Genomic DNA, 140,632 nt, shown 5'->3' on the forward strand with positions numbered 1-140,632 from the left:
TCAGATTGATATAATCTTTTCAATCTGTCTGTAATTGGTAGGTACCACATCCTTTGGTACGGTACCCTATTCCTCCCACGGCCTTGCGGTTTGAATCGTGGTTTTTTGCAGAATCGACACTCTTCTAACTTGTCATCTTCCTTCCAGTAGATCATGCAGTTGTCGATGCAAACATCAATCATCTCCGAGGGTAACCCAAGACTATAAACCAATTTCTGAATCTCATAATAAGATTCAGCAGACACGTTGTCTTCTGGCAAATACTCTTTAAACAACTCCGCCCATGCATCCATGCAATTCTCAGGTAAATTATGATCCGTTTTAATATTCATCATCCTAGCTGCTAGAGACAATTTAGAGAGACCTTCTCTACAACCAGTGTAGATTGGTTGATTTGCAGCATCTAGCATTTCATAAAATCTTTTTGCATCCAAATTAGGTTCTTCTACATTTCCAGTTCCATCTGCTATTGTTGTAGTTGTTTCTAAAAATGCATCACTAATCATATCTTGAACCCTATCATGATCTACCATCTGCTCCTCTTGATGATAATTATATTCATTATGCACATGATTCGGTTCTTCATTATGATGAGCATCCTCAAAATTAGCATTACTACTACTAGCTTCATTTCCCCCATAACCCTCTCCATGTTGATACCAAATGTAATACTGTGGTGTAAATCCTCTGTTTACTAAATGATTCCATACAGTTTCACTACGTGCAAATTTCGAATTTTTGCATTTTGAACAGGGGCAGAACATCTTACCGCTTTCCTGCGTGATCGGTGTACAGCCCGCCTGGTGCATGAATGTCTCTAGCCCGTTCAGAAATGCATTCGTCACTCTCCCGTCGGAATCTTTGTGCAAATACATCCAACTTCGTAACTCGTAAATACTACCGCCACCGACCATTTTTTCTACTATTTTTTTTTAAATTTTTTTTTTTTTCCGTTTGTGTCTTGTGAGGAAGAGAGTTGTGTGTTGTGAGGAAGAGAGTTGTGGGAAATGACATATATATAGAGAAATTTTCGAGTTGGGTAGTTGAAATATAACAACGATTTTACAAGGGAAAGTTTACATGGATTTTACATAGTTTTTTTACAACGACTTTACAACGAAACTCGATAAGTTTTTCACCTAAATATAACGGTAACATGATTCGTTGTAATATCGATGTAAAATTTCATTTTCGACGTACTTACGTCGTAATATTACATGGCGTTTACGACGAAATTTGGTTTCGTCGTAATTGCGTTGTTACCCCACCAATTACTATTTCTAAAACAACGATAAGGAACCTGTGTCGTTCGTCTGTCTGCCAATTCAGTGGAACGACAAGGAGAAAGTGGACGGAAGTGCAGCTGGTTTGTACTTGAGAGGAACCTTTGACGATGGTCGGAGGTTTCACTCAAGTATAAACCAACTTCACTTCCCTCCATTTTCTCCTTATCGCTCTACTGAATTGGCAGACAGACGAATGACTCATGTTCGTTATCGTTATCTTCGAAATAGTAATTGGTGGTTCGAGAAGAAGAGAGTTGTGTGTTGTGAGGAAGAGAGTTGTGTGTTGTGAGGAAGAGAGTTGTGGGAAATGACATATATATAGAGAAATATGGTAAGTTTTACATGGATTTTACATGGAAAATTTACAACGCGTTTACAACGAACTTAGGTAAGTTAAAGCACTTTCAATACACGTTTTCACCTTTATGTAACGGTAACATGATTCGTTGTAATGTCGATGTAACGTTTACAACTATTTTGCATTCCACGTACTTTCGTCGTAAACTTACATTAACTTTACGACGAATACATTTCGTCGTAAATTACCATCGAGTTTACGACGAAGTCATGTCGCGTCGTAATTGCGTTGTAAAGCTTATGTAAATTTACGAGGAAATAATTTCCTCGTAAAATACCGTTGTTACTGCTACGTTTTCTTGTTCAAACCGTACCAATTAGTTTTCTTGTTCAAACCGTATTCTTGTTCAAACCGTACCAATTACTGTTTAACACGGCCTTGCGGTTTTTTAACACAGAGAAAATAGTTTTGTTAAATGGATGTTTTCATGTATTAACGAATCTGCAGTTTCTTCGAACTTCTCCATCGACCAAGCTCTTGGAGTTCAAAATGTTCCCCATCTTTACCATCGACTTGGAGAATTGCTCGAAGAAAGCCACCGGATTTTCCGCGTACTTGCTCACTATCCGCCGTGTCTGTATACCGAACATGCTCGTGTACATCGCCTGGTCAGAACTCAGCAACCCTTCTCCTCTCAAGAGCGTGTGGTAGATGGAGTTGTCAAAGAGATTCGGCGTCACATTGTCCATGGCCGTCACGTTTCTATCACCTTCTCCGCTGCTCTCGGGACAAATCTCTTGGAGTCTCGCCAGATACGTCGCTGATACGGGGTTTAGTGCTGTCGTTACCCTAAAATCTCCATAGATCCGCGACCGGAAGTTCCGACATTGTGCCATCCCTATCGTGTGAGCTCCTACTTACATAGAGTTTTTCAAATTATAAAATAAAAATAAAATAAAAATAAAATAAAAGAGTTGGCCAAATTTTATGAGTTTATATCGGTTGATAATATATTTTTTCTTTTTTTGGTTCAATAATATCATATTCCGGTCTATCACAATACTGAAATCACTTCCCGGTTTAGTTTAGTTTAGAGAAGTGATCTTACCGATAAGAGCGACCATGTCTTCAACAGAGAGACCCTGATAGTAGAATTTAGCGATGATGCTGATTAAACCCTCGTCAGGAGTTGGAAGATTCGTTGTGGCAAGCGCGTAGCTTGCTGTCTTTGAATCTTTTCTCCCCACAGGAACGTCCCAGTAAGGCCCACCAACCTTTAATCAAGCCAAAAGTAAACATGTTGTTTCAATTTCTTAACTCATATATAAAATATACATGTTGGTTGTTATAACCACCCATGACTAGTGACTAATATGTACCAGGATTGTAGCATCTCTAGCAGAAATTGTGAGAAGATCGGCGCACGAAACAACTCCAGGACATTCGGATTCGATTATGTTCTTGATCCTGTCTATGATTTTGTATCCTTTCAGTGAGTTTATGTTGGGAGAAGCTTTCTTCTCTCCCTTCAATGACTCTGTTTCGTCTAGTAACACAGATCCATCGCATCCCTGCAATACAAGATGAACCCTTAAGTAACTACTATCCCTAAAATAAATCAACCGCTTTTAGTTAAACTTTCAGCTAGACTCTTGTCTTTGTTTCATCAATAGTCTAACAAAACTCTTGTGTCCCAATTAGATTGAATGAATGAGGATAGCAAGAGGCTGGAAGCTTTCTTATGTCTCAATTAAGGTGTGTTATGTACTTACTTGGACAAAGCAGTCGTGGAAGTGTAAACGAATAATTATGGCTGCATTTCTTGGATCTTCCTTCACTATGCATTCCATTTCTTTTCTGATGACATCAAATACCGTCGGGCAAGTAGACTTGTAATAATCTAGGGTTAAAGGAAGATCCATTCCTGATACATCAAAAGAGAAGCAGGGAATAAAGATGGCATGGACGATACATATCACAAGGAGGAGTTTCATACTTCTCCTGTTCTCTAGAGACCCTTTTGCTAAACTTTTTTTTTTCAGAAAATGTTAAAATGTTAGTGAGAGGTAAGGAGTGGGAGAAATTGGGTGGGACTTGAAAGAGATATATAAATTTGAGAAAAGATAGCATTGTAGGGTTTTAGTTTTCTTGTGCCACAAGGGTTTTGAGAAGTTGGTCAAGTGAGATACAACTAATTTTATGAGATGGTTGTTGGGTTTTCCTATAACCCAAAGATAATGAGATGAAAGTTTATTTGAACAACTAGATACGAGTCTGTGCGTTGCAACGAGTTTTTTTTATGTTTTAACTTATTAAAGAAAATAAAAATAACAAATAATTTTATTGTACTTTTCGGATTGTTTTTGCATATGTTTTGTGAGACTTATTTTATAATTAAAAACTCGTATTTACACAAAAATTACAAATGAATATTTTTATTATATAATCATTGTGCATATGTGAATTGTTATTAATTTTATACTTAGGGGTAGAAAAAATACTCGTACCTATAAATTAAAACCGAACCCAACCCAAAGTAAGAATTGGAACGAAAAAGAAAAATTGAAAGTTAAATAAGACCAGTCGAGTCAATGACAACATTATAAACCTTTTAATGTACTAATTTAATATTTCACTAAACTTATCGATGTTTCATAATTTTCTTAATTCATTATTTCTTAATGATTTATTTCCATAATAACATTTTAATTAAAAATTGAAGCAGAAAATATTACATAAAAAAAAACAAAAAGGTAATAAGATGACGATGAAGCTTGATTTGTTTTTGAAAAACGCGTATAAAGATCACTTACCGTGACAATAATAATAATCTATTTCTTATCCCCAACAATGAAAATATATATCAAACATGTGTTTGATTTTTGTATGACCAAGACATATAAATACCAATCATGACAACATCTTAATTTCTGATTTTTGTTAATTAAATAGTTTTAACATCATACTTGTCATCAATTTTGTTTTTTAAATTACTATTAAATAATTTTTTTTTTTAAAGTGCTAAGATTTTTTTTAAAAAATCAAATACTCTTTTACATTTTGTGTTTAGGTTTTTAGAAAATGAAAATTACTATCATATAACCTTTTACCATTATCTTTTATTTAGAATTTCAGAAAAAAAATTATTATCAAATAATTGTTTCAAGTTACTATTAAGTAATTTTAAATTATTATTTTTACAATTTTTATCAATAGTATTTTTACACTTATTTTGTTAATTAATTAATTTTTAGTATTATATTCATCATCAAATTCTCTCTTAAAATACATTACCAAATAACTTTTTACAATTTTATTTTGGTTAAGACTTAAAAAATATGATTCAAATATCTTTTGTTTATGATTATTTAAAATAAAAAAAAACTATCAAATATTCTTTTACAGGTTTTTTGAATTTTAGAAAAGGATATTAATATTACATAATCTTTTAAAATTTTATTTTGTCTAGGATTTAGAAAATAAAATTACTATCAAATAATTAGTTCGAGTTAATATTAACTAATTTTAAAAGTTGCTATTTTCATAATTCAGTTTTTTCAATATTACTAATATTTTAACAATTTTTATTTGTCAATTAAATCATTTTTAGTATCATGTTTTTCATTAAATTTCAAAAGTGAAAATTACTATTAAGTAAAATTTTACATTTCTCTTTTGTCAGGATTTTTAAAAAATATTTGGTTAAGATTAAAAAAAAAAACTATTTTACAATTCTCTATTATTTAGGATTTTGGAAAAACAAAATTCCAGTGGCAGGTTTTTATTGACACATTAAAAATGTAATTTTTTTATTGGCACATATCACAATCATATCGGGTGAAATATTTGAAGTTATTTTTAGTTTATATCTTTTTAAACAAAACATTATCTATTAAAAAGGAAAGTTAGTTATTTATAATTAAAATAATATTACTTTTACAATTTTATTTTATTTAGACTTTCAAAAAATGAAACTTACTTATTTAATTTTTCTTTAATATTTTTATTAAATAATTTCTTATATTTGTACGATACTATAATTCGTTTTTAAAGATATTTATACAACTGATTTATTTTAATAAAAATTTCTGTTTAATTTATTATATATTTTGTCTTATATACATAAACACATATTCATGATATTCACACATAATCATGTACGACAACAACATCATAATTAAAAAAAATATGTTAGCATCACAAGATGTAATAAGGATAATAAAAAGATAAGTTGTATCAAGAAATTAAAAGAAAATACACAAGTGATATTTTTCTTGCAAATATTTTGTTTTGTGAAAATAATATTAGGAAGTTTAAACCTAATTAATATAAAAGTGAAATATTTGTAGCTATTTTTGGTTTATAATTTCTCAAGATACAATCATCTATTAAAAAAGAAAGTTAATTATTTACAATAAAATAATAGGAGTACTTTTACCATTTTCTTTCGTTTAGGCATTAAAAAGGGAAATTTTATGTTTACCATTTTCATGGTATCAATTTTCATATTTTATATTCTTCATTAAGTGGCAAAAGACTCTTATACCCTTGCTATTTATATATATAATAAATCATTATTTAAATAAAAAAATAAAAAAAAGAAATAAAAAAGAATTCTTTTTTATGTTTTCGAATTATATTTTTTCAAATTTGAGCTTTTCTATAATTTTTTTTTATTTTTTTTCGAATTTGTTTTTAATTTTTTTTTAAAATTTTTTTTTTGAAAATTGAAAATTATGTTTGAAACTATTTTTTAAATATTTTTTTATATTTTTAAGTCTTTATTTATATATTTATTAGAATCCTAAATTTCACATTCTAAAGACCTACCCCACCCCTCACCTCTAAACCCTAAGTCTATATTATTTAACCGTAGGGGTATAAGTGTTTTTTCTTCATTAAAAGTGAGAGTAAAAATGATTAGTATAAATATTAAAGGTGGTACTATGAATGTGGTATTTGTGGCAATTTCCCGAAAAAAAGAATAATACTTATTTTATAGTTAGTTTTATGATTTCTATTAAATAATTTCTTATTTATTATAATACCTTTTTAAAGAAAAGTTACTTTCAAATCACTTTTTACAATTATTTTTTTGTTTAAGATTTTTTTAAAAAACTACTATTCAATAATTTTAACAATATATAACTGTAAAGACTATGTAATAGTAATACTTTTTTTGAAATCTTCAAAAGAACCATAAAAAAATATTTTGTAATAATAATTTTCTTTTTCTAAATATCTTTTAAATCCTAAATAAAAGCGAACTCTATCTTATTTTTAACACATGTCACAATCTTACAAAATTTATGACATATATTGTGATTATGTTAATTAGCAATTTTAAAGAACTAAACTGTATATAATAAGATAATACTTTTTTTTTTGAGAAAACAATAGTAGATTACTATAAAATGTAATATATCCACGTATATATCCACGTATATATGATGTTTACGTTTTAAACGATAGATCTCTCTTTTTTGTATCTTTGCAAGAGTTGCAACAATGTTCATTAAAACTGATTCTTGAAAAGAAAATTCAAGAAGCCTCGTTGTTTTGTCTTTTGTTCATTTTTTCTTTGCCATCAAAATGACCATTTTGTTCAACTGAGAAATTATATAATTTCATAAATGAATTTCTGTTCTTTTATCGCCGGTTATAACACGACAGCAACACTGATACACAAGTAACAAATCCTGGTCAAAATGGTTCAATAGTAAATCCAACTTTCTGTATACAGATAGTTATGAATTTGTAACTATAGCCGCCCACAATAATACCGTATGAATTGGTTAGATATGTAGGTCACCAATAGGCAATAGGTTACATGAATTCATTTTCTGGTCGATATTTGAAATACTCTTAACCTCGGCAATAATTTATATCTTTTGTTTATGAATAACGTTTGCTAATTGTTCTTCTCTTCATCTTGTTTTCTTTCCCCAAATGAAGAAAGATCAAGAAGTAGGAGGGAAATATTTATTCACTCGTTGGCGTCATCTTGAATTATACCGATTTAATGAAAAAGAAACTCCAAAACCTTAAAATAATAACGACATCGTTTAATACTGAAAATATTTTATTGATAAAAATACTGAATATTTTAAATATAAACAAGTTGACAACAATTTAATAAATTTATGTTTTAGCAAAGTTGAACTTACGTACGTCGTTTTCTTTTTGAGGCCAACCATATTTGCTAAAAACTTAAATTTATTAAATTGTCGTCAACTTGTTTATATTTAAAATATTGTCAGTATTAAAACGGTTTAAAGCAAGTTTATATATGGCAGGGATGCATGCACTAGTTGGAAGATGAAACTTGAGTTAGGTGGTTTTGGTGAAGTGGTAGGAGATTTTGATGACGTCTTCGTCTTGAACACGTCTTAAATACAGTTTAAACCGACGGTAAAATATTAACATCCGAACGATTAGGCATAATTATGTGTCAGTTTGTTTGGTGTGTGGTGAATTTCTATAGACTATAAACTCAAAATCATACCAACAAAACTTACAAAACTCTCCTCTTCATTTATTCTTTCTTCCTTCCTTCCGTTCTCTCCCTCAAAGTTGTATTTTATAATTTCCTCTTGTAGTACTATACTGTAGTGTAATTTTCATTCATTTAATGTCAACATGTAATATTACTATACATATTGGTAGGAGTGAGCGTTCGGGTACCCGTTCAGATTCGGATCGGGTATTTCCGATTTTCGGGTATTTCGGTATAGAGGTGTAGAATCCGTTCGGGTATTTTTGAACTTCGGGTCGGGTTCGGGTATTTTTAGTTCGGATTCGGTTATTTCGGATCGGGTTCGGATATTTAGATTTTGAAAAAAAAAATATTAAGTCTTTCATTTCTCATATTTCTTGTATTTAAAAATATAACTTTCACTTAACTAATTTTTTATTTTTAATAGATTGAATGGTTAATAGATTTGGACATAACATTTTGAAACTAAAAAGACATTAATTTGATTATTGTTTTTAAATTTTAGATGTAACTTTTAGTTAATTCTTTAAATAAAATGTTTGACATGCATTTTAAGTAAGTAGCGAATCATTTTCTCCGTCACTGTATGTATATTATATGAACTTAGAATATGTGTAGTATCAATATAAATATTTTATATAAAATGAGAGATGTAAACTAGAAATATAAGGTTAATTATACATATGTTCGGTTATCTTCGGATATCCATTTGGGCTCGGATATTACCCATTCGGGTTCGGATATCCAATCTCTCATAATTCAATACCCGTTCAAATATTTTGCTACTTCGGTTCGGATTTCGGTTCGAGTTTTTCGGATCGGGTTCGGATGCGGCTTCGGATATCGGGTAAAGTGCCACCCCTACATATTGGACCGCAAATTTTATTTTCATTGGGGTAAAATAATTCTTTGTGAATGAATAAACAAAAGGCCCATTAGCTCATTTGGTCAGAGATAAAGTTATTGCTCTTGGAACTGTTGGTTTAGAAAAAATAAACAGTCAAGGTTATATATCATGAACTATTAGTATCTAAAACTAAATTATCATAATATTTCTTCATCAAGGGAGGAGTACGGGGAAGACAAGTTGTGTCAACAAAGAACACTCTCTCGCCATCTTCATCTCATATACAAAAGTTCTCTTTTGATTTATCGTAATGTCTACCATCGAAGACAAATAGTTTGCCAGAGTAAAGGGTCATGTGGACTAGACAAAAGTTACTCATCTTCTTGCAATAAACTTTTCCTCCTCGAGTTTGATAATGAATGCAGGATTGGGAAGTATTCATGTGACATCCCCAACCTAACATACCTGACTATTTCAGCGATATCACGATATTTTTCTCTAGCCACAAGAGAGGACACAACATGTCTTCTAAGATGCTTTTGACAAAAACCCATTAATATGAACCGCAACTGTAAGAAAAAAGGGAATAAAGAGGTGAACATTTCAACAAAAGCTCAGTGAGAGAAGTTCTAAGAGCTCCAAAATCATCTACCATCAATCACTACACAACATAACACTAACTCTACCTAGAACATCTAGTAAGCTAAAAGCAAACAAGAAATTAGCTTTTTGTTATTAATTTGTTCATTTTACTACTTTATAATAAATCACATCTAATATTTAAATTCTTTCTTATGTTTATAACTATAGTAAAGCCATTTTAAATCGATGCAGTTTCATGGAATAATAAAGTATTGCATTATTTTAAGCGTATGCATTGTACTTTGGTTTGAAGCTAAACTAACCTGCGGGTTGGCCCGCAAAAACTGCTAAATCATATGGTGTGGGTTTGGACATATGTACGTAAACCGCAATCCACGGCGGGTCGGCCCGCACGACCTATAGGAAAAAATTAAGACCTCAACGGGATGGACGGACTGACCCGTCTGACATCTCTAAGCTTATATATGTTAATTCTCAACTACTAGAGCTATGGTTAGTTTCTGTTAGAAGGTTAGGAACACACTTTACAAAATCCTCTGAACTAAAAGATATAGTAATAGCAGAGAATTCTGAACCAATAAAATCTATATTCAATGATTGCACTTTCTGGATACCGTGATACAGATGAAAAACAAAATTGGCCGAGAAATCTAAACGAAAGGTACGATGTTACAGCAGAGATTTTTTTTGTCATCTTATCTAAGATAGCAACCGAATCATGAAAAAGGCTTTAAGAAGTATAGTGGAGTGTCCAATTTGAATGAGGGAAGTTTCCAAAGTATATGCACAAAATACAATAATATAAAAAATAATTTCACATGGGAAGCTTACGAGTAAGAGACAAATGAATCCATGGGGAAGTATACCGAACAAAAGAAGGCATTCTAGGTAAAGCAAAAGTTTGGTGCTAAGGGACATACCCATTTTTTCCTTCAATTAATATGACATTTACTACTCCATCCGTTTTTTTATTATAAGTCGTTTTAGAGAAACTTTTTTGTTCTAAATTATATGTCGTTTTCGGTTTTCTATGTAAAATTTATTAATAATTAATGTTGTATAACCAATGGTAATATATCTTATATTTTTCTATTGGTTGAATTGTGGTTAGGTAAATAATTAATGATGTTTTTGTTTAGAAAATATAAGAAATTAATGGTTTTCTTAATCTACGTACATAGCTGTAAAACGACTTATATTAAAAAACGGAGGGAGTAATTTATACTATAAAATCCATTTATCATACTTAATTGTGTTATAATGAATGTGATTAGAAAACACAAAAAAAGAGACGATAAATGTGGATCCTAAAATCCATACTAAGTATTTGATAATGATTGATTGTAAAGACTAAGAAAGAAAATAATATGGACAATGATATTCTCAGAATACAACTATGTAATAAGATTCTGGTTGACAAAAATAGAATTTATTAATAAGATGTGATTCAAGTACAATGAAGGTATACAATGAATGAGACGAAAACAATGACTAGAATCTATAGAGAGAAATGAGATCGAGGTCAAAGTCGAGTGTATGATGTTATTAACACAAGACAGCATTTCAAGACCAAGCCCAAGATAATACTAACAAGCCCAATACTATGATGTAAACCCATGTGTGATAGGGTTTCTTGCAAGTGAGTTAGTAGTAGTATAAATAGAGTTGTTATGTAATGAATAAGGTAATTTTGCTGCCGTGAAAGGCAGCCCCTCTTATCCTTAATGAAATATCAGTTCAAGTTCTTGTGTTCTTGGTGACAAAGCTAAAGCCTTTTCCTTTCTTTACTTCTTGTTCAATAAAGCTTTAATAAGCTATTTCAATATCTCTATTTCTATCTCTTATAAGCATCAATCTATCTTAGTTTCAAAACTCTCACATGGTATCAGAGCTTCAGTCGATTCATGGGTCTTATATTTTTTTTTTTTTCTAGAGCTTCCGCCTACTGTCTGAAACAAGGAAAGAAAAGCTTTGTCTTTTCAGTCAAGCCTCTACTCCTTTTATAGTTCAAAGTCCGTGTCTGAAGAACAAAAAAAAAAAAAAGGTTTTGTTTCTCTTCAACGACAAAACAAAACCAGAAGGGACAGAGAAGAATAAAGACATAGTCAGCTTCTTCATCACTTATCCACGGTATTTTCTATGTTCTTTTCTCATGAGACAGAACAAAGGATAAAAAAAAAAAAAAAGGAAATTTGTGTGTTGGGTTGAGTTGCTGGCTAGTTTAGATTCTGAGGTTAAGATAGGTTGGGAAAAGGAACGCTGAACTAAGTATGCTAGTTTTGGGTTGATAACAATTAAATTGTGGCTGCAAGTTCCTGGTTTTCAAGAAGGCACACAAGGTGCTTGATAAAATGCCACAAAGAAAATTAGAATGGTTCAGCGGTAGTTTATAGTTGGCTAATGGATAGGAGTTAGCAAGGATAGCTTGTGGGGACATTCCCATTTGCTTGGTGATGGATACAGAGGAACCAAGAATTGTGTGATGAACAATGGTGAAAGAATACCTCTGAGAGACTATACTAAACTCTCCAAGTCAAAGATACCTCTGAGGGAGTCATGATAGATCTCCAAGTATACACCAAAAGTTGTCATCTGGTTCAGAAGTCTACTGTATGATCATCTTCGACTGATGCCTCCTCCAAAGCCAAATTCATGTGGATTCAAACTTGTCAGCTTTGTGTTCACCCGCTGCCAAGTTTGCGGGGGAGTATTAACACAAGACAGCATTTCAAGACCAAGCCCAAGATAATACTAACAAGCCCAATACTATGATGTAAACCCATGTGTGATAGGGTTTCTTGCAAGTGAGTTAGTAGTAGTATAAATAGAGTTGTTATGTAATGAATAAGGTAATTTTGCTGCCGTGAAAGGCAGCCCCTCTTATCCTTAATGAAATATCAGTTCAAGTTCTTGTGTTCTTGGTGACAAAGCTAAAGCCTTTTCCTTTCTTTACTTCTTGTTCAATAAAGCTTTAATAAGCTATTTCAATATCTCTATTTCTATCTCTTATAAGCATCAATCTATCTTAGTTTCAAAACTCTCACAGATGTGTCTAGGATTGAATGCACGTGTCCTCTTTCTCCCTTCTCCTCTCCTTTTATAGTTGTTCTTTTATTTGGCTGTTGCCGGGATATCTTCTTTAGTTTGTTGTCCACTCTGAGATCTCTGGTTTTGTTCCTTTTAATGAGTTAGAAAAATATTCCTCTAACTCTGATCTTTTAATTTCCATGTGGGCTTTCGACCTCGTTTTTCTACTACGAATTCGGCGTTGTATCCCCATCAACTGATCATGAGATCGAATTTGATATTAGTAGTGGAAAATGGGCTTACTCTGTTTTGGGTTTTATTTGGGCTGTTTTTTGTCTTTTCGAGATTTGGACCCAACAATATATATAAGAAAATAAATGATACAAAAATTTATTGTGATTTTCAAAATTCTATTACATAAATGAGAAAAAGAATTTTTTTATTATTATAACACTAAAATATATTTTTGAAAGCAGTATATATCATTAAAGAATACAAAATATAAATAAGAATTTCTCAACTCGAATAACAATAACGAATTTGCAAATATAGACTCAATTAAAATGATTTTAAAAAGAGACCTTTTTATTTTTTGATCAACCAAAGTTTTTATAAATTAGAAGACTAGGGCAGATTTTAATTGAGTTCAAATTTGCAAATTTGTTAGCGTTTTGCAACCAGATTTGCTGGCCCATTTTGCTTCTTTGGAGTGAAAGAGAAAAAGCAGAATGTGAAAAACGATGATAGAGTTATAGAATTCCGTGGAGATCATTTGGTTTTTTGATCGAAACGATGACTCTGATGAGCACAAGTGAGTCTGAACGAAGCGAGATTTTGGTGTAGCCAAGATGAATGGCGTGAGAGAGGGCTGCCCGGATCGCTAATCCTTCGGCTTGAAGGGCGGATGCGACATGCAATTGCGATGGGAAGCCTTGAAAAGGAGGCGATTAATCGTTTGTGAAGATCCATCCAAGTCCGGTTTGTTTTGTGATCAAGTTCCAAACAGCATTTGTGTTGCAAACGGTTGTGTTCGGTGGGAGTGTCGGAGTCAACGAGAATGGTGTGTCAATCGGAGTCTTTGTTGGATCTTTCAGATCCGATTGAGCCAAAGTTCATTCATGAGGGCTTGAGATTGCTTTCGTGATACCATCTGCGGAGTGGTATGTCGTGATTCAAACAGGAATAGGTTACACGTGGTCGAAAGAGCCCATATGATCCAGAAGAAGATACTTCCAGAGACTCCGGTCGGTGGGAGGTTGATCCAGTGAGTTGAAGCTTCTAGAGCAGAGGCGAAAGTCGATCATGAGATAGAGCAGAAGGGCGTTTTTAGCAGAACCAAATCCCACACATGAGACGTGAAACTGCAGTGCATGAAGAGGTGATCGATAGTTTTCGTTCCTCCAGTGAGAACAAATGGAGTTAATTGAAACACCCCTCTTGATTAGATTGTCACCCTTTGATATTGCGTCATGTAGGATTTTTCAAATGAGGAGCTTGTGTTTTGGTGAGCAAGTAGCAGTCCACACAGCTTTGTTCCAATTTGTAGATGTCACAACAAGCGGTTGTAGAGGTTTATAGAGTGATATCTCAGCTGTATAGCCCGACTTTTCTGAGTAGGAGCTTGATTTGGTTGGATACCAAACATATATGTGTCACGTGCCCCAGTAATGCTCGATCTGATCCGTAGGATATCATCTAGCACTTCCAGTAAGAGTTCTCTGTTCTTTGGGATATTTCATTTTTCCGATCCTTTCAAGATCAAGTCAGCTATAACCATATCTTGTTTAATTTGTTTCTTGTACATGACCGAAAGAAAGAAGAGGGGAGCCAGTAGAGATCCAAGATTAACTCCAGACTTTGGTTATTGAGCCATTGCCAATGATCTTCCCCAGATGTTTTACGAGGAGATTTCTTACTGCCAAGATTCCACGCCAGTTATGTGATATTGATTTAGACGGTTCAATCCGAAGAAAGCTGGCATTTTGGCAATACTTCCCTATGAGAACTCTTGAAAGCAAGCAATTAGGATTAGTTTTACATTTTCTACGGTAGTTTTGCCAATAAAGCCGTATTAAATAATTGTATATACATGAGTCCTAAACCCCCTGATCCTTTTGGTTGTGTTATTTTCTCTCAAGAAACCCAACACATTTTCTTCTTTCCATCATTTGAGTCCTACCAAAAACGAATCATAGCTGATTGGATCCTTTTACATAAACTTATGGGTATCTGGAAGCATGACATCGGAAAGTGGGAATGGCTGAGAAGACAGACTGGAGTAGGGTGAGTTTGCATGCAGTAGATATGTATCTACATTTGTATGACCAGGAGACTGCACATTGGTAAATCCTATCTACGAAAGCAAATAAATCCTTCTTCCATTTCCCGAAATGTTCTGGAAGACCTATATACTTTCCAACTCCTCTTCTTTTTCAATATCGAGTCAAAATAAAAGAGACCTATCTAAAATAAATACTGCTACCGAATTATATAAGATTCAAGGCATATCGACAAATTCGTATACTCACTACAAGAAAACACAAGTTTTACGAGGGCAGTTTTCCTCGTTACTTCGTCGTAAAAGCAGTGTTACGACGAATTAGCGAGGAAACCCGTTTCGTCGTTATACGTTTGTCGTAACGCATATATCCTCGCTAATTCGTCGTAAAGTAGCGAGGAAATAATTTCGTCGTAAAAGCGAAGGAGGATATTTTATCGTAAAGACCACGTAAAGATTCCACGTAAGGACGTCGCTAAGTTTCCTCGTAAATACCACGAAAAACTTTCCTCGTAAAACCCACGTAAATAAATACTCGTAAAATAAACGTAAATACCTTGACAGCTTTCCACGTAAAGAAAACGTAAAAACCTTGATAGATTTCCACGTTATTTCCTTGTAAATGTTTCCTCGTAAAAACCACGTTAAGCTTCCACGTAAAGAAGCCGCAAAATTAGCTACGAATTTACTTCGTTTCATTATTTTATAGAAATATAAAAAATTATAATTGTAAATATAATTTAAATTATTTAAATTATTAATAAAATTAAAATTCTAAAAAAATCAAAACCAAAATATTTTATATATAAATAAGTTTTGAATTCATAATACAAGAACCGAAATTAAAAAGAACTAAGGGTGGTCGTTAATCGCCTCGTAGAATTCATCACTCCTCGCCTGAACATCCGCCTCGGCATGTGAGTCGTCGGTCGGTGACTGGCCTGGGATAGGATTTTGTTGTCGCATGTTCCTCAACAAAGTCGTCCATTCCGGATTTGTGGCCGCTACAACGTCCAAGAAGCCCTCGAGTCCACCCATACGAGATCGCAGCTGAGTAGACTCTCTACGCAGCTGAGTAGACTCTCTACGCAGCTGAGTAGACTCTCTACGCAGCTCTTCGGACTCCCTACGCAGCTGAGAGACTTCATCATCCCGTCGCTGAACATAAGACGATGTCGCTCTCGGAACATCGTTGACGGAACCAATCCCCAACGTCCGTCCCTTTTTTTTAGGGACAACCTTAAAAACAAAAAATAAATTTTCTTAATAAAAATTTAAAGTTAAATTAAATGAATATTTAAGAAAATTAAAATTTTAGAAAATTTACCTCCTCGTAAAGCTTATCCACTTCAGGTGTGGATAAGGTGACGGGTAATCCATCGGTGGACTGTTGGGTCAGCTGGATCTGGCGTTCTTCAACCCGAGCAGCCAAATCGTTGTAGATTTGCTCGGACTTGCCATCTATAAATCGGCCCGCCTTGTTCTTGTGGGTCCTCTCGTAAAGTTGCATAAGAGACGGGAATTCTCCCGTCTCTTTGGCCTAAAAAAACATTTAAGAAAGTTGTTAATTAGAATATATATAAAAATATACTAAAAATTTAATATAATTAAATTTTTAATTACCATTTCCAAACGGACACCGGCGTGGGATTTTTGGCCCGTAGTGTGAAGCATCGGCCCGTTCCCGTGCTCATCGACTGTGTTACGGGAGTTAGAGCAAGACTGGACGATTCTAATGGAATCAGGAAGACGCCAATATCGGATGAGGCCATCCCAGACATCCGTGGTGAGCTCAGCGGGTTTGCCACGCTCATACCGCTTCACGATCCAGTCACCCTTCCAGTTGGAGACCGTGTCCAACAAGCGAACTTTCGCCTTCACGACAAACTTCTTCCTCACCCTCTCAGTGATCCCCAAGGCCCAATTATATTTTTGCTGTTGGAAAAAATAATTTATAATTAGTTTTTCAGAAAAAAATATATATATAAATAATAAAAAAATTTAAAGACATCCGTCAATCCCCCACCTGATGTAGTGGGGCGTCGTTTTCCAGTTCGGATGTGGCATGGAGAAGTAACCTTTTATCGTGTCGGTTACGTCCGATGCAAGACATCCGTCAATCCCCCACCTGAAAAATACAAATTTAAAATACAAATTATTTTTTAAAGTTATAAAAGAATTTAAAAAGAATAAAAAAATAATGAAACATACCATAAAGTTCCGTCCGGTCGGTCGGGGTCGATGACTGGTAAACCTTCTATGCCTGGCAGACGGAGAATGTCCTCTACGGTGTACTGCGAGTAAGAAGCACTCGGAGGCACCATCAAATCGGGATAAATCTCGGCCGCGGGCATCGTAGGAGGCACAGGAGGAGGAGCCATCTGGGGAGGCACGTGAGGAACCGATGGTGCACTAGAAGAAGGAGATCCAATGACTCTCTGAGTGTACTGAGTCTCGGGGACAGTCTCCTGACCCGAAGAACCGGGAGCTGAAGAAGACGACGGGTCTAAACGACTACCCGGCTCACCGAACATCTCTCTGTAATGGGCAGTAAGTCTACCTTTTCGAACCTGAGAAAAAAATTTAATTTTTTAAATTTTCGTGAACAATATACTTCCCAACATTATCCACCTAATCAACATTAAATAACATAAGATCCGTAAACCTATCTAAATTCCCTATACTAACCACCTAATCTATCCTAAACTAATCAAACTAGAGAGGAATTAGAGAGACTTACCATTGCTACGAATTAGGGAGGAAGTGGAGAGGAAGTGGAGAGGAAAGACGGAGCGAGCTCGCTCGGGATATATATAAGATTACTTGTCCTCGTAATTTCCTCGTAAACTTACGAGGAATTACAGAGACCCGCGTTTTCATTTACGACGAAATAGCGACGAAATACAAAGGTCCGCGTTTTCGTTAACGACGTTTTTACGACAAAATGGGTTACGTGGAATTAACGAGTTAACCAGTTACGAGGAATTAGCGAGCCTTTATTTTCTATAAATACCCACAACTTTCCTTCTCAAACCACACACACAAACTCACAAAACACACCCTATTCTTCCAAACATTAAATGCTTCCAAACATTTTCACGGTTTGCCAATTTCGAATTGTTGCATTTCCGACAAGGACAGAACATCTTACCACTTTCTTGGGCGAGCGGTGTTGAATCTGCTTGGTGCATAAATGTCTCCAGCCCCGCAAGGTATTCTTTCGTCACTCTCCCGTTAGCATCTCTATGCATATACATCCAATTCCGCAACTCGTAAATAGTCCCAGAGCCAGCCATTTTTTTTCTTTCACGTTTTTTGTTGTTGGTGTGTTTAAAATGATGTTCCAACATCCATATTTATAGAAAATTTTGAATCTGGTAGTTGTAATTTTACTATGAAATTACGACGAAAATTAATTGTATGGCCAAAAAAAATGTGAGCCACCTACCAAGTTGGTGGATTCAAAATTTCCTCGTTAAGTACACGTAAAATATTTCGTCGTAAAGCACTCGCGAAATTTACGTGGCTTTTACGAGGAAAAACTATTTCCTCGTAAAAACCACGTCAATTTACATCATCTTTACGACGAATATGTTTTGTCGTTACCTTACGACGAAATAACGATGCTTTTCTTTCTCCACGTACTTTCCTCGCAAAATCAACGTTTTTTTACGAGGATTATTTTTCCTCGTTAAACTTCCTCGTTAAAGTTACGTTTTCTTGTAGTGACTCATTATTTAGTAGAAACAATGGGTAATAATATTCTAGAACTCATCGATATAGAAGCCACTCCAAATTCTCCTTTTTCTTTTTCTCAACTACTCACCACATAAATGTAAGTATCAAATTTGTTAAGTTTTCTTTATATATTTCTAAATTATATAAGATTGGCCAAAAGGTACCGTAAGCTTAATCCCATTACTAATGAAATAATGATTTCATTCTCATATAAAGAAACAATACTCACACCTCTAGGATGAAAGATAGTACAAAGACCCACATGAGAAAATACAAATGAGTCTCCCAGAAAAAACAAGCTTGGATGTATTAACGATGTGTACAATTCTAATGAATCCTAATAAATCTCCACTTGTGAGACCCACAATGCGTATTATTATATGTACTATGAGGATTCAAATTTTCATAAAGTCTAAAATTTAATTACTTCAATGCTTAAAAAGAAAGGTCAAATTCTTACTACAACACCCTACATACCCGTTTTTAATGTTATTTATGCTTTCTCCCACTTGATTTTGCTTAGTTGTACTTGTAACTAATATGAATCCCAAATGGTGTAAAAAGTGAACGCCAACCCATCACATAAACAAGAAATTGAAAATAATTTACTATCTATGGTTTTTCTTTTACTTTAAGAATAAAAAGTTTTAAATGACAATCAATAAATCCAGTTACCTTACCTTGAATGCAAAAGAAAACAACTCTCTCTATTTTGGGAGAGAGAGGAGACTGGAGAGCCAAAAGGCTGCAACACTTTTTATGACCAAGACAGGACTGAGAAGTGAGAAGGAAGACGAGTATTAAAGGAATGAGGAAGAGGAACAGCTCCTAACCTAATTAAGAAAATAAGTTTCACATTCCTTCTTGTAATTGTTGAGTGGCTCTCATCTTATTTCCACCTCAAAAAGATGATTTTTTTTATTGTGGGATAGATTGCAGCTCAGTGAATTAACCAAAGAGAGAGAGAGAGAGAGAGGAGTAAAAACTAGTAAATGTATGTCTATCCTATCATGTGGTTATCAGCAATAAAAAGAACATAAGAGACAAAAAAGGCGAGTGTTAACCAATGAGCATTCTCAGACAATACTTAATGAGAGAGCTCGGAAAAAATTACTCTGGTTTGGTGGGAATTGATGTTTTCTATCTCATCTACGGTCGGTGTGGGTTCGAACCTTGGGAACTATACGATTCGATTCCCGATAGATATCTCTATAAATAAAAGTTGTAAAGCGAATTAAATTTTTAGAAAGTGTACCATTTTTTATTTCAAGAACTCGCTTACTAACCTTTCTCCTTCATATATATATATATATATATAATGGCTTGTCTTGTAGTTCTTCAATTGAGAGAAAACAATGGTGTTAGAATTGCCATGTGGTGATACTCGCTCCTTGTATTCAATTATATGAGTGATTCAATAGGCTCCAGCTTTTCTTGATTCTGAAACACAAGAAAGGGAAAAAAATCATACGCAAAACATTATTTATTGATGATTAAGTGCAAAGCTAAAGACAGCAAGAGACATAAGGGTTATACCAGAGGGTAAAGAGATTGAAATAGGCTGAGGTACGTAAGTTTTATTAAAAAAAAGAAGAAGCTAAGTTTTACTGTTTATGTTGGCTATGGAGTCTCCAAGAATCCATGAAGGAGATGCTGAGGAAAAGAGTAGTTGTGAATCAGGATGGACTATGTACATAGAAGACACCTTCCATGGAAACCATCACTCTGAATTTGTCTATGAAGAATATGATGATGATGGTAATCATTTTCGTGTAAAAGATGTCGATGATGATAGTAGTGAAAATGGGAGCGATGACTCGATGACTTCTGATGCATCTTCATGGCCTAGCACTCAGCTTCCAAGGAAGACAAAGAATCATGCAGCTGCAAAGAAGAGTAATAATGCCAAACAAGTCAGTCATCACACAAAGAGTAGAGCTCGTGAAAAATCCACCGACCAAGAAGAAGAATCTGAGTTCAAGGGTAAAACAAGAACCATTGCAGCTAGTCGTGTTCAAAGTAAAGGCAGGGTGAGAAAAAACAAATAAGACTCTAAATACTGGTTTTAAACTTCTATTGCTATATCCAATATTCTCTTTGGCTCAAGGGATATCACAATCTAGACCATGTAATTGTTACCTTCATTTGAAATTTATGTGTAATAGCCTTGTTTTCTATAACAGGATTATGTTTTTGCCTTAAAGCAAATCCCGTTCCTGTAACTTTATTTGCCTTGGAGCTATGCTAATAATATCTATTTTTATGCACATACTCCGTTTTAACACTAACGAGAACAATTCAAGAATCAGTAGCCATTGAAAATAAAATTATGTATACACATTACTCATCATCCAAACAGATTCAGATCCAAAAGATTGAGTTTCAGATAAAACAAAGAGTTTGATGACAAAACAGGAGTTTCTAAGGTTTTTACCATTTTGTTCAATAGTTGTGGCCCCAAAGTTAGCTAATACACCATAGCTTTGCCTGTTAACAGAGAGTTGCTGCTTTCAATGCCTTCACATGATTCTTTTTTTAAGAACAAATTTCAATCATTCAAGATATGTCATTATCTACTTTTATAAAACTTTTCATAACCAAAAATTCATATAATACTATTTCACATCAGGAAAAAAGTTAGACAAAATAAAAACTGTTTGTGATATTCTTCTCCAGCTTTTCAGCACAGTAAGAACCATGTAGCTTCTGCCTGTTCACAACAATGAATAGAAATTGCATCTATCAGGGAAGAATCTCCAAGAAAAAAGATGATGAAAAATTATTACTACATCATAGATTTAACTGAGAGCCAAAAGATCAATAACTTGAGATAACGTAGTACATCACGGAAAGTCAAAGTTGGTAACATGTATCAGTATACAGTTAGTCTAAGAAAATGACTGAAAATATTTTTAACTTATTGAGGCAGATTGAACTGGGAGCGGAAAACAACAAAGATTTTAGCTGGCAGCTTGCTAGGAGAGGACCGCCTTCACGTAGATGTGATTCTCAGGTCACTTTCGACGTTGTAATCTCAAATCCACCATGCACGTGCAGAAGCAATAAACAGGTAGATGATAATGAAATAAGGGTCGTCCAATCTAATTCTATGACCCACAAAATTGTGAGAGAATGTGACTCAGTAAATGCACAACACGTTGGACCTGGTCTACCAATTTCAATTTGAGGAAGACGGTATAACCAAACGAGCAAAGGCCAAGAACCAAGCATTTCTGCTAAACACATGGCCTATGCACACGTTCCATTCGTAATCGAAAATGACATTCAAGGATCATTAAGAAGAGCTTCAGTAACATACCGCATTGGGTGGAAAAATAACATGAAAAAACTAAAATTAACTGTTGATATGCTTTGGTCTGATATTATTCCCTTGCAGTAGCCGGAGTTTCACTGACGGCATGTTCGTTTGTCCAGATGATGGATAGAGATGAGAACTGTGTTTATTTGGTGTTAAAATGGATATGAATTTAGATGAATTTTAAAATTTTAGTCTAAAATAAGACTCATTCAAATTGTTCATTTAGATGAATTTAATTGGTACATTTGGACGGAGATAAACATGTACACAATAAATGACTAATATACCATTTTGTATCCAAGTTCAAAATTTTATAGTTTTCTATGAAAATCGTTAAATACACATTTTCGTCAAAACACACAAAAATACATTTTTCGCCAAAACCACAAAAATATATTTTCTGCCAACATCTGGTAAAATCGCAGAAACACATTTTTCTATTAAAACATATTTTTCCGTCAAATCATATTTTTCGTCAAAATCGCAAAAATATATTTTACGCTAAAATCGCAAAAACGCATTTTCCCGCCAAAACCACAAAAATACATTTTTTCGCCAAAACCACAAAACGTATTTTCTGCCAAAATCGAAAAACACATTTTCTGCCAAAATCGAAAAACACATTTTTCGCTAAAATCTCAAAACTCATTTTCCGTCAAAACCGCAAAAATGCAATTTTCTGTTAAAACCGCAAAAATGTATTATCCCGCCAAAACCATTAAAACGCATTTTTCGCCATTCGCAAAACCGCACTTTTTTACCAAAATCGCAAAAAAAATATATATATATTTTTTCCACCAAAATCGTAAAAACACATTTTCTTGAAAAACCGTAAAAAACATGTTTTCATGCAAAAACCACAATCCCGTATTTTCCCGCCAAAACTACAACAAAATCACAAAATTGTTTTTTTCCGTTAAAATCGCAAAATCAAATTTCTCGAGTTAAATCATGAATATGTATTTTTCGCTAAAACCACAAAATTATATTTTCCGCCAAAAGCATATTTTAAAATAATTATGTTTTGGACAATTAATAAAAATTGAAACGAACAGCCCCTAACTAGGCCGTGATTTTCAGTTTAACCAGTTTAATCATTTTTCCTATAGATCTGCGAATATTAGCTTTAAGTTTGTTGAATCGAGATATTCGTATGTATCTTGTGTTTATATAATCATAATGCATCCGAATATTCAGCTCTCAATTAATAAAATCTGAACATAGCCAATCGATGAACTACTTTGAATATGAATGGCTATACTCTTGTTTATTTAATTGCTCCCGCCCTATTTTTTATTTTCCAGCATCAGTAATAAGACTAACCTTTTTTTTTATAAATAAAAAATATTGTATGTTCGAGAATTCTATAATCATAAGAGAAGAGTTATGAAGCCCATTTTACATAGATCTACACTGGATACATGAACAAACTTCTCCTCACTATTCAGCATATGTGTTTTCTCGTGAACAAGACCAAAGGAATTAGTTGAGTCTCAAACACTATTAACTATAAATTTTATGTATATAAGATACAAAAATTTGAAGACAATTCAGTATGCCAAACTAACAGTTTCGTTCCAAAAAAAGCTCTAATTCCGTTGCCCAGATTTTCGGCTCCTTTCACTGCCTAATGACAAAAGCATGACACACCATATTGACAAGTCTATATTAAAGCCACTGATCCTTTTCAGCCTACAAACTATCAACACAGAAAGCCAAAATGGCAGAACTCAAATGGATGTGTCTTTCCTTCTCAGTATCTCTTTTGCTGAGCTTAGCAGTTGGATCCCATGACATAGACTCTCGGAAATGGTCTGTTGGAAATCACTTTGGTTACGATGGGGGCTTTTGTCTTCCTGGTCTCTGCATTAGAGGAGCCGGTGGCAGCAGAGTCAATTTTGGCCGTGGTGGTCGCGGCAGAATTCGATACAATGGTAATAGGGACAGGACTGGTTTCAGAGACACCATGTACTGCAAACCGCTGACTTGCTTGTCTGGATCATGCGATGCACTCCATTTGCATTTAGACAAAGGGCTGTATGAATCTCTCGTAAACAAGAACGCAGCAAAACAACTATCAACTGTTGATTACAACATCCCCGAGACGTTCAAACACAATAACGTCAACAATAATTATGATGTGCAAGAAGCTGCAATGACACCACAATCTAACTAGCTAATGAAGTTTTTAGTCTTTTGTCGTTTGGTTTTGTAATAATTAACATAATTAATCTCAATAAATCTCATCAGACTGAGATGTTGTTATCACAGTGGAATAGTTTACTCGTGTAAACAGAAAGAAATAATAAACTAGTAGAAAACAAATTTTACTCATCAAGTTTTAGTTATTTAATTACGTGAATCACACGTTACATTTCGCGAGATGTTCTACCTTAGTAGTGGTCGAAAAAAAAACTTATTTGTAATTTTTTTTTTATAATTTGGATTACAATTTTTGTTCTGCGTTTCTCGTACAAGCAGAACTAAAGAAGAAGCTTCTGTGCGAATTTCTTCTTTTCTCCCCTTTCAACTCCGGTTTTATGAAAATGCAGAGAATAATAATCAAACGTTGCTATTAATTTTTTTTAATTAAGTATGTGAATATTCATTATACGATAAACTATTGATTTGCGAATCTTTTAATTCTTGTAGGAGAATGAAAAATAATTACTCACAAAAGAACAATTTGCAAAGAATGCAGCCGTTGTTTGAGAGAGCTATTACAATACTTAAATTAAATAAGTAGATCTCTAACGAGTCTGAAACTTGTAATTACTTGTGTTTTATTGTATTAACAACTGGAAAAGCATGGAAGGAAGGGTGTATAAAAGGAATATCTCTTACGTATGTTTATCCCCGGCGAGAACTTAAAAGGGAGGGGTTAGAAGGAGCCTCTCTGACATGGTGGATGAAAACGACAGAGCAGAGGACAGAGGCGATGATAGCAAAGATACCAAATCCGATCATCAGAGAGAAACCAGCGACGATCAGATCCATCGCTGTCTGAATGCTTATTATCCCCATAAACTTTAGACTTCCAGCTGCAAATAGTTTTCTTACAAGTTTGAAATGGTATGGATCTTGAAAAAGAAACCAGAAGAGAGGGTTGAAACTTCAAACAGAATGTATTGCATTGCCTTGGGAACGGCGAAACTCGCATTTGCCACGTTACTTGATAACCTCGAGCTCACGACACCTCAACAATTTATTCAATTAAAATAAGAGCAAAACAAGTGCCTTCATTCATCCAATAAGATCTAAAATGTAATAAACACGAAAAATACAAGAAAATAATTATATTAAATAGATTAATTAAAATTTGGATAGAGATCACGACACAAAAAATTGGAATAGCAAAAAGAGAAACTCTAATAAGATTGTCATTAATAGTTTTCCAAATTTAAATGGAGTATTAATTTTTAAGTATGAGTACAAAATTTTATTGGTATTTTGTAAAAATTGGAAAACTTACTAAAGTCTCTTCTTTGAGAAAATTTGATATTAATTTTAATAATTAATTTATTAAATTATTAATAAAATTTTATAATATATATATATTTGGGTCAAATATATATATTTTTTAAATACAGTTTTGTGTTGAGAAGTTCGGATTAAAAAGATTGGGGATGGCACAAGACACAAGTAAATAACATAGTTTGGGGGCAATACGATTGTTTATATCTTTATTTTTAAGACAGATTACTTATTCATGTCACTATAATAGTGAAATCAATAATAAGTACAATAAAACAACAAAGAGAATCACAGAAGACATTTCTCCTTCAGACTGAGAACAGTGTCTCTAAGGCTTGTTTCTGTAGGAGTGAATTCAATTCCCAAACTCCTCACTTTCTCAACAGACACCTTGTATGTCACTAAATCAAGATCAATGTCCTCATTGTTCCTAAAAAATAAAAAAAAAATAAAAAAATATAGTAATTGTTGATTTGTAGAATTTTAAAACATAATTGTACTTATTGAGTAAGAGTTAAAAGCAAAGCCAACTCACTTATCATCACCAATGCACAAATCAGGAACGAACTCGCGCAAAACTTTCTCAATGTCTTTTAATGTCGCAATGACCGGACCATCAATGATATATCTACCATTGGCTGATGGAGTCTCAAGTGCCTTGATATGAGCTAAAGAAACATCTCTCACGTCCACAAACCTATAACTTTTGCTCATAAAAGGATCCTTCCCCTTTGTAAGTTCAACAACCACGCCTACGGAGAAATTAAGAGTTGGCTGCAAGATTGGTCCAATTACAAGTCCTGGATTCATTACGATTAAGTCCATTTCATTAGCCTTGGCAAACTTACATGCTTCATCTTCGGCCAAAGTCTTCGAGAGTGCATACCATTGCTGAAAATAAATAAATAATTATTATTATAATGCGAGTTCTTATGAACTTATTGATGTGTTATAAAACTATTTAAAGACCTTTCTCTGTTCACAAAAACTTGGATCAGAGAACATGGTTTCATCTACTACGCCGTTTGGTCCAGTGGGGGACGCATGAGCAATGACGGCAGCCATGGACGATGTTAAGATGACCCTTTTGACAGAAGACATTTTGACACAAGTCTTTAGGACGTTTAAAGTACCTTTGACTGCTGGTTCGATCAGCTCAGCCTGTAAAATCAAGAGTAGTGGTTGACTCATGTAAATCAATTGGCTATATATGACTGGATTAAATCATATCATATATTTCATGCCCTGTCTAATTTCATGTGGGGTCACTAAACTGATCAAGTAAACTAGTAAGGATTATGTTGGTACGAACAAAGTGACATCATTGACGAACCTGAGGATCCTCGGCAGTGAGCAAAACCGGTGAAGCGGTATGGAAGACAGCTTCACATCCATCGATTGCATGCTGGAAAGAGCCTTCCTCTAAAAGATTTGCTCCGAATAAGCTGAGTCTTTCTTTTGCACCATCAAGTTGGAGAAGATGATCCGTTTTCTTTTGATTATCTGCAGAAAACACACACATTAGTCATAGTGCACTTCAAGATATATATAGCTTCTCTAGTTCTACTCTTCGTTCACTTGGGTTATGATATATATATATATATATATATATATATATATCGTACCACCTATATGATATCTCTATCGGTATATTGTAAAAAATATTTAATTTAGATAAAGGAAGAGAAACAAACTTGGGTCACGAACGGTGGCCCTAACGGTGTAGCCACGTTGAAGCAATAGCTTAACAATCCAAGACGCTATATACCCGGAAGCTCCCGTGACGCAGACCACCTTTCCTTCGCCGTTCATTTTCTTCTTTTCTAATGCAACTGTAAGGATGAGAGTTTTGGAATAGTTTTGGAATGTGAATTTATATTAGTTCTGGTCAAATACATATGAAGAAACATTTAACAGATTAGATAGTATTTACCTATATTCAAAGTCAATATCTTACATTAATTGATTCTCTAAATATACCACAAGATTACATCTTTCTGGTATCTCATATTCTGACGTGTGTCACTTTTTGATATAATCTTCTGTATATAGCTCTTAATTATTCTTGAAATCTTGACTATTGAATTTAAAAAATATCTGTGGGAATTAATATAAGGATGGGAGTGTCAGAATGTGATTTTATATTTTTAGTATTTATCTATATTCAAAGTCAATATCTATACTATTAAAAGGGAAACATTCTTAAAACATCTACTTATACAAGATTGTTGGACCATTTCATTAGACTAACTTTTTTTGGTCTTCCTTTATATATATTTAATGTATCTATACTATTAAAAGGGAAGGAGTTTTAAAAAATCTACCTATAAAAAGTTGTTGGACACTTTCATTAGATTTAACTATTTTTTTGGTCTCACCTTATTTTTCTCTAACTATACAATATTTTTAATGAAATCATTTATTACTTCTCATTGTTTAAGAAACTGAATATAAAATGATATTTTATGAATATAAAAATAGACTCTATGAATTCGGTAATATTTTATCAAATTAACTTTCCATAAAATTTTTTTATCGTATTCTTTGAATATGAAAATTTCACAAACCAATATTGCATTCTAATATAGTACTACATAATAATAGAAATGTTATTATTGAATTCTATGTTGTTGTATAAAACATAGGTTTCTAAGACAACATTTATCATAACATATATATTTGTATAAGTTTGTAGACAAGTGTTTGAGCACGATTTATAACATCTGAAATATTCTTTTTATACAAACTTACATGAATATATAGTCATTCTTTTTTACATATAGATTCAGTAATATTCTGAAAGAATGCATTATTGATAAGTGCTAACCTATTTTACCAGCTACAAATCCATATCATGTAAACCCAATTATTATTAATGAAAACTGTTGATGAAATTTAAATAATGTATATACAATGTATATATAATATTAACTGACTTTTATACAATTTATATATAATCTTACTAGAATTGCAAAATATTCTATATTTATATCAAACCAAATATTTCATATAAAACAACTAATTAAATATAAATTTTAAACACTTCAGTAAATAAAAAATCATAAATTTAAAAATATATTAGAAGTTTCATTCATCTCTTAAAATATTATTGAAGATTATTTATTTTTCTATCAGGTCAACGAAATGTCGGGTCACACTTGATTGCGGATTTTTTGAAGTTTACATGCTTTAAATTAACGAGTTTTCATTAATCTAAACCAGTTTATGTACAAATTATCATGTTTATTGGTTCGACCATAGATCCAAACTTGATAAAAAAGTATTGTTCTCATCTAATTTAAAATAATTTATTTTAAAATAATAGACATTGAGTCTGATCAAACCATATAATGTTTAAAAAAAATCAAACGATTAAAAATATAATTACATTAACTAACTAAATAAAAATAATAATTTTATTTTTTGATATAATACAATTTTGTCACATAATAATGAATAACAAGACTAAAATACAAATTCATATCATATATTTTTATCAGAAAAATAATCCGCGCTTTTAAGCGTGGGTCAAAATCTAGTACTTACTATTAAAATAAAATCATTCTAAAAATTTCTTTTTGTAATACCTACTCATTAATATTTTTTAATCCTACCTCTATTTTCTCTAACCATCTAACATTTTTATTAATAGCCATATTAATACATGACACAATAACGGCAATTAAAGCAATATTATCCTCCACATAATCATATTAATATATCTTACTAAATTTAATACCTTGATAAATTCATTTTAAAAAAGATTGCGAACCATATATTAATTTCGATATAAACATTTTAATCCATGATATAACTTATCTTTCAATATTCACGATGACCTTTAACTTGACTATTAATATACGGCAAGTACTTATCAACAAAATCTAAACTTTTGAACACTGAAAAAATTAACATTTTTAATGTAATTCAAAATTGTCAAACATATATCCAACTATTTACAAAATCAAATTTGATAAAAAAAATAAGCAAATCATCTGTTAAAAAATTATATCTATTACAAAAAAACTTAATTTTATGAAAATATTTATAATAAAAATTTATTATTTAAGATAAATTTTTAAAAAATATTAAAACCCTAAAAATTTATACTATTTAGTTAGCTAAAAATATGCCAAACAAATCTTAAATCTTATCAAGTGAACAAATGCAACTCTTATAAAATATACACACAAATATATTGAAAGAGAGTAGCCTTGAGTATTTGGGTCATTGGGTTAGGTACGGGCGGTTCTTTTTGATTTTGGGTCCTTTGAGTCTTAAAGATTTGGAGCCAACTATATATTTGATTTTTTTTGGCTTGGGTTTGGGTTAGTTTTCTCGGATCCAGGTTGGTTCGAACCCATAATTTAAATATCTCTAAAATACCTATAATTTTCAGGAATGTATCGGGTCCGGATCGGTCCGAAAAAACCGAAGTACCCAAAAACCCAAAAACCCAAAAACACCCAAACCCGAACAAACACCCAAAAATCCAAACAAATACCCGAAAATATTCATATAGTCGAAAACCTAATTTTACCTAAATTCAGATCCGATGAAACCAAAAAGTTATCCAAATACCTGAAATATATATTTAAACTTTTTTAAAATTTATCCAAAACTATAACCGAAAACTCAAACTTGAAGGTTAAAAGAATAGCTGTAACATAAGCAATATATCTGAAATACCCAAAAATACCTAATCTAAACAAAATATTTCGCAAACTTTGGGTACCCGATCGGGTCTCCGGTAAGATCTAGACCCAAACCGAGATCGCATGTCTAATAACATACCTAATAGGCAATTTGCCCTGTACCCGGAACCGAACCAGACCTATATCTTTTACTCGGTTTCAGTTGAGTTTTTTTGGATCCGGATAAAATTTTCAGACCTAAGAGAGAGTTACAAAAGAATATATACATACAAAATCTCAAATAAAGTAATAACGTATAATCACAAAATACTAATTCATATCAAATTTTTTTTATAATTAAAAAAACCCGCGCTTTCGAAGCGCGGGTCAAAATCTAGTATTACATTAATGAATTCTCTAAAAATACCACAATATTTTGTGGCCAATGAATTCTGTATATGACATAAAAAATTAGAAAGCAACTATATTAATGGCCACAAAAGATTTATTTTTAATTCAAAAGTCAAAAAGAATAATTAAGAGTTATTATATACAGAGGATTACAAAAGTAAAAAGCGTCAAAAATATGAGATACCAAAAGATACAAACAATAATCAAATACTATAGAAAATGTGTATTTAAAAAAAAATCTTAGTAATAAAGTATACTCGCTGAAAAGATCTCCCATCAACAAGAATAGGAGTCAGCTTGGAGATCGCAGATGCGGAAAGCCAAGGTGTGTTCCATGCTTGTTCAGTTCATCGAAAACAGAACAAATGTCTGGCCAGTTGATCGACAAAAGAACAAATGTCTGGTTGATAAGATAAGCCACTGAGCTGAGGGTTGCGAGTAAGTAGTAAGTTGTAAAAGAGAACAAGAAACTTCGAAAGGAAAACTCCAAGACGAGAAAGATTATTGGTGATATTTGGGCTTATAAATAGTTATTTTTTTTCTAATGCAGAGAGGCAGGGCCGGCCTGAGATTTAGCGGACCATAGCGATTTATTAAAGATAGCAACTAAAATATTTTTTTCTACAAATTTCAGGACTTAAAAGATTTTTTTTTAGCTTATATCTACGTATTTTTTCAAAAATTTTGAGAACCTAAAATCAATGTTTCATTCGGAATTGCCCAAGATCGGCCCTATAGAAGGATTATCCTGCAACTCGTAAACTTCTTCTTAAGGTCTGTTTTTTAAGACCAGCATATACAATATTTAACCGAACCTACGAAATAATCAAATATATGTTACCAATAATATATTTATTGGATTCTAAATAAAGTGACGAATCAATAGGTCCATACACGTTGTTATTTATAGATATATAATAATAAAGGTTGTGAAGAATTCACTAAAAACGTATGAAGAATTATGTTCTGAAAAAAATTGTGAACTTTTGGATAGGTTCTGCTTTTAACCTTTGTTATGTATTTCTATGAACTTAAATTTTATTTTGAATGTTTATAACTTGAACAACTCCTTAAAGTGTTGGAGTTGTTTTGGATGTTTGTAACTTGAAACTCTTGTCTTTTTTTTATGATTTCCTAATCGTTTTAGTTGTTTAATTTATATATCCAATATAATTTAGATCAGATTCAAATTGAAAACCAAATTGTGAAATCGATATACATAACCGACGCTATAAAATCGCAAAACAGTCGTTAATTCGTCACTAAGCTGTCATTCATCAGTCATAAAATATGTCGTATATCAGTTGAAAAAACGAATTATTTATGTCCACACTACGAAAGCGGAGAAAATACACACCCAAAATATATTAACGTGCCAAAACATTCCTAAACTAAATAAGAATTTAAATTATATACCTAAACTCATAATAAATAGATAAAGCATGCCTATAGCCGGTTATATGATGATTTAAACTACTTTTTTATTTAATTTTTTTTGTAGTTTAGTCCATATTATTCTGTTTTTTGTTAATATGCTTTAAATACTTAAATAATCAAATTTATTGTATTTATATTTTTAATTTCAAAAGTACAATTTTATTTTCTTGACAAGATTTTAATTAAATTTAAATACTTAGTTTAATTATTTAGCAGAAATTTAGATAGTTATCATAAACAAAATATTAATTAATCTAGTTATTTAAGTATATTATCTACCTTATTAAAATATGAGCATTAATTATAAATAATCTTACTCATATGTAATATTTACTAGAAATACCACTCAATTTATATTTATATAAGATTTTCTTTAAAAATATAGTCATTCAAATTTTAATCAACATAACTAAAACAGTCATTAGAAATTTTACTTTACAGTAGAGATCTTTAATAATATTACCCTTACTTAATAAAAAAAGAAATGGATACTTAACCAAATAATTGATTCGGCGCTAGGTTAGGGTCAAGCGCACGTCTTACGGCTGTCATAATTAACATTGGTTTTGATAACTACAAACAAAAATTAAAAAATAATAATTTTATTTGTATTATATATATTACGCAATCACATAATAACATTTACAATTAAAATAACCTAAGAAAATATAGAAAATTATTTTATAAACGTTAAGAACTTTACTGAGATTAAATTAGCCTTTAAATTATGATATTGGTTTATGTTGTTTTGACTAAAAAAATTTTGTATCAAATATTTTAATATGAAATAATAATAATATATTTATATTATCAAATATATTTTATTTGATAAGAAAAATATTTTTATTTCATATTTCACCATATATTAAAATTAATTTCCAATGTCAAAAATCTAAAAAGAAGACCAACTTGATGATTTTAATTATTTGATGCACTTTACCAACAAATAAAACGATAAGAACTAAAATATAATAACTTAAAAAATAAATCAATGCATTTTAGAATGGACTGACACATGTCAGTTACGAAACATGTTTTACCTATTTTTTATGAGTTTAGGTATGCAATTCAAATTTTTATTTAGTTTATAAATGTTTTGGAATGTTAATATAGTTTGGGCATGTATTTTTCCCGCATAGCAAAAAAATTAGTAGCAAAAAAATTGCGACTGAATAACTACTACCTGAGTCAGTCGATCACCTGCTATTGTAGTAGAATCTCAAATCAGTTGTTAAATTTGCGACTGATTACCTGCTATTGTAGTAGAATTTGTAGAAGCATCATGAACTCTTTTTTTGTTCTAAACTTACTTTTTGATGTTAAACTAGTGTTGTTTACTATTTTCTATATTATAAAACACTCATTACATTTAATCCAATGTAATGGAAAAGATAGCTTAGCTCATTCGACCACAACTATCGCAATTAAACTTACTATCTTTCTCGATTAGTATTATAAAACATTCATTAAATTAATCAATTATAATGGAAAAGATAGCTTAGCTCATTCGATCACAACTATCACAATTATGCACCACGAATTAAAGTTGTAAATCTCTCATTGTTAGTGCAAAGATGACACAACAATAGGTAATGCAGAAGGTAAATCAAATAGACAAATCACACAAGCACACCAAAGCTTTTATTAGAATCTCCTTTAAACAATCTTTACAAGACTTACTTATTCAACTTTTACACGTCTTAACACCCTAACACACGCTACTGAAAGATCCTAATCTACCCGCTTATGTCTCTTCTCCGTCAAGTACTTCAGCCACTGCTTCAGCACGACCCAAAAACACCTCCAAGAGCTTCTCTCTCTCTATAAGATCAGCCTCCGTGTCTCTGTCTCTATACAGACGACCCCATAGCTATCTTATAGTTATTCTCCATGTTCCCGAAACCCTAGTCTCCAAGGCAACATGTATGGACATCTTCCATAACAATAAGTGCAACTTTCTTTTTTTTGGAATGCACTTATTCATCTTTTTTTAAGTCATAAACTTGCTCCTCAAGTTTATTTCTCTTTCCATATCTCCAAGATACTCCCTTGCTCTCCAAGTCTACACGACTCCAGCTCAGCATCTTGACTCCACATGGTCTTCACCACTCACTACGACGTCTGTTTCAGCAACTACGTCAGCGACTACTTCAGAACAGACATCTTACATCTTCACTCATTTGTCAACTATTAAACACTAAAAAGTCTGGAAGAAAGTCACTTTATGCCACATTATTACCCACAAATTTCAGTAACCATTGGGTGCGTCTACGAGTTGCTGCCTCTTACGTTTCTTTCTTAGAGTAATGCTAATTAACAATGTTTTTACTTGTCATGGGTAATGGTCCCCTTCATTCATCCTCTTTAGTGCTTAATGACTCATCAAGCTCACGGCTAATACTTAGTTTGTTTTCTTCGTATTATGTTTTCCTTCTCATTTGAAAGCAAGATCGATGCACATCGGTACTATTTTCTGGTGACTTACTTGGCTGATATTTTAAATTTATAGCAAAATTGGAAAAATGTGATAAATATAAATGATCCATTTCTTCGCTGTGATATGAAAAGATAGTGTTCTATCAGGTAAAATCATATGGTTTTTTTTTTACAAAGTTTATGTTATTTAAAACAAACAGCACACAATATGTGATTCTATTTATTTATAAATTTTTCCATCCGTAGATTTTGCAAATAAGAAGGTATGATTTATTTATATAGTTTATATGTTCTTAAATCTATTCAGATTACAACAGTCAAGTTTATTTTTAAATTTCGACCTATATATAAAATGGCTAGGAATACAATTTGATTTGACTTGATCGCGTGGTTGATGAGGCTTTATCACAAGTTCATAACAAATGAGAAGGATTATATTAAGATTTACGGTGTACACCAGTTAAGCCTCGTGAATTAGCTGTTACCCTCATTTCATTCATCTATGAATTAGAATGCATCTCGTCAATACCAAGCCACAAAGAACAAATAATAAATTTTATCCTTATAGTTGGTTTTATCTATAACTTTCCGTGTGCAAACCCAAATTCATTTACCTTCGGAACCTTGGATAATCGAGTTACACTTGCAAACTTGCCTGCCCTGTCAGATGAGCGGAAGCAGAGCAGGATGGTATTGAACCGCGAGTCGTCTGGGACAACCGGCAACACCTAAGCAAGTTGTGTTGTTGTGATGGTCTTTGTCAAGATAATTAAAAGAAGTGACATAACTATGTATATCATCTAAGTGAATTAAATCTTTTTTTTTTTTGCCATCTGATATTTTATTAACAACCAAAAACAATTACAACAAAGTCCAAAGGAAAAAAGAGAAAATACAAGGAGAGGCCCAACAAAGCCCAATGTTCCAAAAAACCCAAAGGAAAGAGGTCGGCCATTGAAACCACGCGTTAGACGGAAAGCGTGAGAGAGACACGTGCGGAACACTCAGCTAACGAGTTACACGCGTCGAAAGGAGCGGCCACCTGCTTCACGGAAAGAAAGTCGTCGCCGGAACGACCATTCGAGGACCACCGGAACACACCGGAACAGGACAACAAGAAGGAAGAAACCGTCGAGACGACTTTAGTCAATAAACGTACCAAACCACTGACCATGCTAATACCACGCTAAAAGCTCTCTGCTTAGATTAAGGTTTCAATTGAAAGCCACAACATCTTAATCCGATAACCAATCGAATTTCATATTGAGGCTCAATTAAATAAAGAGGCACATAAGCCGAGAGAGAAGACCACCGGAGAGACTCCGGAGGAGAAGCCGCCATCAACATCAACGGACGATGCGAAGCGGAGCCAAGAGCCGGCAGACCAACACCGAAGAAGATGGCATGGTCTCCGGAGCCAAAAACCGACGACTGTATCAAGGAGATAACGCGCCGCCATAACCGAGTGCCGGCCGACCACCAAGAGAAAAGATGCGACGCCGGAAGGAGGGCCTAACCTTAGGCATAGTGTTGCCGGAAAATCTCTGGCCTGAAGTTTCATCTCATCATCTTTCCTCTGTAAAAGATACTAGAGAGAGAACAAAGGAAAAGAGAGAGAAAACTTTTTTTCGTTTTTCTAAGTGAATTAAATCTTTTTTTGTCATACATCTAAAAATATTTTAAAATTTACTTTGCTTGAGTTTAGAAAAATCTAGAATCAGTGATATCAAAAGTTTTCGGTATTCTGTGTGAGTAAGGACAAAGCAGAAGGTAGTGATTACAGAATCAATAACAAGTTTTTCAAATCTCCCAAATAATACACTAGCCATCTGACAAAGGTGGAACCCACAAACCGAAAAACTGGCGTAATGATCTATTGACCATAGGCGGTTGGAATGTTACACTGTGGTCCATGGTTGCTCATCGATGATAATAAATATATTGTAAAATCTCTCGTCTACGAAGGTGTGATTGGTAAACAAATAGCATAACTAGGTGGAAAAAAAAAAGAAAAAAAATGGAGAAAACATGTTACTCTTGTTTTCAGTTCATTTTAAGTAGAGAAATTTATAACTAAGCTTCAAGTCTTTACTTGGATGATAAAAGTGACACAGAAAATATATCATCTTATATGACAATTGATAACAGGTCATGTGGCAGTAACGAGAAATTTGATACAGTGTAATATGAAATGTGATAAGTATTCCTGCGATGTGGAGAACCAGAAGAATCGGTTACTCGTACTATCTTTGAATGTCTGCCAGCTCTACAAGCTTGATCTCTATCAGCAACACCAACAAGTCCATATATCTTTCTTATGCCAAGTGTTTATGCTAATATAGACTATCTATTCTGGAGAAAGAACATCATTGTCGAGTCATAATTAAACAGAGATCCTTATCTCATGATAATCTAATATAGGGGGTAAACAGGGATCCACTAGAGCTAGTTCGTTATGCAGAGAGTGAGTGTCAAGCCTAGTTCAACGCAAACAAGATGGTGCCACCTATTCCACAAGATCACATTATTGAGGAACCTCAAGTTTTAAGCTTGGGTAATATATGCATGATAGACGGGTCTTGGACATCTACATCACAATTCAGTGAATGTGGATGGGTTTGGATGGATAGTTTGAGGAATGTTCAACTTATGGGGACACAAAATTACCCACAAAGAGAATCTGCTTTGCATTCAGAAGTGGAAGCACTACGATAGACGATGGAAAGATACTCCAGCATTCAATATGTCAGAGCTTTGGGACGAATTGCAAGGATTTGATTGCCATGATTAAGGAGCTTCATGCTTGGCCAAGCTTTGCAACAGAATTGGAGAGGATAGAGACTCTGTAAATATGCTTTTCAGACTTCAAGATCATTCATATTTCACGAGCACAAAATCATATTTTATACTCTTTAGCTAAGACTATGAAATCTTTCTATAGAGATCTATGTTTTATTAGTTGTTTTATTCCGGTTTGGTTACTCAAACCATCTCAAGTTTGGGTAATAGAATAGCGTTTCGTTGTAAAAAAGAAAAGAGATGGTTCGTCAAAACCAAGACATTTTTCTCTTAGTTTGCATTTTCACGTAATTGCGAAGAAGTTGGAATTAGAGTAAAAGTCAAACCTAGAGTAAGTTTTACTGCATACAGTCACACCTTTGGTTGTCAACTATCTAACACTAGAAATGGTATAGAGAATAAAGTCACTTTATACTACATTATTAGTTTTTTTTTTCCGTCAAAATTTTTATTTAGATTAATGATAATACCGGGCCAAGCCCAAATTACAAAATCGGAAGCCCAAACACATAAACAAAAGGCACGAAGCCCATAAGCCAAACCGGCTACAGTCTAACCGCTATAAACGGCCCGCGGCCCAAACCAATCAAGCCCAACCGACGTCGGCTGGATCAAACGCGTCGAGGAGACTGGCTGCTGAAAACGTGGAAGCATCTGCGCCATCGAATCGACACGCGTCGCACACCGTCTCAACCTGACCGTCTCCGCCTCGAGACGCCGTCGGAGCCATCTAACCGTGCTTCGTTTCGCCGGATCTCATACCCCGCAACAAAACACCTTCCTTCCCGGTGGTCCTCCACCGAAAGCGTCATCGGACAAACCGCGCTCTCATCCGGACCACCCACTCTTCTCACACCACAATCTCAGCTAACTTCTCGTGTCGGCGGTCTCATAGACGGAGAGCTTCATCTTCTTCTAAGATCTCATCCGCACTATCTCGTTTCCACCCGAGCCGACAAGAACAAAACCCTAACCGAACTTTCACCGCTAACACCCAAATTTCCAACGGGTTCCAAACCGGCAGCGTGGAGCTACTGTAACCTCCACCCTCCGGAGACAAGACGGCGACGACGGAGCTAGGTAAGCCTCCCCCTCCTGAAGACAGAACCGACGGCGGCGGAGTAAAAAGAGCCTCCACCTCCCGGAATCGAACCTTGATCTAAACGAACCGCCTCTCCTCCATCGAAAACCTTCCCACTACCGCGTCCTCACTCCACACAAACGACCACCATACACCATGGATTAGGCCGGAGCCAGAGGTCGGACAAGGCGAAGATGGGGGGATACGAAAGAGAGGCCTTAAGAAAGCTTTTATACGACAGAACCGCGGTTCCGGCGACGGCACGCGCGCAGACGCGCCGGCCGCTCACCGGAACCACAAGGAGATCTACTTTACTTCTCTCTCTTTTCTCTCTTCTACTTACGGTGATTTGATTATTACTACATTATTAGTTTATTGCCCACAAATTTCAAAAAAACCATTGGATTTTTAATTAAAACATGCTCTTAAAAAGTAGATATGGTAGGAAGGTTCCTCGATAAGAAACATGGTGCGTTTACGAGTTGCTGCCTCTCACACTTTCTTCCTTATAATAATTAATAAAATTGAACTTTGATTGTCCCGTAATAGTTCCTTTTATTACCCTCTACCTTCAGTGCTTTGTTACTCATCAAGCTCATGATTAGAACTTGTCTAAAACTTCGTTCTATCCTTTACTATTCAAGTGCTATTCTCTTTAAACTATTCAAATGGCAACAATCAAATCAGTTTCTAAACTCAGTAGACATATAAATGACTAAGATCTACAATTGGATGTACAATAACATTATTGCGTGAGTGATGAAACTTTATCACCACCAATGAGATATATATTATATACAAAAATAGGCTTTGTGGATTAGTAGTTATCAATGTGAGGTCACTAACCACAATTTATTCATCTATAAGAGCCCAACTAGAGTCTAGAGTACATCACATTAGCACCATCATACTTAAGTCACGAGCGAACACAAAATACTTTTCTCTAATATGGATGGTTTTGTCTATAACCTTCCGGGCGCAAACCCTAATCAACATTTCTTTAATAACCAAGTTCCACTTGTAAACTTGTCTGCCACGTCAGATGAGTCTAACCGGAGTGCAGAGGATGATGAGAAGAAACGGAGGAGGAAGGTTTCGAACCGGGAATCAGCTCGGAGATCGCGTATGCGGAAAAGGCGACACCTGAACGAGTTGTGGTCCATGCTTGTTCATCTCATCAACGAGAACAAATGCCTGGTCGATGAGCTAAGCCGAGCCAATGAGGGCTACGAGGATGTTGTTGAAGAGAACAAGAAACTTCGGGAAGAAAATTCCAAGTTGAGAAAGATGATTGGTGAGATAGGTTTCTAATGTAGAGAGCGATCAGATTCTGGACCATTTGATCGACTCGCAGTCGTGTTGTTTTCATCTTTTTAATGAAGATCAGCGAATGCAAAATATTTGGTATTCAAATGTTTTTCTTTAATAAAGGGCGAATAACAAATATACGGGCATATCTCCTAAAACATCCTAAAACAAGTTTTTATGATTAAAATAAATGATCAAAATAAATTTCATTAAAAGCCAAAAACTAATATACATTTAATGAAGATAAATTCCTTAATATAGTTTTTTCACAAAAATAGACCTCAAGAAAAAAATAACCAAAATAAGTTTTATTAAAAGGTAAATATGCATTTATACCCAATGTTAACTAATCTAGACTTAGAGTTTAGAGCTAAGAGTGTGGTTTTAGAAATACGGTTTCAAATTTTAAAAAATAAAAAATAAATATTAAAATGTTCAAAATAAAAAGTGCTATTTTGGTCATTTTATTTTTTGAGTGCTATTTTTGTGATAAAAACTTAAAAATAACTATTAAAGAGAATTACTCTTTAATGAATAATACATTTAATTCAATAAATATTTTTAAAATATTTATTATTTAAAAAAAATTACCCTAAGCCTTAAAATTAGACACTAAAGTCTAATCCCGAGAATCCCAATCTCCAAAACTAAACTATAATTTTAGACAAAATAACCTAATAGATATATGTGTCTTTAAACCATATATTGAATGCTATTTGTCTTCTTGGAAGAAGGTGAGCACGGCTCTGTTTACACATGCTATTCGTGCATGTGTTAATTGTTTTGATGTTTGACTATTTTTTTTGTCGGCTATGTGTGAATCTGTTAAAGTGGGTGTTATTTTCACGAATCAAAGATAAAATCATCAGTGTTATAGTTTCCTTTTCTAATCCTAAAATTTGGATCTTAATATATGTTTGATTGGAGTATTTCCAATTTATTATTGGGCGAATCTCCCAAAAGATTATAAAAAAGTTTTTTTGACTAAAAAAACACACAAGAAAAAAAAATGATCAAAAAAGTTTCATTCAATAAGCAAATGAAACTATACTATATAAATATAAACAAATATTTAAATAAAATAAAAATAAAAATTTTTGAAATTTTTTATTCAGTTCGAAATTTTTTTTATCAGTTTTTTCAATTTCACTGAAATTTTATTTGAAATCCAAAGATTCTTTTTTGAAAATATTTTTAAAATTAATATTTTAAATTTTAAAGCTTAAATCCCATCCTGCTAAAACTACCACAAATCTAAACTCTAAATTTAAATTAGTTAATCTCACAGATATAAATATCTTTAATTTCTTTAGTGAAACATATTTTAATCATTTTGACTCTTTTGTGCTATATTTATAATAAAAACATATTTACAGCTATCTTGAAATATTTTTCTTTGTTATTATTTTATTTCAAAATAGAGTAACTTAATACTAAATTGAAGCTGGTTATTCTTCGACCAAAAAAGTTGTTTCGTGGTGGATCGGAAAAGAAGAAAGTAACAAAAAAACTATGCGTTTGGAAGTGGCCACTGATTTTATCTTCCTTTCAGTGCAGACTGTCCATTGAATTTTTGAATGCCATGCATGCTCATCTAAGACCTATCCTGCATAAAGCTTATTCATGCGGCGAATAAACATCATGTAACACCTTCCCGTACTTGAACCTAACTCGTAAAATGTCGTGAATTACTTATCGACAAATCATCTATTTTACACTGTTTTAGATTAATTACATTTAACTATATAGTTCATATTAGACAAAAAATCAAAAATATAAATGCAATTTGATTGCATAAATAACCAAATCAATTATTTTAAATTTTTCAGCATACATTCTCATGTACTACCACAAATCTAGATATTATTTCTTTAGTGAAACATATTTTAATCATTTTGACTCTTTTGTGCTATATTTATAGTAAAAACATTATAAAACTATTTTAAAATATTTTTCTTTGCTATATATCTTATTTCGCTGTAAAAAAAAATCTTATTTCAAAATAGAGTAACTTAATATTAAATTGAAGTAGGTTATTCTGCAATCAAATAGATATTTCATGATGGATTGAAGAAAAAGAAAGTAACAAAAAAAAACGATGCGTTCGAAATTGCTACTGATTTTATCTTCTTTTTAGTGCAAACTGTCCATTGAATATTTGAATGCCACACAGGCTCATCGGAGACTATCCCGCATAAAGCTTTTCATGCGGCGAATAAACATCACGTAACTATTTTCCGTATTTGAATCTAACTCGTACAATGTCGATAAATTATCTATTTTACATTGTTTTAAATTAATTACATTTAACTATAGAATTCATATTAAAGAAATAATAAAAAATATAAATGCAATTTGATAGCATAAATAACCAAATCCATTATTAAAAAAAAAATTAAACATACTTTATCATATACTACCACAAATCAAGATATTATTTTTAGTTTCACAATTCAATTCCTCCCCCGGGGTCCACAATGTTGTTGTGGGGGCTTCGGTTTACTCCCCGGGTTTACGACGGTCTACTGGATAAATTCGTAAATCAACATGATTCTTTAAAACCAAATCAATTAGTATAAAGTTTGTGCGCCTTATCCACTGCGAGATTCACACCCATCCTCCAACGAAGAAAAATGGCATCTCCTCCATGCTACTCCTTTCTCCTCCTCTCGAATCCTCCGTTTCTACCTTCTCTGATTCCTCGCTACGCTTCTAGATACTCCTTCACACGGCGAACACAACGCTTCTCCTCCTTCGCCAGCTCTCTTCATGGAATCAGAAGAAACATCGAGGTTCGTTTCGTTACGAGAAACGACATCCGAGATCTTGTGTAATTCGAATTGATTTGGAGGTTTTGTGTTTGTTGTTATAGGTCGCTCAAGGAGCTCAATTCGATGAGCTGGTTCTGACTAGAGACGATGTGAGTGAGGATGATGAGTTAACGGTACAAGTGTGTGTGACTCGTACGTTGCCTCCAGCTTTGACTCTTGAGGTTGGACTTGAGAGAGTCATGGAAGCTGTGGACGAACTCAAGACTGATCCTCCTAAGTCCTCTAGTGGCGTCTTGCGATTTCAAGTACTACACATGTGCCTTTCTGGCTTTCTTGCAAAATATTGTTTTCCACATTATCGGTTATAACAAGCTTTATGTGTATTGTGTAGGTGGCTGTGCCTCCAAGGGCCAAAGCTTTGTTCTGGTTCTGCTCTCAACCTGTGTCTTCCGGTGTATTCCCTGTGTTTTTCCTCTCCAAGGATACTGTGGAGCCGTCTTATAAGTCGCTCTATGTAAAGGAACCTCATGGGGTTTTTGGAATTGGGGACGCACTCTCTTTCCTTCATCACTCCAAGGGTCATAGCAGCATAAAAACGTAGGCTTTTCTTGCTTTTGGTACTTTGTTTAGTCTCAGTTGGGTTTTCAGCAAGATGAATATAGGATTCTTGCTCTTCTTCTAAAGTGTTATATATCAGTTTAGGTAGTTAAGCTAACTAGCTTCTGCAGATTCCTCTCAGATGAATCAGCTATGGTGACGGCCTATGGTTTTCCAGATATTGATTTCAACGGAAACTCTAGTGTATATAGCAAGGATGGCTCTTCTTACTTCTTCGTTCCTCAGGTGAAGTGGCGTCGGCTTTATCATCAAGCTCTTGAATTGCATCTCTTTAGTTGTTTTTTTCTTTTCGTATTTACGGTTGATTGATGAAATGCTTGTAGCAAGTGTTCTTGCATTGTACATCGGTCTGATTATCGAAATTTCGACAGGTCGAGTTAGATGAGCACGAGGAGGTCTCCATATTAGCAGTTACCCTGGCATGGAATGATTCTCTATCCTATAGTTTTGAGCAAGCAATTAGTTCATATGAGAAATCAATTTTTCAGGTATGCTGATGTTCTGAAATTTTCTTTTTAGTATCTGCAACTTGGTTATTCATGTTCAAAGCACCATGCTGTATCCCTGAGGACACTAAACTAGTATGCAAAACTGAAAAAACAAAAGTATGCAAAACTGTCAATCAAATGTAGTGCAGGTTTGTTTTACTTGTGTCAATCAAATGGAAAGTTAATAGTTTTAGTTAGTGCTATTTGGTTGTTATTAAGATATCTTGAAATGTCTGTTTCTTCTGTGTCCTGTTTTTCACGTTAATCTTGGTTCATTTTCATGCAGGTTTCTTGTCATGTCTGCCCCAATTTAGAGGAGCATTGGTTTAAAAATCTAAAAAGTTCTCTTGCAAAGTTGGATGTAAAAGAGATTCATCCAATTAAGATGGTACATGCTTTTACTTAGAGAGCCGCTTAAAGGTCAACTTATATTAAAATTTTAGCTATCTGTTGCCTATCTGGATCTTATTTAGGTGACTCTCAGGAAAAATTGACTAAGTTTCTTGTAATATTGTTTTACGCGCTTGACCCACATGGATAATACTTACAACTTTTTATGTCTGAACTAAGCATGTAAACTTAGTTTCCTTCTCATGCCACTCATTCCTATGTTTATTTTGCAGGAGCATATGGAGTATTTAACATTTTCTGGGAGAGATCAGGGTGACGCCAAGGAACTGGTATCTTCTTTACCCTGGTAATTTTCGTCCCTGTAATTCAGAATATTATTACTGTCCTTGAAGCTTGTCCGTTGGAATTCTTCTCTTCTGTCCATATGTATCTATACGGTTTGATTTGCTTGGTTTTGTTGCAGAAAAATATACAACCATTATGTCAGTTCCACTGCAAGCTTTCACCTGACGTTGTTTTCTCAAACAACATGGTACGTAGATGTATAAATATGGCATTTTTGTCTTAGATTGTTAGGCTGCTTTTGTACTACTTGTGATAATATAAAGACTGTTAATCTTACCTTCATGGTAATGTTAAGCTCCAAATTAGAAAATAACAACTTGTGAGAGAAAGTGTACTTCGGACTGTCTCGAAAATGGACATGTAGTTCAAATTTTAACGCATTCTGTATTGCATAACTAATGTTACAGAGATGTTGAGACTCTTTACTGGCTGTTAACTTTTGAACCTTGTCGATTTTTGGGTTGTCATCTTGGATGGTGTGACTTTAAGTTTCTTTTCCTTTGTTTTTGTTTGTTTTGCAATCAGCTGAATCAGGAGGCTGAAGTGAGCAACTCCTTGAAAGATCAGGCTAATATCAATGCTGTATGGGCATCAGCTATAATTGAAGAATGCACTCGTCTTGGTTTGACGGTGAGCTGAATTTTTCAACCATCTGATAGAATCTCAAATTCAGATGTATTTTGTCATAACATACTGCCACAGTACTTTTGTGTAGCTCCTGGATCAAGATCCTCCCATCTTGCAATTGCTGCTGCCAACCACCCCCTTACAACGTGTCTTGCATGCTATGACGAACGATCTCTTGCATTTCACGCTATTGGGTATGCTAAAGGATCCCTTAAACCGGCTGTCATTATAACATCATCAGGAACCGCCGTTTCAAATCTTCTTCCAGCGGTCAGAGTTATCTTATTTATGCTTCACTAAATTTCTTGGTGCATGCCACATTAATTCGCCAAATACATTTGCGTTCTCTTACAGGGTATTTGTTTTGTGAATTTTTACAAATACAGGTGGTTGAAGCCAGTGAGGATTTCTTGCCTCTGCTACTACTTACTGCAGATCGTCCTCCTGAACTTCAGGGAGTGGGCGCAAATCAAGCTATAAATCAAGTAAGGTCAAGATATGACATTTCTTCGAAACCATACACACTTGTTGTTTCGTTTCTATATTCTACAATTTATTATGTTCCTTTTTCCTGTATAACAGATAAACCACTTTGGTTCGTTTGTCAGATTCTTCTTCAATCTTCCTCCTCCAACTGATCTTATACCAGTCCGGATGGTCCTTACTACTATAGACTCTGCTCTACATTGGGCAACAGGTTCTGCTTGTGGACCAGTACATATGAATTGTCCTTTTAGAGACCCACTTGACGGTAGTCCAACAAATTGGTCATTCAACTGCTTAAATGGATTAGACATGTGGATGTCCAATTCTGAACCATTCACAAAATATTTTCAAGTTCAAAGCCTCAAGAGCAATGGTGAAACAACTGGCCAAATTACTGAGGTCTTAGAAGTAATCAAAGAGGCTAAGAAGGGTCTTCTTCTTATCGGTGCAATCCATACGGAGGATGAAATTTGGGCTTCTCTTCTGTTGGCTAAAGAACTGATGTGGCCGGTTGTTGCAGATGTCTTGTCTGGTGTACGGCTGCGCAAGCTGTCTAAGCCTTTTCTTGAGAAGTGGACCCCTATTTTTGTTGATCATCTTGATCATGCCCTGCTTTCAGATTCTGTTAAGAATTTGATTGAGTTTGATGTTGTTATCCAGGTAAATTTTATCATTTTTTATTGTTACTTCATGCATCTAGACTAAGTATTGAAGATGATAGATGGATGGACAAAGGTACTTTTACAGCTTTTGTGGAAACTTATTATTCAAAATAGTAGTCGGGGTTTTGAACGCCTTGAAGGAAGTTTCAACTAATGATCAGAAAGTGGGAACTATTTGAATCATGACTAAGTCAACGATCTGCATCTCATATTAGGGTTCTCTTTTAACATATGGTGACTTCCAACCGAGACTTCAGTGAGTATAATTATATTGATTTGTACTGATTAAGTTTGTAATATGAAATCATGAATAGGTTGGAAGTCGGATAACAAGTAAAAGAGTTTCTCAGGTGCTGGAGAAATGCTTTCCATTTGCATACATTTTGGTTGATAAGCATCCATGCCGACATGATCCATCACACTTGGTCACTCACAGGGTCCAAAGCAATATCGTTCAGTTTGCTGATTGCGTGCTTAAATCTCGTTTTCCATGGAGGAGAAGCAAATTGCATGGTCATTTACATGCATTGGATGGCGCAGTATGTCTTCCAGACAAACCTTTTAATTAAACATGGCCGCTTTCAATAAACAAATGCTTCCCTGTAGATTCTGCTTTTAATAATTCATTTATTTATGCAGATTGCCCGCGAAATGTCATTTCAATTATCTGCTGAGTGCTCCCTGACCGAACCTTATGTGGCACATATGCTTTCCAAAGCATTGACTTCCAAATCTGCTCTTTTCATCGGAAATAGTATGCCAATAAGGGATGTGGATATGTATGGATGTAGTTCGGGAAATTATTCGCACGTGGTAGATATGATGTTAAGTGCAGAACTGCCATCTCAATGGATACAAGTAACTGGAAATAGAGGAGCTAGTGGCATTGATGGCTTGCTCAGCTCCGCCACTGGCTTTGCTGTAGGGTGCAAGAAGAGAGTAAGATTATTTCCTTATGCCTTTTTTTTGATTGTTGAGTCGCATTTCTTGTGGGTACACTATTATAACTGTCAGATCAATATCAGCAAAAAATATTGTGGGGAAAGTTTTCTTGGTTCTTCTGTTCATTAACCATGAACCGATCATACTACTTCATTCTTAGTGTGCTGACCGGATACTCCCTAATGGAACATGTAGTTTTTATGTGTGAAGTGAAAGGAATAAAAGAACCATTTTACTCATGTGTTTGTTTACCGTTTCGGAAATTAAATCTTCTCATCAGCCAAACAAACGTATATCAGGTTGTCTGTGTGGTGGGAGACGTCTCTTTCCTTCATGATACAAATGGATTGGCGATTTTGAAGCAGAGGTATCCAATTTACTCTGTTTTATTCTTTTAATTTCACTGTTTTGTGATTTGTACACTGAAGATATGCCGTGGTTATTCAATATCTGAACTTTAATCTGATTTATTAGGACTGCGAGGAAAGCAATGACAGTTCTCGTGATAAATAACCGTGGAGGTGGAATCTTCCGACTTCTTCCTATAGCAAAGAGAACAGAGCCTAGCGTGTTGAATCAATATTTCTATACATCACATGACATTTCCATAGAAAACTTGTGTTTGGCACATGGGTAAGAAATATACCAACAGTTTTTACTCTGTTTTCCCTTCCCGCTTTGCTACTACTTCAATGTGCTCTGGTTTTCACAATGTAGGTTTTTGAACAAAGAATAGTGGATAAATTTTTTAGATTGGTAGCTTAGATTAGATGGTCGTTAAATTTGTTCACCGTAGTCTATAGTCGAGTTGGTTCTGCATGATTTATGATACCCTTAGGCGAGTAGAGTTTTCCTTCATCTATACTATTAAAGCAGGATCATATTGTCATAATTACCTTAGGGGCATGTTTCCTTCACTAACATTGCATGTTTCATTAAGGGCAATTAAGTAATATTAATAACAAATCTATATTGGGTCATTATTTTTGGATCCAGCCCAAATCAAATCTCTCTTGGGCCATTTGGGCCTATTAAAAAATCAGATTCAATTCTCACTTTTTTTTTTCCTTTGGGCCATTGAGTCCAAGTTCAAATAATTTTTTTTCAATGATTCTTAATTATTATTTTTTTTCTTTTCTTAATATAATTTAAGCATTCATAAAAATAATTAAATTTTTTTATTGAAAAGTATAAATCGTTATTAAAAGTATATAATTTTTTAATTAAAATATTAACCCCATAATAAAATTAATTTATCAGAGTTATACCAACTTAATTCATTAAAAAAATAAAGTTTAATTTTTTTAACATAAATAGTCATTTAAAATGAAATACGATAAATAAAGATAAAATTTTTAAGTCTTTTATAAAATAAAACACAAATATATGAAATGTGACATTTACTAAATATTTGTCAATTGAAAAAAAAAACAAAAAAAACCCGCGTTTTGAAAGCGCGGGTCAAAATCTAGTTGTCTATTATAATAAATAACTAAGCCAACTTGTTAAATATGCAGTGTGAAGTATGTACACGTTGGGACAAAAAGGGAACTTGAGGAAACTCTATTGGAACCCAGCGTTGAAGAGATGGATTGCATTGTGGAGGTTGAAAGCTCTATTGATGCTAACGCGATCGTTCATAGGTTGTTTGGGCTTCTTTTTTAATATTTTATAATGTCCCCACTTTCTTGTGCTCTTTGTTGACATTGACTACTCGTTCACAGTACTTTGGAGAGTTTTGCACGCCAAGCTGCAAATAATTCCTTGGGCATTATCTCGGCCAGTTCTGTTCTTCATCCAATGATCGACAGTGTACTTCTTTTCCAAGTCTCTGGAATACAATATTCGCGGTACAGGTAAGAATTGTCCGAAACTGTATCTGAATATTACCCCTCTCTTTTTCTTTTTCTAAGAATAACTTTCTTTTCAGAGTCGGACTGTGCGACAGACCTACCATATATTCTGGTGAATCCTCTCAATTCCATAGAGAAGGGTTCATACTCTCCCTTACTTTGGAGGATGGAAGCATTGGCTGCGGAGAGGTTTGCTATTTTATTCCGTTATTTTTTAATCACTAATTTTACATTTTTGTACATTTCTGCTTCTTCTCCCTCCCATGTCCCACTGCTAGAGTAATAATATATTGTATGCATATGCCTGAGAATCATGTTACGTGTTTCATGAGCAGGTTGCACCTTTGGACAGTAGTAGGGAGAACTTAATGGATGTTGAGGGGCAGCTACAGTTGATTCTTCACCTTATGAAAGGAGCTAAAGTCAGTCACATGCTTCCTTTGTTAAATGGCTCGTTTTCTTCCTGGATTTGGAGTGAACTTGGAATCACTGTAAGTTTCCGTAGCCTTAATTTTTCCAGTAGAAAATTATTACATTAGTACAGCTACTTTCTATCAGGAGAAAATTGCAAAGTAAATGAACCGATTCTGCTGAGCATGATTCTTTTCTAAATCGTGCTAGGTGAAAAATATTCTTGATCTTCGTAGTCTTCTTATACAGAGTATAGTTCCTGGGAATGGTAATTGAAGGCTTGTCAATTTACTTATTTTTTCAGGCATCATCAGTTTTCCCAAGTGTCAGATGTGGTCTGGAAATGGCTCTTCTGAATGCAATGGCAGTAAAACATGATTCTGGTTTAATGGGGATACTTCATTGTCAGAAAGAAGAAAATGGTTCTGCTCAGCCACACTCTGTTCCAATATGTGCCCTTCTTGATTCTGAAGGTACTCCATCAGAGGTCGCATACGTTGCTAGAAAACTTGTTGAAGAAGGGTTCAGTGCTATTAAACTTAAAGTAAGCCAACGTTGTTTAAGCATATAAACAAGATTACACTCAGTCATAAGAGTAAGATAGCTGGATTTGTTTTCTTAATGCTTCTTCTTAGTAGTATTTTCATGCATAAATTGAAGTAGTTGACTTTCTCACTCTTCGGGTTTTCAAGCTATTGATTACTGACTGAAGGATAAACCTGCCTAAAATTACAGGTTGCTCGTCGAGTGAACTCCGTTCAAGATGCTTTAGTTCTGCAAGAAGTAAGGAGACTAGTTGGCGATCAAATTGAACTCCGTGTAGATGCTAATTGTCGCTGGACTTTTGAAGAGGCTATAACGTTTGGTTTATTGGTGAAAAAATGCAATCTACAGTATATTGAGGTCCGGTACAGTATAAATTATTGCAATCTGATTGAGTTCTGAAGTATTTCTTGAAAATTAACTTATTTTTCTTTCCTAATATAAATTCAGTGAAAAACTTTTGAATATTTCAGGAACCTGTCCAGAATAAAGACGATCTTATAAGGTTTTGTGAAGAAAGTGGATTACCAGTAGCACTTGATGAGACTCTTGATGATTTTAAGGAATGTCCCTTGCGCATGCTTGCCAAATATACCCATCCTGGAGTAGTTGCTGTTGTAAGCCACTGGTCATTCTTCTACAACCTTTACATGAGCCTGAGATTGCTAAAAAATATATTCTTTCTTGCATACCAAGTTCTTTCATCAACTCATCTTGGCTCTCTTCTTTGTTTGATTTGGAGATGGGTTTCAGTTTTGTAGCTAGGATCAATAGTATATCAGCTCTATCATCTTATACTATGGGCTTTTACCTTATTTAATTTTTCTCTTGGAAATCAGTTAGTGTTCACTTTGTTTTATCATTACTTGATATTCGTAGGTTATTAAACCAAGTGTTGTCGGAGGGTTTGAGATTGCAGCACTGATTGCTCGCTGGGCACAGCAGCATGGAAAGATGGCTGTTATAAGTGCCGCATATGAAAGTGGCCTAGGTTTGTCAGCATATATTTTGTTTGCATCATATTTGGAGACGGAGAACGTCAAAACATTTAGAGAGAGAAAGCAAGGAATGGCCCCTCTTGTGGCTCATGGTCTTGGAACCTACAAATGGCTTAATGAAGACGTAATGATGAATAGTTTAGGGATATCTCGTAGTCCGTACAGTGGATTTATCGAAGGATCTGTTGCTGATGCTAGCAAAAATCTAAAGGATGTTAACATAAACAACGATGTTATTGTAAGAACCAGCATAGGAGTTCTCGTCCGGAGGTGTGAACTGAGGGTGGACGTAGGTGGTTTCTCTCATTTTGTAAGAATCCACGAGGTTGGGCAGAATGTAGAAGTAAGTTTCTTCCGTGTTTTTGATTTTGTATGTCTGAAGCTAAAAAGACATAAGCATGATGTTCTTGGTTAATTTCTTCCTAGCTTCATTCTCCGGTAATGTATTTTCAGGGAAGTGTAGTTATGTTTCTTCATGGGTTTCTTGGAACTGGTGAAGAATGGATCCCCATCATGAAGGGTATCTCGGGATCTGCAAGATGCATTTCAGTTGATATCCCTGGTCATGGAAGCTCAAGGGTACAGAGTAATGCTAGTGAGACCCCAACTTTCTCAATGGAGATGATAGCGGAAGCACTGTATAAATTGATTGAGCAAATTACTCCTGGCGAAGTTACCATAGTTGGATATTCCATGGGAGCAAGAATAGCACTGTACATGGCTTTGAGATTTAGCAACAAGGTGGGTTCCCTTTATCTGAAAACTCAACATTGTTAATTGTTTTAGTAATGCGTATAATGGAATTTGGTGCTGTTCTAATAGATCGAAGGCGCTGTTGTGGTATCGGGGAGCCCCGGGATCAAGGATCCAGTGGCAAGGAAAGTTCGAAGTGCAACAGATGATTCTAAAGCACGAATGATGGTTGACCATGGACTAGAAATCTTTGTGGAGAACTGGTACAATGGAGGCTTGTGGAAAAGGTGTCTTTCTTAATACACTGTTACCTTTTGTAATTTGGTGAATTCATTATTTGGACTTGAGTTCATTACTCATATGAGTTGCGCTTTTCATTGAGCAGTTTCAGAAGTCACCCCCATTTCAGAAAAATAGTTGCAAGCCGCTTGGTACATGATGATGTCCTTAGTGTTGCAAAGTGCCTCTCAGATCTGAGCACTGGGAGACAGCCGTAAGTTCATCTTGTGTAACCTTTTTTTTTTTAATTCCAAGGCGATGATGATCTTTAGTGCTGATGTCCTTTGAAAAATAGGTCATTGTGGGAAGAGTTGGCTGATTGTGATACAAATGTCTCACTTGTCTTCGGAGAGAAAGATGTAAAATTCAAGAAAATTGCTAGTAGGATGTACCTTGAGATGAGTAAAAGCAAGAAGAGCGAAATCCATATCATTGAGACGGTTGAAATCCCAGAAGCTGGCCACGCTGTTCATCTGGAGAGCCCTCTCCACTTGATCCTCGCTCTTAGAAAGTTCTTAACAAGAGTGCGCAAAAACTCTGCAGAGACAGAGCTTTCGCAGAAGCTCTTGTTAGCACTTAAAGAAACATAAGCAAACTCTACCGAAATCTGAGAAATGTATCAGATTTTGGATAATGAAGACATTATTTTGATTATTGAATGGACCTTTCTCAGGCATGAACTAAATTGATTTAAGTAATCATATATATTTTGTTTTGAATTTGTGTATTGCTCCGCTGTCTAATAAAGTAGAAGTTATGATGGTTCTCTGGTTGTTCTCATGCTCTCTCTCATGTTCAAAGAAAGCAAATATCACATGAGCTTAGAAGACATGCTAGTATTAACCAAACTTCAGGTGATGATGATTTAATGATCAGCAAAACATTCTACTGTAAGATCTTACTATATAGTTTACCTCCCCAAAGGAGGCTTCAAAACAGTATTTGAGGAACACTAAATCACTTCAACACCAATAAACATCAATCTCTTCTTCTTAGCTGTCTTAAAATTAGATAATATACTAATATACTATGGTGGTTTCCAGTCTCTTAACGCTCACAGAAACAGGTTCCAAAGCTGCAGTTTACAATCTTGAAGCCTTTAGGACAGTACTTGATGCATTCGTTGTCTCTACGGCAAGACACATCAGTCTCGTAACTGTCCATTATAGGTGCTTCACAGCTCTTCTTTCCATCACGACATTTTCCACAGAGGCAATTCACTTCTTCCTTGGCCATCTCTCTTGCATCAACCAAAGAAGAACCTTTATCACAAGCACACCACAAACTTTAAAACAAGATCAAATCAAGAACTCTGTAGCATAGAGAAACTTATCATAGAAGAAGCATACAAAATGCTATGACTGAGATGGTGAAGAGGAAGACCAACTTGAGAGACGTTTTCTCCATTGCTTATTGTAACCTCAAAACTTTTTTGTTTGTTTGTTTCTTTTGATTTTGTAAGTGTTAAATTGCGTTGTCTTCTTTTATAGAAGAACATTAAAAGGAAATAAATATTTTATCTGAAAGTTTTAAGACAAAGCCAAACCCAAAATATATAAGCCAAAAAAGAAGCATACAAAAAGTGCTATCTGGGGGAGAACAAGAAGACAAACTTGAGGGACGTTTTCTCCATTACTAATTGTAATCTCAGAATCTTTTTCTTGTTTATTTTTATTTTACAAGTGGTGATGAAGAGAAAAATCTGGTTGCCTTCTTTAGTAGAAGGAAGTTTAAAAGGGATCAAATCTTTTGTCTGATGAAAGTCATACCAAGTTCAGTCAGATACTATTTGACTACACATTGTTTTGTTCCTACTTGAGATTTGATCATTTTAGGAAATCACTTTATAAATGTTGATTTTATTTTTGTAGAGGAAATAAAACTAGAGTTGAGATTCATTGTATGAAGTAAATACAAGAGACAATGAGTATTCACAACACAATATGTGTTTACAAACTAATCACTTTGACTATGAGGCACACTATCATAAGATTTTTGCTCTCATAAGATTCTTAATAAGAGTGCGCAAACATTATGCAGAGGCAGAGGTTTCTCAGAAGCTCTTGTTAGAGCTTAAACAATATTTGGAACATGAGAACTTGTTGGCCTTTAGTACTCAATTATTTCAAATTCCAGTTGTATTGAATACTATTTGCAGATATATGTTTTCAAGAAGAACAATTAAATTGACTGCAAAATTGTTTTATATATACTTTTTTTTATCTCTTGTTCCTCTCTATCTTTAAAATAGAAATTATTGTGGTTTTCAATCTCTTAGCACTCACAGAAACAGGTTCCAAAATTACAGTTAACAATCTTGCAGCCTTTAGGACAGTGCTTAATGCATTCATTGTCTCGACGGCAAGATGCATTAGTCTCGTAAGTGTCCATTATAGGTGCTACCGGCGGCAAGCAGTTCACCTCTTCCTTCGCCATCTCTCTTGAATCACCTAAATACGAACCTACACACCATAAAACATTAGTAATCGATACAAAACCAAAGCAACAATTATATAACAAAGAAGAACTGATCATAGTCATATAGAAGAAGAAGCATACAAAAGACTATGATAGTGAGGGAGAACAGGAAGAGAAGCTTGAGAGACATTTTTTCCATTGCTAATTGCAATCTCAGAATCTTTTCTCAGTAAATTGTTTATAGTGCAAGACTGCAAGTGATGAGGAAAGAAGTCATATTGTCTTCATATATAGAAGAAAGTTAAACGGTAAAAAATATTTTTTATAAAGTTTTACCAAATTGAGTCGGATACTATTTGATTGCACATATTGTACATTGAGCATTTACAACCAAATATACAATTGGCTAATGATATTTCCAAGAGACAAATTTTTCAAACTGATTTTTTTTTCTAGTAACAAACGCCAAAGCAAAGAATGAAAGAAAGCACAAAAGCTAAGGCCAAAACTAGTATGCGTCTCAATTTGGGTGCTCTTCTGATCTCAGTGTTCATGCTACTCTTTTCAGACGCATAGTGATCCTCCGGTTCAACGTCAGTTTCTGGTTCTTCCCTTGTTCTCTCATCCTCCTGTTTAAAGAGAGCAAAACACACACATAAGATTAGTACAAGAGAGACAATGATATACTAAGAACATCGCGTTTTTGTAATGAATACCTGCCTGCAGACTTTCAGCATTAAAAGGCAGCTCTTTGTCCCCAGCGTAAGTTCCATTTCTTTGGTATTTACTTCCCATTGAGCATTGATTCACTCTCAGCTTTTCATTTTCCTTAGCCAAAGAATATAGCTGCAAAAAGAGATTAATGGTTGGCTCTTGTGTCACCTTTGCTTGTATACAAAGAAAAATATTAGGCAGATAGCACAAAGTACCTGTTCTTGTATACGTTCCCTTTCACTGGATAACTGCATCACCATATCCATCAAAAGCTTGTTCCTCACAGTTATTTCTTGTGCATTTTTCTCTTTCTCAACGTTAGCTAGTTCCAGCGATGCCTCCAAGGATTTGGCTCTTTGCCTCAAAAGGGTCACTTCTTTGTTAAGTACAGAGTTAGCTGTAGAAACCACAACGCATTTCTCCTCAACTGTCTGCGTTCTACTCTCAGCTTTTGAGGCTTTAGATTTCAAATCTTCGATCAAAGTCTCCATATCCCATATCGCCGTATACAACATGTTCTGCTGTTCTTGACTTGCTTCTGATGATACCTTGGAGTTTTGTAATTGGAATTCTAATTCCCTGACTTGCTTCTCGAGTGAGCTCACCTTCTTTGTCTTTTTCTCATCAGCATCTTTGAGAAAATTCAGTTCCTCAGTAAGTTCAAGATTAGCAGCATCCACCTCTTTAATCTTAGCTTCTCCACTCTCAGCTCTGCTTTCAGCCTCGAAAAGGCTTTCTTTGATGGACTCATTCGCGTTCTCCATTTCAGCAAGATGTAACAGAACTTCTTGTTTAGAGGCATTGACACTTTTCAGCTCACTCTCGGTCTTTTCGAGTTTTTCTTCAGCTGACTTCACTTGTTCCCTTAAAGTGAGTACTTCTGAAACCATCTCTCGATTTTCAGCAATTGTTCCCTCAAGGTTTTGCACCAAAAGATCTTTCCCTTCGAGCTGTACAGTGAGATCTTCAAGCTTAGCCTTGAGTTCTGACTCTCGTTGTGCTGAACCATTCTGACTCAACTGGATAATCTGAAGACGGCCAACAAGCTCCTTTGAGATACCCATGAGCACCTCTGAAGAGTTTTCTGCTTCTAGAAACTGTCCCCATATAAACTCTGATGCTTCTTCCATCCTAGAAGATACCTCCTCTGTGTAGTGTAGCTTGAGTTTCAGCTCTTCTTCGTTTTGCTGGAACTCCATTAGCTTCTTATCAAGCTCTAACTCTCTTGCTAATGACTTCTCCAGCATCCTCAGAGCATTTTTATGCCGTAGATCCGCTGGTCTCAGTGCATACTTCTGCCTTAAATCTTGACCACTTCCTGAATACCCCACTGACTCCTCGTTTTCACCTGCCAACACGTTTGTATGCAATGCATAAAACACTTTAACACCACCTACCATATACTCTCTCCTTTTCATAATAAGTGTTGTTTAAGATTTTTGCACACAGAATAAAAAATTGCCAATTTTTCAGTTTTTACTCCTATTTAAATACACTGTTTTTTTTTTTTTGCTAAGATACACTGTTGTATTTGAGTTTTGTTAATTGATATATTAAATAAAAGGATAAAAGATGGAAAATTTATTTAATAGCATATGCATTGAAAATGTAAAACAACACTTATAGTGAAAATAAATTTTAAAAATTAAAAAAGACACTTGATATGAAAAAGGAGGGAGTATGATCAATGCTTACTTGTGCCATTTCTTATGTAATGAAGTGTCCTTCGAAGCTGAGCTAGTTGCAAGTTGATCTCTGAGACTTGTCCCCTAGACTGCTTCAAGGAATCTGCAGATTCACCCAACTTGCCTTCCATGAAGATAGAGTTTGAGTGTTTGCAAGTAGATAACTTATAAGAAGCGTCAACTATTTGGGCTTCCAGCTCATCCAAAATCTCATCCACCTCCTTCACCTCAGACTCCAATATACCGCACAGCAGATCAAACGTCAAAGCTTTCTCAAAGGAAGCTGCGGAAGAATCAAGTGTCCCCACCCTTTCAAGATCATTATCCCAAGCCAAAAGGTGCATAAGAAGAACATGCAGGTTCAGCAGCTTTTCACTATTATAGGCCGAGTCCATCTCTAACTTTATCAGCAATCCTTCTATCCCTTGCTCCTCCTCACTTCTACTAGACGAGGAGGCTTCACCGTGATTACGCACATCTTCCTGAACAATTTCCTCCATCTTTGGCCTGGAGAATCAAATTTTCAAAGCTTCGCTACGAAAAAGGAAACATTACCCAATATATGGAAACCAAAATGAGTTTGTGACTATGAATGAATTTGTAAAGGTAAAGGCACAATCTTTCCAATGGATTTATCTTCTCCTATGCAAGTTCAAGAACCTCTCTCTCACTACAATGGTACTCAATATTAATATCACCAGGGAGACATTAATAGTTATGTTTCCTCAGATAAAAAAAAATGCCTACTTTGGACAAAAACCATATGCAAAGAGAACTCAACTAGTCAGACAGTGTAATGTAGCTACAATTCTGGTAAGACTTAACATTTAAGGAGATCCATCAACAAATGGTACTTACAAAAGATTCAAACTTTACCATTGAAAGATCAAAATTCAACAAGCTAGAAACAAAAAAAAAAAATCAAGAAACAGAAATGGTCGGTTCCATTCACTTGGAACAGACAAAGACAGAAGGTTCCGACAAGTCAAATAGGATCTGGAAAGAAAGTAACCTTACCGATGAAACTCTGCACGAGCTTTGTCGAATAAACAGAGAGGTTTCTCCGTCGACGGACTCGAGTTTGGGGTTTGGTTTCCAAGAGTACGAGAATGATAATGCTAAAATGCGCCGGGGTTGTTTACAAGTCAGCTAACGATGCAGAAAGCGCGCGCATGATAGTTTTGTAGACTCGGATCGGAGTCGTGCGCACGTTAGCCGTGGGCTTTTTGTGGTGGACGTTGTACTTGTATTATGTTATTGGAGAGGAGAGGAGAGGAGCGGAAGAAACCACTTTTGGTTACAGCCAAAAAGGACTAAAATTGACAAAAATATATTCTCTAGTGATATATATATATATATATATATATATATAGTTTGACAGTTTAATGTAAATGTTTCAAGACTTTTTAAAAATTCAAAAAAATTAGTTGAGCATATATTTTGTTCTTTAATGTGTAGATAAAAATGATGCATTCACATTAATTAAGATTATGATTTCATTCATAAATAGTGATTTTTGTGTTTATAATGCAAAATTTTAGTATAATTTATATAAGTTCTGTTAAGTACAATTTTATTACTGAGGTTATTGCAGTTTATGGTTGAAATGGCATTTGTGTGTATTAATTTACTAAAGAAATATTTACATTATAGGTCACATTATGTGTTTATAATTTCACTCTAAGACACTTCTTGCTACCAAAACACTTTTCTCTTTCCTTCCCTCCTCTTTTAACACTATTTTCTCTTTTCCTCTATGTTCGAAAACCCTTTCTACCCTTCTTATATTATTTATAATTATAAATTATTATGTGGCCACAAATCATTTTCTTGTTTTATATTTATTTTCTTTCCTTATCTCTGAAAATACAATCAATTCCTTATGTTTTCTTCTTTGAACTCCTCTTTATTTCTTTCATTTTTCTTTAAAACTAAATCAGTTGAGAACAAAGATGATGACGATGAGATTCAGGTTTTGTGGTCCTTAGTCGGCCTTCAGTACAGCCGGTAGAAGACGAAGATGAAGAAAGAGATGAAGCAGAGACGACGTCGGCGTAGACGGCAACATCGTTGAGGACAGAAGTTTCGATGAACTTTGTTTGTGCTCGAGTATCAACTCTTTCAATCATCATCTGTCGCAAAACAACGCCGGAGCAGACAACCTTATCCTCGTTCAGACCAAAATAGAGCCTCTTCCATTACAAAATCAGTTTTTTCAAAAAAATTATCGAAAAAGCTTGCCGTAAAACATTTTCTAAGTTGTTTGATCTATTTTTTTCTTTTGGTATATCTTATTCTTTCCTTTTTACATGTAGATATGTGTCAATCAATGTTAAAAAAACTTTGTTGTGAATGATTTGTTTTAATGTTTTCCAAGTGACTCATCAAAATGCAGTAGAATGAGTGTATATTAGCAGAGAGAGCTTGTTCATGAACTGTCATAGAAACCATAACTATCTTTTTGGATTGTGCATTCACCATTTCTCATCTCTTATGTGTTCAACGATTTTTTTTCTTTGTTTCATGTTTTGATGAGTTTTGATTATGTTGTCTACATTTTCTTGCAATCGTTTTAAACTTTAAAAACATGCCCACTTCATATAATGTACATATGTACACTGACTTCACATGTACATGTGTACACCTACTTAAATGATAAACATGTGTACGACCATACACATCAAAGTCGCTTTTTTTTTAAAACCAATATTTTCTTACAAACAAAACATTACTGAATATTAAACTCACATGCAAAGAAATGAAAGAATTTGAATACTGAACAATTCAATAAAACTTAAAAAAAAAACTTATGAAGACAACATAACCAACGCCTATGATATCAAAATCTAAACAAAGCCACATTCACAAACACATGAACCCTTTCAGTCATGTAAGTCATGCATCTTCGTTCTAACCCGTACAATGGCAATTTTCAAGCAATGTATTTGTACACATGTACACCAACATTATGTACACGTCTACATGGTTACCCAATATGCTCGTGTACACAAATATGCAGTACACATACAACACAATATGCAGTCATGAACAAATTTTTTTGACAGTTAAATAAAAGCATAATCAGCACTTGAATTGAACAGTGATAACTATGGGGATGCAGTTTCAGACTGTGATGATGAGACTGATGAGGACTCAAGCTTGTCTAGTTACATCTGCAACTCTTACGAATTTTACGCCGCCGTCGGAGCTATATCGCTTTCGTTCATCACCGCACCATTTGTTTTATTATTACGATTATATATAAGTTGAGAGATAAAAGTAACTTCTTGTTTGTACGGTTTACATTGATACAATAAAATTATAAAATGAAGCATTTTGAATTTTCAATGTACTAAACTTATGTGACAAAAAGAAAAGAAAGAAAACAAAAAGATTGATTTGGTTGGGGGTAATGGTGTCTTTTACCACAAAGAAACTACCTTAGTAGTAGAAAGTGTCTTATGTTGTAAATAAAACTCATAAAGTGTCCTAGAGTGTAAAACACTCTTAATTTACTAAAACTATAACCCCCGCCACATCTAGGATGTATCGCTCTAATCCCAGTTGAGAAGTGTGTGTTGGATATGCCGCTGCAGCTAGAGGTGCATAAGTAGGTATGCCTGATGATGATGGATATAGGCAGTGTTCCACTGATGTGATCGTGAAGAAGCGGCTTGGAAAGTTTGAGGCGGTGCAGGTGTTAATGCTTGTGTTGGGCGGGGGTGCCACTGATGTTGTTGCGGAGGAGCTTGTGACCAAGTATGAAGCTGTGCGTCATTGTTAGTTTTCGCCCATTTCATCATATCTGAAACACATGCCCATCTCAATCATTTACTAGGCTATGTGCAATTTATAAGAAAATACATGTAATCTGTGAAAAAAGGGTCCTAATTTTTTTTTTTTTGAAAAGGACCATAAACCTTAACAAAAATTTACAAAATAATTATGGGTCATGTGTAAATGTGCCTTGGGTACATGCCAAGAGACGGGCCAGCTGAAACGAGAGTCTCATCTGCAGCTCCCTTGCTTTTTAGGCTCCTCTGAACTACTCCGGCAAGGCAAAAAGAGTTTATAATGCAGATCTTCAGCTTTTTCAATGGAAGCATCATCTCCAAAACGGCTCAGGTACGCTATGTATCTTATCGATATATTTTTTCTCTCAGCTTAACTTGCAGAGTGCTGTATATCTGTAGCATTTGGATTTATAAAATTTTCAGTAAGTGCTTAAATTTATCAAGGTTGCTTGGAAGTGGCAGAATAAATTAAATCCAAAAACAACAGTTCTTGGATCAACTGTTTTGACTTCATTAGTTAACACGAGCCGGATTAATCATTGTTTTTGTCTCTACTGGGAAATTAGTTGGGCATCGGTGCAGATATTTAAAAAAACATATATTTTTTTAATGTGATATCATTTATTGTATGATTTTTATGATTATATAGTATATTTAAAATTTTAAAAAGTAGAGTAATTATTATTTTCCAGCTTAGTTACTCCATTTTCCACCGGTCAAAAATAGTAAATGTATAGTACAATTATACTTTACCTTAAACAAAAGAAAAATTTTACTCTCAGTTTCATTTTTTATTTCCTTCATTTCCTATTTTTATTTTCCACATTTTTACTCTAATAAATACTAATCAGAGCCATATATAGGGGAAAACGGCTTTTTCATACATGAACAACTCGTATAAGTTCTATTTCTACCCAGACTTGTGAGGTAGTTCAACATACATAAACTATAAAATTTCGATTCAACATTACCTGAACTTTCTCTTTTTAAAAAAAATCAACTTTGACCCTAATTCTGTGAGTCAACTGTTAAGTGTTGACGTTTCTCAATACGACGTAGCTTGCGGTGAAATTTTATTTACTCTGCTTCTTTCTTTTACACTTCGCTAAACAGAGATCAATTGGGAGTAAATTGATCATGTCTTAACAAGATGAAACATAGTTTAGAAAAAAAATATTTTAACCATCATCAAGTACGAATCCAAAAGAAACAACAAAAGTATCACAGCACATCCTAAGAACCGAACCAACAAAATCTGCACCAACAGATCCTAAAAACTTAAAGCAAAAAAAAAAAAAAACAGATCCACCACCAAAGCTTTTAACTCCATCAAAGCTTAACTCCATCAAAGCTTATACCTGACAGTAGAGAAAACTATAAACAACAATCACTATGCAATGATATATAACAAAACGAGTCAAAGGGGTACCTGTGATTCTTGGTTTGGCCCTTCTCCTTGTGACAACGTGTTTTTTTTTGGCTTTCTATAAACTGAGGCACCACTATTTGGACATTTAAAAGCATTATGACCTGTTATCCCACAATGTCCACACGTCATTGTCCTTCTTTCCCTGCTAGCTTTAAGTTTCTTGGGAGATTCTTCACCGCATTGAACCTTTCGTTTCTTTTTTGGAGACTCATTTTTTCCTTTAATCCTCTTTTGCTTCTTCTTACGACCTTTAGATTCTGGCCTCGTTGGTGGTTGTATCCGAGTTTCATCAGTTTTTCTCCAAAATCGCATGCCAGTAACAGGAGAGATAGAGTTCTCATATGTGGCACGCCATTTAGAGGTCAGGTACCAATCTGAAACATAATCATCAGATTTCCACTTCATATGCATGATCACTCGTAGAGCATGGCGACATGGAATGCCGGTCATATCCCACTTCCGACATGTACATGTCCTTCTTGTCATATGAACACTATGGCCAACATTATTCTCACGCACATCAAACTGCCCATTAGCTCCAGCAACTGCTCGACAATTCTTTTTTGTGTTTTGACTCTTCAGCAATGGTTTTTGCCACTTTCTTACTGTATTTCCCCTTGTGTTTCTTCATTTTCTCCTTCCGTAAATCAATGCGTACCATAGCTAGACGCCTTATTGTCTCAAGCATCTCCACTAAAGGCATCTCTCTTGCTGTGTTGATTGTGTTGTTATATATCTCCGAGAAATTGTTGTGAACATCTTCACAACATGCTGTACCCGTGAAGTAAGCACGGCTGCAAGCCTGAGGATTTTTTTCCATTAATGTTTCATAAACACCAAGGTCATACTGCCTCATTTCTTCAATTCCTTCATCATACTCAGCAACCGTGTATGCCTTTGCAATTTTCCAAAAGATCTTCTTCATTATTGCCCTGCCCGGATGCACTCTTGTAAGGTTGCCATATATGTGGCGAGCACACATACGATGTTATATCTTAGGAAGCTCTTGATCCACAGCAATAAGCAAACCTTTTTGCCTATCCGATATTAGCGTGAATCCTTCTCCATCACCAATACCAAGGTCAGTTTTGAGTTTTGCAATGAACCATACCCAATTGTCTGTGTTTTCCACTTGTACAACTGCCCAAGCAACTGGATAGAGCTGATTGTTTGCATCTCTTCCAACAGCTGCCAAGAGTTGACCTTTGACATTGTTCTTTAAAAAACAACCATCGATCCCAATAATAGGACGGCAGTAGGCACGCCATGTGTCACGGAGTGCTTTAAAACAGACATAGAAATGATCGAATAAATCAACTCCTTCAACTCCAGGCACTGTCCCAAGCTCAATAGTCGACTCTGGATTAGTTCTAAAACATGTAAAAGAAAGTTATTCAATTTTATTTTATAAAAGCGCACAAAACTGTTCTATTTACCTCAAAAGCTCTGTTTTGTAGTCTCTGAACCTTGAAAATTGCTCATCATCTTCATCTTGAATCATCTTTAAAGCTTTCCCCTTTGCTTTTCTACACTGGTTATGTGTCACAACCAAGTCATATCGGTCCTCAAGAGTTTGTTGCATTGCTTGTGGCATCAAATCAGGATTTCTTCTAAAGTCATTCAAGAACAGTTTTGCAATTACACTGTCCTTCACCACTTTGCTAAACCCGTCCTTGTCACAAGAATGCTCATCATTGCAGAACTTAACCATGAACAATTTTATTGGTTTCTCATACGAACAATATATCCTAAAAGGACAACCTTCACCAATTGTACACCTTACTTCGGATTTTTCGGATCCCCATCTAGTGAACTTCACATTCCGTCCTGTTTTAAGCACATAATCGACAATGGCTTCTTTGAACTCAGTGATGGTATCAAACGTCTGCTCCAGCCTGATCTCTCCACTGAATTTTATGTATTTATCATAATGTTTCCGACCATTTGCTCCATCCTCTTCATCACAATCCGAGTTGGGTGGTGTATCCTCATCATTGCATTGTTCTTCCTCATCAACAAATCCTGCTATATTTTCCTCAATACGAGCTTCCTCCTCACACATCTCATCTCTGTTACCACCAACTGTCGCATGAAAAGCATCTCCCACAGTCTCATTAGCATGAGAAACATCATCATTAACATCATCTTCCTCGAGAAATACATCAACCATTTTCGTCCGTACAGCTGCTTCACACATCCTCTGAAAATTTTGGTCACCATTAAATATGATCTTTAGCTCTTCAAGACTCTCATATGGCATCTTATACCATATCCTCTGGTTATATAGTGACACGCCCAATACATTCACCAAGTGGGTAAAGATCTCACGTGGATCACAATCAATAATCTGTACATTACCTCCGTCGTAAGCAAGGTCGGGACTTGAATTTTTCCACTTCCCCTTGTAGTGACAATTGAATATTACACCAGTAGAGCTGAAACAAGGAAAAAAAAAAGAACATTTACAACTCTAGCAAAACAAGGAATAAAGAAGAACAATTAAAATGATAAACACACGAGACAAAGACAAACATATGAAAAAATCACAGAATCTAAAAGCCCATAAAAGAAGAAGAAGAGCAGTGGAATCACTTACCTCATTTTCTTCTTAGTAACAACTGAGATTTCTACCCGTTCAAAGTTCTTAAGGTTAAATCTTCTAAATAAATTTGAAACCCTAATTTTCCCAACTGCTCTCTGTTTCACGAAGTAAAAAGGAAGAAGAAGAGTTAAATGAAATTTTACTCAAAAGGACGTCGTTTTGTGACTGTCAATCTTTTTTAGAAAAAAAAAACTCAAAACGTCCCGTATCGAAAACGTCAACACTTAACAGTTGACTCACAGAATTAGGGTCAAAGTTGATTTTTTTTAAAAAGAGAAAGTTCAGGTAATGTTGAATCGAAATTTGATAGTTTATGTATGTGTTGAACTACCTCACAAGTCTGGGTAGAAATAGAACTTATATGAGTTGTTCATGTATGAAAAAGCCGTTTTTCCCCATATATAGTATCAGGTTTAGTAAAGTTTAGACTATGTGTTTATAGTTAAAATGAAAAATATGTCAAATGTACAAGATTTTGATCAAAATGGTTGGGTTAAGATCGTATAATTGATATCGAACATGACTGATAGAAGAGATCCACTATAATTCAGATTCCACCAACAATCAACTGATAGAAAGTCATTTCCGCATATGGCAATACTTGAACAAAAGAGAAGGAATAGAGAACATTCCTTAAGAAATGTTTCGTACACCGTGAAATGTTTCAAAAAAAAACATCCTAAAGACGTCAGTCATGATCTGTTAGACACAGCCGGAAGAAGTAATATTGTCTCTATAGGGATCTCAAGTGACTCTCTCAACTCCTGAAATGATTTCACTGTATTAGCAGTTTTTGGAGCCGAAAACACCAGAAGATAAGTGACCAAACGGCTTTGATTCCCGGAACTTCTTACGGGAATCAAAGAACCACCTGACACGCCTGATAGGCACCGGAGCAGGGGGTGGAACCTTGGCTCTGGAACTCCTAGAGGTTTGGGGACCACCTGAAAAAGGAAGAAATACAATGGAGAGATAAATAGGTCATCTTCAGACAAACTAACGGACCATCAGAAGACGAAGTCAAGGTAGAAGTGGGCATAAATACTTGATATCCGGCTTGTACTCGGTACTTGACTCGACTTGGTTTGAGAAAACAAGTACTTGATACAATCAAGTCAAGTAACAAGTAAGCGGATTTTATTACTCACAAGTACAAGTCAAGTATCAAGTTTATTTTTATTTTTAATTATTTGGTTTGTTACTTGACTCGTTACTTGTTATTCTTTATTTGTCCCATTACTTGTTATATATTACTTGTTTTATTAAATATTTGGTATCAATTTCACTAGTTAATTAAAATTTATGTATTGCATTTTATGAGTGGCCACAATTACTCGTTACTTGCTTCCTAATCGCTATTTAACCAGTACATGATCCTTAAAGTTGAGTACTTGTTCTGGCCAATTCGATATCAAGTAATCTATTTAAATCATTTGCAAGTATAAAATAAATATCAAATATTAAAATAAATTAATTACTTAGTGTTGTTTGGTTCAATACTAAGAAATATACATTTTCTTAGATCATAGTAAAATAATTTGTTTATGTTTCCATTTTCATAACTTTATCAAACATAAGTGATATATTTATATAAGCATTTTGAAATGTTCTCTTTCTTATATATTCTAATTATTAAATTGACTAAAATAAACGAAAACAATGACATGTTTTTATATATATATATATACATATATTATAGTTTCTTTTGTTTTTATTATTGATAATGATTAAGATAAATAAAATAACATTAATTTATGATTGAGTAGAATGATATGAAAAAAAAATATTAGCCAAAGAGATCGATCTTATGACTAAAATAGATAAATTATTGTAATACATAAAAAACTATTTTATATCAGTTTTATTTTATTTTTAGCATTCAGTCCAATATGGTGATTTAGTAAATTAGTTTGATCAATTAGATGTGTATTTCTTTTACAAAATTATGATTTCAAGAATCGAACCAAATCCGATCTGAAAAAGTAACATTGAACCGAACTGAAACCCATTAAATACTTAAATAGATTTAGAATTTTAGTTTCTGAAAAATTCGAAACCGAAGCTAAAGAATATCCGAATAAATACCTGAATGTTCATCTCTATACATAATTATTGGTTTCTATTTGTTTTGCGTAATTTCTTTAATTTGTATTATTACTTGATCTGTATTATAAATCTGATATGTATTTTTATTCCGCATCATCATTCAAACACTTTATGGCCTTCTCATACTTATTTAAACGCTTTCTTTTACTCTTTTCATGTATTGAACAATATTGGTCAAGCCGGTACTTTTGTGGCCACGAAGCCATAGTAAAGCGATCATGTGTTTCTTGAAAGATGAAGGAGAAAAAAAAACGTAAAATGATTGCGGTCTTGAGATGGTCAAGACTATCTTACTTTGCCTTTAGGCATGGAGACACATGTCAATTACTATACTATCCTTAAAAGTAATGCTTTCATGTTCATGTCACATTTGTCTCTTACTATGCCGTATTCACTTCGAAATTATTGAAATTAATGAATAATTATCCAAATAACAGTTCGACAATGACTTTGATAATTCTATGTCAAAGTAGTATAATAATATCAATCTAATCTTAAGTGATCATAAAACGAAAAGAATGCAAGTGAATGTTTAATCTAAATGGAATCAAAGTAGTTAAACGATTTCAATTTAAGAACCAAACAACCAAGAACAATAGTTAAAGTTTTCAATCAAATGATAAGGTAGAACTCATAGGCTTAAGACAATTGATTCAAGTCAATTAATTTCAAAGTCAAAGTATTAACTTTAAGCATTCATACGTTCTTATATGTCTAGAACACTAATAAAAATCAATTATTTTCCAAGATAGAAATCTATATGCAATCATAAACTAAACATCAATTCTGTTGGTTTAAATCATTCAAGCATGCATTATATTTGAATCTACTAACCATCTAGCAATCATAACATCAAATCTCTTTGGTTATTCAAGCTAGAACAATATCAAGATGAGAGTAATCAAGTCAAATTAAGAATTAAAAACACTTAATATGGTAGAAACATGTAGATCTAACAATAAACACATTTACTCTTCACTAATCACCCTATATCTACCTAACCCACGGATTTAAAAGTAATCTACTCACTAATTTTCATGTTTAACCTTAAACACATGATAGATTCAAAACTAATCATGTCAAAAAAAATGAGATAGATTCAGATTAACACAAGAAAGAAAGATCACAATACTAAAAGCATAATATAGTCAATGGAGAGACATGCCACGTCGTTTAATTAAATCGACCAATCATAACATTTTAATTTGCCATGTCAGCTTCACTCAGTTAAAATAGACTGAAACTGAATCTTTCGTATGGGCTTTAAAATTTTGTTGTGGTCCAGATTAAACATTATGCATAAACCTATTTTCAGAACATCGTCGAACGCTGTTTCTCCCACTTCGTCACCGATCCTTTCTCTGTAATCGCCGTTACAGCTGCTTTTACTTTATCGATCAATGATGTTCTTTACTCAGTCCTTTATTGTTTCGATCCACCTCCTGATGATTCTTCATCCTCCAAATCCAGACGTTTCATGTTTCTATCAACCACTTGCTATAAATTTAGGGACATACACACGAACCCTCACTACCCAAACCAAGTACTATGTTCTTACTTTTCTATTCCCCTTTTCCATCATGGCTAACCTCGATTTTGTCGTTCTACTTGACATTTGACAATCTGCATATTTGCCGTTTTCTCAAGAGGAAACTCATCATGTACTGGGATTATTAGGTTTTTTAAATATCCCTTGCATGTTCAATTGCTATTAATCTCGATACCAAGAGCTTCTTGGGGATAAACAGGTTAACAGTTAACTCTCTTTTGGCTTTTCAAAACTGTTATCATTCTCTGCAATTCAATTTTTATTTTCCATTTATCCGTCATGTTTGATTCCTCTTATGAGTTTTTGGTAATCAAGAAACTCCCAAAGCTGATTCTTTCTAAATATGTAGTAAAACCTATCATCTTAATTTGTTGGTTACTCACATAATTTTACTTTTGTTTTGGACCTTTTGGCGTTCACTCTAATGATTGTTATTGTTGAATTAACTTGATTTTAGTTGTTCGTCCTAGGTTCTGATTCATCGCCTCCAAGGAAAAAACTCAGGTTTGCTAATAACAGACATGTTTCTTTGTTAATATTGTGATCCGCTATCTCTTTTATCACGTGATCTTAGTTGGTTCTTTCTGATTCCTTCATGACTTCCCTACTTTGGCTTATTTAAACTCATATTCAGAAGCTTGAGAAGGAACTTAAGTTTCTCAAGAATCACTCTCAACCAAATATATTTGTAAGTAATAAAAGCTTTTTGTATTCACTGTTTGGTACACCCACATGTCTTTGTTTCTTTTATAAATCTTTCATTCAAAGCTTTGTGATTGATTTATTCGTAGAAAGCTGTGTGTTTTGTGGACTAAAGCTGTGTGTTTTGTGGACTTATGGTCCAGCAGAGAGAGAGAGAGAGAGAGAGAGATAAGTTTTCCCTAAATCAGCTATTCCTCTGTCTCTGTGAGTCTACTCTTATCATGGATGGTGGGAGAACGGTAAGTTTTCACGACCTCCCCTGTTTTGTAATGCATGGTTACTTGAAACTGATTGTTTAAAATCTTGATTTAGAGCTTTTGGATGGAGAAGGGAAGCGGGAAGAAACATTGGCTGTTATTAGCGAGGAAGCTGGAGCATTGGCCACGGCTGATGGGAACCAAGAGCTTAAACTCAAGTGTCATCTAAACTATTGTTCTTCAGGACTTTTGTAAGGTAAAGAATACATCTTCTTTGCTCGGGAGTTGATATTTTATTTCTATCTTTGATCATTTATTTTTGGAAATTTTACGACTTTGATTAAGTGTTTATCTATTTGGTCTTCTCTTTAGCATTATTCCTATGAATAATCTGCAGAAGTTCAATTTGAAATGCAATGTAGGTTTGATTTGACACAAGTATTTGTTTGTCTCAGATTCATCTTTACAGAGTTCAGATTTATCTTTACAGAGTAAATGTTTAAAAAAAAAAAAATTCATCTGTTGTAGTGGAAGTGGTTGTCCAAGATGGTAAGAAGAAAAAGAAAGGTAGAAGACTAAGGAAGAAGATGAAGAACAACGAAAAGTGGGTGCTTGGGTAAAGGAGGAGAACACAACATTATAAAAAGGTTGTGCTTGGACATGTAAGGTGTCATAAGGGAAGGAACTATAAAATGATTTTCACCTGAATTATTTATCATGGCTGGAGGGGTTGTGATTTCGGGACCGACCTCTGTTTTTGTTTTCTTTTCTGGTGGAGTAGGAAGAAAAACATTCAGAGATTTCATTTGATATACTATGCGTTTTAGATCCGAGATTGTTCAAAAAGTAAAATTTAAGATCAGACTTCTTAAACAAAGTGATTTCAAGCAAGTATATTTTCTGATTTTCATACCATGATTCTCATGTGTGCTATATACAAATTTTTTTTAAAGTATCCAATCTCCTTATATTCAGAACATCAGAAGCAGAGTATAAGGTCTTGCACATTGACTTCGGGCTGATAACGTCATACAACAACGTATTCTATTTTTTTTCTTTCCAAATGCAAGCGGTACTGATTCACATAGAAAGCCATTGAATTCGTTAGATGCATGAGCTATAGTTAAGCAACATTAGTCATCAAGGCTATTAAGTAAGAAAATTGAACTTTGTGATAATACAACGCAAACACGCAAGCATATGAGGATAAGCTCTTCCCATTTCACTTTATTGTATGATATTGAAATTTGAGATGAATTGACAAAAAGCATCAATACTTTTAAAATCCATCCTCACACACAAAACTTCAACAAACAACAAATTTTACGGGTTTTTTACAAAATTATTTTAGTTTTATGTTTATTGTATATTTATTTTTAGTTTAGCTTGGCATCTTTCTCTTTTTCCATTGTTTTTATTTGTTAAATGTTTCTGGCAATGCTTTGATGGTTCTTCTTCTCTTAGGTTTCCAATCATCTCTTGTGAGATATTCACATCTGAATTTGATGTTATTTTTAAGAATTTGGTGGAATATGGTCCTTTTTCCTCATTCATTTTATTTGGATCTGATAGGTTATATATATATATATATATATATATATATATATATATATATATATATCTGATGACAAAAATATATTATATTTATCTTTATTTTTGTCATTTATTGAATCTAATTTGACATCACAGCTAATGGATTTGCCATTCATTTTTTTCAGAAACTGAATCGTCCTCATAGTGTGTTTCGGGCAGACTAATTTTTTGAGGTCTCTACCATACGTGAAAACGGATGATCTAGGAATACATACTCTTCTTTTTACGACTGTTGTTTTTATACAACCTGAACTAAAGAAAAGGTAAGTTTCAAAAAATAAATAAAACAAAAAAAAGGTTTTTCTGCCTGACACATTAATAATCTACTTGATTAAAGTCAGTAAATGTCGAGTTTTTAAAATAAACTAATATTTTTGAATTTTCTCCAAATACCATAGGCTTCCACACAAAAAAAAACAGCGAAATGGACCTATTAGAGAAGAAACATACAAAATAAATGTTGCAAAATATTAATATTATCTAGGATATTTTGTTCTATATTTCTTCCTCGCATGGAAAAGAAAATAAGGACATGATTCTTACAACTCATTCTCATGACCATTGTATTTTTAATCACTGTGATTTCAATTATTCCTAATTCCACCACTTTCTTAAGGCAGATAAAAATTAATTGATTCAGTAAAAAATAGAGATAAAAACTAATCGATATAGATACTCAAATTATATTATATAAAAGAATAAAAATGCAAAAGAGAATATAACTTTCAATAGCGTAAGTAAAAACTTATTTTAGTAGAAAAATGGAAATTCAATTATTACAATGTTTAAATTAGTTGTAAATTTAACAGTTGTATTTGTTGACAGAAACAGTTAATTTTTTTTATATTAATTTGACGATTTTTATTTTTATAATCGATACTATTATATATATATATATATATATTCAAATATAAATGCTAAAAACTTAAATTAAATTAAAAATTATAAACAACTCGGGCGTAGCCCGAAAAAAGCTCTAGTTAGATTAATAGATGCTCAAGGTTTCACCAAAGTAATAGAATATTTTTGGAAGAAAACAAAATAAGTCCACATTTTAGGTCTAAGATGTATTTATAGGATTTCTAAAAATCTAGCGGGGTCCAGTCAACAAGTCTAAAAAAACCCAACAAAACATAAAATTTCGACCAAGTAGAAAATGCCACGCGGGTTAGTGAAGTCGCTACGGTCGGTCGCTCTGCTTCACAGCTGGATGGTCGCTCCAGCATTTGCTCGATACTCCAAATATTTGTGCGTGTCTGATGCACCTCGCTCCACTTCGTCTCTCTGGCTCTCGAAAGTTGTCGAGGATGGTGACTCGTCCAGAGCGGGTGCTCAGCCCGCAACAGCACCTCGCTTCGCCTTCATCTCGTCTGGAGCGGCTGCCTTAGGTTGGTGTGAGGACCCACTCTGATGCTCAACTTACCCAATCATCATTTTCTACTCATTTTTGAATCCAAAAGCAAATATGTAAGATATTACATTTTTAACATAATCCAAATAATATAGTTAGAACATTGTTTTTGCATCTACAAGTTTTTATTTTAAACTATTTTGAATTACAGAAGAATTCCCTTCAGTTTTTCGATCACCATACCATACCAGAATTAAACCGTAAACATGATTTAAATCTACTTGATAGTGTTTTAGAATTAAATTACTTCTATAATTATTGAAAACTTTTCTAATAAATTTGGTATAAATTTCAATAGTGACTTGCCCAAAAAAAAAAAATCAATAGTGACTGAATTTGAACTTCGCCGAATAAAAATACATATTATTGGATTTATAAGTAACAGTTGGTTTTAGAGAAATTAAATTTAGTATGTTTTTGATTAAATATTTAGTATATTGTCAATTTAATTGGTAATATCTCATACGTATATAAATGATTGATGTTTTAGATAGTGTTTTTGTACTTAAAATTGATGTTTAAAAATACTTTTAATTCATTTATTTAAAATATAACGGTGTAGCTGTACAGCTATCAAAAATAATAAATAGAAAATTTATTTAACATTTTAACATGTGTAAAAAGTGTAAAACATCAATATATATGGAAAATATGTTTAAAGTTCAAAATAATATGTGTTTAGTTAAGTTGAAAATATCAACCAAATTTTAAAATAGAAAGAGTATTATCACATGTGGTGATGATGGGTGGAGTTTTAGTTGGTAAAATTAAATATATCAAATAATTTCAAGTCTTACATGGCCTCTTACATTATTGTAATTAGAAAAAGAGTAGGTACATAGTAGCAATAAACAAACGAAAGAGATTGACTATTAATATTAATACTGCCGCATAGGGTTAAACTATCGGACAAACAAAAAGAAAAAGAGTTATAAAGTGAAGGTGTGGGCTGGAGGTAGGGGTGGGCGTTCGGGTACCCGTTCGGGTTCGGGTCGGGTATTTCGGATTTTCGGGTATTTCGGTATAGAGGTATAGAACCCGTTCGGGTATTTCTGTACTTCGGGTCGGGTTCGGGTATTTTAAGTTCGGTTTCGGTTATTTCGGATCGGGTTCGGATATTTAGATTTTGAAGAAAAAAAATGAAAATTTTCATTTCTCAAATTTCTTGTATTTAAATATATAACTTTTCACTTAACTATTTTTTATTTTTAATATATTGCATGGTTAATATATTTGGACATAACATTTTCAAACTAAAAAGACATTAATTTGGTTATTGTTTTTAAATTTTGGATGTAACTTTTTGTTAATTGCTGAAATAAGAAGTTTGACATGCATTTTAAGCGAATAGCAAATCATCTTCTACGTAATTGTATGTATATCATATGAATTTAAAGTATGTGTAGTATCAATATAAATATTTTATATAAAATGAAAGATGTAAACTATAAATATAAGGTTAATTATCATATGTTCGGTTATTTTCGGATATCCATTCGGGTTCGGATATTACCCGTTCGGGTTCGGATATCCAATCTCTCCTAATTCAATACCCGTTCGGATATTTTGCTACTTCGGTTCGGATTTCAGTTCGGGTTTTTCGGATCGGGTTCGGGTGCCACTTCGGATTTCGGGTAAAATGCCCACCCCTAGCTGGAGGTTTCATTATAATAAGGTTTTCTTAGGTCTTTGGAAATTGCAAGTCCCAAGGCCAACTAATAATGACCTCGATCTCTGCGCTAACCGGACCGTCCATCTACTCTTTCTTTATTTATTTTATTTAAAAATCTTCTATTGTGTAGTACTCCTGTTAATACGTTTACTTTACACTTGTCCATGATCACGAAAGGAAGTTGATCAAGAAAAAAAAAGATCACCAAAGGATTTGTGTTAGGAATAAACAAAAAGTTTGCGCAAATAATCATTTACCTAGCTAATAAATACACCAACAAATAGTTTTTTTTTTAAAAGGAACAACTAAATTTTAAGGTTTCAATTGGTGACCATGTTAAAAAGAAAAAAATTATGTTGACACCGACAAAAACATTTAATGGAATAAACATTTAATGAAAAAATTATGTTGACACCAACTAAAGTTTTGCATACCGATCTTAAGAATAAAAAAACAGTTAAAATCTAATTTGACACCAACAAAAACATTATTCAAAATTTCATTTATACTAAAAAATTATCAAAAAAACATAAACGATTATAGTGCAATTTTAAATTGATTTAAACGATCTTAGCTACACATTTTTTGTGAGCTGCACCCTAATATTTGTAGTTATGATAGAAATATTAAGTTGATAGAGAAACTTTGAAAGTTGTTGTCTTATAATGTAAAAATCGAAACAAAGTAAAGTTTAGTTGATCCATCAAATATATATAAATCCTCTTTATTCAACTATAATCGTTTTTACTGTTGCAGTTTTCAAATCTGATATTGCCATTGTTTCTGGTTGACGTTAACATAATAGAAAAAGTATAATTTAACTTAAATCATCTTAAGTTACCACTGTTAGCAGTTATAACATAATTAATATTCCAATATGCTCATGACTCATGTTATCAATTTGCACACTGTTGCGTGTGCTTTGATCTTTGACTTCATCGCAAGCTATGGAATAGTAGTAGTATAAATGCACCGAAGGAAATCGTTATCACTTCATTGGTATCATACGAAGGAGCTTTGGAATATGCAAAAAATAATTGGTAGGCTCAAATTATTATAGGTCCATTATTATATTTGTATGACAGTAGAATGATCTTTTTTTCTTACAAACTAAAGCGTATAGTGGTCTTCAAAAAGAGTGCTTGCAAGTCCTTCACAAAATGCTAAGATTTTTTTTTACATTGTATTTTGATTGTGAAATACCGATTCTGGAGATTGAATATCTTGTTACTATAAATGAACACTTCATACACCTCAACATCTAAATTATCAATCCGTTTAGCGATACCTAAAACTTACATATGTTTTATCAGCAAAACCATAGAATAAAACATAAGTCATTCACAATCATAAATATATGGGCTTACATATACTAAAAAAATCCGATGGAAATCGAAATAAGTTAATATATTAACTGGTAAACATGTTTTAGATTTTCTCCAGTCTTCGTTGGATACGACTTCATATGAGCCACGCAAAGCTATAGAAGCTCCCCCTCAGACCGATGCATCGTCTGGCCAATGCAGTTTCTCCAAATCCATATTGGAGAACTTAAAAAAAAACAGCCTAAAAACAAACATAATTGTACAAAATAATTGTTAACTTAAAAAGGCCTCTATCTACCACGAAGATCTCATAGATTATTTGACTAACAAAGATTGTAAGAATCATTTTCATTTGAATAAAGGGTCTCAAGTTGCCTAAAAAAAGTTGCCTAAGCTGACATAATGTAACAATTTGATTATCTAATTAATCTATTCCAAGCAGTAGTAAATAAGATCTAATTAACAATATGTCTATTATTGAAATATTTTTTCTTATCGACATATAGTAGTAAATAATTGCTATGAATATTTTAGCAGTACGGTTTACAACTAGACTTGAGCTGCAAAATTATTCTTTAGCGAAAGCAAGCGGTCAAAAGACACGAAATTAAAACCGTGCATGAAAATAAAACTCATTTGTTTAAGAATTACGTATGATTCGGTACAAAATCCAAAACACTGAACATGAAACCAATAATGGTTATGATTTATTCACAAGCATTATACCACAACACTGGACAAAAGAGAGATTTAACATTTTTTTTATAATGGTTATTCTATTTCCCAAACTTGAAGTGCATCTGGTTAACCAAGCAGAACATAGCAACAAATAAAATAAAAAAAATTAACAGTCTTAACTAGAAAGTTTAAAATCTGATTTTGCGCTCGTAGAACACATGTGATCTTGAAGTCCAAGAAACATGGAATCTCAATCCTTTCTAATTATGTTATAAAGCTCGACCATGTATGAAGCTCCTTGATCATATTCATATCAATCAGCTCTTTACAATCTGTCCTAAAGCTCTGACATGCTAAATGTTAAAGCATATTCTCTATTGCCCATCGTCCATTATAATGTTTCTACTTCTGAATACAAAGATAATTCACGTCGAACGTGGTTTCGTGCTCCCAGTTCATTCATATCCATCTACATCTAGTAAACTAAGATGTGGGTGTCTATAACCCATCTAACATTAAGGCTTTGAATGTTACGAACCGCTTCGTCCCGCATCGCAGTTAACAGTAACAAAAATCTTTATATATACCATATATCTATACGTTTTTATAACTATTAAAACCGTACTACAGTTAAACCGCTTGTCCCGCATTGCTTAAACGCAGTTACCATTCGGAGTCTAAGATTTGAGATTTTACGCTATATAATATAATATATTGTTATATACGCTGAAAAACATTTTAATATGAAAACTTGAACTTATTCAACATTGAAACTGCACATGTCTGACACAAAAATAAGTATGTCAAACATTAAGCTCATAATAATAGTAAGACTATAGGGCCATCCGGCCATATATGTTTATTAGTAAGAGATCTCTTATAAACTCTATAGATTATAATACAGTTTATAATTTTTGAAACTAATAAATAAAATAATATAATATTTTTAACTTTCTTTTTCTTCTGATTTCTATTTTGTTTTAAACAGTTTTTTTTTAAATACAATAAAATTTACTATAGAAGAAAATGAAATAATAATAATTTATCTCAGTAAATGTCAATATAATGTGATATACGAAAGATAGAAAAGATAATTTTATAAAGTAGGCTTAGGCTAGATGAGTTTAGGAAATGTTTTTACCAGTCAAACCTAAGTTTATTAATTATGAAAACAAGAAAAGAAATCATGAAAGCCTGTTTTCGAGGATTTTAAAGATAAAAGAAAAATCCCCAAAATGAAAGTTGTCACTGTCAGCCGATTGCTCTAATTGGAATAATTACGTGTTAAACCATATTTACTCCGTTTCAAAATAGATGATGTTATTATTTATTGCACAAAAATTAAAAAATTTAATTTTCTCTAAAAAATAGTTTTAAAAATATAATTTAAAAATCATCTAACCAATTACAGAAATGACTATAGCATCTAATTGGTTACACAATTTTCAATAAAGTTAAAAATAACATAAAAATATCAAAATATCATCTATTTTGAAACAACAAAAATCTTCTAAAACATCATCTATTATGAAACGAAGGGAGTATTTATTTTTAATTGTAATCAATCAATTTTAAAATTATAGTAACCAAGGCAGCCTTTCACAAAAAGGAAAATAAATAAAACTCTGCAAAGTTATAATGCTTGGATACTTATTACTTTGGCGATGGCGGTGTTCATGTTAAATGATCAAAAAGCTCTTATTTTTATGCAAGCGTGGGTCTAAGCTAAATCTCTTTCCCTTTCTTCTTCACTTCCCTTCTTCTAAAAAGCCACTCCTTTGCTATCTTTCCCTCTCTCTCCTCTCTGTGCAGCTGAAGAACAGAGAAAAGGGTTTTTGTTATCTGACTCAAGGACCCATTTCTGTAAAGCTTCTGGTGAGAAATTGAGCAAAAAGTTTGAAGCTTTATACTGATTCTGTAAATGGGTATCTTTCTCCTGACTCTTTTAACTTCATTACCTCCTTTAAATCTGGTCTAGGGTTTGTCAAAGCTCTGTTTTCTTTTGGGGGTTCGTACGGAAAAAAGCATGATCCTTTCTGTTCCGTTGACTGGTCTCTCCTGAGATTCCTTAAGTTCACTCGTGTCTTTTGGGTTTCTAAGTACTTGGTTTGTTTTGTACTATCAAGTCCGAGACTTTTGCTTCTATTGATTGAGCTTTGCTCTTGTTCTTACAAGGTGGAGTGTGCCTTCTCTGCATCTCTAGAGACCAAAGTGGTTGTGTTTGTGTGGGAAGTGTTATTGGTCTGTAGTGTTATTAGAAGAGATGGATGTAAATGAGAAAGAAGAGTTTTCAGGAGAGAAGAGGAACACTGGTTACGATTCAGCTGATAATCATCCATCAGATTGGCGAATCTCTGGTTCTAATCCCGTTTCTGCGCCGCCCTTTGGCTCATACTCTACAGAGAATCTGATCACAGCGTCTTGTTCTCCATCTCAAATGATGGACTCGTTTGGGCAAACTCTTTGGTATGATCCCACAAATGTTCAAGCTGTGGGTTATGGCGGTTTCAGTGGTGGTCACCCCTCATCTTCTTCGTCTTCTTGCCTTAGGGGTAATATGGATAGATCTCTTGAAATGGGTTGGAGTATGCCTAATCTGTTGCCTCCTAAAGGCAATGGTCTTTTCTTGCCGAATGCGAGTAGCTTCCTTCCTCCTAGCATGGCTCAGTTCCCGGCTGATTCAGGGTTTATAGAGCGTGCAGCGAGGTTTTCGCTCTTTAGTGATATGGTGAACCAACCACTTGGGAATCCGGAGTCTGTTGGTTTGTTTCTTCAAGGGCAGTGTCCGAGTAGTGAAGTAAATGTTGGTGTAGCTACTACAGCAATGAAAGACCCTAATGTTAGATCTAGTGAACAAGCTAGTAAACCAAATGTGTCGGAGGATACTCAGTCTAGTGGTCAGAAAGGTGGGGAAACCTCTTCCAAAGACTCAAAGAAGAGGAAAAGAAATAGACAGGTGAAGATTTGAAGTTGTATTATACTTTTGATTCTCTTAGTTTTCTTTTAACATTTTGGTAATGTTTCTGTTTTGTAGAATTCTGAAGCAGAACAGTCACAGAAATCTGAGGAAGAAGCAGAGAACAATGGTGATAAGAAGGGGAATGATGAGCAAAGTCCAAACTCGCCTGGCAACAAAACTAACAGTGGGAAACAACAGGGCAAACAAGCGTCTGATCCCAAAGATGGGTACATTCATGTGAGAGCGCGTAGAGGCCAGGCTACAAATAGCCACAGTCTTGCAGAAAGAGTACAGTTTCTTAAACCATCTTGGAAGTTAAATGGAAGCAGTTTCTTACTGGTTTTATGATTTAATTTACTTGTTTGTGATTGTAGGTGAGGAGAGAAAAAATTAGTGAGAGGATGAAGTTTCTTCAAGATCTTGTACCTGGTTGCAACAAGGTATGGAGTCTTTTCATATATGCTGATGAACATTGATGTATAAGAAGAGAAACAAAAGCTAATGCAGAGAGATGTATGTTTACAGGTGACTGGAAAGGCAGTTATGCTTGACGAAATTATAAACTATGTGCAGTCTCTACAACGCCAAGTTGAGGTACTTAGTTTCCTTATTCTCAATTATGTATGTACTCTTATGTGTGTTGCTTGTTGTAATTCATTTTGCTTCTCTTTTTGTGTTTGAGCAGTTTTTATCGATGAAGCTTGCAACTGTGAACCCACAAATGGACTTTAACCTTGAAGCTCTTCTTGCAAAAGATGTAAGAGAGCTTCCGCTACGAGGTGGTTCTTCATCTGCAACACCGTTTCCGCAAAACATGCCGATGGTTTGTCCTCCTCTACCACATGGATTCATGCAACAGACCCTTTCAAGCATTGGAAGGAACATTACCTCTCCGTTGTCTCCCATGAATGGTGGATACAAGCGACAGGTATTGTAATAACTGGTCTGTAATGTGGAGATTGAACTAATCCGAGATCATAATCTGATTGTGTTTTGCTGATTCATATTTCTAAATAGGAAACAAATGGATGGGAAGGTGATTTGCAAAATGTGATACACATTAACTATGGAGCTGGTGATGTCCCATCTGACCCTGAAGCGGCAGCAACAGCTACTGGTGAAAAACTGAAACCTCTTTTTAACCTTTTCACCACAAAATATAATATTTGTTTTACTAAAACTGTGTTTTTATTTAGTTATTGCAGCATCTCTTCCATCTTCAAACATGAAGGTTGAGCCATGAGATTTTCTTCTTGTTAGATAGAGTATTAAATTCTTGTAATCCTTTTTTTTCTATTACTTTGTTTTCTGTATTATAATGATGTTACTATTAACGAATACGAACCTACTAGTACTACTACGCAGTTAAGAGTAAAAACACCAACGATTCAAGACAGTTCTATATAAGTTATCTAACCTTTTTTTTTTTGAGTATTTGTATTGTAGAGTCCTTGGAGAAATGCCTGAAAATGTACATATTTCTCAAACTTTCGAAATAAATTTGTTGAGGATGTGAGAAAAAAATAGATTAACATTATCATTTGTATTTCAGATGAATAGTGTAATGCTGCAGTAGCTACATAAGTTATATTTCAAAAATATTTGAAATACACAAGATTTCTGTGAACCATCAGAAAACATTGCGATCATTCACCACTTCTACGAGTTCTGGAATGGCAAAAGATTGTAAGTACCTAGAAAGTTGAAACATTAGACTTTCCATACAGTTATGAAAATACTCTCGCAGGACTTGAAAGCTGAGTGACAAACATATGGAAAAGCACAACTTTTGGGACTCCACCACTGTGTAAAAAGAGGTCCCAGTCGTTTGAAAAAATGAATCAGCTAATCGGAACATGTTGATAAACGGTTCAGAAAAACGGATCATGATAATACTTCAAATCAAGCAGCTTGTCATCGATCATGTACTTGTGCCTAAACTTTTCGCAAATTGAATTAGCTGTCCCAAGAATACCATTGACGGATGCAAGGGGTGCACCTGAAGTAGAATCTAAAGATTTGAATCCCAAGATATGTCTGCACATCGAAAGAAAACCAGAAACTATATGATTAGTAAAAAAACATTCAAATTAAGCGTTTTAAAGATAAGTTTCAAATCAAGCAAAAAAAAGAAGAAGATAAGTTTTAAATCATGAACTTTTTTCACCAAAAAAAAAATCAGATGGCATTCCTAATTAAGCATACTCATGATCGGCATTATACACTAAGAGGTACATCAAGAAAGCACATCAAAAGTAAGGTGTATCCAGTTCTATGAAGAGTTTGGCTCGTGCAGATTCAACTTGCGAAGATTCTGTGCAGAATCATATGTGGAAAATCGTTTGAAGATTCGAGGACAAATCTTTCTTGGACGGCGAAACCTGATGCAGTAAAATATTTGGATAGTATCCAAATATCTTTATTATAAATAGGCATTCATTTTATTCATTTTTTATTTGATTAATAAAGATTTTTAGCTTTTGGTAGAATAATATTATATATCTCTTATATTAATTTGATTAGATTCATCAATCAAAAAACATGTCCCAAGCGAGGATTCTCTAGAATCTCTTGGTTGAGATGGCATGTCATAAGCATGGTTCCATAACCCCTTGGTCGAGCTGTTTATCATTGCTTCCACTCCATCACAAACATATGGAGCAGCACAAATTTTGGGACTCAATCAAAGATTTGAGGTTCACCACTGTGTAAGAAGAGGTCCCAGTCGTTTGAAAAAATGAATCAGTAAATCGGAACATGTTGATAAGCGGTTCAGAAAATGTATCACGACAATACTTCAAATCAATCAGTTGATCATCGGTAATGTACTTGTGCCCAAAAATTTTGCAAATCGAATTAGCTGTCCAAAGAATACCATTGACGGATGCATAATCGTGTGCTGAAGCGGCTACCTAAAGTTGGGAGATAAGACTAGGAAGAAAGGTAGGCCAAGATTTTAGGTAATCTTTCTGACCAATGAAAATCATGGCTTCACTCAACTGGCTCTAGATGGGATAGAGAAGAAGACTCCATAAGGGAGACTATGCAAGTCTTGATTTGCTCTTTCTCCGAATCTGTGACCGGTGAGATACCGTCAGAGAGACACCGTGAACGGAGATGGTTCTTGAAGGCAACAGAAGCGACGTGACGGGTCTGATCATCTGAGGAGTCAACCACCAGCCGGAGAACGGTTAGGCCGTAGTCAGGTAAACCGGCAGAATCCAATAGCAACGTCTCAGCTGCTCGACAAAGCTCTGAGTCTGGAGAGAGCGTGTCGAGAAGACATTGCGAGAGACGCTGGAGATTCGTCTCCATCTTTCTTGAATTTTTTATCATTAAGTTTCTCTCTTTCGAGAAGAGAGATGAATCAGAAAAAGAGGGAAACAACTGAATTTTGTTTTGCAAATCAAATTTATGTTTGGTGTATAAATGTATTCATAATCGACTAATAAATAAACCTAATATGTTTTAAAAATTCAATGTTATTAGATGATTGATATATTATATATTTAAAATTTTGGTGTTATTCAATTTTAATTATAAAATATTTCACTAAAATGCATCGATATATAAGCCTAAATGATTTTGAAAATATTTATATGTGGAGTTATTAGAAATCATGTCCAACATATATAATTATAATTCTAATTCCAAAAAAAAATCTAATTGAATAACACTAAATTATATTTATATATATATTTAAATCAATATTAAGTAAGTATACACTCAAAACAACATAAATTGGTGTATTTTTTAACATAATTCGATCTCTTAGAATATTTAAATATTTAAATTAATAATTAGAATTTATAAAATTAATTATTCTAAAACTACAATACTATGAAGAAAATAGTATATTTTAAATTTGATAAGAATTATGTTACATATTAGGAAAATTGTTTACTTTATTATATAATTGATTGATGCTTTTACAAATTTTTGCTAGTTTTTTTTATGAAATCTAGTCTATTAAAATAGAGTCCTATTTAAAATTTACCTTGTCATGTTTTAAATTTGGACCTATTAAACATGTTTTGATTTAAATTGTGGACCTACCTAAAATAACTCAATCTAATTAAGATGATATTTGGAGAATAAAACATACCGTATAACTACCTCCTTAAATATTGCCTACTAATTATTGTTATTCAAATTTCTCTGACACATGGAAAATTTAATACAAAGGTTTTTATTACTATAGAAACAAAGTTTGACAAATGTGGAATCAAACACCATATATATTCACTCTTACATAATTTTAAGAGTATAGATGATTATATATTCATAATTCCCCCGTGTGTTTTTTAACCCTTATATTCTACTTCACTAATATTATTTAACCTTCTTAATATCCCAAACGTGACATACCTTTTGAATCTTATAATATAATAATTGCTATACCTTAGTAAAAGAAACTAAATATAATATATATAACAAATAAATAATATGTTACATACCAAAACCATGACTATTAACATATACTATATATCGTCCATAGATTTTCCAGTACATTTTCTAAACATTTCAATTTGATATTAGATAAATTATATCTCAGCTTTCAATATTTAAATTCAGAATGAACAAGATAAATCTTTATTCTGAATAGAAAAAAATCATTTGGCATATCATTGTTCTACTATAAATTTCACAATTTTGAATATGTGTATTGTTTGTTTAAATTCTGAAACTAAAAGCTATTTTTTGTTATATTATAAACATATGTAACCATATATTTTGAAAAACTTTTCCATGTAGATTAAAACAATATATATTTTAAATAGCTATACTACAATATGTTTTAAACTGAAAATATGATAAATAAGTTTTGTATTGTACAACATATTTAGTTTAGCGATTTCAAGAATATTCTTATAACTAATTTTATGTAATTTCATATCTAAATTCAGATCCACGAATTCAAATTGAACTCAAAATTTCAGGTTTATAACATTGTTATTTGAACAAAGCCAAAAACTAAAATAACAAAACCCAAAACAAACCAAATTAAAATTTATAAATAATTGAACTATATATTACTATATTTCTAGAACCAAAAATCAAAATCCACAACCAAACCAAAAAATCAAGAGTACAACCTGGACATAAACCGAAATTTATAAAATATCATGATCATGCACAACCGCGCGGTTCAGAATCTAGTATACAAAATATCATGATGAGAACTGAGATATATTAAAATGATTGGGAGACGAATAAAAATAAATTGACGAATGGAAGGTGAATAAGAATGTTGTTTAAATAACAAAAGAAGAAGAATAAGAAAAATGGATTAAATCATTGTACTCATAAAATATCTAAAAAACTAGGACATTTTATAGTCAAATACATATTTTCATATTACACATATGTATATATTGATATTTATGTAATCTGAAAAATATAATCAAACAAAAAAATTGAAATGATGTTGACAAATTAGTTTTAATTTTCATAAGTTAAAATATATTATAAAGTACTATATCATTTTTTGTTTTTTCTGTAATTTGAAAAACTTACATAATAGATATATATATATATATATACACTATATTTTAGTATCATATATTATTATAACTAAAACATAATTTATGTTACAAATATATACACAACTATTTCTACAATTTGATAAATATTAGAACCAACTGATAAGGAAAGAAATTTAATAAAATTGACATTTTAATAATATATTTTAATATAAATTGATGAAATTTAGAAAATAAAATATATATCAAAATATTGTATATATACATTTTATTATATAATTATTATTACAGTCACACACACACACACACACACACATATATATATATATATATATATATTGTATTTCATGGTTATTTTTGAAATGTAGAAAAAATATTAAACAGTTGACAGGCAAAAAAGATTACTTAAATAATTAATTATAATCACAAATATTTGATCAAAGTTAACTATATTTTATTTCTTATAATTTTATTAAAATCAAATAGATATTTTGTACTGCATATATATATATTGTATAATTTTATAATTTAGAGATATATTAACAAGTAAAAATAATAATTATTAAAAAGGAAATACACATACTAATTTTAATCTGCTGAAAGTATAATTATATATTTTAAATAATTATATAAAACTTTTTTGATTTTTAGATTTGGAAAATATTATTATATTTCTAGATTTGTAAAATATTATTATATTTCTGATTAAAATTGTTTTTAAAATATATATTCAGAATGGAATCAGACATATCATTAAAACAGAGTATTAAGACATATTATCAACTTAAAGAAACATATTTAGAAACATAGTATCATCTTAAAGAAACCGACTCATAAACATAGTATCAGCTCAAAGAAACAGACTCAGAAACATAGTATCAACTTAAAGAAACATATTCAGAAATATAGTATCAACTTAAAGAAACCGACTCAGAAACATAGTATCAGCTCAAAGAAAGAAACAGACTCAGAAACATAGTATCAAATTAAAGAGACAGACTCAAAATCACCCAAGACATTTCATATAGATCATCACATAAGATCAAGGTAGCCTTCTGAAATAGATTTCCACTGTTTGAAGAACCTGGTGGATAACTTCTTATAGATGCTAGTTGCTACCTACCTGTACACGTACACAACAATAAACTTGTAATCAGCAACAAGTCACATAATCTTTTTTTCTGCCCAAAACCAATACTGATTACAAGAAGCCCTTACTACACATGTGAAAAACAAACAAACAATATGCAAATCAGACCAAAGTACTTTAGTAGTTGCTAATGTGAACTATAAGCAAAATGTGATACCATATTCAAGCATCAACCAAGAAACCTTTAGAGTATCAGACCAAGTTAGCTAGCTGTTATTGTACAAAAAAAACCATCGGGTAACCGAAGCCTGACAGTGTAAACCCGATAGGGTAATAAACAAAACAAGACCCGCCCAACAAAAACCCATGAGTTTTAAAATCTAAAAGTACAGGTTTTGGGTTTCAAATTTCAACCGGGCTTTGGGTACCTATGGGTAAAAACCCATTATTAACATCCCTAGTCACAATCCCTCTTAAATTACACATGCAAACAAGGTTATTCCCTCTGATCAGATCTTTAGAGTAATTGATCATAAATTTGGAATCAGGCTTTCACCTTTCGTGCATATAAGCCTACCATACTAGAGGATCGACTATGATTTACACTTTGGTTCCAAGACCATTCTGCATCTGGACCTTTTTATGATCAACCAAACTAGTTATTATCCTCTTCCATTCTTTTAATTCCTGCAGAGAGCTCTTTGGGGCATTTTTCAGATTGGTTATTCGGTTTTTGTAAGGTTTAAGTTTTTTCGCAAACGTAAAATAATTTTGAAAACCGTTGAACAAAAAAATAAAACCAAAGTTCACTGATAAACTTATAGTTAATCCTCATGGATTTGGATACACTCATCTTGAAGATATAGAATGTTTGTATACGAGTACAAAGCAACTAACAGGCCAAACTTTACAACATTCATTATTAAATCAGTTAAAATAAAGAGTGAAGCATCTTTTCTTGAAAAGCAAGAAAAGTATCTTAGGCTTGGTAGGACAAAATATCCAATAGTTTGGAGATGTTCAAAATACCAAACCAATGACATGACATAAATATCATAATAAGTAGGAAAGAGGTCAATCGATGAAGAACATACTTTAAGTGATCAGTGATCCAAGTACTTAACAGGAACAAGTAGAAGCTCATTTTTTTCTTTCTCACGGTGAGCCTTGGAGCTTCTTCCATGTTGAAATCTTCGACCACCATGCCTTCTGATAACTCTCAATCAAAATTATACAAGATATTTGCAAGAACACACTCCACCATTGTTGTTCCCACATGTATATTGCAGGACAGATTATCCAGCCACGTCCAACGGTAGCAACTCAAAGTCCTGTCCTTTTGTATCAATGTTACAACAAGTTACTTTCTCTTATAGTGAAGTGCTTGATTGGCTTGTAATGGTGGAAGAAGTGCACGAGTTCAAGCGTGTTCCATTGGACCAAAGTGTAACGGTGATTACGATGTGGTTTTGGATGCATGTACCTGCTGCTTGTTGCGCTTTAATCTATGTGGACCACCATCCTCTGTATACTTATTCCAGATCATTGGCACGATCAGTTCAAGGCTGCTCAATTGTGACATGTCTCCTACTGACCACTCAGTATTTAGATCATCTTTTATCCTCTACCGGGAAACAACTAGAGTTTAGGAAACGTGGCCTAAACTTTGAATTCTTGGATCCGTAAAATCTAAAGTTCAATGTTATTCCTGATTTTGGATTCGTAAAGTTCAAAATCCAATTTAAATTCGTGAGAATCAAAGTTCAAAAAAAAAAAGAAATTGTGAGAATCATACCTAAAACCCCATAGACGTTATGTGGCGATACGTGAAAGACAAAAAATATATTCTTAACAATATATATGAACACATTCGATTATAAATCTGCTCTTAAAAAGCTAAAACCTGGAGATGGTTTTGTACAAAAAGAATTCATGTATAAATTCTTGTATCTTAAAGAACCTGGAGAGCGTGGGAGCGTGGTTGACCAAACAAAAACAAGGTTAACGCATAGAGAAAGTTGATGATTCCATCGTGTCGGGGCTTAATTAAACTTGTGCATCATTTGCATAACGTAGCGTAAATCATGTAAATAAATATCATGCATGAAATAACCAAAAAATACACAAAAAGCTATAACTAAGGCCAGCGTTCACAACGAGTTGCCCCAGATTCTGCAATATAATCTGAGTTTCCTGGATCAGTCTTCATGGTCAGCTCTGCAGAGCAATGGGTGCACCTGAAGTAGAATCTGATGATTTGAATCCCAAAATATGTCTGCACGTTGAAAAAAAAAACCAGAAACTATTTGATTAGTAAAAAGAATTCAAAGTGTTTTCAAGATAAGTTTCAAATCATGAACTTCTTCCACCAACTAGAAAATCAGATGACATTCCTAAGCATACGCATGATCGGCATTATACACTAAGAGGTAAAGCAAGAAAGCAATCAAATCAAAAAGTAAAGTGTATTCAGTTACCTCGCCGACGACGTCTTCTATACGCGAATTGAATTTGGTTCCCTTGTAGATAGAGTTTCCGCAGGTATTGCATTGGACACTCATGGGAAGCATCAGGCTAACGTTTCGGTCTCCCATGTCGTCTCTTTCTCTTAGTTTCTTCTTCTAAACAAAATCGCAGGGCAAAAAAAGAGAGGAAAATTCTTGTTCTGATTTTATTCTTTCGTTTCTTCGAAGGCTTATATCTTTCTCCATACTTATAGAACTCTCTTAAGTTGAACCATATAAATTTTCCAAAAAAGGCATCGTATCTGTCACAAAAAAAGGAAACTACATTAATGTAAAAGAGTTTAGGAAAAGGATATCATGCCTTCTTAACAAAGGAAAAGGAAAAACAACTTGAAAATATAACAGGAAATTGTCTTAGTTCTAAGCTATTGCTTTGAATTATATAAAAACAAATATTTTAAACGGATTTAAATTAGTATGTTCAATTTTCTTATTGATGACTTTTATTTTTGCTTGATAATATTTTTCAAATTAAAAATTGGAAACATATATATATGTAATACAATAATATGTATTTGATATATTTTATTTGTTTCATAATAAGTGTCATTCTAATTTTTTTCTTGTTACACAAAAATGTCACTTTACAATTTCAATGCAAATTATACTTACTTTCGGCTAAAAATTAATTACAAACTGCATTGGTTTTATAAATAATTTTATTTATTTCAAATACTATTGATCCGAAAAATGTAATTAATAACAACTTACATATATTTCTACTACTTTTTTAGTCTATGTGAAAAATGTCAAAGTAACACTTATTCAGAAACGAATGGAGTATATAATAGTATTTCCTGCTAGAAAATATAATAATTCATATTTTAATAACTATATATAAAATTATAGTTAATTAAATTAAATTAGATATATATAATAATAATAACAAAATATATGTCTACTATATTTTGCATATACTTTATATAAGTTAACCAATGTAGATCATTTTACTTATTTACTAATCACTTTTGCTTATCTGTTGTTTATCAATATTTAAAAATATAATATTATATAGTATTTTGTAACACAAAGCTATGTATCTGATTATAATAAAAAAAAGAACACACATTTATCATTTTATAACATTTAGACCCTAAACCGAGCTAGCTCCAAAAACCCTCCTTTGAGTCCACTGGGAGACAAAGAGACGAAGACGAGACCTTGATCTCTGAATGTTGAGAAAAACTCTAACTTTACTCCCACCACGAAGAAGACCCTTCTCTTCTTCTTCTTCGCCTAAACCCCTAACCCAACTCCAAAGATTCTCCTTTGAATCCTCTCTCCGCAATTCCCTAACCTCCCACGACTCCGATCAAGCTTGGAAGCTCTTCCGCTCCTTCGCCGCCGCTTCTTCCCTCCCGGACAAGCCTCTCCTCAACTCCCTCATCACCCACTTATCCTCCTCCCTCCACGCCGGCGGCGACACGCTTCTCAGGCACAGGCTCAAGCGCGCCTTCGTCTCCGCCGCTTACGTCATCGAGAAAGATCCAACCTTTCTCGAGTTCGACACTCTCCTCACGCTTCTCCAGTCCATGAAACTCGCCAAAGCTGCTTCCCCCGCGCTGGCTTTGGTGGAGTGTATGTTCAAAAACAGGTTCTTTGTTCCGTTTGATCTCTGGGGAGGTTTGGTTATCGATATCTGCCGTGAAAATGGAACCTTGGCTTCGTTTCTTAAGGTGTTTAAGGAAAGCTGTAGACTTTCAACGGATGAGAAGCTTGATTACATGAAACCTGGTTTGGAAGCGTGTAACGCGGCTCTTGAAGCGTGTTGTTTGCAGATGGAGTCTCTAACCGATGCTGAGAGTGTGATTGAGTTGATGGCTGTGATGGGTGTGAAGCCTGACGAGTCCACCTTTGGGTTTCTTGCTTACTTGTACGCAAGAAAGGGGCTTAAGGAGAAGATTAAGGAGCTTGAGAGTTTGATGGATGGTGGTAGTAAGAGAGTTCTTTACTCAAATTTGATCAGTGGATATGCTAAGGTTGGTGATTTAGATAGTGTTTCTGATGTTGTACTACAAAGTCTTAAAGGAGGAGATTGTAGCTTCTGTGAGGAAACGTATTGTGAGGTTGTGAAAGGGTTTATAGAGAGTAAAAGCGTCAAGAGTTTAGCAACATTGATTATTGAAGCTCACAAGTTGGAGGCTCTGTCTACTGAATCTGACAAGTCAGTTGGGTTTGGTATTGTAAACGCTTGTATTGATCTTGGATTCTCTGGTAAATGTATACTTGATGAGATGGATGCTCAGGGAGGATCTGGTGGGATTGGTGTGTATGTACCAATCTTAAAAGCTTATTGTAAGGAGAACAGAACAGCTGAAGCTACTCAGCTGGTTAAAGAGATCAGCAGCTCTGGAGTTCAGCTAGATGTTGAGACCTATAAAGCTTTGATCGAAGCTTCCATGACCAAACAGGATTTTGTATCTGCGCTGACATTGTTTAGGGACATGAGAGAGACAAGAGTAACTGATCTGAAAGGGAGCTACTTAACAATCATGACAGGTCTCCTTGAGAATCAGAGACCAGAGTTAATGGCAGCGTTCGTGGAGGAAGTTTTGGATGATCCTCGAGTAGAAGTGAAGTCACATGATTGGAATTCGATTATTCACGCCTTCTGTAAATCAAGGCGCCTAGAAGACGCAAAGAGGATGTTTAGAAGGATGGTGTTCCTTCAGTATGAGCCGAACCAGCAGACTTACTTGTCGTTGATCAATGGATATGTGAGCTGCGAGAGGTACTTTGAGGTTGTGGTGTTGTGGAAAGAGTTCAAAGAGGGGAAAGCAAAACTGGACCATGCTCTTGCGGATGCGTTCTTGAATGCGTTGGTCAAGGGAGGGTTCTTTGGCACGGCGATGCAAGTGGTGGAGAAGTGTAAGGAGATGAAGATATTCGTGGATAAGTGGAGGTACAAGGCTGCGTTCATGGAGGCTCTGAAGAAGCTTAGATTGCCAAAGTTGAGGAAGAGGAAGATGAAGAAGGTTGAGTTTCTTGATGCCTTTAGGAACTGGGTTGGTATTACCACATGAATAATTCTCTCAAAGACCTTAAACTTGTCTGTTGATGTCTCTTGGACATACATAAATCTCAAAGTAAACTGTAGTATCTTTGGTTCAAAGAAGTCTGAAATTCAAAACATTAAATTGAATCTTTGTCAAATTGTTTAACTTTGTACCTTCTGTATTCTTTTATACCAAATAACACTTAAGATTTCAAACGAAATCACTCTTCTTCATTGTTACTGTGCTTCATGATTATTAGGCTTGGGAAAGACACCTGAAAACAACTATCAATACACAAGATCAAACCATCCATAAGTTTAGTAGGGAATGACCATAGCCTGATTAAATAAAGGAAAATAGTCGATAGATTCATGTGAATGAGCATCAACAGAATCACAAGAAATGTGAAAAAGACATTTCTTGTAACTTGCTTTAAAGCAGGTCGGATCACAGGTGGATTATCATCAAACTGTTTGGCTACGTTAGTATTAAATAAAGTCCAGTAGATGTACTATCACCAAATCAGAGTGGCGCAGCGGAAGCGTGGTGGGCCCATAACCCACAGGTCCCAGGATCGAAACCTGGCTCTGATAATTTTTCTAATCTTTGTGTTTCTGGATTTTATGCTTGGAAAGCCCATTATCATCAAGCCCATATTAGTTTTGTAGATATCCTGTCCAGCTCTGTGGTCATTTCTTCTTCAACGATTAAATAAAGACCAGTTGCCTTTTTACCTTTTATTTATCAACTCACTAATATCTCGTTTTTTCAATTTATCCATCCAAAATGTCTCGTTATAATCCATAAAAAAAATCCATAAAATAGATGTTTCATGGTTGAAGATAGGCATAAACACAATTTTCAACTATAAAGCGAATATAATGTTTTCAGAATCAAGTTTAAAGTTTTTTTTTTTTTTAACCAAAAAGTTTAAAGTTCTTTTATAAAAAAAAGTTCAATTTATTAACTAATGTTACCGTAATATACAAACATGGGCGGCACAGCATATGTTACCGTTCCATTAAAAACAAAACATTGTTATCACAAGCGATCACGTGATGGCCTTTTATCCTGAATCTGATTGGTTGTAATCTCGTCTTATCACGTGAAACCCACGTGTCGTCACACCTTACCGGTTAGTTAACCGAGCTTAAACCGGGTATTAACATCGCTTCTTACACGTGTCGAAATGTACGGCCAAAAAACACTTTGAGGTGAGCTCACGACTCTCCAGTCTACCGCAGATAATAAAAAGCGCAGCCAAATCAGGCGCCGTCACAGTCGAATTCTCCGGCGAAGATGAGAACCGGAAAGGGGAATCAAGAGGAGGAAAATTACGGAGAAGAAGAGGACTTGGGGTCGAAACGGGAAGGTTCTTCCTCCGCGAGCAGAGGTAATTCTCCTGCCCAATTCTGTTGGATTTGAATTTCGATTTGTGTTGAATTGGAGCTATTTAGGTTTGAATCGAGATGGGTTTGTCTTGGAAGAGATTGGGTTGAATCTGATTCGGTGTTTGATTTTTGAAGCAGATGCAAAGGACAATGATAAGGCTAGTGCGGTACGTTCTAAGCATTCTGTGACAGAGCAGCGGAGAAGAAGCAAGATCAATGAAAGGTATGATGAATTTAAACAGTTAAAGTTTCAAGCTTTAGAGGTGGTTGGGACATGTGTCTGGGAACTGTGCTCTATGTTGTGGTATTGATAAAGATTAGTATATCATTCCATGTTTCTATGTTGGACTTGGTTGAATTACCATATCTTATGAGTTGCTGAATGTATAAATGTCTTGTCAGATTTCAAGTATTGAGAGAGCTGATTCCCAACAGTGAACAGAAAAGAGATACAGCTTCATTCCTTTTAGAGGTAATGTTTGATGTGATTGCTATGTTAATGTCTTAAGCCTTAGATCATGTTACCCTAATACAGATGTTCCGTTCTAGGTGATAGGTTATGTCCAGTATTTACAAGAGAAGGTGCAAAAGTATGAAGGATCATATCCTGGATGGAGTCAGGAACCAACAAAGTTGACACCTTGGGTACCCCTTTCTCATGCTTTATACTTTTCTGTGCATTGACACACAGCTGAATCTTTTCGTTATCCTGATTGGAACAGAGGAATAATCACTGGCGAGTTCAGAGTTTAGCGAGCCATCCAGTAGCTTTAAATAATGGATCTGCTCCAGTGTTACCGTTTCCTGGGAAGTTTGAAGAAATCACAGTGGCCTCTGCACATGCAACTGTTGCAGAACTGCAAAGCCCTGTTGAATGTGACAAAGGAAGAGCTATAGCCTCCAAATCAATAGACAGTCAAGCTGAGTTAGATGACAAGGGATTACCGTCATTACAACCAATCCATCCATTCGCACACAGTGAACAAGTTAATAATATTGAATGTCCTGCAACAAGTGATGGGCAAGGCCCAAGTGACGACCTGGTTATTGAAAGTGGAACCATTAGCATCTCTACTGTCTACTCCCATGAGTGAGTCAAACCTGATTTTTCTAACATAGCTGTGTTGTGTTGGCTTCTTATTAATGGCTTGTGATATGAACAGGTTATTGAGCTCATTAACACAAGCACTCCAGAAAGCAGGCATCGATCTGTCGCATGCTAAACTTTCTGTGCAGATTGATCTTGGAAAGCGAGCCAATCCATCCAATAAGGTTCTCATTTTCGAAATGCTTCATGTTCAGTGTGATAGTAACTATGTATAATTGTATATCATGATCAAATGGATTTTGTTTAAGTGCAGAATCTGTTAACTTCTGATACTGAAGGCGCTACAAGATCAAGGAATCTAAGCGTTGAGGAAGACTCTGAACATTCTCATAAGCGGATGAGAACACTGTGACATCTCTCTCAGGCTCTGGAATATATATAAATGTATTGACAGATATCTTCTTTTCTGTAAATTTGTTCGGCTTCTAAGGGAATCCTATGATAGTTAAGATATAAATTATGGTTAGTAGTATTTAGTGGTTTTGAGTTTGTAGCATATTCTGCATTATTCATGTAACCTATCAAACACAATGTTACTGCTATAAAGACAACATAGTTTCGGGAAAAAGATTCGATATTCGTCTATTTATAAGTTGAAAGCTTTTCTTACAACGACAAACAAACAAACAAAAAAGTCTGGTTTTTATAATAAGCGAATCAAATGAATAAAATGCGTCTTCTTTTGCATATTCGCTAAAGCAAAAGCTATACACTGATGAAGAGACAAAGATCATATACCATAAGGTAACTTCCCTCACATGGGTTGTACAAAACTATAATATATATTTCTAGTTTGCTGCATTTGTCTCTTTCTTTTTCTCTTCTTCAACATCCTGCAAACACATGAACGCAGATTTTAATCCAACATGTTTTCTAGTTGTGTCTATTGTAAGAAATGTAAAACAAATGCTTACGGAGTTGCCAATCTTGTCAAAGTCATCATCATCTAGGCTTCCATCACCATCACCATCACCATCGTCTGCAAGGTTATACGATACACAAAGAAATCAATCTCTGAAGACAAATTTAAAACATGGGGAAGCAACAAGTTCAATGTCTCACCAGGAGCATCGTCACTGTCTTCTAGATCTCCCAAGAGGAATGTATCCAGATCCTGCTCAGACGATGCAGTAGATGCTCTACTCTTTGTCACATTGTTTTCAGCTGTTTCTGTCCCTCCAACTGCTGGAGTCTTCTTAGCTTCTTCAACTTTACTCTCTGCTTTGTTCCTAAGCTCCTCCATGTACTTCCTCTCATATCTGAACCAAAACAAAATCCTTTTAGGCTTAATACGCAGCTATGAAGTTTCAGTTCACTTATCACATGTCTTGAGCTGCTCAGTCTAGTGAATATACAGGCCATAGGCCATCTTTACCACGATTCTCAATCTCAGCCTTAACTCTTTATTATTTTACTAAAGCTGCCTACTCTTTTTGAAAACGAATCTCAATCTGAATCTTTACTCTACACTAAATCTCTTTTGAAAACGTACACTTTGACAAGAGATGGATAGAGCCTTACGGTGCAACATGAGTGCACACATGTCTTAAGCTGCTCAGTCTTATGAATATTCAGGTCAAAAGCTATATCTACCACCTCCTATGCGATTAACACGATTCTCAATCTCAACCTTTACTCATGTATTATTCTAATAAATTTCCTACTCTTTTAAAAACATATGTTTACAAAAGTGCCTGAGCCTTACGGTGCAACGTGAGTGCTCACTAAAGTAAAGTAAATCCTCCAGAATCTCCTTTCCTTCATGACTCTTGGGCATAACTCATATCTCAACTTGGAAATTTGCTGCAAACATAAACACAAAACGGAAAAATTAAACACAAAGTCTACATGTTGAACATGTAAACGAGAGAGATGAGTAGTAGTATATACCTTAACAGAGCCAAGAACAAGAGTGGCATGTCTCTCCTGCCACTCCGAAAGATCCTTTCGTACATTCGACTCAGTCGTTCCCAATTCAGAAACTTCCGACGATTCATCTATCCACATTCATCACACACATTCATCACAACACATTCATCATAACACATTAACCATAACACATTCATCGATTCACCAGCAACAACACGACCATACCTTGTTCAGGGAAAGCCTTGAACGTATCAGAAGTCAATCCCTTAACAAACTCTCTCAGATCATCCGTGATCCCAAAACTCAACAGCTCCGACTCCGAGATCACAGATCCAGATCCCGATCCGGACCCGAACGAAGCAAGCTGCGGAGGAATGATATCGGCAATGGACTTCATATTCTGGATCTGATCCGCCTGCTTCATCGCGACGACCTTGAGCTGATCCGCCTTCGTTGACACCTCAGCTGCAAACTCCTTCGACTTCTTCGCCGTCTCGGCCACGAATTCGGAGACGTTGAGCTGATCGGCTTTCTTAGAGGCTTCGATTGCGAACTCTTTCGATTTCTTGGCGGTTTCGGAGACGAGGTTGACGAAGGAGGTGGAAGATGATTGTAAGGTTATGGTTTGAGACTTCTTCGCTGCTTCCTCCGCGAATGATTTCGCCCTCTTCCATAGATCCTCCATTGCTCTCTCACGCTGCAGATTTTTTTTTTTTCTCCCCGATCTGTTGTTTTAGCGTCAGTGACGATATTAAAGAGAACGTTCCGCCAAATACGCCGACAAAGCCTCTGGATCATCCAGAGACTTTCGCTTCGATAACACTTATAAAGGGTTTATTTGACTTTGTTTGACTGAATACTCTTCCTTTGGAATTAGATGTCATGTTCTTCACAGATATTTTTAAAAGTTAATTATTTTTCTTTAATTTACAGTTAGACTATTTTATTATTTATAAAAATTTAATTCAAATATATATTAGAATTATAAAATGGCAATTATTTATAACAATTTTTTTTACTATAAACCCAAAAATGTTATAAACGATAGATGTTAGACAATGTATTTAACTTAAACTAGAGTTTATCCCGCACATTGTGCGGGTATATTTTCATTTTATAAATATTTAATTTTGATATTATTATATAAATTTAAATATATAATTTATATCATAATGTTATGTATTTTATAACTCTTTATTTATTTTTTAAGTTTTTTATTACTTTATTAATATATAGGTTTGTTTTATACATTTTACTTTTTTATTACGTTTTTGAGTTTTCATAATTTTAAATAATCAAATAAAAAATATACTTCAACATATGATTTTTAAAAATATATAGCTGTAGAAATAAATTTTTAACATATGTTAATAACTTCATTTGTATAAAAAAAAATCTGACATGATTAACAATTTGAACCCGTTTTAGTGGTAGATGATAATTTATTTAAATGAAAGAATTATATTACTTAATTACGAAATTAATTAATGCAAAATTTAATAAAAAATATTTAAAAATTTAGTAGGATTTTGTTAGATTTTTCTCAACAGATTTTGTTATATAACTGAAAATAAAATTCAAATATATAGTTAAAATTAATTTATTATTAATATTCCTATTAATTATTATGTCATATCATGTGATTAATGAAATGGTCCTAGTAGACTTCTAAATGGTAGATAAAAATAGTACTTTTCTTTTAATAGAGAAGATTTTGATCAAGAGAACCTAACTGAGGAAATTTTCTTTTGCATTTTAAGATAGTGCTATTACTCTTTAAGATTTGAGGGTGCCAAATGAAAATAAAAAAGCAAGCAATGGCGCCTAACGAGCCAACAAATCACGAATCAAACTAAAGTTCGTTAGCCCCCGGCCCGCAAGTGGAGAAGCATGGTTGATCCTAATGATGGTTGATCATCTGAACGAGGTCGCTACAATGGAATCCCATGCATAATTGGGATTGCCTGCTTATGAGAGAGGCATTGATCACTCAAGTGAGTGTCGCAAGTTTAGAGTGGAGGACTCATAAGTTCGGATAATATAATTTTTCTTATGATGCCGGCGAGTTTTTCTTGTCTATCCCTTTCAAAAAAAAGTTAAGGATTTGTCTTCACTCTTCGCGCCTCCAAATAAACTCTCCCAATCCTATTACTCGAGGCTCCTCCTCCTTTGTGCGCCACTTGCCTCTCTGGTGCCTTACGGCGCTGCGAGAGGGCTTCCTCTGATTCCGTCATATCCAAATCTCTCTCTGGCGTGGGTGGTATTTGGTGAAGCGATTCCAAGTCTGGCCATCGTCATCTCGTCGAGTTATGATGGCTTATCGTGGTTCCCCCTAGCGACTGTGCTGCTGTGTGTAGCTAAACGTCGCCGATTTGGTGGTATCCTCTCTCAACTTCAGACATTTTGACGGCTTGTGCCCTAAAATTGCTATCAACCATTTCATTCAAGGGCTTTCCGGGTATGTGCCACTTGAGCTAGAGGTTTCGGGATCTTGGACTCTGATGTTGGTGACATCTTTGTCTTTGCACTGAGTCAAGATTAGGCGATTATTAACTATTGAGTGATGCATTAATTTAGTTCTGCGTCCCTCCTTTGTTGTTGGTTTAACGTTACTTGTTAGTCTGGATTTGAGTTATAGGTTGCATCTAGCTTGGATAGTGGAGGTTCTTTGTATTCTACGAGCTTTGGATCAGACCTTGCAGATGGAGGATGTAGTAAAACATAGGAGCCCCTTTCTCCTTACCCTCTTAGAGGACAATAGTGGTGGAATTTAGTTGAGCGCTAGGTGTGTGTTGTCCCATCATTTTCTGGAACTTAGGTTCAGTTCATTATCCCAGCTCGGACTATGAGGGCAGTCCTTGCAGTGAGCTTGATTCTGCGGCTACGAGGGAAAGCAATTTTTTGGGCGGACATTCAAACCAGCTTCCTGCATGCATTTTGTACCTCGTGGTCATGTTCTTCGAGTTCATCCACTGTAATTTGTCTCGGTTCAACCTTTCATCTGACTTGTCAAGAATTTTGTTGTTACTTGTTGTCATATTTGCTCCATGTTTTTATTTTTTTGCCGTGGAATTAAGTTTAGGTCTCTGCAAGTCTCAACAATTTATTTTTGAAATGATGTTTACATTTTAACTGAAAAAAAACCTATGACTAGCTGACCACATATTATGGAGAAAAAAATTGCAATAAATCTTGAGGATGGTGAATGGCGTACCATCGAACATGAATTTCATAGGACGGCTAAAAATGGTGTAGTCATATATATATTCTCATAAAACAGTAGAATTGTCATCTTTTAAAATCGTCTATATAATATTTTTCATCCAGACGTTTAAAAAAAAGACCAGCTGGCTGCAAACAATCTTTGACTTCCATCGCATGACTTTCAAAATCCGTTTAAGAAGTAAATTTCTCTTGATTCACATCAATATTATATTAGCGTTTCGTTCTCTGCATTGCGTTGAGATTAAAAAAAAAAAAGTTAACACACCTCTTGAATTTAGCATTTGCGTCACAGCGATGCTACCACTTAGTATTTGGCACATAATGTGGCGCATTTTGGACGAGAAGTGGACTTTCGATGCTTTCGGATTCGTGGTTCTGTGAGCGGTATATTCATAATCGTCTCTGCCACCCAATTCACATACTAGTGAGTTGCCATGCATCAACTTTAAATTTTGATTTGATGGCCAGATTTCTAATTAAGGGGATGTCATGTGGAAAAATGATCTGAAATTTGTAACATATATAAATATCCCAACTATTTATTCATTCTCATACAAACAAATATTTGTTACAAGTCCGTACGATAGAAAACATAGGTTCGAAAGAACCCATTAAACAGAAAGATCACAATTCTAAAAATAGAAAAGGAAAATAAAAGAACTAAATGCCAGTAGGCACCAGGGGATAAGGAGCAGGTCTAGGGTCAGCCAACCCTGAAAAATGTAGTTAATTTTTCAACATTGTAAATTTTAATGAAGTACGTATTCAAATACTGCAAGGCTATTGGATGTTAAGATATGGTACTTATATACGAGAACATTAAAACTTATCTCCTTTTTATTATTTGAAGAACATTTTTATTAAATAACCTTACCCTCATGTATGATTAACAAAAAGCTTATGTGTCATCATGAAAGTCCTTTTCATATTTAAAAAAAAAAGATTATATATTGCCTTGAATAATTACATATAATGCCTTTGTTCATTAAAACTACATGTATTTTACTTTATACTATGAAAGCCCTTTCGTATATGAATATACAAACATAATGATATATACATAAATATAATAGAAGTTTGGTTTATAACTTTATATATGAATAACTGTAGAATACATATTATATATGTATATTCTACGTATTATATTAGAAGATCTTATATGGTTTTATAATAGAATATTTTATGTATTATATATTTATATCATTAAGTCATATATGACTTTTATCTTGGTACTTAACTTCTAATATATGTTTCGTTAATTACCAACATATAATATATGTGTTATATATATGCTCTGCTATGTATATCTAAATTAACGAGTCATAAATGTATGTATTATATATGAAAGTGAAGTCTGAGTCATTTACAAGTTCACATGTAAATAATAGAAGGGTAAATAATATATAACTTATTGTCAAACCGGTCGAGTTAATATAATTGTTTCTCGGTTAGGGTGAACCGAACTGTTTATTACATAGTAAACCAAATATTTTTTTTAATAAAAGAAAGGTTAAAAATATATGTCTTATTAATTTGCCCAGTTAAACTAGTCGGGTTAGTATGATGATTCTCGGTTAGGGTGAACCGGATTGTTTATTGGAAATTAATTTGATTTGTTTCAAAAAGAAATTCAATGATTTTGATGAATCAGTATTGAAACAAATATATTTTCTTTGAATTCTTTTGTTATTTCAAAAAGTAAATTTTGAAGTTGGTTTTTTTATATAGTAAATCAAACAATTTTTTTTTAAAAGATGATCCGTAGTTTTTGATGAATGCAACATAATTTTTTGTTAACAAAAACTTTTATTACTATCCACTACTGCATATGTTAAGTTAATTGTTAGAATGTTAGTTTATGTTTCTTATAATTCAAAGTCAAGTCTAATTAGCTAATATGAACGATCTCTTGACTGATTGAATGATATTTAATTATATTGTATGCAAACCCTTAACTTAAGGACCAAGACTTTGTGTTTAAACAATCAATATAAATGGTGACAGGGAGTCGCTATTCTATTTTCATAGTTAATATTCTTTTCTATTTGTTGATTTCTTAGTTGTAATACTTTCCAATTTTCTAAAATTATAAACTAAAAGTAAGCGATTATTAGGACTAACTTTCTGTAATGGATTATTCGTTTTATCTACAATTTGGATGTATTCGGAAAAAAATTAGAATTTAATAAAATTATAACAAATCAATTGTATTAATAAGATTGTTATTGTTTGTTGTCCATAACTAGATTGTTGGTCCCTCGCTATTCTACTAAATTTCCAAACCTAGATTGTATTTTTTCACTACTCTTTTTTATCAAACGTTACATCTTCTATTCTATAACATGTATAATATGTGACTATAGCTTTTACATTTTAATATTTATTGATTAAAAGTTATAATCTTTTCTAGTCCATTCACTTCGCGCAAAGCGCAGATCACCACCTAGTTATAATATTAATTCAAGCGCACTACAAATTATGATGCATCAGGATGAATAAAGCATACAACATTATCATTCAGCTAATTTACCATAAGTGGATGTAGAGCAGGCTAATGTGCTGACTCGGGACATCATAGGTATTTAAGTCGAAGCCAACCCTAAAAATACAAATTAAAATTCTAGAGTCTTACAATGTTAATGTCATTGCTTATACTTGAAATGTTTAGTTTTACACCCATACTGACCTATGAAAAAATTAGGTTGTTGGAACGACTAGTCCAGAATTATTTTTACGTTTGGTTTAGGCTTATCAAGGTTGTGCCATAAGCGTCCATTTAACTTTAACATATAGTATTGCGAATTTTCTACCATTTTTATGAAAAATTTCTACCAATATATATGTTTACCACCACAATATCTTATGATGATCATATTCTCTAGTTGGTTTTTGTACTATACGAACAAACCTCAAGTAATCTAAATAAGCAGAATAATAATATCCTACAACAAGATCTCAGCTGTGTTTTTCCTATGCGTTGCTATTTACATTTACAACATAATAAATATCTCCTTGTTTATATAATAGCATGAGAATAACAACACAAAGAAAAATACGCAAATGTGTTAGATAAGTGGTAATCCCTAACCAGAAACAAAAAAAAAAATTAAGGTTTTTTTAATTGAATGTTAAATTTAATTCAAAGAAAAAATGACATTCTTACAACAAGTGTAGCCTATTTTGAAATTTGCATAAAAAGATCTATCAAAAACCTAACAGTTCCAACTTTCTTATAATAAAATTCTATCAAGTATCAAACCAAATTGCTTTCCATTTGCATACTCCTTGTCTCCCTTCCTATGAATCACAATAAACTTGTTCCTCATGTTCTTATCCAGCCTCTTTATCAAAAGAATAGCAGGAACCACGATCTCTCCATGTCTTCTTCGATTCCGTTCTCTCCAAATCATGTGAACCAGCATATATTTTGTAATGAGGATCTTAATTTTACTCCAGCTTGAGTCACCCGTAATGAGCCTAATAAGACTTTCCTAGTCCACTGTATAGTGATCCCTCAACAGTATCATTGTACCAATATGTCTTGTCGGTTTTAGGTATTTTGTTATCGTTTACTACTTTCTATTCCCTTAACAAAACTCGACCAAGTACTGTTACCAAGCAAACCCAACAATAGTTATGAATTTTTGAGTGAAAAGATCATAAAACGAAATAAGTGTTGGAAGAAAAGATAGATGGTGAGAGAGTGAAAGGTACGAAAAAATATATGGTTAGGGTGTGGTCTAATCTTTGTATGCTGCCAGAAACCACTCTCTACCCCCACGGGACCACTTCTCCGCCAAACTATATTTGACTCTTTCGTATATTGATAACATCGTGTTAATTCGTGTGTGTAAACGTATATTATAGTTTCTAAGATTAGCCTACATGTATAATAGTATTAAGTACATTTGAAATCGAGTTTAGAGATGTATACAGTGGGTGATAGGTGGACCATTTTTGATAGGCTTTGGTGGATGTCAGATTGTGAAGTGAGCCAAGTTGCCCATCCCTTTGGAGATTTATCCAAATCTTTTCTGATTGCTACATTTTTGGTATGTATACTTCATTCTTTAGCAGTCCTTAGCTTGTCGTTCCAATCTTATACATTTTCGTGCCATTTTTTGTCTGACTTTTTATCTATATGTTGCCAAATTTGACAAATAATATTTTATTTTTGAAAAAAGTTACATCTTGGGTGTAAAAATGTATTTAAGTCTTTGTTTAATTTTGAAAATATATATGTGATGTTTTATTTGTTTGTTGTGGCGGATTATCTTTATGTACCCTAGTGAAAAATATAATTACATTTTCATCTAAAAGATTCAATCAAAACTGGCTCTGGACATTTAAGACTATTATATGTATATGTTTGGCTCCTATGTTATTAATATTTGAAAAAAAAATCTTAAATCAGATTTTAACCTGAGACATTTCTAAATGAGATATACACATACTAGTTGAGTTGCTAACGTTTTTTATGAAAATACTTCTCTAAAATCAAAATTTGTAGGTCCTATAAGAATATATCTGACGAGCTTCTAAGCAAGACCCTCTCTGGCAACCAACAGGTTATGCCGTGGAAAAGGTCCCCATAAAGACGTGTTGTTTCATGAACTGTTTGGTATTAGACTGGTTGCTTACATTTTGAGAAAAATCAAGTACGTCATGATTATGAGGTGACTCTTAAGTAAATAAAGGTCAACATTTAGCATAGATAATGATCTCACGTAGTGATCACGTTTATGCATTAAAGCTACGTACATGTCAAAGGTGATGAGAAAGGAACATTTCAGAGTTGAATAATACATAAGCCTTATTACAACACTTTGTTTACAGGAAACTTTTTAATGCAGACAAATATTATTTTACTAACGAGACAAAAAGTTTAACGGGGAAGAAAGTGTGCACGTTAGCAAAAATCAGAACCTCAAACTTTTACAGCTCCGTCTGACGTGGACCTCTGGCTCGTATCGACGTCCCTTCCTTTTCTCCAAGAGACTACTTCTCTCTCTCTCTCCCTCCCTTATTTTAGGATTATTTATTATTAGTTTAACGAATATTTACTTTCTCGATAAATCATTTTCTTTCCTTTTTTCTATCTTTTCTTTTTCAGCAGTCGTATTATCCTGCAATTACGATTTTTTAAAATAAAAATATACGTACAAACAAAGGAGAATTAAAATAGTAACTTATGGAAGAAAAACAGTTAAAAAATCGTTTCAAAAAAGAAAGAAAGAAAAACAGTTAAAAAGTGTCTGAAGTGTTTAAATTAAATGAAAGACACGTGACACGTGCGTGACTGCCACTCTGTCTCCACATGACAATCTGACTCACGGGTCTGCCTTACGTCGCGTGCAACTTCCCTTTAATTATTCCGCTGATTCCGACTTTTTACAAAGAAAACATAAACTAATTTTCTTTTTGAGAATAACATAAACTAATTTTTAAAACTAATGGCATCTCCATCCCAACTCCATTTTTTCCTCTAAAATGGAGTAAAAGTGGATATGGAGTAAAAAATGCTCCAACTCAACTCCATATCTCACTCCATAATAAAATTTTCTCCTTAAATAGAGTAGTTTATTTTTTGTTTGTTCATCACTCCATAATGAAGTGGGAAATGGAGTAGGATTAGAGTAATTTTATTCAATTTTCACTTTTACTCCATTTTGGAGGAAAAAATAGAGTTTTACATTAGAGATGCTCTAATAACCCAGAAATAACTCGACTCAACAGATATCAAGTATATGCCATAAATCATGGAAGCTTATAAATAAAATCACGAATGTTAGTGTAAAATGTATGTATCAATACTATTAAATTAGGAACATGCCCAATTGATAATAGTTGTGTCTAATTATTAATATTATTAAAACAAAATAATCCTTAGTGTTTACTATTAAAGTGAAGCAAGACAAGGAGATGTGAAGGCCAAACAAAGGAAGTGAAGGCCACGCATCTCCACACCAAACTAAAGAAGAAGAAGCTATCCAAGCCATGAACAAGCCTCAAGAGAGTGATCACACGGCCAAGACAATGAAAAGATGATCAAGGCGTGTGTGCAAGAAGAGAAGGAGGCTGTAGAGTCATGAAGTGTGTTGCAAGTATTCAAGACTTGTGCATCAAGGAAAGGAGCCAACAAATGAAACAAGAGAAGAAGAGGTACTTGAAAAGAGTCTGGTACATACAACCTTGCTGTACAAGGCAGTCCGTACAGTCTTGGCTTCCAAGTAACCAAGCTTAACCTAGAGTGACTTGGAAGGCAAGGAAAGTAGTTAGCTCGTCCAGCTTGATATTCTGAAGCAGATTTGAAGTTTAAACAAGCTTATGACCGTTGGAGAGTCAAGAGAAAAGATCTGGTTTGAATTGAAGCAAGGAAAGTCACATGTGGTGCTTTGGAGAAGCAACTGGCCTGTCACTTTCACTTAAGCAAGCTGTGCCAACCTCTCTCATGTCCCTTTCTCCTCATCTGGTCGTGCCTCTTCCTGTTCTCATCCTCCTTGGCTGCTTCCTAATAGCTTTGTTTATTTATTTCCTAGGATAGTATTAGTTTAATCTCTCCTTTGTCTTGTTGCTGCTGCTGTAAAACCTAAGGCTCTCCTCTATAAATAAAGAGGCAGCCTCATTGTAATGAACACACAAGAAATAAGAGACAAGCTTATATAAAATTTGTGTATCACTCATCTCTTTACTAAGTGTTCTTCAAATTCTTCACAATGTAGAGAGTTAAGTGCTACACGATTTTGGGACTGCCTAAGGGCAGATCCTTGCTTGCCCATTCACTCTAAAATTAACTCTAAACTCTTCTTTTATTTATCTTAAACTCTAGCTTACTGATTCTAATTCCTATTCTCCTTAAGTGAACAAACTGAAAGTGTTGTGTCACTTCTCAAGGAATAGATTCAAACTAGAATCTTTAATCTGTTCTTAGTTTAATTCTAATTATTGTATCAATCTCACAGCCACTTAATCTCTCTAGATTCAGATGGTTGTGTAGATTATTTTGCTGAGAGGATTCAATCACAAGTTGATTGTCTCTTCCATTCTTAAAGAGTGAGTTCATGTTCTTAGCTATTCATAGCTTTTCCAACATGGTATCAGAGCTTTGTTGCTCTTCTTGGGCTGAACTCACTTCTTTTGTCAATTTCTTCATCTGAATCTCTCTCTCTTTCTCCTTTAAATTCGTTTTTGATGAGCTGTGTGGCTGGGATTCAAAACTTGGACAGTAGAGAGTGTAGATGAAGTATGTATTCAAAATCTGTGAGTTTCTTTAAGATGCAAGGCTTTAATGTTTTTTTTTAATCAATGACTCTCCCCTTTATCTCCTCATTGTTTAAGCCTTTGGATGAAAGATTAAAAATCTGTTCATGTCAGCTTAAGGGAGGGAGAAAAGATTAAACTTGTATCTTGAAGAACTCTTGAAAAAAAAAAAAAAAAAATCGATTTCAAAAATATTTTGTGTTCTTCATCTTGTCTAATGATTTCTTTAAAGAAGACAAGATGGAGTTCTGTTTTGGTTTCTTCTCTCCCATGTGTAAGCTGTGGTTCTGATCTTGAGTTGGGATCCTAATCCAAGGCTAAGGGAGGGAAATGAAACAAAAGACTTCATCTGTTTTGTGCTTTTAAAACAGTTTTAAAAGATGAAGTTCTTGCTGGTTTTGTCTCAAACATTATCATCCTTTTCTACCCTTTGTCTCTTAATATTTTCAAACTTGGTAAAAGGCTTTAAGTCTAATGAAACCAATGCTTGAGGGAGGGAGAAAGATTGATGATGATTTGAAGAAAATTGATTTGTAAGAGCATTTGAATTTCAGATTGTATGAAAAGCTCTTTGAAAGGATTTAAAAAAAAAAAAAAAAATCTGAAAATGTTTTGAAAAGATTCTTGAGTAATCTGATTTCGAAAATGCTTTAAAAATGTGTTAACTGGTGGGATGTTCATGCCTCACCAGCATTGTGATCAGCCATGAAGCTTGAAGGCCATGGACTGCAATCTGCTTCCGCAAAACTCTCATTCTCCTCCATACTCTTACTCTCCATTATTCTCTCATACTTTTGTTACTTATTCTCAAATACTCTGGTTACTTATTCTCTCCATCATTCACTAATTTTGTGCTTTGAATCTGTCCATACTCAACAGGTTCTAAGTTTAAGAATGGTGATTGGTGTTTGTGATTGGTTGTCTCAAGTAGCCAATACAAGTTTGGTTGATCGAGAGCAGCATCAGAAGCAAGCTTTGGGGGTTAGAACCAATGACCTCAGATTCATGGACCCAAGACAAGAAGATCTTAAGGAGAAGTGGCTGTAGGAAAGTGATGAATCAACTCACCAGCAAGATGTTAGCTAAGGGTCAGTAAGCTTCATGTGAAGCATTAAGAAGAAAGAGGTGTTGCAAAGTTCAAATCATGGCGTCAACACCCTAAGCAATCAGTTCAGATCATGGCTCAAGCCATGAGTCCTTTTGGCGGTTCAAAGACAAGTTCAAGCCGCATTCAGATCATATATCAAAGAAGCTTCAAGCTCAATTCAAATAAAGCCAAGGTCATAGCTACCCAATGCACCGTGAAGGCTATACTCTTTTTGTCCTCATCATGGTTTTATCCCAAGTGGTTTTACATGGTGAGGTTTTTAATGAGGTAGTCATTTGCGTGTTGCAAGCTTGGCCTTTGGAACCAATGGCTTCCAAAGCCCAACCTTGAGGGAGGGTATTAAAGTGAAGCAAGACAAGGAGATGTGAAGGCCAAACAAAGGAAGTGAAGGCCACGCATCTCCACACCAAACTAAAGAAGAAGAAGCTATCCAAGCCATGAACAAGCCTCAAGAGAGTGATCACACGGCCAAGACAATGAAAAGATGATCAAGGCGTGTGTGCAAGAAGAGAAGGAGGCTGTAGAGTCATGAAGTGTGTTGCAAGTATTCAAGACTTGTGCATCAAGGAAAGGAGCCAACAAATGAAACAAGAGAAGAAGAGGTACTTGAAAAGAGTCTGGTACATACAACCTTGCTGTACAAGGCAGTCCGTACAGTCTTGGCTTCCAAGTAACCAAGCTTAACCTAGAGTGACTTGGAAGGCAAGGAAAGTAGTGAGCTCGTCCAGCTTGATATTCTGAAGCAGATTTGAAGTTTAAACAAGCTTATGACCGTTGGAGAGTCAAGGGAAAAGATCTGGTTTGAATTGAAGCAAGGAAAGTCACATGTGGTGCTTTGGAGAAGCAACTGGCCTGTCACTTTCACTTAAGCAAGCTGTACCAACCTCTCTCATGTCCCTTTCTCCTCATCTGGTCGTGCCTCTTCCTGTTCTCATCCTCCTTGGCTGCTTCCTAATAGCTTTGTTTATTCATTTCCTAGGATAGTATTAGTTTAATCTCTCCTTTGTCTTGTTGCTGCTGCTGTAAAACCTAAGGCTCTCCTCTATAAATAAAGAGGCAGCCTCATTGTAATGAACACACAAGAAATAAGAGACAAGCTTATATAAAATTTGTGTATCACTCATCTCTTTACTAAGTGTTCTTCAAATTCTTCACAATGTAGAGAGTTAAGTGCTACACGATTTTGGGACTGCCTAAGGGCAGATCCTTGCTTGCCCATTCACTCTAAAATTAACTCTAAACTCTTCTTTTATTTATCTTAAACTCTAGCTTACTGATTCTAATTCCTATTCTCCTTAAGTGAACAAACTGAAAGTGTTGTGTCACTTCTCAAGGAATAGATTCAAACTAGAGTCTTTAATCTGTTCTTAGTTTAATTCTAATTATTGTATCAATCTCACAGCCACTTAATCTCTCTAGATTCAGATGGTTGTGTAGATTATTTTGCTGAGAGGATTCAATCACAAGTTGATTGTCTCTTCCATTCTTAAAGAGTGAGTTCATGTTCTTAGCTATTCATAGCTTTTCCAACATTTACCACTAACCACCACGTTCTATTTGTTTCTCACAAAAACAGTTACATTTTTTTAAAGCATCAATTACGTTTCTTTCTCTTTTTACTTCCTTCAAAGTTTGATCCACTGATTTGCATTTTATACATTATTTTCAGGAATTGGGTGGTTTCTGATATAGTCATGTGTTAATGACAATCTGTTTTCTTATAGAAGTATTATTTATAAAAATATATTCTACGGATTTTAGTTTAACGGGTTTTAAATATGTTATTTTATTAAAAATCAATACTATTAAATATAATTTTACTTAAAGTTAGCGAAGACCATATTAACCCATTACATATATATTTAACAGAATATAATAAAAAAATATTTTTTCAAATATTTTTCAAAAACTTTGTTTGTTTTCGGTGTAGGTTGGATTTGATATTAGTTTTCAGATATAATATTTTAAGAACCATTCAAGTATATAGGTTAGGTCTAATAGAATATGAGAGCATCTCCAAAGGCACTCTATTTTTTCCTCTATAATTTACACTAAAATAGAGTAACTCTATTATAGAGTTAAATTTGCTCCAATGGTTCACTCTATAATAGAGTTACTCTATAATAAAGTGAAATATAGAGTAATCCTATTTTTTTACTCCAAATATAGAGTGAAAAAACAAGAATACTCTATATTTCACTCTATTATAGAGTAACTCTATTATAGAGTGAACCATTGGAGCAAATTCAACTCTATAATAGAGTTACTCTATTTTAGAGTGAAATATAGAGGAAATTATAGAGTGTGATTGGAGATGGTCTGAGACTTTGATTTTGGGGTCGATTTCAAGTCATATTTTATGGGTACGAATATTTTTGACTAATTATGTTAGGTAACTATTAAGAAAATTTAATATGTTGCAAACTTTAGAAACAAAGTTTAAAAACAATTTCTGAAATGCATATGGCACAAGTGTATAGTTATGCAACTTGACATATTTAATATAGTTACCAAAATTTATTTTAAAAAAATATAAATTTGATTATAAAAAATAACACAAATGTAAAAATTAAAATTTTCAGAAAAAAACGAAAAAAACAAAAAATATACTCGCCCTTTCAGAGGGCGGGTCAGAATCTAGTAACTTTATTAAATCGAACACACAAAACAACTTTTGTGTTTAAAACAATTGAGTATTTAACAAATCATTAGTTTTTAACTACTGCAAATGGAGAAAGCTTAATCTAGTAAGTACCTATGTTAGTTAGTAAAGAAGCTATTTGACGTAGCTTCTTAGGCAAAGGAAAGAGTGCGATAGTGTGTCTCTATGTAGTTGACCGTTGACTCAGATAATTTAATAGATTAGGCAGATTATCGAGTAATAACGGAAGACAGTTATTTAATTAGTAGTTAATCACAGATTAAAATTGAACTATAAATTAGTGTATTTTAGGTAAAACTAACTGATACTGAACCAAGAATCCGGTGGATTCCGTAGGCTTAAAAGGCTATGATCTGATATGACCTAACCTTAGGGTTGGGGACCATACTAGATAACTCATATATGCCGGTTTTGGTTTTGATTAATTAATGTATGTTATAACGAATATGATAACACTTCAATGAAAACTGTTGTCGGACACTTTTGAATGGTATCACATTCCCTACTAAAATATAAATAAAGTTCTAAACGTTTTTTCGGAACTTTGGACCATTTCTCATTTGTGCAAGTGGTAAACGTTGAAACATACATTTCATATATGAAACTATAACATGTGCAATACAAAACAGATCGCTAAGACAAAATTTTAAATAATAATGTAAATCTTGGTCTAAAAGTTCAACTCCAATAAACATAAATCAAATACCTAAAACGTTGTAAATTGTAAATATGAAAAAAAATATTTATCCTCACCTTTTCTAAATTCTTGCTCACCACTTTGTTTTATACTAGTTTTTTTATAGAACATAATTAATTCTAATAATTTGTATTTACAAATATTGTTTGTATAATTTTGATATGTCGTAAAAATATATATGAGTGGGTGAATATAGAGGATTAAACAGTTGGAGGTTATACCATGAACTTTACATTTCAGTAAATATTAATATTACCAACAAAAAAAACGACTCTCTTATTACAGTATAAACTATTACTCCCGTTATTTATAGTATTTGCATTATTTGAAAACTGCCGCTCCTAAGGGACGCACTTCCATGAATTCGCTTGAGATTATGCTGCATAGGTCGGCCACAATATTTTTGCTCCTTAATTCCATGCTTTAAATCCCATTTTGCTGCCCTTATAGTAAACAAACCCCTTCTTGCTCACTACAAGAAAACAGCGGTATTCTGACGGACGTTCCGACGGAAAATGAATTCCTCGGAATATACCGAGGCATTTCCGAGGCAATTCCGAGGAAACACAAAATTTTGCTTCCTCGGTATTCCGTCAGAATATTCCGACGGAACTCCGAGGAAAATTCATCGCGTCGGAATATTCCGACGGAATACCGAGGAAACTAGTATTCCTCGGAAAAAACCGATGAATTCCGAGGAAATATTATAGACGTTAGAGAGCCGTTGGAGAGCCGTTGGGGGATTTTAAAAATTCCGAGGAAATTCCGACGAACTAGCCGTTTGCATCGGAATTCCGTCGGAATTTTCTCGGACCGTCGGCAGGATTTCAACTATAAATACAAGCACCCCTCTTCCTCTTCATTCACTCCATATCTTCATCCTCCCTCTCACTTTCTTTACACACGAATTTGATTCATAAAAAACATGTCTTCTTCAAATTATTTTCGTTCTTGGATCGATCGACCTCATTTGGATCCGAACACGAGATTGCTTACGGAAGAATACCAACAAGGTATAACCGAATTCATGGGGTTAGTTCACCGACAACCGGAAGCAAAAACAGGTATGTTAAGATGTCCTTGCTCTAATTGTAAAAATAAAAAAGTTATTAAAGAATGGGATGTTTGGACTCATCTATATTTGAGTGGGTTTACACGAAGTTACAAAATTTGGTATCATCATGGAGAAACTGATTATGAACTTGGTAGTACTAGCGAACCTCAGCCAGCGGTTAGATTAGAAGATCCAATTAGAACGGATGTAGATTACGGTGTAGGTACTGAGCAGATGGTAAATGATCATTTTAGAGGGGAAGATTTACCCAATGCCGAAGCTAGGAGATTTTATGATATGTTGGATGCTGGAAAGCAACCATTGTACGAAGGTTGCAGAGATGGTCATTCAGCTTTATCATCTGCTACAAGATTGATGGGCATTAAGACGGATTATAATTTGGCTGAAGACTGTGTGGATGCGATTGCTGATTATGTAAAAGGTATTCTACCCGAAGATAATGTAGCTCCTGGCTCATACTACGAGGTTCAGAAACTCGTAGCTGGTCTTGGTTTATCGTATCAGGTAATAGATGTATGCAGAGACAACTGCATGATTTATTGGAGGGCGGATGAACAGCGGGTTTCATGCAAATTTTGTGGGAAGCCTCGTTATAAAGATACGAGTGGAAGAGTTCCAGTACCATATAAAAGGATGTGGTATTTGCCTTTGACGGAAAGGTTGCAGAGGCTGTATCTGTCTGAACGCACAGCGAAACCAATGAGATGGCATGCGGAGCACTCAACAGATGGTGAGATCAGACATCCTTCAGATGCAAAAGCGTGGAAGCATTTCCAATCAAAGTATCCCGACTTTGCGTATGAGAGAAGAAATGTCTACCTTGGATTATGTACTGATGGTTTCAGCCCGTTTGGCAAGAGTGGAAGACAGTATTCTCTATGGCCAGTCATTCTTACACCATACAACCTACCCCCAAACTTGTGCTTGCGACGAGAGTTTTTGTTTCTCTCGATTCTCGTTCCCGGACCAGAGCATCCTAAGAGATCACTTGATGTGTTTCTTCAGCCACTAATATATGAGTTGCAACAACTATGGACTCAAGGTGCTGAAACATACGATGTTTCGTATAAAGAAAACTTTCAAATGCGGGCAGTACTAATGTGGACAATAAGTGATTTTCAGCATATGGTATGTTATCTGGATGGACAACGCATGGAAGGCTATCATGTCCATATTGTCAAGATAACACTGATGCTTTCCAACTAAAACACGGAAGGAAAACGTGTTGGTTTGACTGTCACAGGAGATTTCTACCACCAGATCATCCATATCGTAGAAGTAGGAATTTGTTTACGAAGAACAAGAGGGTGTTTGACAGTCCACCTCCGGAAATTCGTGGGAAAGATTTGAAGACACAACTTAGAGATTTTGGTGCAGAAAGGACGCCAGACGTCGGTGGACATGAGCATTTTCCGGTAGATGGTGTTGGAAACCTACATAACTGGCACAAAAAAAATATTTTTTGGGATCTGCCATACTGGGAGGATCATCTACTAAGGCATAATTTAGATGTCATGCATATCGAGAAGAACTTTTTTGACAATCTCATGAACACGATCCTTAATGTTCAAGGTAAAACAAAGGATAATTTGAAGTCAAGACTGGATTTAGTCGATATATGTGCTCGTTCAGAACTTCATGTTGATGAGAGTGGTAGGGCTCCTTTTCCCATATACCGACTTGATGCAGCGGGAAAGGATGCGTTCTTTGATTGGATTTCAAACGATGTGGAATTTCCAGACGGTTACGCATCTAATTTGCGTAACTGTATCGACAGAAAGGAAGGAAAGTTTACTGGCTTGAAAAGCCATGATTGCCATGTAATGATGCAGCGTCTCCTTCCGTTTGCCTTCAAGGAACTATTACCACGAAATGTTCATGAAGCAATTGCAGGGATAAGTGGTTTCTTCCGCGATTTATGCACAAGATCAGTGACTCTTGAAGGTATTGAAAATTTGAAGACTAACATAGCTGTGATTCAGTGCAACCTTGAGAAGATATTTCCTCCCTCATTTTTTGATGTTATGGAGCATCTTGTTATTCACCTGGTAAGAGAATTGGAACTTGGTGGTCCTGTGCAGTATAGATGGATGTATCTGTATGAGCGGTATATGTTCCATTTGAAGAAGATGGTGAAAAATTTAAGTAGGGTGGAAGGGTCTATAGTCGCACAGATGATCAATGAAGAAACTTCAAACTTTGCCGAGTACTACTTTCCAGCAGAAGTTCAGACCAAAAACAGAAGACCTGCTCGGCATGATGATAGAGGCGAACGGGCAACATATCATTGGAAGGTTCCAGACATTTTCACAGACGTTGGACGACTTAGCGGAAAACCAAAGGACCGTCGACTTACTGATCAGGAGCGCAGTCATTTGCAAACATATTTACTCACCAACTGCGAAGATGTTCTTCAATATGAAAGGATTTTCATGGCAGAAAAGCGGTTAGAATATAGATACGCCACAGAGGACGAACTAGAAGAAATGAAGCAGAGAGAATTTGGTGGATGGATGTTTACTTATGTGAGTGATGGTTTGGCCAGAGGTGAAACATTTGACGATTGGATACGCGAGATGGTCGTTGGACCAAACTTTGTTGTGAAGTCATATCCGAGATTTTGTACTCGAGGATATGCATTCACAACTCAGAAGAGGAGACGTTCGAGTACGACTTACGATGCTGGTGTTTGTTCTGCATCAGGAGATGATGTATACTACGGACACATAAATGAGATTTTGGAAATCAAGTATTTGGGCATGGTTGGATTGCGCTGTACTGTTTTCTATTGTGACTGGCACGACAACACTCCAGATCGAGGTGTGAGAACAGATGCATTTGGTGTTACATCAGTAAATTCAAGACGGAAGCTGCAATATTATGATCCTTTCATTCTTGCTTCTCAGGCCGATCAGGTTTGTTATATCAAGTACCCCCGGGTAAGGAACAGAGATGATCCATGGGTTACTGTTACAAGACTCAACCCGAGAGGCCGAGTTCAGGGAAGTTCTGAGCTGGAAGACCCACTACAACCAAGCACATCCGGCAACTTAAGTGCAGCAGAAGATTTAGGTGGAGTTGGCCTTGTAGTCGATTTAACCGACTTCGGAGAAGAAGCCGCCGTTCACGTAGAGGATGAACCAGTGATTGGAGAGTTTCACCAAGATCCAGATTCAGATTCATCTGGTGATGACGACTCGGAAACAGACTAGCGTCGACCTTTTTTTTTTTTTTTTTTTAAAGGAAAATTCCGAGGAAATTCCGAGGACAGATAGGTTTTCCTCGGAATTTCCTCAGAATAGATCTTCTCGATTGAAAACCCAAAGTTCCTCGGAATTTCCTCGGAATTTTCCGAGGGAATTCCGAGGAACTCTTTATGTTCGTCGGCATTTCCTCGGAAAATTCCGAGGAAATTCCAAGGAATTGGGGATTTGATTATAGATTCTTTTTCCTCGGAATCTCCTCGGTATATTCCGAGGAAATGCCGACGAACATAAGGATATCCTCGGAATCTCCTCGGAAAATTCCGAGGAAATTCCGAGGAACTTGGGGTTTTAAATCGAAAACAACGTTTTACGGATTGAATAACACGTATATAACCTTCATTAAGTGTCATAACCAGATTATGATGTTTGGAACTATGAAATTTGGTGTTTTATCCAATAACAAACACTTTTACGATTACATGAACGAAAACCACACAACATAAGAGAAACACTTATACACTTTAATAAACGGTAAAGGGAATACTTACAATTATTTTTGAAATTGTGTTATTTCATGGTTTATGATCATCTATACAAAGAATCCTCAATGGTATGCATTATAATTGTATAAGAAATGAAATACGGCGAAAATAATCGATGTTTTAAAACCCCAAACCCTGGTTCCTCAGAAATTCCTCGGAGATTACCGAGGGTATTCCGAGGAATCCTTGTTCGTCGGAATATTTTCATTTAACCGGGTAAACCAAGCCGCCAAATATTTCGGGAAAATTGAATCAAAGAATTCCGAGGAAATTCCGACGGAAATATAAAATATTTCCGAGGAAATTCCGACGGATAGTTTCCGTCGGACGCCTCATAATATTAGGGCGAGCCCGATCTTCTTCCCCATTTCTCTATTTCTCTCCGCGCCGCACAGCCTCTCCTCTCGCGATTTCCGGCGACTCCACCGTTCTCTCTCGCGTTTTTCCGGCGAATCTCCCCTAATCCTCCCCCATAATCATGTAAGAACCCTATCCCACTCTTTTAGGTTAGATTTGTATGGTTTTTAAGTAGATTTGATGATTTTGGAATGAGATTTATAGATTTTGTTAGGGTGAATGGTAGATTTGTGTAAAATCGAGTTTGATTATGTATTTCACTTGATTTGAATTTTTTTTTTAGTTTTTATTAATTTTGTGGTTATAAAAATCGAATTTGAAATTATATATATATATTGAAAACGTTTTTTCTATATAAAATCTATTTTTTGCATTTTAAATTCATTTATATATTTATTAAACATTTTTAAAATCTATAAAACTTTTTTTAAGATTAAAAATCATTTATATAATATTTAAAAACATTTTTTTTGTGGTTATAAAACGTTTTATGTATTTTATATGTAAAATATAAATTTCTATATTTATTAAACATTTTTAATATTATGAAAACTATTTTTGTAATTATTTAACATTTTAAACATTTTTAAAACTATTTTTCGTAATTATTATGTTTTTGGGATTTATTTAAACTATTTTTAAAATTTTTAAACTTTTTTTTATTTATTAAAACTTTTTTTATTAATTATTAAACTATTTATATTTTTGTGATTAAAAACTATGTTTTTTAACTATTTTTTATTTAAACTGTTTTTTTTAATTAAAATTATTAGAACTAATTTTTAAATATGTTTTTTTTTTAATTTACAGGTCTAATGATGATCAGATCCGGCCTCGCCAGCGTCTTAGCCGGGGTGGTATGGGGAGCCAGTCTCGGGGTTCTTCCAGCTATGTTGAGGATTTCGTTTCGCCCCACAGCTCATACCATACATCTCCCTCTCCATTACTCGCTCCTGCTGTTCCCGCTCCTGGTCCCGCTGCTGCACCCGGTCCTCCGGGAGTGATGAGGGTTGAGGAGTTGGTTCGACAGCCCGGTCGTGACCATCTTCCCTATCTCACTGAGTATCCACATGGACATGGTCAAACATGGTAATTTAAACTTTTAATTTTTAAACTATTTTTTATTTAAACTATTTTTTTATTAATAATTTATTTTTTTATTAGGTTCAACCGATCCGGGAACGGGATCAGCGCATGGATCAACCGTATGATGTACTCGGCCCTCGACAGCGGACATCCGACTTTCACTCACTTCCCTGTCGAGAAGCAGCATCTGTGGTATCGTCAGTTTGCGGTAAGTATTCTAATTTTTAAATTATATTTTTTATATTATTAAAACTATTTTTTGTAATTATTAAACTATTTTCTATATTTATTAGACATTTTAAATATTATTAAAACTTATTTTTTGTAATTATTAAACTATTTTCTATATTTATTAGACATTTTAAATATTATTAAAACTTAATTTTGTAATTATTAAACTAATTTATATATTTATTAGACATTTTAAATATTATTAAAACTTATTTTTGTAATTATTAAACTATTTTTTTAATTATTAAACTATTTTTTATTTATTAAAACGACGATTTTTGTAATTATTAAACTATTATATTTTTGTGCTTAAAAACTATTTTTAAACTATTTCAGCAAGAATTCAACTGGAATTCCGATGATACGCTCTCTATCTATCACCATTTTGTCCATAAAGTTATGGACAACTATGGGAAGCAGATGTACGAGTGGAAGAAGAAGTGGGAAGTAAACAAGGTAGTTTTTAATTTATTAACAATTTTTAATTTATTAAACTATTTTTAAAATTATTAAACTTTTTTTTTAAATTAAAAGGTCCCAAAGTCGATGAACGACACGGTCTGGAAGGAGTTGTGTGCGCATTGGGATAAAGAAGAGACGAAAGAAACTTCTTCCACCAACTCCAACAACCGCAGGAGCGACCGTAAAGGAAAGGGCATCTACAAGCATAACTTGGGTGCTCAATCTATTGCCACTCTGGCGGATCGCATGGTAAGCTCAACCGCTTTTTCTTCAATTATTTAAGTTTCAGAATTTTATTTTTTTTGCATTTTCAAATTTCTAATGTTTGTCTAATTTATTTTTTTTCAAGGCGGAAGAAAATGAAGGCCACCCAGTTGATGATCTCGCCCTTATGAAAAGGGCGTATACCAACAAGAAGACCGGCCAGATTGATGATGGTCTTGTGAGGGACGTGGTCGACCTGGTCCAAACTCAGGTGTATGACGAAGTGTCTCAGCTTCAAACCGATGATGACGATTCGACGGCCTCGACCAACTTGTCTCGGGTTCGAATCAACGAAATCGTTGAATCGGTAAGTTTTTTTTTTTAAAAGTTCAATTTAATTATTTCTTGATTTTTATTTTATCATCAATTTAAATTATCTAAACTTGGTTATTTATATTTCAGTCGGTTCCAAAGAAAAAGGGACGTTTGGTCGGTTTGGGTCGTCGCTCCCGGTCGGCTGCTCCTTCTTCTGCACCACATGCGTATGTTGATCCAGAAGTTCTTACGGCTCAGCTGAAGGACAATGATGATCGGATATCTGCGTTGGAGACCCAGATGGCAGCTCAACAGGCGGGCTATGAGACCCAGAAGAGGCTGAACGAGCAGATGATGGAGATGATGAAGAGGATGTACCCGAACGAGACGTTCCCGAACATTCAAGACCCGTAGTTTTTTTTTTCCAAAAACTCTGAATGTTTTATTTAAATTTGAATATTATCTACTATGTTTTATTTTATGTTTTATTCAATTTTAATTTTAAATTTTAAAAATTTTAATTTTAAAAAAAAAAATTAATTTTTAAAAAAAATAAATTTTTTAAAAAAATAATTTTTTTCAAAATTCCGAGGGAATGTAGTTCCTCGGAAAATTCCGAGGAACTTTCTCCCCTCGGCAAATTCCGACGAACTTTAAGTTCCTCGGAATTTTCCGAGGGAAAAAGTTCCTCGGAATTTTCCGAGAAACTCCACTCCCTCGGAATTTTCCGAGGGAAGAAAGTTCCTCGGAAAAGTCCGAGGAACATTTGTTCCTCGGTATTTTCCGATAAACATTCCGAGGAATATTTCGTCGAAACTTCCGAGGATTGGACCATCGGAATTCCCTCGGTATTTTCCGAGGAACCTTCCGACGAACTTCGTGTCCTCGGAGTTTCCTCGGAATTTTGTTTCCTCGGAATTCCGTCGGAATTTTCCGACGGAATTCCGAGGAAGTATGAAATTCCGAGGAGATATTTCCGAGGACTTGTTTCGTCGGTATGTCCTCGGAATAGCGTTATTCCGACGACATACCGACGATTTTTTCCCTCAGTATCCCGATATTTTCTTGTAGTGGCTATGCGACGAACTGATAATAATAAGTTCAAAAAAAAAATGACAAACTGATAATAATAGTTATCATTATAGTTTGACAGTTTCGCGACATATTCATACATATATGTGTCAAGTTAACAATGGTTTGAAAAATATTAATACAGAATAGCAATGACAAACAAGAGATTTGAAACACAAACCATATAATATACGAAAATTTTCAATAAGTAGCAGGAATTTGTGGCTGGTTTAATTTGTGAAAACTTAGCTACGAAATTTAAAAGCTAAATTTTCACAAATAATACCAAAACTACGAAATTCAAAACCAAAATTTTTCACATCTGTTTTCACATGATATAGATGTTTAGAATTGGTGAAGTAATTGACTGAATTCTTTCGTATATACATACCATTTTTGCGATGCATTTTTTTTTTAATTCGGAGGATATCTGAACCGAGGCTCAAACTAATCTTCGGAAAATAATGGCACCAATGCTTTTTCTTCATCTATAAGAACATCTTCAATGTATAACCCTATTTTTTACTTCAAAATGGTGCAACACCAAAATGGAGTAAAGTTTTACTCCAATGTATTACTCCATTTTTTACTCCAAAAATAATATTTCTTAAATGATTTCATTTTTATTTTATTAGTAATTACAAATAAAATCTTATACTTATAAAAATTTATCAATTAACTCCAATTATTTTATGTTTACGTTAAATAATTAAAATATAAATTATTTGAATTAAATATTTGTTATTAAAAAGTACAAGAAATTATTAAAAAAGATAACATATATGTGGGTTCAACAATGAGCATTAGAATATTTTTCTCACAAATGATCAACTAATGCATTTCGTAATGAAAAAATGAGCTTCTTTATTTTTGATATTCCTAAATCGAGCAAGAACATTTTGAAATCGGACATTTTTATCTTTTGCAATTTCGATATCCTCAGGTGGAGCTTCTCTTCCAAGTTCAATTGGTGCATCAAGTTCACGCTCAACAAGCTATTTCTCAGACTTCTCCGTTTGGGCAATATTTCACCGACCTTAGCGGATCCGGAACAGATTTTCCAGATTATTAAATTACTTATTTTATGTTATTTTTATTTTTATTTTAATTATTTATGTTTCTGTTATTTTATGCATTTATTTAAAATTATTAAATAATCTGTTGTAGAATATACTATTTTTATGTTACTGTATCATTTTAAATATTATTTAAGTAAAAAATAGAAACATTAAAGATTCAAAAGACCATTTTATAAATAAAAAAAGTTCAACTCCAAAATGGAGTAATGAGTAAGATTACTCTATAAATAGAGTAATCCTAACTATTATTCCATTTTGGAGTTGAAAATGGAGTGGGGTTGGAGGAGATTTTATTCCATAATGATGTTTGGAGTTGAAAATAGAGTATAGTTGGAGATGCCATAAAGAGATTTTGTTGTGTCTTTACGTGCAGGAAATAGTCATGAAATTTTCGTTTTGTAAACAATTTAAAGTTAATATAATTGAACGATTGACAAAACTCAGAATAGATAACAAACAACCTTCTCATATTCAAATACAATTTTTACTACTATTTCAACCGTTATAATATCATCACCAGATATTTTTCATCAAAAAAATTGTTTGTTTTGCCATGCCGTTTCTTTACCGTATCAAACCATGCTGCGTTTCGTTTCTTTAAAGTATTTTAAAAAAAAAAGAGTATTATCGGGACACTGCATGCCTTCACGATAAAACTAAAAACTAATAATCTAAATGGCGAGCCGCGAGTGGGTCAATGCACGGAAAAAAAAAATCCAAGTTGGTGACTAAGTAATGACCAGTCCATCTACGTGTGTAGCTATATAGAGCCCCGCGCTTGAATTTCGACAAGACAAAACCATGAATTTATAAGGAACATGGTCACCTTCACATCACTTCGATTCGGACAAACGTAGTTTATGTACATTATAAAAGTATATTGAGATATTAATATAAATCTCCTCCTTGTTATAGCTAAACCCTTGTCTGCTATCTTCGAAAGCAACCTTTTGGACCAACCACCTCGAACACACACACAAACAGAGTTTACAAATAGTATTTTTATATAGTATAATAGTTGCTATAGTTTATCACTATTTCATCTCTCCGTTAATCCATTCTCCCTAGCAATAAAAGCCAATCATAGTATAATTATCGCATTAACCATGTGTTGTACTGAATTGCGACAATGCCGGCACATATATCTGTCTGTCATTTACACAGTAAAGGTAATAAAGGTTTCAATCAAATTCTGAATATATACACCAATAATTTAGTGTCTTGATTGACTCGATGTATATGAGAGAATTGTACTGTTCATAACAATAGTAGTAGAAATAGTTTACAAATTATTTTTGTAGTGACAAAAGAGATTATGGATCCGTAAACCTGTTCATTCTTTAAATGTCGATCTTACACCATGTAATTTAACTCTTTTTGAAATATTGTTTGTAACAAAATTTGAATTTGTAATTTCCAAATTCTTATAAATGAAAACGGATGGTGTAGATAATTGTTATCATTCGAGTAAAAGAAGATATCTCAGAGATTCAATTATCTCTAACTAAGAATAGATCAATTTTGAGATAAATGACGATTAATATATCAAAGTGAGGCATTACTAACTTGGAGATGATCAAGAGCGTGGTATAAATAAAGGAATCTAAGACGGTAATTAGAAGGAACACGGTAAGAGAAAGGTAGGTGTAGCCACAGCAGATCCCTAGACCCGGCTGATGCAGCACGACGCTTTTGCCTAACCATGTGACTTGCATCTAAAGCCCTCCATTTAATTCAGCTGGCCGCTGCTTGTTTCCTTTTGGCTTTATTGTATAAGCCCACTCCTCTGGTCACTTTCTAACTCTGGTTATTACTAAGTACTAACTACTTGCTTCTTTTTCAAATTTCTCAAAGAAAGAATTACATTCAAAGGCAGTTTTCAGTTATTTATAACACAATAAGACACTTTATACTACAAACACACTTTTCTCTAACTTCATCACATATTGTTGGGTTTTCCAAGTTAAAACAAAACTATATTGTAAATAGGACCCACTTTCATCTCTCTCTCTTATCTTCTTGACCCACTTTCAGTTATCTTTTATCTTCTTCTTTTTTTTTCTCTCGAACTTTTTCATCTTCTTCATTTTAAAATCTTTGACTTCTAATTTTTTTATTTCAAAAGATTATCTTTGCAAAATTCAGATTGAGCCACAAATTCAGCTCATAGTGACTGATTTACCATCACAAACCATAGATATCATGATTGATGTAAGTCAACAAGTTTTCCACCATAATTCACAAGTACGACGAGCTCTACTACCATCTCCTTTCTTCTACACAGATCTTCTCTTTTGTAGTATCTCAAATCCGATGGAAAGCCTCAACCTTGTGCCCTCAGACTATCTTCCACGGTGTTCCAAAAGGTGTTTGTGGTGATCTCAGCCTGTCTTTGTGCCTCCGGTGGACCGTAAAGGGAAGCCGCCGCCGCATCTGAGATTATTTCGCCATTGTTGGACCTTGAAATTAATTTTCTTTAATTTTCATATGTGATCTTTGTAATTTTAAATATTTCCACTGTTGCCCTAAAACTTTCAGATTTGCAAATACGTCATCTTCAGTTAAACTAAAACTTTTAAATTTGCATTTTAGACCCTTTCGAATGAAATGAAGAAATTTTTTTACCAAAAACCTATAAATACATCTTTTTAGCAACTATTCTCAAAATCATTAGAATTATTAAATATCATAATATGAAAAATGTACAAATGATTATGTGTACATGTATCATTTCATATAATATTGTACATATGGACAGTAGAATATATGTGTACACGTTGATGATATTTAACACACTAAGTACCTTTCAAGTATCATTCAAAATTTGATTTTTTTTTTTGTTTTTGGGTCTTTAACCAGACAATGTGATTTGTAGTTTTAGTGAAAAAACACGATATCTAATTATGATCTAACCATATAATTTTATTGTAATTATGATATTTTATGCAATTGTGGTGCAATTTGTTTATATCTAAAGAACATATGCAGTGTACACATGTACACTTTGATGTTGATGTACATATGTACATCTATGAAATAGATGTACATGTACAATATGAGCATTTAGATGTTACTATTGCATCTTATTAGTTAAATTTGATTATTTAAGTAGTATGTAATTGTTAATATTGTATTTGTATACATAATTGCATAATCAGGGTTTGGAATGCATACATGTGTAAATTTGTACATGTTAACATGTGTACACGTGTACATGTTTATATGTGTTTATGTGTCCATCATCACTTGTGTGTATATTATATATCATTAAAGCAATGTACCGTACAATCATGCTTCTCCACTAAAACCGCAAATCACATTGTCTAGTTAAAATCCCAAAATCACATTTTGAATGATACTTTAAAACTATTCAGTGTGTTAAATATCCTCAACGTGTACACATATATTTTACTGTCCACGTGTATCATATTATACGAAATGATTCATATACACCGATTCATTTGTACAAATGGTTGTTCCCACGTTGTCCATATGAACACTGAACATGTAAATGTACATATTTACTTATATTACACAATATGGACATGTTCAAACTTACCAATATCAGAACACAACTGAATGCAATATATCTGATAAAATATTGTACATACTTGTAAATTTCTTTTATAAGTAAATGTTAAACACGCAAACACTTTTATATATGTTTACAAATTATTAATATAATAGTGTACATACACATTATTATCCATGTGTACGACCCATGAATGTGTACATATTTTGTTTATTTTCAAAATTTTTAATCAGTGGCATTTTAGTAAATATGTCTTCGTCTTCCTCAAAATTTTAGGGTTTTCTCCAAAAAATTTACGGCCGCCATTGATTTCTTTCACATAATCTTTCATTTTTTTACGTTTAATTATATGTTACACTTCAAGATCGTAGTTTTATCATCTATAAATGTTTTTCACATTCAGATTTCAAAAATAGTGAGTTTTTTGTCAAAGAAGATGAGTTAAAGAGCACAAATGGAGATGAACTGAACACAAGGGCTTTGGCGGTATATATTATTACGGGTCTGAAGTGTTTGAGATCTTCGTGTCTTCTTTTTCTTGTTTGGGAAGATTAAGAGATAATAAAATTTATTTTTGGCTAGAAAAAAAAACAACAACAAAAGAAGAAGAAAAAAGAGAAACGTATGGGTCCCACTAGTTGGAAAAACCAATGTTTCGTTCTGTTTTAGTTGAGATAAACTACCTTAGTAGTTGAAACTGTCTCTGAGTGTAATAAAAACTCAGAAACTGCCTTTAAATGTAAATCACTCTTTCTCAAACCCCTATTTAAATTCTTCTTACTAAGTGTTTAACTCTATCGGTAAGTTTTGTTTTCAAGTATTTATAAGAGAAAATCAGTTTGAATCTCACGTATTTTATATTGTTGTAATGAAGCAATCTTTATAGTTTGTTATACATACATAACAAGATTCTTAACTAATATGATAAGAAAACATCAAAATAGTTTCTTTTGTTTTGCTAAATTGTAAATATCATTAAACATAATGAAAATTTGGTTACAATACAATTGAAACCAATATCTGCTTCTCAGCTTATCAGGATCTTGAGGGCCGCAAAAAGTTTAAAAAAAACCCTAAAGAACCTAAGTGATTAAGTCCAAGCTTTCCGACACTGGTACTTGAAGTTAATAAACATTAAAGGACAAAAGACAGCAAGCTAAGCTCCCAATCCTAAGCGCTTCTTGCTCTGGAGAACTAATCAGAAAGCAAGAGAATAGCCTGAAGGCAAGTTCAATCAAACACTCACCGAAGTGGCTCCAAGCAGGCATCGACAGAGCGTCAGGCACACACTCCGGAGCTCCACTGGAGGAGGACGTCGACGAAACAAAACCCAAGCTATCGCAGCAGACGACAAAAATGTTGGCCCGTATCAACTTCGCTGAAAGTGAAGGACACGTTACGGTCAAGCGTAGTCGGTCATTTCAGCTCCTCATCCGGCTACGCGACACATACACGACACAGCAGACGACAAAAATAGTTTCTTTTCCATCACGAGAATTTGTAGTTCAGCTTATATTTTCAAGCAATCACTATATATGTTACGAAAACACATAGTCCAAAGTCTACGAAATAATAGTATTTTATTACTAGTCTTTTTAAAGGACAAAAAATGGAACACAAATGGTGTGTGTAAAATTCACACATAACTAAATTCGATAGTTTCGGTTGTTGAAGAACACGGAAAATGCTGGGGGATTTCAAATCTCATGTATTCATAATATGGTATCTGTACCAGTAATAGAGTAAGAATATAGGATAATAATAAACATTTTATAAAGAATTTTTTTTTATGAGAATATATATTGGGAAAGAGATATGGTGGTACGGTCAATAGTACGTAACGAATGTACTTTTTTTTTTTGTAAAAACAAAGAGTAAGCGTTATTATTTCCTCCCTGTTTACTCACTGTAAGCGTTATTATTTCACGTTATGAACTTATGATATGCCTTTTATATCACATCTACCTCTCTCCCACATTTACGTGTGGCAATAACATTGCTTAATTCTTGAATCTTGATTGTATTTAATTCCCTTACAATTACAGACTCTTTAGATGAAACTGTTGAACGTACGTTGTATGTAACACCAGTACGTTTTTGCTTAACTACGTACACTCGGTTTAATTGCATTATTAAATAAATTCTTACCGTTTAACATAAACAAAGTACTATCTATCAATATAAACTAGGTTAAGATCCGCGCCTTGTGCAGGATAAACATTATATATAAAAATTATTTTATATATTATATGTTTATAACATATTATGAAATAATAAATATATATTGAATAATTAAAAAGTCATTATATACTACTTATATAATTAAATTGGTGGTTCTGCATCTCGTAACTCTATAGATGAACCTTTCTATGATGGTTCTGCATCTCGTGTAGTTTCTTATATAAGGAAAACAATGTTCGACAATAATTTGATACGAATCATACGATACACTATTCCCATATGGTCGTTCTTAAAAATCCCATTTGCAGTTTTTTATTTCCTGATTTTAAATGGAAATTAGCTATATATATTTCTTTTGTTGCACAAGCAGTGAAAAGGTAAATATTCGCGACTGATTTTATGGCACATTCTATATTTTAAATATTCGTTAAAGATGGAATATATAGATTTTGTTACATAATTAAAGATGGAATCATATCATTTCTTTGCATAAGAATCTCAAGTATACGATGCAACAATATCTTTAATGAATCTTTAGAATCAGAGAATCGGCTTAAAACTCGAAACGGTAAATTTATTAAATTTTCACTTCCGCTCCGAGAACTTTGGGTGACAGATCAGAGGAGACCTTGTCAGTATTTATTAACCATTCACATGGTAAAAAAAATGATATTTAACATGATAACTCATACGCGCATATTAGCATACACAGACCGCACGTGGCTAAAATAAGCGGAGAGTTACAGTTCACCCATCTTTTCTTTCCCTTCTCTCCTTCACCGTATAATAAGAAACAGTAAACTCTTTCCTTTTTTTTTCTTGATTAACTTTCTCTGTGTGAGTTGCTGGTTTATGGGAGAATCGTGTCTCTTTGATTAATATAATAATAATATTAAAAAAGAGTTTGCAGAGAGTGAAAAGATCTTGTGGGTTGGCCATTATATATGTAGGTCTTTCTCCATCTTCTCCTCTTCGAAACTTACTGAAACTACTTTAGCTTTTCCTCGAGAATCATAACCCTAAAAAGGAACCATAATGGGTAAAGTCTCCTTCTTTATGCTTCTTCTTCTTCTTCTCTGGTTGTTGACTCGTTTCAGTTTCTTGGTTTGGGCAAAAACTTCCTTTAATGGTTCTCTTCTGGGTTTTTTCTGTTATTTTTGACCTGTAACTCTGTTAGGGTAGCTTCTCTCTCTCTCTCTCTTTGTTCAGAAGAAAAAACAGAGAAAGGAGCTTTTTTTTTTTTTTTTTTTTTGCAAATGGGTTTTATCAAAAAAGAGAGACTTTATTGGTTTGTTGTGGGTTTTTGAAAGTTTTGGTTTTTATGGAATCTTTTGATTTGCAGATGTTAGCATGAGTTTTTCACAGGATATGGATGATGAGTATGAGAAGCTCATCAGAAGAATGAACCCACCCAGGTATTACTTTCAACTTGTTTCTCCTAATTTTTTTTTTAATTTTTATTAATAAATCTCTGATATGATTTTGGATTAAACCTATGGTTTGTTTGTTTATGTAGGGTTGTGATTGATAATGACTCTTGCAAGAACGCCACTGTGATAAGGGTACTATCCTTTTATCTTGTGGTTATACTTATTTAATAGTCTATAAGTTTTTGGTTTTCTCACACATATTCTTTTGTTTCTTAGGTGGATAGTGCAAATGAATATGGGATTCTTCTTGAAGTTGTGCAAATCCTCACTGATCTCAACCTCACTATCACCAAAGCTTATATATCCTCTGATGGTGGTTGGTTCATGGATGGTATGCTTCACTTTCTCAATGCCTCTCTTTACTTATTATATGTACAAAGAATTGAGTCTCATCTTTTCTCTGGCACTTGGCAGTGTTTAATGTCACTGACCAAGATGGCAACAAAGTCACTGACGAAGTTGTTCTAGACTACATCCAAAAAGTGAGTTTTTTTTTTATAAAAAAAAACAAGATTTGGTTCTCTTCATCTTATATGATACTAATGATAATTATGTGGTTAAATTTCTCAGTCTCTTGGCCCTGAAGCTTGTTTCTCCACTCCCATGAGAACCATTGGTGTCACACCATCAACAGACAGCACGGTCATCGAGCTAACCGGCTGTGACAGACCAGGTCTACTCTCTGAACTGACAGCTGTTCTGACCCATCTAAGATGCAGCGTCCTAAACGCCGAGGTCTGGACACACAACACCAGAGCCGCTGCTGTGATGCAGGTGACGGATGACTCAACCGGGTGCGCTATCTCTGACCCTGAGAGGCTCTCCCGGATCAAGAACCTTCTCAGGAACGTCCTCAAGGGAAGCAACACGCCGAGGGAAGCCAAAACGGTTCTGTCTCACGGTGAGGTTCACACTGACAGGAGGCTTCATCAGATGATGTTTGAAGACAGAGACTATGAGCACCGTGCGGTGGTGGACGATGATTCATCCTCAATCCAAGATGAGAGGCAGAGACCGGATGTTTGCGTTGATAACTGGCTTGATAAGGATTACTCAGTGGTCACGGTTAGGTGCAAAGACAGACCAAAGCTTCTGTTCGACACTGTCTGCACGTTGACTGATATGCAGTATGTGGTGTTCCATGGAAGCGTTGACACTGAAGGCACGGAGGCGTATCAGGAGTATTATGTGAGACATATAGATGGTTCCCCTGTGAAGTCAGAGGCTGAGAAGCAAAGAGTCGTACAGTGTCTCGAAGCAGCTATCAACAGAAGAGTGTCTGAGGGACTGAAGCTGGAGCTGTGCACGACGGATAGAGTAGGCTTGTTGTCAAACGTGACTCGCATATTCCGTGAGAACAGTCTAACGGTCACTAGAGCTGAAGTGAAAACGAAAGGAGGCAAAGCACTGAACACATTCTATGTCAGCGATGCGTCTGGTTACTCAATTGATGCCAAGACTATAGATTCTATAAGACAGACCATAGGCCAGACCATCCTCAAAGTCAAGAACAACCCTGAAGAACAACAACAGAGACAAAAACCGCCTTCACAAGAATCTCCAACTAGGTTCCTCTTTGGGGGTCTCTTCAAATCGAAATCTTTTGTCAACTTTGGCTTGGTTCGGTCTTACTCTTGAAGGAACATGTTAGCTTAGGCTGTGAGATTAAGTCTCGTCTAGTTTTTTTTTAATTGCTTCTTTAAACTTGAGAAGAATCTGTAAATATTTCACCAGATATAAAAGCTTAGTTCTTGGTCTAGGATCCAACGTTGTGTAAGGCATATTATGACTAAAGATTTAAGTGTTAACCTCCACTCTTCTGTATCTATTATCAACTTCTCATAAAAAATCATCTCCATTGATTCTTCTTTAGATGTTGCAGCCTACAATGTTTATGTCAAATGAAAGTTTTCATGACCTTAATGAAAATAATGACAGAATTATGGTGGGTGACAAATTTCATAATATTTTTTTTTGACAAATTTCTTAATTGTATGACATGTATGTTTTTTATATGGTAGTTTTGTATCTTTTCTTCAGTTTGAGCATATAATATATAGTGAAATGTTAATAGAAATTACAAAATGTAAAAATAAGATTAGAGGGACAAGACAACGTGCAGATAAACGGTAGAACATCACAACTAATGCTCATCACTTGGGTTATATAAAGATCAATGATTCTAAGAGACTTTTATTTAATTTATATGCGGCAGCCGCATACTCATATATGGAGACCACAAAAGAGGTATGGGATAGCTTATCAAACCATACAAACTACTTATTGGAAAACTGGTTTTGAATTGGAAGTTTACAAAATACACTAAAGATTACCATGGGAGACGAAACATATATAAAAAATATATAACAAAAGGGGCATGTGAGGGTGTGGACTGTGGAGATATTGTATTGTCACTGAAAACTTTATGGGGGCGTGTTTACTGAAACTCTGTCGATGGTGTGTGTATAATAAGATTCGTGAGTCACATGGAGAGGAGAGACCAAACAAAAGTGAAACCTCCCCACCACAAACAAGACTCAATATTTTTCCATATGTCAACACCACACTCTTTTACACATCCATCGTTAAATTTACATGTTACATATCTTTTTTTTTCTTTTAATTTGCACTATAACATAAATACTAAACTAACATATTAGTATCATGTGACTCGTCTCTCTTCCCTTGTTCTCAATCTCGATACATAGCTTTCTGTTCTGTGTTGGTGGAGGATACTTCATCGCAGAGGAAATCTTTTTAAGTTTCAGTGATTGTCTTCAGATTTTTAATTTTATAGGCATTACACATTAATCATTTTATCATCTGTACTTGTACGATCTTCACAACCACAAAATAAGCATTATGATTTTGTATTATACGCTTAATATGAATGATTTATATATTTAAAGTATGATTTGATATTAAAACATCTAAGTTACTTTAATTAAAACACGAAGAGTTTTTCTTTATAAGAAACTAGATAAGAGCATTATTAACGGAAAATGGTTCTTAGAGTAGAGTTCTTAGTGGAATATAAGAAACCGTCTCTAAATTTTTAACTTAAAAAACTAAGAACCTGCTCTTAATCATGTTCTAAAGCGCCTACGTGGCCACATGTTTACAACAACAACGATAACGCCTTCTTCATGCTAATTTTAACCCTCATCTATAAGACTAAACTTAACATATACAAACAAAGAAAACACACTAAACATTACGTAACAGATGATACATAATTAGATATTATACCTATCCGAACTATTGACCGTTGACCAGTTCTAATTGATTCTTAGCTTTTTGCCATATTGAGCCAATACACACAGCACACTTTCACCCAATTTCTATTTTTTTTTACCTTTTTTGTTTATTTCGGAAAATGATTTTATTAGTTGTTATTGTTATCCATTCAACTTATTACTCTATTAAAATCCTTAAGCTAAGCAACCAATCTTCTTCCTCTTTAAAAAGAGATTTTGAACCCTTTGAAAACCAAAAAAACAAGCACCAGTATCAATATCGATATCGCAAACCCAAACACGAAAAAATAAACTTGGTTATTATCAAGAAACAAGAAACAAGAAACAAGAAACAAGATGGAGGAAGCAGGGCGTAAAGGAGATCCGTTTCCGGGTTTTGAGATGAGTGTTCACAACGACGACTGCGTTTTCCGGCGATCTCTAAGCTGCCGGCTGCAGCGACGAGCTCCCTGTCCTCTCTTATTACCACCAAGACCTCCTCCTTCTAAGGAAGCTCCTCCTTCTACGACTGGCGCCTCCACGTCTGCGTTATGTCAAAACAGCACAGATCCGATCCCTCTATTGTCCCCACTCGTCCCTCCTTCAATGCTTCAACCTAACCCAACCGCCAGCTCTCGCTGACTCTTTCTCTTTCCAATCTCTTAGGCTTTGTTTTCTTCTTGCAATGACAGTGTTCTCCATGTCAACTCATTAACCATCTAGATTCAAATACTGTCATCATTGTCTCTATTCAGATTCACATTTTCACAAAGGTGCCGAGGATCTCGTCATTTCCTCTCTCGACCTTTTGGTTTTGTTAACATCATTTATTAATATATATAATGTACACGTACTAATATGTTATAATATTTTCTTATTGAGCATCAAGTATCCTTGTCCATTGACACACAATGTTTCCCAAAGTTTATTTTTATCCGTGGATTTTACAAAGCATGTGAATACCAAGAAGAAGAACAAGACGACCCCCTCCCCTTATAGTTAGGTTGATTTTGGGGGGGGGGGGGGGGGGGGGGGGGAGATAGAAGGCTATATTGGCTTGTACATCAAGTATCTGTTTTTATTGTTTTTCTTTGTTGGGCGGACCACATATCATCGTGTCCACAAGTTGAGGGCTAAAGGAGACCTCGACTAGTGAGTCTGTGACACCAACGTTTGGATCACATGAATGTAAGAAATCAAACCAACATCGTCATTCGTCAACAAAGACAGAGTATAAAAATAAGAAAAACGTATAAGGAGTTCTTAAACTCAATGTTCTCTATATATTCCTGAACCAGCATAGCAAATCACACCTAAGTCAAGTAGGGTACCACAAAGATAATACACAACAGAAAACAACAACATAAATGAAAATGTGTAATAACATAATTTCTTGTATAAAGGCCCTAAGTTTATTTAGAGACATAATACATATTTAAATGAGTTTTATAACATATATATATGCGTTTAGCTTTTTCGTTAAAGAGGCCAACACTCATAAATTCGCAAACAAGAAATTTGAACCGAAAATATTTGTATTTCGTATTAACAAATCTTCAAAGAACCAGTATAATCCAATGTACTTCCGGGTTCGGTTCTCAATCGGTTCTTTGGTTTAAAAATATCTGATTTATACATACTTTATAACCAAAACATAAGTAAAATCGGTTATTCGAGTTTAAAATACCTAATTTGTACCTTTTTGTAATAAAAACAAAGTAAAAAAAGATTCAAAAATAAGAAAAGAATATCAAACGTGATCATTCAAAATCAAACAAAAGAAATATTTATTGATAAAAAAAAGCCAAATAAAGAAAAGCATAAAATGAAAACTAAATTCTCATGAAATAAGAAACATTTTTTAATGAAAACAAAATCTAAATCTAAATATTTCAAGATTCAACAGCCGCATTCAACCATCAACCTTTATGTAATAAAACCACCAACATTCATATAATAGATAAGTATTTTAGATGTTCAATATATCTTAATATATTTTGAATACATATTAGGAATTGAGATCATATGTTTGGTACAAAAAAATTTTGGGGTTTGAATATTTCGGGTTCTATCGGATATCCATTTAGGTTCGGGTTCGGATAATATCCATAACCCGAAATACCATAAAACATGATCCATTCGATATTTATGTCGGTTTTGGATCGGTTCAGATTCATTTATATCGGATCGGATACGGTTTGGGTTTTCGGATTCGGTTTATTTACCCAGTCCTACTCGAGACTTTAACTCACAAAGATAATAGAAAATACACAACAAAAAACAACAACATAAATTAAAATAAGTAATGAACTAATTTCTTGTATAAAGACCGTAAGTTTACTGGAGATATACTACATATCTGCATGAGTTTATAACCTATATGTTTAGCTTTTTCAATAAAGAGGCCAAACACAGTGTTGGCAACACTCATATAAATTCGCAAGTTAAACAAGAAAATTTGAACCAAAATATTTGGATTTCGTATTTGTTGTAATTGTGTAAGCCCATGTCCAACTCTGTATTGTTTGATTAGTACGATAATGTGCACTTTGGACCTAATAGGCTGGTCCGCATGGATTTACTTTTGGGCTTCTTCCCAAAAGGCCTCGTACTATTAGAGTTGGATATCTCTTTATATATTAGATTATCCTTGTCTAATAGTCTAATTCTCCAATGTGGGACTTAGTTTGTTATATCACATTCTCCTCCTCAAACTAAGGATCACATTCATCTCGTGTCCTACAACTGACTTCCATAATCTTTTGACTTGATCTCTGCCACATACCTCCCAATCCTAATTAGATGGCTCTCGTTCCTACTTGAAGGGTATTTTGGTCTTCTTGCGGATTTTTCGTCAACCGCGCTCTGATACCAATTATTGTAATTGTGTGAGCCTATGTCCAACTCTGTATTGTTTGATTAGTACGATATTGTCAACTTTGGTTCTAATAGGCTGGTCCGCATGGATTTATTTTTGGGCTCCTTTCCAAAAGGCCTCGTACTATTAGAGTTGGACATCTCTTTATATATTAGACTATCCTTCTCTAATTCTCCAATGTGGAACTTAGTTTGTTATATCACAGTATTAACGAGCCTTATGTTTTATGTAACTTATTTACCCATTTCCATTAATCTTTAATAGTTTGTGTGATAGATATCATTTGTAATTTGAAACAACTGAATTCTTTGTAACATTTTTTCTTTGTTTTTAGTAAAATGTTAAATTATTATCCCAAATTTTCAATTCTACATAAACAAAACACAGTAAACTAGTAGTAGAAGAATGTTATTAAACTAAACAGAAATAATCTAAGCAACGAAATAACTAAATGAAGCAAGGAAGAAGCTGACTTTGGACAATACTTTAACTTTAGCGCGGAGGACTAGAAAACGAGTCGACAACAGAGAGAGCTACCAGTCGCCACGAGCTACTGGAGAGAAAGATGTTCTTAAACCTTGAAACACACAGCTCCTGTAGCTTCTAGAGAACTTAAACGTCACAAACTGTCCAAAGAATCATAATCCGAACTCGCTAGCTAACCCAAAAAACTCCTAGCCGGCAGCACGACGAGGATCTCACAACCGACAATACCGTCGTTCGGAGAAGGCACTTTTCTTGTCAAATGTATTCCCTTAACAATTATTTTTTGAAGCATTTCATATTTTGTTTCCTTAATTCTATGATTCTCCTTTTTGGGATCCCCTGTTGATTCTTACCTCTATTGTAGAGTTGAAGCTAAACTGATATGTTAATTGTAAGGTGTGAAGTTAAACCGCTAGAGAGCAAACTAAGCAAGAAAATAACACATGCATGTTTATATGAGTTTCACGTGAACATTTAGTATTACCAATATTATCGATATGCTGCATTTATTAATCAGAGTTGAAATTTATAGTCATATTTCAAATTTAAATATTATCTTTTGGGATTTGAGCACATGAAAAGTTCAATAATTGCGTCATATTCTGTTGATGGCTCCAACAGCTATAGCAATGAAATCCTCCATGACCAATGTCATCTCCATAAGCCTCTTTGAGGCCTTGTCTGTGTTCTTTCCGACTTGATCCTTCACGATTTTTGTTTGGTCAAAACTAACCATGATATCATAGCTTGCAGTCTGCGCATCGTTATCCTCAATTTCTAATTGAGCACTTCTAAAATTATCCACTATTGAGATATATGATTCATAGCACATCGTTTTATTAAATGTAGGCTCTTTTTCCAATCCGGCAACGAAACCTGCCCTTTTTTTAGCTTGTGTCCTTACAAGATCGACTGTGACTTTTACAAGATTGACCTATATATTAAAAAAAAAAACAAAATTTTACTGAGAATTGTAATTTTTCAGGAATAATAAATATGCTACAAACTTTTTTGCATAATAGTGATTACGTATTTACAAAATAAAGCTCTTACGTTTTCCCAAACACTTTTTCACCAATACGTTGGTTTTTTTTTGTAACACTCCAATGCGCTTGTTAAAAAATAATTAATTTAATAAATAAGCAAATATGTCAGATTTCATACCAGTAAAATCAATGAATTTATCAAATACTAATTTTTTTAACTCTTATAGATTAACATGAATCTTAAAACCTAACATCTTTTTTATCTCCTCCCAACACAAAGAAAACTGGAATCTAAAACACAAGACTGCAAAATAGTTAATTGCCTATTTTATAATTTATTTGTAGGATTTTCTCTTAATTTTTTTATCTCCGTTTAAAACAATTAGATCATAAATTAGACAAAGAAATTTAAATCTTTTGAATGTAAATTTTTGGTGTAATATCAAATCAAAAACAAATAACAGAATTGTTGGACCAAGATAGAAAATAAATGAGGGGTTAGATAGTAATATACCATGTTAGTTGCAGAGACGGCGGGAGGATACGCTGTGAGCGTTTGCAGGCATAATGTTTTGTTATGGTTATGGACAAAAGAATCATTGCATATGGAATCAATGTCTTTTGTTGAGGCCATGGTCAAAGTAGATCCTAAGAAAAATAGTAACAAGACTACCAGTGAAACAAGAAAAAAACAATTAGAGGAAGAAGTCATGATTTACCAGAGAATTTATTTCCCTCAACCTCTATTGTTAGTATTCATATTGCTGTTCTACTTGAGTATCTTTATATATACATTAAAATTATGGATAGAAGGTAAAAAATCTATATTAACAAGGAATTTTGGTCATTTCACTGGATTAGTATCTTTTTCTTGGTCAATCTTGGTGAAAACTGTTATTAGTATCGTATGATTTCTAAATATTTAATTCTATTTTAAGATAATCAACTTTCAACATTCAAAGGAGAATCATTACACAAAAGTCATTGTGTTAAACATCATAACTGACTTGCGAAGGGCTCTGTTATAATTTCCCCCAAAAATATAATCTCACAGATATTAATTTTTTTTTCTTTTTCTTAGTCAGTTACACTTTTAGATTACAATGTTTAATGTGTTCAGATTCCATGGGGTAGGTAACTAAATTTATTAGTTATAAATATAATACATTTATTACGCCTTTGTGAAAGCATTAATAAATTTTATGAAGATATCTATACTATAATTTGAGAAGTGAATTTGTTTATTTGTCACATTTTTCATAATTTTAGGACTAAGTCATTAGTTTTAATAAATAATTTTAATTAAACTATAATTAAAATATAATTCATTATTTTTCTGATTACAAATTAATATTATAAAATTATCTCAAAACAATAAATGGAAAATGTTTTTGAAAAAAAGAAAAGATAATTTCATTTATTTATTTTGTGTTTATCTACATCTTTCTTTCTTATTCACTTTTTATAATTAGTATTATATATATACATATAATAATTAGATTTATCATTATACTAAAATATTAAAATAGTTATTAATATTATAAATATGTTTTCTAAATTATTAAATTTATTTTAGTTTTAAAATACTAAAAAGATGTATCTGAGTAATAACAATAAATTTTATTTATATTTTTTTGCTATTCGTGATTTGTTAAATATTTTTTATTGGGAACATAATTATCTTCTTAAAATATTTCAAAATATATGTTTCCAAAAGAGAATATTTTCACAATATTAATTTAAAATTAACTCTACTTACTTCTATTTTTTTCAAGAATTTCAGAGAATGATAACTTTTTTTTTAAATTACAATTTTATTCAAAAGACTATTATGTAAAGAAAAATGTGATTATATTTTTATAGAAAAAATGTATTTTTCCAAATTACTTGTTTTAGTTATATTTATTAAAGTTTGAAAGTTAAAAGACTATTTTAAAAATAAAAATTATTTTTTTATACTGAAAAATATTGTATATTTAGAAGAAAATAACATGTTTCTATTTTAAATGAAAAATAGAGATTGATTATAACATATTTTCCCCTCTATTATAGCATTTAGAATTGTATATAAGAATAGATAACAAAGGTTCTTAACTTATACATTATATATTAATGTTTTATTTATTAACATGTTTGAGTATGTATTCACAATATAATTATAAAATTCAAAGTTGCTCAAAGTTTTTTTTTTATAAAATTCAATCATTTTATTTACTTTGATTAATATAATATGTAAAGTTGGGTTAGGTTGAACATTTTTTTGCTTTTCATTTATTTGAAGATTTTGTAGGTTTTGGTAATTTCAATGATTTGGTTTAATAACATCACTTTGTATTAGCAGTTATACATATTTTTCTTTAATTATATCATTGGTTATAAATTAATATAATAAAAATTGTTTAAAGATAATAAGATATTTTAAAAATAATAAGATATTGACATTGCTATCAAAAAATAATGTTTTAAAATTAATAAAAGATAAATATTAAGAAATTAAAAGATTCATAAAAAGATTATAAATTTAATGTTTGACTTCAAAATTTTGATCTTTAAATTTAATAGTATATATGTTAATAAATATCTATAAAAACAATTATGCTCACATGTGCGGACAAAGAACCTAGTTATACATATTTATCAAGATCTTTCTAACTTTTAAAAAGATACTATACTTCTGGAAGATTTTTCTAAACTCATATTTAAAAATATATTTTACACTGTAAGAAAGTCTTCCTAAAATAAAATTCGAAAATATCATACTTACTCAGGAATGCTTTCTATTCAAGAAAATTTATTTATTAAAATTATTGAAAAAAAAAACTAAAAAGGAAAATTTCAAAAGAAAAAAATTTGCGAAAAAAATTCAGAAAGAAGTTTTTAATATTTTCTAGAAAATAAAAAAATGATTTTTCAAAAGTTATATAAAAATTTGTATATTTTAATATATCTTTAAAGTATGGATATAATTGTCAATTACTTTTTAATGATTGTTATTGGTTTATATATTTTGATTGATTTAGAAATCCATATAAAATCTAAGTAAAATAATCAAATCCAGAGGTTTCTCTTCGGATTTGAGTCTTTGTATTTTTAACTAAAAAATCCAAAAAAAATCATTCAAATCTATTATAAAATCAAATATATTAGTAAATCCGTACGATTGAATAATACTTGATTTGATATAAAATTTATGAATCAGTAAACCAATAACACATGATTTTAATACTAATTTTAAAATTATAGAACCAATAATACTAGATTTAGTTCGGATTTTTAAACCCTTTAAAATACAACAACCAATAACCCTACTTAGTCATTTTGATCCTTGTTTTTGCTATTTTATGATAAAAAAAAACATTTTAAGATTATCTTAGAGTTTTTCTCTTAAATTTTATAACACTTATCATCTTAGCACTAGGGAAAATTCAGAACTCGTCCAATTCACTTAAATCCAATTAATAAATTATTTAATGTGAGTAATTTTGAACTAACTTATAAGATAACCTGAAAAATAAATTTTTATATACTGATTAAACTCATTCCAAACCAAAACTAAAAATACAGTGCTAAGCTGAGTTAACTACAAATTATTTTAAGCTTATATTATTAACTAAAAATCTATTATTAAAATCATGAAATTATTATTTATAGTATTTTTATTAAACTAAAATAAATATAATTAAACTTGAATATAATTTATGTTTAGCGGGAAAATTCAGATTTTTCGGTTTGGTGGAAATTTTAAATTTTTTTGGAGAGAAAATTCAATTTTGTGATTTTGTAGGAAAAATCTGATTTATGGATTTGGCAGAAACTCCTGATTGTATAGTTCTCATCGAAAAATTCGATTTTGTTGTTTTGAAAAATTGATTTAGTGAGTAAAAACCTTGATTTTATAGTTTTGGTGGGAAACCTGGATTTTATGGTTTTAGTAGAAGATAAAAAAATCTGTTTTTGTGAGTTTGGCAGGAAATTTGAAATTGTGATTTTGGCAAAAATATGATTTTATGGTTTTGAAGTATTGTTTAATAATTATAGTAGTTAATCAAATTTATTTTTATATTTGTATTTAAGGTATTTAAATCTTTTGGATTTTACGGTCCAAAATCTTGCATCCCACAAAATATCTAGACTTTTTGTACATACAACCACATACATTATTTAGATGTTGATGCAATAATGTTCAAACAAAACATTTAAACATCAAGATGCTGCAACCAAATACAAAACGAAAGAACATGGCTTAAATCATGGCATGAAGGAAGCATGATGATGAAGGAGAAAGTCCGTACAGAAATAACAAAATCGCTTAAATTTGTAGTACTCAAATGCATTAACATGGCAACCAAATTCCAGTTGGTCGCGGAATATCTCCCCGCTTTTGCGCATAAGTCATATCGAAACCAATTTCATATAAGGACAAGTTTTAATCCTAACACTTTTACCAAAAACAATGTTATTAGTAAGCATAAAGCATTTTCTTGGAATTCTTAGGAATATAACTCAATTTTTCTCAATTATCCAATAAAAAGAAAAATCCAATAAAAACAGCACCAAAAAGTAGTTGATAATGGTTATCTAACGCTTTCTCTTCTTGTTGCCTTTGCCTTTACCAAGTTGTCCAGACTTGAAGGCATGTTCTTGTTCTTGAAGGAAAGCCAGATTCTTGCCATGTTTCTCTGCCCTCTCTTGCTCATGCACAGCCTTTTCTTTTGCTTTCACATCGCTCATGAAGTAGCTGTCTTTGCGCAGCTCTCGCACTACTCCTTTCCTTTCCTCATTTAGCTTCTTCTTCAACTTTTTCATGTCTGAACGGTACTTGTCTGGATCGTAATCCCTGCCTTTGGCAAAGCTGCACAACAAACATATATACTCACCGTTATAACAATCATCCTAATGTAAGTACAACTGATTGAGGAGAAAGAGACTTACTTCTCTTCAAATTTGGGATTGACCATTCTGATGGCCACTGGCTTTTGCTTACGCATAGCGAGTGGTTTGCGTTGCTTCTGATGCTCCTCAGTTTTCTTTTCGATTAGCTCTGCGGCATCCTCTAACTTCTCCCTAAGAGTCTGTGGGATCTTTTCTTGATTCCCAACTTGGTGTAGTAAAGTTGAGATGGGCATGAACATCTCTGGAAAGGAACTCAAACCTCCATTTATCTCCACAAACCCTCTGAGAGTCTCCACCACACTTGAAAGGATGCTTGCTCTGTTTCATCACCAAACGCCAAAAGTATTACACACACTTCCACTCTTGTGTTATCTTAAACTAAAAATTGATTACAGAAGAGACAACAGACCTGAATTCATCAGAGCTGAAATATGGAGAGTCTGCAGGCTGATCCATTATCTTTAAGAAGTTTAATGGCACAACCTCCTTTACGTCGTCTTGTATGCACAGGAATGGAGTCAGCGTTTTTAACTCCATGAAATGATAAAACTGTAACAAGATACACAACAGTTCATCAGCTTGGTAACATCACTTGCCTATGCGCATCTTGAGTTCTCGAGTCATAAGCACAAATATAAAAACGAATGTACCTCAGATTCTTCAGATGGTGGTAAATTTTTGTCTGAAGCAGCCATCAGAAGAGTCCGGATAAATAGTATGGCTTCAGGGCAAAACTTTTTGGATTGTTTAGCAACCTACAGTTAATTTTGTTTACATGAGAAAAATTGAAAAAAATGTAAATAGCAGAGGAAAAGAGGTTGGGATCAACGTCTCCTTACCAAGAGAACAATGGAGCACAAGAAGGAACCTATGGCAATATCACGACCAGAGGAGATGGGGCAGCGCATGAGATATTCACACATCAACAATATCGAAGGGGTCATCACAGCATGACGATAGTCAGAGCACGGAAAAATCATGGACCAAAGCCTCAAGAGAAACAAGGTTTTTAAGGAAGGCCAGCATCCATCCTCTGCAAGAATGTTTCTGAACTTGTTAAGGAAAAATAATGCATCTTACAAGACACTAAAACTACAGGCTATTGAAGCAACACAAACCTGGATTCTTGATAGCCTCGCAAAATTGTGCACGGGTCTTCAGAAGCCGTTGTCGAGCACAGATTGCAGCAAAGTAGGGAATCTCCCCGCTCATCTCGATCAAAGGTTTGACAAGCATGTTTAGTAGCTCAATGTTCAATGGCTTCTTGTTTGCAAGAACGGCAAAATACTGCAGGAGAATACCATAAAAGACCTACGTGGCAGACAACAACAACAAACAAAATCAAGGGTCTGAAAACTTAAACCAGCAAACAGGTAAACGGTAATGTTATCTCCGAGTGCAAAATAAAAGATTACCTGCATTTTTTTCCTGTTTTCAGCTGCAAGCTTAATTGAATCTGTTGTCCGGATACGGTTTACAATTGTAACAACATCTGCATTAGATCGATCTTCCACTAGAGCAATTAATTCCTCGAAACTCTTTGGAGCATGAATCACGTAAGGAATATCATGTTGCGTTGAACTCAATTTCTTCAT

General features: G+C 33.8%; 19 protein-coding genes and 1 long non-coding RNA gene across 30 annotated transcripts in view; 10 read left to right on the forward strand and 10 right to left on the reverse strand.

The window, feature by feature from the left end:
- Positions 1-1,964: 1,964 nt before the first annotated feature.
- On the reverse strand, positions 1,965-3,676 carry LOC106420404 (peroxidase 11-like). Its single transcript, XM_013861243.3, has 4 exons — positions 3,357-3,676; positions 2,964-3,155; positions 2,693-2,858; positions 1,965-2,497 (listed from the first exon to the last, which is right to left on the reverse strand). Exons 1-4 carry the CDS (start codon positions 3,576-3,578, stop codon positions 2,070-2,072), a joined length of 1,008 nt encoding a protein of 335 aa, XP_013716697.2. The 5' UTR covers positions 3,579-3,676; the 3' UTR covers positions 1,965-2,069.
- A 14,734-nt stretch (positions 3,677-18,410) lies between these two features.
- LOC106420434 (protein SOB FIVE-LIKE 2-like) lies at positions 18,411-20,840 on the forward strand. The gene has a single exon (XM_013861267.3). It carries the CDS (start codon positions 20,187-20,189, stop codon positions 20,619-20,621), a length of 435 nt encoding a protein of 144 aa, XP_013716721.2. The 5' UTR covers positions 18,411-20,186; the 3' UTR covers positions 20,622-20,840.
- Positions 20,841-23,592: 2,752 nt separating this feature from the next.
- LOC106393353 lies at positions 23,593-24,226 on the forward strand. The gene has a single exon (XM_013834057.3). The coding sequence runs from the start codon at positions 23,613-23,615 to the stop codon at positions 24,066-24,068; it is 456 nt and encodes a 151-aa protein (XP_013689511.2). The 5' UTR covers positions 23,593-23,612; the 3' UTR covers positions 24,069-24,226.
- A 351-nt stretch (positions 24,227-24,577) lies between these two features.
- On the reverse strand, positions 24,578-27,327 carry LOC111208881 (phenylacetaldehyde reductase-like). Its single transcript, XM_048761492.1, has 5 exons — positions 27,061-27,327; positions 26,700-26,869; positions 26,336-26,527; positions 25,902-26,257; positions 24,578-25,796 (listed from the first exon to the last, which is right to left on the reverse strand). Exons 1-5 carry the CDS (start codon positions 27,176-27,178, stop codon positions 25,655-25,657), a joined length of 978 nt encoding a protein of 325 aa, XP_048617449.1. The 5' UTR covers positions 27,179-27,327; the 3' UTR covers positions 24,578-25,654.
- Positions 27,328-28,603: 1,276 nt separating this feature from the next.
- Positions 28,604-39,610, forward strand: LOC125589171 (basic leucine zipper 8-like). The gene has a single exon (XM_048761532.1). It carries the CDS (start codon positions 39,113-39,115, stop codon positions 39,473-39,475), a length of 363 nt encoding a protein of 120 aa, XP_048617489.1. The 5' UTR covers positions 28,604-39,112; the 3' UTR covers positions 39,476-39,610.
- A 2,430-nt stretch (positions 39,611-42,040) lies between these two features.
- LOC106393361 (protein PHYLLO, chloroplastic) lies at positions 42,041-52,304 on the forward strand. Of its 3 annotated transcripts, XM_013834064.3 has the most exons (28): positions 42,041-42,264; positions 42,345-42,548; positions 42,635-42,840; positions 42,972-43,086; positions 43,233-43,349; positions 43,636-43,737; positions 43,973-44,029; positions 44,164-44,232; positions 44,571-44,675; positions 44,748-44,942; positions 45,059-45,157; positions 45,255-45,818; positions 46,135-46,359; positions 46,460-46,759; positions 47,062-47,129; positions 47,237-47,395; positions 48,280-48,405; positions 48,487-48,618; positions 48,693-48,804; positions 48,951-49,106; positions 49,331-49,570; positions 49,762-49,929; positions 50,043-50,186; positions 50,449-50,910; positions 51,021-51,308; positions 51,390-51,547; positions 51,646-51,753; positions 51,835-52,304. In XM_013834064.3, exons 1-28 carry the CDS (start codon positions 42,106-42,108, stop codon positions 52,127-52,129), a joined length of 5,133 nt encoding a protein of 1,710 aa, XP_013689518.2. In that variant the 5' UTR covers positions 42,041-42,105; the 3' UTR covers positions 52,130-52,304. The 3 variants fall into 3 exon arrangements, with proteins under 3 accessions (XP_013689518.2, XP_013689524.2, XP_022557942.2); XM_013834070.3 differs by lacking the exons at positions 42,041-42,264; positions 42,345-42,548 and having other exon boundaries at positions 42,983-43,086; XM_022702221.2 differs by lacking the exons at positions 42,041-42,264; positions 42,345-42,548; positions 42,635-42,840; positions 42,972-43,086 and having other exon boundaries at positions 43,973-44,046.
- Positions 52,305-52,428: 124 nt separating this feature from the next.
- On the reverse strand, positions 52,429-53,164 carry LOC106393374 (putative defensin-like protein 263). The gene is made up of 2 exons (XM_013834076.3): positions 52,889-53,164; positions 52,429-52,801 (listed from the first exon to the last, which is right to left on the reverse strand). The coding sequence occupies exons 1-2, from the start codon at positions 52,944-52,946 to the stop codon at positions 52,587-52,589; spliced, it is 273 nt and encodes a 90-aa protein (XP_013689530.1). The 5' UTR covers positions 52,947-53,164; the 3' UTR covers positions 52,429-52,586.
- Positions 53,165-53,813: 649 nt separating this feature from the next.
- Positions 53,814-54,156, reverse strand: LOC111205874 (putative defensin-like protein 263). Its single transcript, XM_022702226.2, has 2 exons — positions 54,099-54,156; positions 53,814-54,001 (listed from the first exon to the last, which is right to left on the reverse strand). The coding sequence occupies exons 1-2, from the start codon at positions 54,154-54,156 to the stop codon at positions 53,814-53,816; spliced, it is 246 nt and encodes an 81-aa protein (XP_022557947.2).
- A 102-nt stretch (positions 54,157-54,258) lies between these two features.
- On the reverse strand, positions 54,259-57,650 carry LOC106393384 (WPP domain-interacting tail-anchored protein 2). Of its 5 annotated transcripts, none has more exons than XM_022702231.2 (5): positions 57,374-57,650; positions 56,367-56,863; positions 54,887-56,019; positions 54,674-54,803; positions 54,259-54,586 (listed from the first exon to the last, which is right to left on the reverse strand). In XM_022702231.2, the coding sequence occupies exons 2-5, from the start codon at positions 56,854-56,856 to the stop codon at positions 54,579-54,581; spliced, it is 1,761 nt and encodes a 586-aa protein (XP_022557952.2). In that variant the 5' UTR covers positions 56,857-56,863; positions 57,374-57,650; the 3' UTR covers positions 54,259-54,578. The 5 variants fall into 5 exon arrangements, with proteins under 5 accessions (XP_022557952.2, XP_013689541.2, XP_048617473.1 ...); XM_013834087.3 differs by having other exon boundaries at positions 54,678-54,803; positions 57,374-57,638; XM_048761516.1 differs by having other exon boundaries at positions 54,678-54,803; positions 56,367-56,890; positions 57,374-57,638.
- A 3,491-nt stretch (positions 57,651-61,141) lies between these two features.
- Positions 61,142-62,504, reverse strand: LOC125584152. Its single transcript, XM_048752130.1, has 3 exons — positions 62,238-62,504; positions 61,580-62,137; positions 61,142-61,508 (listed from the first exon to the last, which is right to left on the reverse strand). Exons 1-3 carry the CDS (start codon positions 62,502-62,504, stop codon positions 61,503-61,505), a joined length of 831 nt encoding a protein of 276 aa, XP_048608087.1. The 3' UTR covers positions 61,142-61,502.
- A 63-nt stretch (positions 62,505-62,567) lies between these two features.
- LOC125584153 lies at positions 62,568-64,288 on the reverse strand. The gene is made up of 3 exons (XM_048752134.1): positions 64,176-64,288; positions 63,016-64,014; positions 62,568-62,949 (listed from the first exon to the last, which is right to left on the reverse strand). The coding sequence occupies exons 1-3, from the start codon at positions 64,178-64,180 to the stop codon at positions 62,568-62,570; spliced, it is 1,386 nt and encodes a 461-aa protein (XP_048608091.1). The 5' UTR covers positions 64,181-64,288.
- Positions 64,289-67,644: 3,356 nt separating this feature from the next.
- Positions 67,645-69,645, forward strand: LOC111216047. Its single transcript, XR_002664758.2, has 3 exons — positions 67,645-68,777; positions 68,851-68,991; positions 69,264-69,645. It is a non-coding gene; the product is annotated as an uncharacterized LOC111216047 (long non-coding RNA).
- A 7,407-nt stretch (positions 69,646-77,052) lies between these two features.
- LOC125587830 (transcription factor bHLH49-like) lies at positions 77,053-79,775 on the forward strand. Of its 4 annotated transcripts, none has more exons than XM_048759077.1 (8): positions 77,053-77,289; positions 77,590-78,370; positions 78,449-78,661; positions 78,748-78,813; positions 78,899-78,967; positions 79,059-79,301; positions 79,391-79,490; positions 79,579-79,775. In XM_048759077.1, exons 2-8 carry the CDS (start codon positions 77,678-77,680, stop codon positions 79,614-79,616), a joined length of 1,422 nt encoding a protein of 473 aa, XP_048615034.1. In that variant the 5' UTR covers positions 77,053-77,289; positions 77,590-77,677; the 3' UTR covers positions 79,617-79,775. The 4 variants fall into 4 exon arrangements, with proteins under 4 accessions (XP_048615034.1, XP_048615029.1, XP_048615028.1 ...); XM_048759071.1 differs by having other exon boundaries at positions 77,054-77,339; XM_048759074.1 differs by having other exon boundaries at positions 77,054-77,289; positions 77,393-78,370.
- An 8,776-nt stretch (positions 79,776-88,551) lies between these two features.
- On the forward strand, positions 88,552-90,615 carry LOC106393400 (pentatricopeptide repeat-containing protein At1g68980, mitochondrial-like). Its single transcript, XM_013834102.3, has one exon. It carries the CDS (start codon positions 88,644-88,646, stop codon positions 90,492-90,494), a length of 1,851 nt encoding a protein of 616 aa, XP_013689556.2. The 5' UTR covers positions 88,552-88,643; the 3' UTR covers positions 90,495-90,615.
- Positions 90,616-91,652: 1,037 nt separating this feature from the next.
- On the forward strand, positions 91,653-93,534 carry LOC106393409 (transcription factor BIM2-like). Of its 2 annotated transcripts, none has more exons than XM_013834157.3 (7): positions 91,653-91,860; positions 91,997-92,081; positions 92,261-92,330; positions 92,408-92,503; positions 92,581-92,948; positions 93,022-93,130; positions 93,220-93,534. In XM_013834157.3, exons 1-7 carry the CDS (start codon positions 91,767-91,769, stop codon positions 93,316-93,318), a joined length of 921 nt encoding a protein of 306 aa, XP_013689611.2. In that variant the 5' UTR covers positions 91,653-91,766; the 3' UTR covers positions 93,319-93,534. The 2 variants fall into 2 exon arrangements, with proteins under 2 accessions (XP_013689611.2, XP_013689609.2); XM_013834155.3 differs by having other exon boundaries at positions 91,679-91,860; positions 91,994-92,081.
- A 51-nt stretch (positions 93,535-93,585) lies between these two features.
- LOC106393443 lies at positions 93,586-95,630 on the reverse strand. Its single transcript, XM_048758224.1, has 6 exons — positions 95,061-95,630; positions 94,857-94,963; positions 94,672-94,769; positions 94,029-94,225; positions 93,881-93,945; positions 93,586-93,799 (listed from the first exon to the last, which is right to left on the reverse strand). Exons 1-6 carry the CDS (start codon positions 95,518-95,520, stop codon positions 93,755-93,757), a joined length of 972 nt encoding a protein of 323 aa, XP_048614181.1. The 5' UTR covers positions 95,521-95,630; the 3' UTR covers positions 93,586-93,754.
- A 30,278-nt stretch (positions 95,631-125,908) lies between these two features.
- LOC106393461 (ACT domain-containing protein ACR4) lies at positions 125,909-128,372 on the forward strand. Its single transcript, XM_013834163.3, has 6 exons — positions 125,909-126,167; positions 126,471-126,543; positions 126,645-126,690; positions 126,775-126,889; positions 126,973-127,040; positions 127,129-128,372. The coding sequence occupies exons 1-6, from the start codon at positions 126,164-126,166 to the stop codon at positions 128,194-128,196; spliced, it is 1,374 nt and encodes a 457-aa protein (XP_013689617.2). The 5' UTR covers positions 125,909-126,163; the 3' UTR covers positions 128,197-128,372.
- A 1,345-nt stretch (positions 128,373-129,717) lies between these two features.
- LOC106420453 lies at positions 129,718-130,682 on the forward strand. The gene has a single exon (XM_013861291.3). It carries the CDS (start codon positions 130,152-130,154, stop codon positions 130,434-130,436), a length of 285 nt encoding a protein of 94 aa, XP_013716745.1. The 5' UTR covers positions 129,718-130,151; the 3' UTR covers positions 130,437-130,682.
- Positions 130,683-133,631: 2,949 nt separating this feature from the next.
- LOC106420460 lies at positions 133,632-135,125 on the reverse strand. The gene is made up of 2 exons (XM_022708497.2): positions 134,659-135,125; positions 133,632-134,092 (listed from the first exon to the last, which is right to left on the reverse strand). The coding sequence occupies exons 1-2, from the start codon at positions 134,854-134,856 to the stop codon at positions 133,754-133,756; spliced, it is 537 nt and encodes a 178-aa protein (XP_022564218.2). The 5' UTR covers positions 134,857-135,125; the 3' UTR covers positions 133,632-133,753.
- A 3,414-nt stretch (positions 135,126-138,539) lies between these two features.
- Positions 138,540-140,632, reverse strand: part of LOC106393467 (nucleolar protein 14-like) — a 4,070-nt gene continuing 1,977 nt past the window's right edge. The window contains exons 7-13 of the mRNA XM_013834169.3: positions 140,453-140,632; positions 140,156-140,348; positions 139,877-140,070; positions 139,688-139,792; positions 139,447-139,586; positions 139,077-139,355; positions 138,540-138,996 (exon numbers count right to left, since the gene is read on the reverse strand). The exon at positions 140,453-140,632 is cut by the window's right edge and continues 486 nt beyond it. Of these exons, the coding sequence (XP_013689623.2) occupies positions 138,723-138,996; positions 139,077-139,355; positions 139,447-139,586; positions 139,688-139,792; positions 139,877-140,070; positions 140,156-140,348; positions 140,453-140,632 (1,365 nt within the window). The 3' untranslated portion in view covers positions 138,540-138,722. The remainder of the gene's footprint in view (positions 138,997-139,076; positions 139,356-139,446; positions 139,587-139,687; positions 139,793-139,876; positions 140,071-140,155; positions 140,349-140,452) is intronic.

Source organism: Brassica napus, chromosome A2 (assembly GCF_020379485.1).
Source record: "Brassica napus cultivar Da-Ae chromosome A2, Da-Ae, whole genome shotgun sequence".
Lineage (NCBI taxonomy): Eukaryota > Viridiplantae > Streptophyta > Magnoliopsida > Brassicales > Brassicaceae > Brassica > Brassica napus.

Bases quoted from the DNA above. Each gene is read 5' to 3' on its own strand.
- LOC125584153 (XM_048752134.1), bottom strand. The intron at 62,950-63,015 runs GTAAATAGAACA...TACATGTTTTAG, and splicing joins TACAAAACAGAGCTTTTGAG to AACTAATCCAGAGTCGACTA.
- LOC125589171 (XM_048761532.1), top strand. From the start codon at position 39,113: ATGGATGGTTTTGTCTATAACCTTCCGGGCGCAAACCCTAATCAACAT.
- LOC111208881 (XM_048761492.1), bottom strand. From the start codon at position 27,178: ATGAACGGCGAAGGAAAGGTGGTCTGCGTCACGGGAGCTTCCGGGTAT. The intron at 26,870-27,060 runs GTTTGTTTCTCT...TGTTTTCTGCAG, and splicing joins GGCCACCGTTCGTGACCCAA to ATAATCAAAAGAAAACGGAT. The intron at 26,258-26,335 runs GTCTTTAAATAG...ATTTATTTTCAG, and splicing joins GTTTTTGTGAACAGAGAAAG to CAATGGTATGCACTCTCGAA.
- LOC106420453 (XM_013861291.3), top strand. From the start codon at position 130,152: ATGGAGGAAGCAGGGCGTAAAGGAGATCCGTTTCCGGGTTTTGAGATG.
- LOC106393461 (XM_013834163.3), top strand. The intron at 126,691-126,774 runs GTACTATCCTTT...TTTGTTTCTTAG, and splicing joins AGAACGCCACTGTGATAAGG to GTGGATAGTGCAAATGAATA. The intron at 126,890-126,972 runs GTATGCTTCACT...GGCACTTGGCAG, and splicing joins TGGTGGTTGGTTCATGGATG to TGTTTAATGTCACTGACCAA.
- LOC106393400 (XM_013834102.3), top strand. From the start codon at position 88,644: ATGTTGAGAAAAACTCTAACTTTACTCCCACCACGAAGAAGACCCTTC.
- LOC111205874 (XM_022702226.2), bottom strand. From the start codon at position 54,156: ATGGAAAAAATGTCTCTCAAGCTTCTCTTCCTGTTCTCCCTCACTATC. The intron at 54,002-54,098 runs GTATGCTTCTTC...TATGGTGTGTAG, and splicing joins CCTCACTATCATAGTCTTTT to GTTCGTATTTAGGTGATTCA.
- LOC106393443 (XM_048758224.1), bottom strand. From the start codon at position 95,520: ATGGAGGATCTATGGAAGAGGGCGAAATCATTCGCGGAGGAAGCAGCG. The intron at 94,964-95,060 runs GTATGGTCGTGT...GAATGTGGATAG, and splicing joins CAAGGCTTTCCCTGAACAAG to ATGAATCGTCGGAAGTTTCT. The intron at 93,946-94,028 runs GTGAGACATTGA...ATAACCTTGCAG, and splicing joins AGACAGTGACGATGCTCCTG to ACGATGGTGATGGTGATGGT.
- LOC106393353 (XM_013834057.3), top strand. From the start codon at position 23,613: ATGGCAGAACTCAAATGGATGTGTCTTTCCTTCTCAGTATCTCTTTTG.
- LOC106393409 (XM_013834155.3), top strand. From the start codon at position 91,767: ATGAGAACCGGAAAGGGGAATCAAGAGGAGGAAAATTACGGAGAAGAA. The intron at 92,504-92,580 runs GTACCCCTTTCT...TGATTGGAACAG, and splicing joins CAACAAAGTTGACACCTTGG to AGGAATAATCACTGGCGAGT. The intron at 92,949-93,021 runs GTGAGTCAAACC...TGATATGAACAG, and splicing joins TCTACTGTCTACTCCCATGA to GTTATTGAGCTCATTAACAC.
- LOC106393384 (XM_013834087.3), bottom strand. From the start codon at position 56,856: ATGGAGGAAATTGTTCAGGAAGATGTGCGTAATCACGGTGAAGCCTCC. The intron at 54,804-54,886 runs GTACTTTGTGCT...CTCTTTTTGCAG, and splicing joins GGGAACGTATACAAGAACAG to CTATATTCTTTGGCTAAGGA. The intron at 54,587-54,677 runs GCAGGTATTCAT...CTCTTTAAACAG, and splicing joins TTAATGCTGAAAGTCTGCAG to GAGGATGAGAGAACAAGGGA.
- LOC106393361 (XM_013834064.3), top strand. From the start codon at position 42,106: ATGGCATCTCCTCCATGCTACTCCTTTCTCCTCCTCTCGAATCCTCCG. The intron at 47,396-48,279 runs GTAAGAAATATA...TTAAATATGCAG, and splicing joins AACTTGTGTTTGGCACATGG to TGTGAAGTATGTACACGTTG. The intron at 50,911-51,020 runs GTAAGTTTCTTC...ATGTATTTTCAG, and splicing joins AGGTTGGGCAGAATGTAGAA to GGAAGTGTAGTTATGTTTCT.
- LOC106420460 (XM_022708497.2), bottom strand. From the start codon at position 134,856: ATGACTTCTTCCTCTAATTGTTTTTTTCTTGTTTCACTGGTAGTCTTG. The intron at 134,093-134,658 runs GTATATTACTAT...TTTAATATATAG, and splicing joins CCGTCTCTGCAACTAACATG to GTCAATCTTGTAAAAGTCAC.
- LOC106393374 (XM_013834076.3), bottom strand. From the start codon at position 52,946: ATGGAGAAAACGTCTCTCAAGTTGGTCTTCCTCTTCACCATCTCAGTC. The intron at 52,802-52,888 runs GTATGCTTCTTC...CTTGTGATAAAG, and splicing joins CATCTCAGTCATAGCATTTT to GTTCTTCTTTGGTTGATGCA.
- LOC125587830 (XM_048759072.1), top strand. From the start codon at position 77,678: ATGGATGTAAATGAGAAAGAAGAGTTTTCAGGAGAGAAGAGGAACACT. The intron at 78,371-78,448 runs GTGAAGATTTGA...TCTGTTTTGTAG, and splicing joins AGAGGAAAAGAAATAGACAG to AATTCTGAAGCAGAACAGTC. The intron at 79,302-79,390 runs GTATTGTAATAA...ATTTCTAAATAG, and splicing joins ATGGTGGATACAAGCGACAG to GAAACAAATGGATGGGAAGG.
- LOC106420434 (XM_013861267.3), top strand. From the start codon at position 20,187: ATGTTGGCTATGGAGTCTCCAAGAATCCATGAAGGAGATGCTGAGGAA.
- LOC125584152 (XM_048752130.1), bottom strand. From the start codon at position 62,504: ATGAAGAAGATCTTTTGGAAAATTGCAAAGGCATACACGGTTGCTGAG. The intron at 62,138-62,237 runs GTACGCATTGAT...AACACAAAAAAG, and splicing joins CAATAAGGCGTCTAGCTATG to AATTGTCGAGCAGTTGCTGG.
- LOC106420404 (XM_013861243.3), bottom strand. From the start codon at position 3,578: ATGAAACTCCTCCTTGTGATATGTATCGTCCATGCCATCTTTATTCCC. The intron at 3,156-3,356 runs GTAAGTACATAA...CTTGTATTGCAG, and splicing joins TCCACGACTGCTTTGTCCAA to GGATGCGATGGATCTGTGTT. The intron at 2,498-2,692 runs GTAAGATCACTT...CTATGTAAGTAG, and splicing joins AGACATGGTCGCTCTTATCG to GAGCTCACACGATAGGGATG.